This window comes from Pollachius pollachius, assembly GCF_949987615.1.
Source record: "Pollachius pollachius genome assembly, chromosome: 4".
NCBI classification, from domain to species: Eukaryota; Metazoa; Chordata; class Actinopteri; order Gadiformes; family Gadidae; genus Pollachius; species Pollachius pollachius.
Window position 1 is genome coordinate 15,627,111 of NC_136937.1, and position 127,065 is coordinate 15,754,175.

General features: G+C 44.4%; 1 protein-coding gene and 1 pseudogene across 2 annotated transcripts; one reads left to right on the forward strand and one right to left on the reverse strand.

Annotated features, from left to right (window-relative positions):
* Positions 1-8,561: 8,561 nt before the first annotated feature.
* On the forward strand, positions 8,562-19,626 carry LOC307074710 (aquaporin-3-like). Its single transcript, XM_079734986.1, has 6 exons — positions 8,562-8,715; positions 9,840-9,966; positions 13,670-13,807; positions 16,734-16,852; positions 18,176-18,393; positions 19,099-19,626. Exons 1-6 carry the CDS (start codon positions 8,605-8,607, stop codon positions 19,265-19,267), a joined length of 882 nt encoding a protein of 293 aa, XP_079591112.1. The 5' UTR covers positions 8,562-8,604; the 3' UTR covers positions 19,268-19,626.
* A 6,462-nt stretch (positions 19,627-26,088) lies between these two features.
* LOC307075202 (netrin receptor UNC5D-like) lies at positions 26,089-109,645 on the reverse strand (annotated as a pseudogene). The gene is made up of 17 exons: positions 109,594-109,645; positions 100,037-100,234; positions 89,377-89,520; positions 89,168-89,271; positions 63,896-64,061; positions 62,582-62,742; positions 57,322-57,494; positions 56,738-56,770; positions 54,356-54,541; positions 51,400-51,549; positions 50,485-50,721; positions 49,539-49,623; positions 45,103-45,283; positions 38,875-39,105; positions 31,585-31,734; positions 29,905-30,086; positions 26,089-26,281 (listed from the first exon to the last, which is right to left on the reverse strand). The product of its transcript is annotated as a netrin receptor UNC5D-like (transcript).
* Positions 109,646-127,065: the final 17,420 nt, after the last annotated feature.

The following is a 127,065-nucleotide window of genomic DNA, read 5'->3' on the forward strand; positions in this document are numbered from 1 at the left end:
CTAATTGCATCTTTATAAAGCAGGTGTGTGTGTGTGTCAATGCCCTTTCTTCTCCTCCAGGTTTAACAAGTCAAAGTAGCTTTAAGTGGTAACACGGCAGAGGATCAGAACAAGGCTATTCCTTTACTGTGATTTCAGTCATTGAAAAATCTCATGAGTCATAGCCGTTGAGCTGTGAAAAAGAGTGTGAAAGTTATAGTGTTGCATATTGATGATTCCAACAGGGATTCAGTAGTGATGTATGGGTGTAAGCATGTAAAGGCATGTAAAGTCTATGCAAAGGGATTTTCCTTTTTTTCTCATGTTGCTTAAACCCGCCCTATGTGACTTTTCCACTGCAGCTCTTTACCTTATTCAAAAATATCGGAGCAGTCTGACTAGCTGGGAAGGCCATATCTGACGCGGGTTTCCCAGACTTCCAGAACAACATAGAACAAAACAAAGTATTTTGGGGGTTTGATAAGGTCACGTAAAAAGTCTTACGGTGTTACCTGGCTGGAAAACATGCTCGCAGAATTCCATTGCTATGGTTTCTGTAGTAAATATCTTGAGTCTTGTTGTCATTCAGAACTGCAAAACCTTTTAACCGTCTGAAAATTATACAGCTTTAACTGTAGCTACAACTCCAGCCACTAGGGGCTGCTAATAGAAAACATGTATAGTGCAGATTTAACATAGAAGGTATCGGAAAATATATAGGAATGCCTGAATATATATAAGGTATGGATGCTTCTGAGCAAAACAGCAAGCCAACGTTACATTAAAGCAAGCTTCTGGCCAACAACAGAATTCAATGCTACCAAATCAACCATCTTTTTGACCATCCTCACAAAAAACACAAAAATGGACATTACGCTTAAAACGTTGTGTTTTGTTTAAAATAAAAGAAACGTCCTTCCATCCCTGGCACTGCTGGCTTGAAGAGAGAGCGGGCCACACTGGCTGCATTTGCGTTCTAAATCAGCATACTTTGATATTCCTTAGTCAGAGTGCCTGTTCATAGCGCATTGTATGAAGATTGCCCATGAAGTATTGATTGAATTAGACAAAGAGCCTTCACGAGGCTCAAAGAGTGAACACAATCATATTCCCATTAGTGGCGGGGTTGGTTGGGAGAGGGGCTCGCTGGTCTTTGTATCCTCCCACAACTTCCACATATTCAAACATTAACCACCGCTCATTTCACACAACCCTTCAATGTATCCACTTCTCTGACAGAGCACTCTCCCCGTCTCCAAATCCCCTTTCATCACGCTACTAATCCACCAACGGAAAAAGGCTGAGGTTATTTTTCATTCAGCTGCTGAATAGGTGGCCGGAAAATGGTCAAACTAAATGAAAGGTCGGCAGTTTGAATGTTTTTCTTTTTTTTTAAAGGTACTCTGTAAGAATCTCTCCATTGGCCCCTGTGGCCGGGAAGTGAACTGCAGCATCTGGGGACTGCATTCAGAGCACTGGAGTTCTGTCTCCTTGCGTCGCGACAATAACAACCACAAGCCCACAGGCCTTCCTAAGCAACGTAGAGAGTCAGGGTAGGGCTCATTCTTGGGTTCAATTACAACCTGATCTGGTATAGGTAATATAAAGCGATTCATGCATGTCATAATCCTGCACCTTATCGCAATAATTTGTAATTTTTTGGAGTATTGTGACAGTCTTTGAATCTTAACTGTACCGATATTTGGCATTTATTTTATAATTCCTTACTGTAAAGCCCTTTTAAAATTGTTTTCAAATGTGCTTTATCATTGAAAAATGTCCGACATGGATCCTGAGGTTCATTTGAGTCCTACTTGAGGGTAACTCCAGCCGCACCACAGGCCAGGTGGGGCTGCAGGAGGAGAAGGAGGCGCGCGGCAGGGGCTCCTCCACTTCCTCTTTATGTTGTAAGCTACAGATAAAGCCCTCTCCCCCGTCTCTCAGCAGCTGTCAAAACGTCTCTCCGTCAGCCTCCTACCCTCATCCCTCACGACTGTCATCCATGGGCCATCACGCACACCGAGACATGTGTAAAGCCCTGGAACACACTGGGCTGATCGAAGCCATCCCTGTTGGATCGTTTCTTTCCCCGACAAAGAGAGATAAAAGTGTCACAAGGATATGTGTGTGTGTTGAAGGCAGACCAAGACATGTACGTATATTTCTTGGTCTGCCCTCAACAGGACACGTGCGTGAGTGCGTGCATGCGTGCATGCGCTTTGAGGGCAGACCCAGACACGTACGTTCGTGTGTGCGCTTAGGGCAGACCCAGACCCGTACGTACGTACATACATACGTGCGTGCGTGAAGGGCAGACCAAGATACGTGCGTGCGTGTGTGCTTGTGTGTATCGGGTAGCTCTCAATGCTGCTATGCTACCGTGATGCGAGTAGGCGAGTCAAAGTCTCAGATAGCGAGAGAGTAGTAAGAGTAGCAGAGAGACGGCAGGCAAAAGGTCATACCCTATCTTTCTCTTGCACTTCTCTACAGGAAATGTCAACAGCACAGTGACATGTAACTACGCACCCTGACAGCCACAGGAAGACTGAAAGTCACTTTTAGCAGATCTTCATTACAGATTTTGGAAGGGACAAATGTTGGCCCATATAATCTGTGTGTTATACCAACACAAATGTCCCTGATTGCCCTCCTAGCTATGGCCACAGTTAGGGGGCACTGTTATACAAACCCCCAAACCCCACGGTTGAGCTGAACTCTTGAAAAGACAATTGCGGTGGGAATTCTGGGGCCACGTCAATCACAATTGTCTAAACTGACCAAACTGAATAAAGACTACTCCGAACATATAACAATTACCGTCATATATTTGGGTAATAACGGTACAATAACATGCAACAATCATACAACAAACTATAAAACATAAACAATAAAACATGCACAAGATGAAGTCCAATGCATGGGAAATCAACCTGCACCGCTCCAAGAGCTGTGCAAGCTGAAGTCTGACGCATTGTCTTATGCAAGGACTTCTTGTACCGTGGCACATCAGCTCTGCTCCACACATGATGTGTGATGGAAAAATCATGTTGTTTCCCCTTCATCATGTAAGCTCTGTCTCCTATTCCTTGCATCGTCTAGCCACTCTACTTGTCCCCAGCGTGTTATCTAACGTTAACCCTTGTGCCAGGGGTATACTGGTCACGAGGGAGCAGAGATCCCCTTATGCATTCTTCTCCTTGATGAGAATACAGGAAACTCTTTCCTTTAAGTAAACATTATTTGATTTGATCATTGACAATTATAATGTGGGCTCTCATAGTGGTGACTTCTCAGTTGGAACCTTTGACCCTTGACCACCACAAGGCTGTCAGCGAAAAGGCATAATCAATAAATGGCAGTTATAGAAACAGTTTTCATTACACAATCCAACCATCCGCTTCGAATGAACAAACGTATTAACTGTCACTTGTAATCGTGAAACCTCTTCATGCAACAACCAACATTGTTCCCTGATTGGTTATGATTATGTTGGTGAAACGGCCTCAAAAATACACTTTTTCTAAAATTCATCGAAAATGAAGATCATGTAATTACTGTTATCCTGTGATTGCGCTGCCAAAACAATTCACTTACTTTTACTGTTCTTTGAGTTGTAGTCGAGTCACTTCCTGTTATTATTACATCTGTTGACTCATGATCTACACGTCCGATCTGGTGTTTGGTTACATCAGCGCAAACCAGAACATTTTAGATACAATATTAAGACTACAGTGTGAATACTGATCAGCCATGAATGGGAGCTTGTCACAAATATTATGCTAATGCCCTGTCCACACACACACACACACACACACACACACACACGCACACACACACACACACACACACACACACACACACACACACGGGTTGGCTTTATTTTATCAAAAGGGGTTGCAGGACACCAACGTTATGACAGGTATGTAAATGGTAAGGTGTAGACGTTACCTGTGCATTTGTATTTGGCTTTTGGCCTCTCTCTCGGTTATTATGCTAATAACCATCCATCAGCCAACTCGTAAAAGCCCTCGCATATTTTGTTTAACAATTGCAAAAAAAACACACCTTTTGCACCACACACACACACACACACACACACACTAGGATTCATCAGGTTTTTGAAAGGCAGCGTTGGTGTTTGTTGGTGTACTGCATCACCTGTTAGGGTGCAGTGGTTCATCCACCCATCCATACATATGAGTGAAAACTCCACCTTGTTGTGAGGGCACAAAGGGATCGATTGTGTAGAAGAGGGCTCCTTTGACATCGCAAGAATCAAATGTGACACCCACCCCTCTATGTCCACACACATTTCCATGGATACGTGCTATTCAACTCGCCCTATGTCTCCAGACCAATTCGTGGATGCTTTTTCAACCCTGTTTCCCAAGGCTACAACTCAACCAGAGCAGCTCTGCTATTCCAGGGATGGGCGGACAGATGGACGAAGAGACAGACAAAGTCCTTCATTCTAGAGTTCAAACACTGCAGCTGGTGATGGCCATGAAATATCCTCCCTCACAGACAACGTTTGAAAAATGGGACCTACAGCCAACTTTGTCAGGCGGGAACGTCCTATTGTAAGTGTTGTGGCTCTCAATGGTTGCTTTTGTCTCTTAAAGGGCACCTAACCCTGGGTAGGTGTGGGTCACGGGACTGAACAGAGGTACCATGTGGGGCAGATGTGTTTAGGTTTGGCGGGATAAGGAGGAACCAAGTACCAAACGTCGAAGGACTCTCACCATTGGAACCTGGTTGGAGTTGTGGCGGGGAGGGCAGAGAGTTAATTGGCCACGTGTGGTACATCGGCCCACTGCGGGCTCTCTCTGCGCTCATGCTGACGAGCGCTAACGAGCCATGCTAACTCCCTTCCTCTGAAAGGAATGAACAGCGCCAGACAGAAGGCAGAAAGGGCGTTATGCTAGTTATCTTTATATTTTTTAACTGATACCGCCTCGTACCTTGGTAGCAAATAAAAACCTCAAGACTGTTTATTTCGGTCCCCAGCAGTTCAACATAACACAAGTCCTTAAACATAAACTATAACTCTGCTCCAACGTGGTTCCGGGGTGCGTTCCTTGCGATCTCTGGTGGCGATCACCCAGCAGTCCAACAAACCACAGGTCTTTAAACGTAATTTATACTCCGCTCCAAGCGGTCACAGGGTGCGTTCCTGGCAATCTCTGGTAGCGATCCCCTTTCTCTCTCTGCTCCCCATTCCTCCTACTACGAGACAAAGCAGGCACCTAAATACACACTCCTGATTGGTCAGATTGCAAGCAGGTGCCCGCAATCAGACCCATTCCCCCCCCGCGCAGATCCAGTGCGCTCCCAACATGCCCATACTCCCCCTACAGGCCAGACACAGCACGTCCCCCCACAATCCCTTAATCACCATAACAGTCTCAAATGCTTATTTCACGGTGGTGACTCTACACAAGTGACCCATGCATTTCCAGCCAAGCAGAAGTAGTTCACCACCCCCTTAAGTGTATATGATTATAGTCTATAGGTTACCATGGGGACGTTGGATGCTAAACAAACAAAGGAGGGGAGATTGGATAATAACATGGGAGTCGATGCTCGTTTACATGCTGCCGCGGTGGTAATAAATGGTGCTTCATGTGGCGGCAGCGGCTGTGTGGGTTGAGGCTGTTGATCTCAGCTCAGCCTTTGTTTAATACCGTCTTTAAGTGCACAACAAAACATTCCATTGTTGTGGATTGATTTTTCATCATAAAATCACAGCAGTGGGATTAAATAGATGGCTCCTCCGTATTTTATATAGGTTGTGCCCTCATCGGATACATGGTGCTCCGGAGGGGGAGATTCATTGGCCAAATTTCGTGTGTGGCAATCCTTCAGTGGAATATAAAGATTAAATACCTTCAGCAGAACACATTGCTGAATCTGAAGGGAAAAAAACAAGAATTGCGCGTAACAAATCGTGATGGGTCTGATGGCTGGGAAAAGTTGAAAAATAAAAAGCAATTATTGTAACGATCACATCCGGCACGGAAATGAACGAGTCAGGAAACAGATTGTTCCTGTGTTCTGACAGCGGGCAACATTTCACAGTCGCAGTTAACAGAATCTCACACACGCTGCTGATGGTGATGGTTAGATATAAAAATTGGGCAATATATTTCAAAAGAGTTCCCTTCCAGGCACTTTAAATCATGTATTTGCTACCAAACAAGGTGTTGACCAGTGCTGCATCCAAAGCCTGTCAGATGTCCAAGTGCTGGTTTAATTTTGGTTTTATATTGGAGTTTCATAACTGCCCTATAAATCCTCCCCAAATCTAAATATTTCACATCCTCCTGGGATTAAAGAAGAGCTGTGCGTAGCAGAGCAATACCTTGGTAGGGTTGCGGCGCTAATAAGTTATATTTTCATCAATAAGGAGAGATTCGCCTAAAAGAACAGGCGGGACCATTATCCATTTGTGAAGCTTGGGGGCTCCGCTGCGTGGGGTGTAAAGGCCAGGACCAACGTGCTAAGCTTTGGCTCAGATAATGTCCTCTCATATTGTATTCCTTGCACAACGCCACAAGCTTCATGGCAAATGAGACACTCTGGCTTGGCGGAAAATGCTATTTTGCATCTCCAATCCTTCCATACACCTCGTTTTCATTGCTGTCTTTTCTCTTCCTGTTTTCGTGACATTGACATTTTGTCATGCCGAGCGTCTGTTTTTGTTTTGTGTGGCTTTTCTGAGGACTGCCCCTAAAGCGCAGCTTACTCAGCGCGCTAAACTACAGGCTGCTGTGTGTGTGTGTGTGTGTGTGTGTGTGTGTGTGTGTGTGTGTGTGTGTGTGTGTGTGTGTGTGTGTGTGTGTGTGCGCGTAACCTTGACTTGGATTCTTCACTAGTGGGTTTATGCCAGTGCAATCATGAAAAATGAAACCTAGCTTGCTGTAGAATATTGTAGAACATTCAATCAATAAAAACTCAAATTGCCTTTGTGAAAACAATATTTGCAGCACTTTGTTGTGTGTGTGTGTCGTGTATCGTCTGTTCAGCTACAGTCTGACAAAAGAAGCCTCATCACTGTCTGGGCTTTGGCTCAATTCATAATATTCCTCTACTTTCACTGTGCTTCATTTCAGTTAGTCATTCTTCTTAATATTGTCAGTTAAAGCAATTGCCTTCGTCTATGTCCTTTATCCTCTGCTCGCATCAAGTTCAACATCTCTCTGTGTGTCTGAGAACCACTGCGGGCTCTGACTATTCGCAAATGTCAGACACATTTTTAATAGTGATCCCAAACTTCCAGAGGCAATTGAACCGACTGTGGTTTTCCCAACACAGAATGTTAGCCAGTAGTTTTTATCAGTTTGCAGGTTCCCAATGTGATTGGTATGTATTAGGTGAGGGTATCTATTAGTTGTAAGTAGAAGTATATTAGGCAGAATCGCCACCAGGGAGATCTCTTGGTGCTCTGCTCGGCCTGGAAAGCATGCGTTGGTTGTTACCTGGGTTATAATAAAGTATACGACATTCAGTCGTATGGGAGAGACGAATGGGAGGAAATGGAGTTCCTTTTCAGAGACACCACTCTGTTGCCGATGCTTGGTGACGTCAGGCCTTTCTATACCATCCTCCTTCACAAGAAGCAGTCAGAAAGAGCTCATGTCAAGAACAACTTTATAGTCGTTATGGCCCATCACACGCTCCATTTAGAGGAGATTAGTATATGCTAAACGTGAACCTCCTAAAATGCGCAATTTGATTGGTTCGCTATCTCGGGCTATTGGGCAATATCCCATGATTGAGATCTCAAACTCGGGATATTGTGTAACGGTCGTCTCGTCACTCTAATAAAAACAAATAAACTGCTAATAAAAATAAATAAATCCCGGCAAAAAGTGTTATTTTGTTTACTTTGAGTGTTCGCGTGTAGTATATACTTAAACAATTATTCACTTCGCCTTTGGCAAATAATTGTTAAATATCTCGCAATGGCTTGAAGTAATTATCATCTAAATTATCAAAGGTGTCAATCCTGTGTCCTTGTTCACAGCATACACAAACAAGATAGCTTTTTAGCCTAATGTCAAGCGGGACTTTCTTTTTTTCGGATATCTGGCCTCCTTATCGGTATCGGCGTGGTTGGTTGTAAAATATCCACAGTCTCTGAAGCAGAGATCTGCTACCAGCCCACAAAACTAAAAGGACTTCTCAAAAGTCTTCCCTCCACTAATTCTTTAAGAAAGTGGCAGGCTATAATGTCAATAATGAAATTAGCATAATAGCTATGCTAATGCTAATTCGGTATTATGCTAATCACTTCCAGGCATACAGTGTGGATATGGCCTATTGTTTTACGCAGAGTGGATTTCTTTGAAAACGATAAATTGGCTTATAGCTTATAAACCAATGAGTATGTAAATAATCTATATTTTTTCTGGCTGACTTGCCGGTAATGGCATAGAAATGAGGAAAAGATCAAGTTGAAAAATAAAGGGGTGTAGACCTTATACCAGTGCCTGTAAAGAGGGTATGAATGGGTGGAGACAGAGTCTTACTTAAGTCGGACATTTCTTGAGCAAGGAAGACACAATCTCTTACCCATTGAGTAGATCACAGCTGCTAGCCAAAATAAATACGAGCAATTTCCTCATGATGGAAAAACAGAAGGCATTTCTTGAGAAGCTGGCACAGATCTTCCACATCAGGCACCTGCTTCTCCAGCAGGGCCTGGCAGAGTGCCTGGGGACCCTGGTTCTGGTGGTGAGTATACGGGGCCGAGCGGGGCTTTTGGTTTTGAAAATACATCTATATAGATTGAGCAGACACTTTTATCCAAAGCAACCTAAGTGAGGATGGGGGAATCAAAGAGTACCATCAAATAGGGGTAATCTCCTTTGTCACAAATCAATTAAAACATAGACCGTCTTTTCTTTCATGCAGACTATTGTGGTTTTATCACATATTTGTCTTCATTTAGAAAGGAGATGTTATTAAGTGTAAATTATCACCAGAATGTTATTGAATTGCAACACTATAACAATGATTGGATGACATATACGTGTGCTGCGAATGCGTTACTATCTGCAATGAGGATTTTTATTCATTAACTAGAAGATTAGAAGATTAATTTATCTTATCCAAATATCGGCATTGTCCTTTCCAAAGCCTCTCCGGTTGCCAGCACACAGCTTCTGACCTTTGACGGTTTAGAATTTCCACAGCTCTGGATGCTACTGAGATAAGGACCTCTTCTGGTCTGCATTTCACATTACCATTTCCAACTTCATCATCAGATTATTTATTTATGGCTTGGCGTATTTGCAGAACTGCTTTTAAATCCCCCAAAATAGACAAGATCAATGTCAGACCTGTCCGGATCAATTTGAAACCGTTTGACTTTCAAGACGAGTTGACAAGTAGCTTCCAACATTTCCCTTCCCCCTCATCCAGCACATCAATCATAACATACAACGTAGATAACTGTTAAACTTTTATTATTGAAATCTAAGAGATCACAGAATGCAAACCAAGAGAAGAGAAAATAGTCCAACCAGGCATTCTGAGTTCCCCCAGACAACAGAGAGGACACAAGCTGGGTGGGGCTCTTTGATGTCTGCAGCAGGCGGCTGCTGTGCAATACACAGAAACACAGAGAGGGAAACCCCTCCTTGACACCAGGAAGACCCAAGCATGTGTTTCCAAGTTTAAAGTCGTATTTCTCAGGTTAAATGTCCCCCCACCCCTCTCCAAAAAAACGAAATAACATCACACCCAAAACACCCACAAAAACATCTCCATGACCCTCGAGGTTCAAAACAAAACCCTCCGACTAGGGTGGTGGTCCGGGTGAGAACGGATTCAGCGGTCTCTCTCTCCTCCTGCAGACGTTTGGCTGCGGCTCGGTGGCCCAGATGCTTCTCAGCAGAGGTTCCCACGGCGCATTCCTCAGCGTCAACCTGGCCTTTGGGGTCGCCGCTACGCTGGGGATCCTCATCAGTGGACAGGTGTCTGGTAAGGGGGTCATACAGTGGTGTCTAGGAAGGTATATGCGAACTTCTAGGGGCAGAGTGGATAGCGCATATAAATTCTAGGTTTTAGCGAATTTGATTATCTACCAAAGAATACAATTGTTAAGTAGCTTGTGTTGGAAAGATTTTGTAGGATTCATATTTCAGCTCCTCATTATTATTGACGTAAGCGGAGGTGTGTGCAGTATTTAGTGTTTACCCTACAGGAGTAGATCAGCATGCTGTTTGCCAGTCAGAACGAAAGCCGCCCGTCATCGGCACTACTCAAGAGTAATTTTGGCCGGTACGGGCGGTCCCCGTCGAAACAGACCCACCTCCCTCGTCCCCACCCTCCGTCTTCAATGCTTATGGCTGTCCATTGTATTCGATGATGACGTTGCTCCGCTTGAGCTGGGTTATTGTGGGGGCTTGCGTTGATGTCATTTCATGTGGCTGTGGAGGCCAGTATGCGACCCACATGGTTTGCCACATGTGGGGCAGATGTAGTCTGTACATGAGAGGGGGGCCGCTGCAGTGCGCTGGTGTCTCTGTGCACGCCGCTGTAGTCTTCTCTCAGTGGTCTGCTCCTGTAGGTGTGCAATATCCTGGTGGCTGGCTGAGCGCCATGTGAAACGGTTGGCAGCCAGGCTTTCCAGGGATGTTGGTTGGATGTCACAGCGCTTCAGGAGGGTTTCGAGGTGGTCCTTGTTGCGTTTTCGCTGTCTCCCAGCAGACCTACGACCTTCCTGGAGTTGGCCATAGAGGATCTGGCGGGGGAGTCACTGGGTGGGCACGCGGACTACATGGCCCACCCAACGCAGGTGTCTTTGGGCAAGGAGCACTTCGATGCAGGGTGTGTGGGTGCAGTTAAAGAATTCCACATGAGGGGCTCTGTCCTCCCAGGACACGCCCAGGATCCATTGCAGGCAGCGGATGTGAAATGCCTCAAACGTTCACGTGCTTTACAGCAGTGTAGACAGACAGACTGCTTTGTATACAGCTGCGTTTGTAGAAACTGTCAGGTTTCTATTCAGGAAGACTCTGCTTTTAAGCCTACCGAAGGCAGAGGAGGCTAGGGCTATGCGGACCTGGATGTCACTGTCAATGTTGAAGGTGGGTGAGAGAACGCTTCCGAGGTAGGTGAAGTGCGGGACAATTGGGAGCTTTTGGCCGTCAACAGTGAAGATAGGCACTTCCGGTTGGTGGGACGATTGTTGCTCAATGATCTGGGTTTTGGATGTGTTGACTTTGAGTCCAAGGGCACTATATATTAAGGTTACTACATTTAGTGCCCTTTGCAGAGCATCTGGTGTGTGAGCGAGGAGTGCACAGTCATCAGCGTAATGGAGTTCCAGGATTTGTTGTGTGGTGATTTTGGTGGGGGCCTGCAGGCGCTGGATATTGAATAGGTTTCCATCCAGTCGGAACTGGATGTGATCACCGTCTGTGGTTTCCAGGGATTTGTGTGAGAGGAGTGTGACTGCTGACAGGAACATGTTGAACAGGACAGGGGCTAGGACACATCCTTGCCTGACCCCTAATTCTACATTAAAAGTGGGGGCTTTCTGGCCCCCGATGCAAACACAGGCTTGCATTCCATCGCAGAGATGTTTAAGAATGTTGAGGAACTTTGGTGGAACCCCCAACTTTCCCAGTAAGCCCCAGAGAAGTTTCCTGTTTATGGTGTCAAACGCCTTGGACAGGTCGATGAGGGCTACGTACAGATCCTTGTGATGTTCGCGACATTTTTCTTGTACTTGCCTAACTACAAAGATCATGTCTGTCGTACTACGGTCTCTCCTAAAACCACACTGTGATTCTGGTAGGATATCTTCTGAGATATGAGACACTAGGCGGTAGAGCATGACTCTGGCTAGCACTTTGCCAGCAACAGAGAGTAGGAAAATTCCGCTGCTGTTGCCGCAATCAGCTTTGTCGCCCTTTCTCTTGTAGATGGTGACTGTCTCTGAATCTTAGCCGACGGGTGTAGCCGACGGGTGAGGAGGTACCCACCATGTTTGAATACTTCTGCAGGGATTCCATCAGGGCCAGGACTTTTGTTGTTTTTAAGGCTTTTGATGGCTTTGTGAACCTCAGTGGAGCTGGGCAGAGAATCCAGATGGTGGACAGGGGAGATGTTTGGGAAATCTGTGAGTATTGATGGGTTGGAATGGTTTTGGGAGTTGAGGAGGGTATTGAAAGGCTCAGCCCTTTCAATATCTGTCCAGGATCTGTTGAGTGTCCTTGTGTAGGGTGAGCCCATCAGCCGATCTTACTGGTGCTTTTCCTCTGGGGACCATGGATGGATTTGATGGCATCATAGAATGAGAGTTGTTTGTATCAGTATAAAGTTGGATCTCGCTGGCTTTCCTGGTCAACCAGTCATTTTTCATGACTCTGAGGGTGCAGTGTACTTCAGATCTGATTGAGATGTAGTGACTCTTTGCAGTAGGGGATTTTGGGTAAACTAGGAGAGCAGCTTGCGCTTTGTGTTTTGGCTGGAGGAGGTTGTGGATATCCTGTGCAGTGTTGTCAAACCAGTCTCGGTGTTCACGCTAAGTGAATCCCATTGATGTCCCTGCTGCGCGATGAATGGCAGTACGTAGGGAACTCCAGGCGGCGTTGATGTCCGGGTCTGATGGAGTATCAGGGATTGCAAAGAGGTTTGTTGTAAGCTCGGCCCTAAACTGATCTACACAGTGCTTGGATTTTAGTGAGTCACAGTTGAGCCTTTTCTTTGCTGGTGTTTTCTTATGCTGGGGACGGATATCCATCTTGAGTTTGGCTCTGAACAGTCTGTGGTCAGTCCAGCAGTCTGCTCCATGCATGGCCCTGGAGATTAACACGTCCTTCCTGTCCACGCTGCGGACGACGATGTAATCAAGAAGGTGGCAGTGATTAGAGCAAGGATGCTGCCAGGAGGTCTTGAGTTTGTCCTTGAGCTGGAACAGAGTGTTGTGATAAACCAGCTGGTGTTCAGAGCAGAGAGAGAGAAGGCGGAGGCCATTATCATTGATCTGGGCAACACCGTGCTGACCAAGGACCATAGCTCGCTGCCAGAGTCTACTCTCCCATTGAAATCCCCAAGGAGAAAAAGCTTGTCAGCGGAAGGTGTTCTGCCTATGGTGGGGTTTAGCGAGGCATAGAATGCTTCTTTGCTCTCAAGATCTGCATCCAGGGTTGTGGCATAAGCAGTGATAAGGGTGGCATGACGGTTTTTGGTGAGGGGTATACGCCATGTCATCAGCCTTTCACTGATACCAATTGGGGTTTCTGAGATTTTGTGCAGCAGGCTGGTTCTGATAGCAAAACCCACTCCATGGAGGCGGCAGAAGCCTTCTGGTAGGCCCTTCCAGAAGTAGGTGTAGCCTTCTCTAATCTCTGTTAGTGAGTCTTCCCCATGAAACCGGGTTTCGCTCAGAGCCGCGATGTCAATGCTGTATCTGTTTAATTCATGTGCAACCAGTGCCGTCCTTCACTGTGGACGGCAGGAGAGAACATGTGCATCCAGGAGGGTGCGGACATTCCAAGTCGCAATTGTAAAGGGGATAGTTTTCTTTCTTATATGTTTGCACACACACACGAAGAAGAGGCCTCCATCTCTCTCTCTCGTTGCACTTTTAATCACTGATCATAGCTAAGAGGACATCTCCTTTAGGAGTCCTGTTTAGAAAGTCTCATGTTTCTGTCCTTCTCGCCCTGCGTAGGTGGTCACCTGAACCCGGCCTTGACCTTTGCCCTCTGCCTCCTGGGGAGAGAGCCATGGAGGAAGTTCCCAGTCTACTTCCTCTTCCAGACGATAGGGGCCTTCCTGGGTGCCGGGATCATATTTGGCATGTATTCTGGTAGGCATCCTTGAGCTGTAGAATTGATACGCTTTCTGCATCCCTGATGTCCACAGAGAATCTGCATGCTTCCTACAGCCAGAGGCCCAACCCCTACGTCACTGAGGGGCCAATTGCAGAGGCGCGGACAATTCGAAAAAGCCTTGGAAAAGAGTGCTTTGTTCCAATCGCTCTGAGCCCATCCTCCCGTTTTAAACTACATAAACATATATAACTATTCAACAACGAAAATTGATTCGACAATACGCCGTGCCTTTACGTTTGATTTGATTTAGATTATCCTTACCCCCCCCTCAATTGTTTGAAATTTGATCAAGCCCTTTTCCACTTTGCGTTGGGAAGTGGCGCTGTTCCACTTCCAGCACTCAAAGTTGAACATATTTCAACTGTTAAATATTAAGAAAAAACATCTGAACTTTGAGGTGCATCACAAGTAGTGGAGCAGTACCAGCACCGGCCACAGTCCCACAGACACAGCGGTGAGGCCAGTGCTTAGTGGTGCTCTGTGTGATTCCCCCCATATCGAACCCATTTGTTCCTCTTAATGTAATCTGATAAAACCAGCATCGCCGCGGCACCAAAAAACACACAAGATCAATGCTTATTCAATGTTGACACACGGGCATGCCAGAGATGGGACAAAGTCACTGTTTGGCAAGTCCCAAGTAAGTCCCAAGTCTTAGCAGTCAAGTCCGAGTCGAGTCCCAAGTCAAGACAGGGAAAGGCAAGTCGAGTCCAAGTCAAAGTCACACCAAAGCCAAGTCGACAACCACTTTTTCAAGTCCTGAACAAGTCACCATGTATTTTTACCTAATGTCATTATTAGGCTATTGATCATAATTTCAACATATCAATCTAATGTACAGTGTCATTTCTTATCAATACAGTTATAATATGTTCATTGTTTCTGTTTTCAAATGTGTTATGATATGCGCATGTGCTGAAATCTTATGTTGTCTCAGAGGAGAAGTGAGAGTGGACGGTGGGTTTGAATTGTTTTAGTAGGCTATGGAAGGCACCACTGTGACCCTAAAGTTGGTAAAGCTGTGCCTTGACTAGTGTGGCATATGAGCTATGTATGGATGTCTGAAAGGACTGCTTGAGTGGATGTCAGTTACAGTATTCCACAACTTTCCTTAAGGAAATTGCCCTTACCACCCGCCTGTGTCTTCAGCAGTGTTTGTAATAACTAGCAAATTAAAATTCAGTTTGAAGTATATCAGGGCCTTGAATGGGCAGTTCAACCATTTAAAAAATCCAAATCCAAAATCCAAATATTTATTTTTGCAGTAACGCAAATAGTTACTTTCCCTGGTAACTAGTTACTTTTATCATAGAGTAATTCAGTTACTAACCTAGTTACTTTTTGGAACAAGTAGTGAGTAACTATAACTAATTACTTTTTTAAAGTAACGTTCCCAACACTGGTCTTCAGTAGTAGAAGCTGAAGTAGTAGTAGTAGCAGCTGATGTAGTAGTAGTAGCAGCTGAAGTAGTTGTATTAGCTGAAGTAGAGTAGTAGTAGTAGTAGTAGTAGTAGTAGCTGAATTTGTAGTACTGTAACATAATTCACACATTAATACCAACAGGCCACATATGTCCTTGGCGACTAGAGAGGCTTCTTTCCCATCCTAGGGAGGCGTCTGGCCCATACAAGAAGCCATTCATTCATGTACCAATTCTAGAGATACGAGCGGCCCAGGTGTTCGAGAGACCCAGAAGCTCAAGGCCACAAAAACAAGTGTAATTCCCCCACATAGCCACAGACCAAGTTGCAGTGCCAACACATAGCAACAAGAGAGCAGCATAGAGACACACACGGGTATCCAGGAGAGGGAGTTCAGCACCATGCTTAGCCAATCAGAGCACATAACTGAGTCCACGCCTGCCCAGTATTAAAGTCCCAACACATTACACGCTACCTGGGGCAGAACGTTCCAGGTAACGGATCCTTCAGAATGCCCTACTAAGTGTATCTCCACATGTGTCTATACAATTCCCCTCCTTTTGCTTCGTAGAGACTAGTCCAAAACTTTACCAAATAAAGTGGGTTAAAGCGATCCTGACTCGGCAGACCTTTTCCAAAAGAACACGACAGTACTAATGGTAGTAGTAGTAATGGTAGTAATGTTTTTCTCTTTAAGAGAATAGCGTAGCCGGTGCGTGATTAAAAGTAGCCCAATAGGGTGGGAAAAACCGCCCAAACTGGCAACGCTGCTGAACGTCCTCACGCTCCAGCGGCCCTCAACGTAAAAAAAAAATATATATATATATATATATATATATATATATATAGATATAATATATCGAAATTCCGTTTAGATATTATTGAAGATACGAGTGTGTAGATTTGTGACATTTTTTGAACGAAGGTAAACGGTTGAAAAATGATTTAGTTACGATGCCTTAAGTGTCAGAGCCTGGCCAGACGATTTTAATGGGACCAACTCAAAACGCAGCCGATATGAAACTAAAACTGTTATTCTGAACAAAGTATGAATGATATAGAAATTTAGTTTTGATATTATTGAAGATTTGTCTTTGTTCGCTGTTTTTTTTTTCATCTTCACGTAAGTGAATGCGTCTTGGGTGTCTAGCCCTCCAGGCGGGAAATATGTTAGCTATCAAAAACAATAAATGTTTTTGACTCAAGACATGTTGAGTCATTACAAGTCAAAGAGGCAAAGTCCGAGTCAAGTCTCAAGTCAATAGCAGTCAAGTCTAAGTCGAGTCGCAAGTCATGCGTAATTTTGTCAAGTCGAGTCTGAAGTCATCAAAATCATGACTCGAGTCTGACTCGAGTCCAAGTCATGTGACTCGAGTCCACATCTCTGGGGCATGCTGTCAGGCAGGAGGCAGGTACTTACAGTTAATGAAGCAGCAGGTATCATCAACACTCAACACAGTAAAGTGCATGTCCCCACCAGATGCACTGTGGGACTACGGCCAGGGGACTCTGTCTGTGGACGGGACTAACGCCACGGCCGGGATCTTCGCTACGTATCCCTCCCCACATCTCAGCCTGCTCAACGGATTCTTCGACCAGGTAACAAAAGTGTCAGACATCTTTTTGTCACGTCCCTAAGTGCACAACAAGGGTACGATTAAATCAGAGTCACACCAATTGCTCCAGATCACATGGCAAGAACAACATACACGTTTGAGAATTGCACACTGTGACCCGGTGCTCGATAGCTACAGGGCACAGATGGAGCTCTAAACCACTCCATCAGTCCCCAGGCCCTCTCCCCCACTCCAGCCCCATTTAAATGATCATTGTTTTGTGAATCCTCCCAGTGGAATCGCTATCCGGCTATTAAAGTACCCCTAAAGTCAACACTTTGGGTGAAATTGTTATTTAATGGAGAGCATGTGCAACGGAACAACAGTTGTACTCATGCACGCTGACAGACAGGCAATGAGCACTGCCTTCATCCAATTTGTTTTTTATTGAGTTAGTCCTCTGAAGTGCGCAGGATGCGATTTTTGTTTTGGGAAATATATATAGGGGGCGGCACTGAGGGGTGGTTTAGCTGTCAAGTTTCTACACAAGATCGTTTTTTGGAATGTACTCCCTTTCTCCTGTGGTGCTTGGAAATGGATTTATGCGGCTTTTACTTTAGATGTGGAAAAAAGGAAGGAAATTAAACTTGACATAAATGCACGCCTTAATGCTGAGCAGAAATGGTGGGGATGCCAGTAATATATTCAAATACAAATGAATACAGTGAAGTATCTGTGAATTAGGGTTTGTCAGTCTGCAGCGTTCAGGTATCAGGCAGTAAACAAGTGCAGGGGTCACCGTGTGATGTTTTAAGCAATGTTGGCCTCTTCTATTGCCCTGCCCTTTTTGAAGGGAAAGAGGTTTGCTTCTTTGTATACAAGTTTATGTATACAAAACTTGTATGCAAGTGTTTGTTTTCTTCCAAAGAAATAGGCCATTTCTTTTGTTCATTTAGATCAGAAGCCACTGGCTTGTGATTGGTTGAGAGCTGACGATTCCGTCTCCCTTATATTATTTGGGACAATGTTCCCCGTTGGATAAATTGATAAACAATATGGCGTGGTGTCTGGCCATTTAATTACGATTTTACATTAATTGTATAACATCCTAGACTCTACAAAAACATCAATGGCAAAACCATTGTAACCTCCCTGAACGAATCGCTTTTTTTATATATCTTTTCATATATAGGAAGGCCTTGAAATCAGTTTTGGTTAGTTTCTAGTTTGTGTTTATCCTTTTGGCTCTACTTGCATGTTTGATTTCAGCCCTGTACAGAGATTTATTAAATGAAAGTGCTTTCAAATCAAATAAATCAACTGACATCAACACCCCACAATGCACTCTGTGTCCGCTGTGTGTCAGGTGATCGGAACGGCCGCATTAATCGTGTGTATCTTGGCCATCATGGACCCCCACAACACCTCGGTCCCGCCGGGTCTGGAGGCCTTCACGGTGGGCCTGGTGGTGCTGGTGATCGGCCTCTCCATGGGCTTCAACTCGGGCTACGCCGTGAACCCCGCCCGGGACCTGGGGCCGCGCCTCTTCACCGCGCTGGCGGGCTGGGGTGGCGGGGTGTTCACGTGAGTAGCCAGCCCAAAATATATGAATATCTATTTTTTGCCTAGGTTTTATTTGAACATTTTGTTTGCGTTTGTCTGTTGACATTATTGCAATCAATTCATAGACGATTTCCGAATATAAAGACAAGGTACTCTATTCAAAATGTCAAGGAACAGTTCAGTTAACCCTTGTTAGGGACCCCATACCAATGTACCATCCCAAATAAAACATAATACCTCTTGTTACCTTACCGATTTGCTCAAGTGAACTTTGACATATTGCTTTAAAAAGCACAATAAAGAAGGATGGTATTCCATGTCAATTGTTTAGTTTTGTTTAGTGACTTTGGCTTCATTCTTTTAGAATTTATTTTACACAAAAGTAGTTAAACCTGCCCTATTGCACTTTTGTAATGCAGCTTTTTACATTTTGAGAAATTATCCCTTCTACTACTACTACTACTAGTTCTACTACTCAAGAAACAGACAATCACAAAAGAATGAAAATGTATCTAGAACCTTAGCTACAATCCAAGAAACTAGAGGGTGCTACAATAAAATATACCAGTGAGTTAAAATAAATTAAAGTTATTTCGATGGAATTTTCTGTTGCGAAATGACAAAAACGGTAATACATATCAATTGAAATGATTGAATGAATCCTGATGAAAATGTTGTATCCAATAGTTAATCTTCTCTAAACAATGCAGCCATTTTCCTCCACAGAGTGAAAGGCTACTGGTTCTTGGTTCCCTTGTTCGCCCCGTTCCTAGGGGCAGTGGTGGGGGTGGTGATTTACCAACTGATGGTGGGCTACAACGTGGAAGGAGAGGCACGCATCCAGGGAAGACGAGAGGAAGAGGAAAGCCTCATAACTACAACCAACCATCAATGAAGAGGCATAAGACATTTTGTGTCCTTTGTTGCTACCATATAAATATTTTACGTTATATATTTTTGGTAAAGGTTTTATGTCTCCTACGTATTATTCTGCAGATTGTCTTGAAGTTTGCTTGGTTCATTGATTAAAACTAAAATCCTGTTATAAATTGTTGAATCCTGTTATAAAATGCAGTTATACATAGAAAATAACAGCCTTTGAAACCAAATGCTTTTCAATTTAAACATGTGGAGCTTCTGATCTTGTTTTGTAAGCTTTGGTGGTAGGGTGGACACTGCATTGCGTCTCTCTCCTTTCCCCTCTCTCCTGTTCCCTCTCCTCCTCTCTTCTACCTGTCTCCACTCCTCTCCTTTCTTTGTTTCTTAAAGGAAACATATTATACCAACAGGTGTGAGTCTGATTAGCCTTACAAGCCGTTTTCAAAATCTGCCCCATATGACACCACTAGTGGGCGTGTCCACCTAGATCTGTGCTGGATAGATGAGCAACGTTTACTTCAGTCAACTGGGTAGGCTGGTAGACTGATCTATCCAGCACAAATCTAGGTGGACACGCCCACTAGTGATGTCATATGGGGCAGAATTTTGAAACGGCTTGTAAGGCTTACACCTGGTGGTATAATAATGGTCTCCTTTAAGACCATCGACACTTTTCACAATGAACCTCATAAGTTAGGTTGTTCGGAAACCTTCAGCTAATCAGAAGGATCATCTTGCTATCTTTTTTCTTGGCGACTCAGTGGAAAGTTAAGAAAATAAACCTTCTCCTCTGAGGAAAGCCTTCCATGCAGATTTATTTTCATCTTTTAACATCGTTCATGACATTTAAAAGTATATATTTTGGGGGGTTTTGTACCTGAATTAGCCCGACCCCTTGCAGCGCCAAAGGGGTCATGGAAATCTACATCTTCAAACTCCATTGTGCTGTTCAAATGCATAAAATAATTCAAATAAAAAATATACAAAACGTGTAGACGCAAACCATTATGACTGATGCGGTTAATAATATGTAACAAGGCAAACCCACTCGAGCCAACCTCGTGCTTGAAGCAAATAAAGAAATGAAGAGAAGACGTGTAGAGTGTGTTCACCGGGTCTTATGACTCGTTTTGAGGTGACAGCCCTTTCACCTTTTCTCTGTGCATAGTGTTACGATGCTGACCTACCGTACTCGTCATTACCTGGGTAGACAGCCTGTAACTTATGTCTGTCCCGACATGGTGTGCTGAACTTGAGGCATGTTCCTAATCTTTCCCTGGGTTACCACGGAAAGATCTTACCTATCTAAGTGTTAGGTGTGAGGTACTCACCACAGGTCCTCAGCCACTGTAGGCGAACAGCTCCATGTCACCCCGCACCGGCACGCTCGTCTCCAGATGACCAGCCCGCGCTTTGTATTCCGTCTTTCAATTTCCCTGTGTATTTACAGCACAAACAAAGTTCTCTAATGGAAGCGTGTTTCCTTTTAGTTAGGTCCTTTGACTCAGAGTCTCCCCTCCAGCACTCCAGAGACTCTCAACTCAGTCTCAAACTCTGAGACTCACCTGCCGCCTCAGCTGTTGCCATTTAACGCTAATGAGCACCTCAACATCGCCCCCTCTGTGTGATGTCAGTACTGAAATAAACATAATAGGGATGGTGAAAATGTAAAATATTCTTGACCGACCACCGAGCCTCATTGACCGGTTGAAATCGGTTAACCGATCAGATTAAAATGTGCTATTTGAAATAACAGCCATTTCGAGCTGCGCCAGCCGCACGCTATTTTGTAACTCTGCTTATCTCTCTCCCGTTCTGCCTCCGACTCATACACACACACTCTGCCCCTGCCCTGCCGTTCCAGTGAGATCACTTTTTTTAAATCCCCTACAGCGTGAAACATGGAGTCCAAATGGCTCCATGGTTTGGAAATGGTTTGGGTACAAGGTGATAGCGTACGAACCCTATAAGAGCTCGCGAACCCTATAAACCCTGTGACCTCACGCCAAATGTTTTTATTGGTTTATTAAGTACACACAGGCGAGTTATGAAAAGTTGAGTGTGAGGGATAATTTTTTTCACTTCACACAAAAAGATCTTGGAATGAGATGGCTAACTGTAGTCTTATAGCATTTAGTCTACTGTCCATAATAATTTAGAGATCATATTCTCCGCCGCTCGCATGCAGGAATAATTAAGACTTGAGGAGAAATTAAACAGTGGGCTAGAAACGCGGTGTCCGTCCAACTTCCAATAAGTCACCTCATCTGATCATTTTTCGTGTGAAGTGAAACCAACACACACTCCACAGTCCACACTGACCCCAAATTTTTTTTAACCGACAAACGACAAGATTGATCGGTTAACGTTGATACGGGCAACCATCGGTCAAAGGGTAATTCGATAAACATCCCTAAACCATAAGCACCCTAAAGCTAAACCAGATCGTAACACTATGTCAGCGTATGAATGCAGCATATTTCAATAAGCTGTCTTTACAATCCTCCTCTTCGCTTCCTGTTCTATTCAACCACAACACCCACCACCATATTGTCCTGCAGCCGCCGCCAAACTTATTAAGTCGCCGAACCCAACCTTACATTTTTCCAACCTCATTTGTTTGGCCGCTCTAGCCGGAGCCTTTTAGCGGGGCCAGGCGGGAGCCAGCGCCTTGCCTATGACCCTTCACTCTAACGCGATAATGGTGGTCGATGGGGGGGGTCTTCTCCACATGCCCTTTGCACAAATATTTCAAGTGTAATTTGCTAGGGGTTTCCTTTATATCCATATTTCCCTTACACTTTGGCCTCCAGAGAGGAACGGAAAATAAGCTACCCCTTTGAAAGCGCTACTGAAACGTATACAAAATAGGTACTTAAGTTAGGTTTCTGCATACACATCGAGTTTGCTAGAAGCCTCCTTGAGATGGGGGGGGGGGGGGGGGGGGGGTCGTACTGTGACACTGCTCCATACCAACTAGCATTAGCTTTACCCAGGAGGGCTGGCTGGCTGGCAGGCAGTTTGTCAGTCCGTGCTGAGGTCAGTCCTTGCTGAGGTCAGTCCGTGCTGACGTCAGTCCGTGCTGAGGTCAGTCTGTGCTAAGGTCAATCTGTCCTGAGGTCAGTCCTTGCTGAGGTCGGTCTGTCCTAAGGTCAGTCCTTGCTGAGGTCAGTCTGTCCTGAGGTCAGTCCTTGCTGAGGTCAGTCCGTTCTGAGGTCAGTCTGTCCTGAGGTTAGTCCTTGCTGAGGTCACTCTGTGCTGAGGTCAGTCCGTCCTGAGGTCAGTCCTTGCTGAGGTCGGTCCGTCCTGAGGTCAGTCCGTCCTGAGGTCTGTCAATAGTGAGACGCTGTGGCTCCACATTCAGGGATGGGCAATTCTTTTAGTTCACTTAACTAATCGATAAACAGAAAATGGACAGATCGATAAATAATTGATTGTACTCTGAGAATGCGTGCAGAGTGCCGACGAAAGCATAATTAAGCCGGTCAGAAGCCTGCCGCGGGGCTGAATTCCCCAGGGCTTTCGCTCATGTCAAGATGTCATGTGGTCCCAGATCAGATGTCAAACTCGTCTCCCTCCCGTCTTCGTCTTCCTTTAGCGGTTGACCACATTTACACGGTCGGCTAAAAAACCTCCAGAAGCATGATGAAATATTTATGTGGTATTGAATGTTGAGTATTCTAATGTTTCCAAATTTCTAAATTATTGTAAAGTCCTAACTCTCCCTATTAACTGCAGATTCAAGTGACATAGGTTCCAACCTATAAAACATTTAAATTTATAGATTTACACATTAAATGTATATATTTACAGTACATTTCCCTAATACAAATCCCCTTTTTACAACTGATACATTTTTCTTAATCACAAAGTGTATTTTTCATTTGGATATGCCAGAGATTTTTGAATAACCTGAAGGCCCTGACAGCAACTGGAAAACAAAATCAATATCCTCAATCGTTTTTGTGTAGGCTGTGCAGTCGGCCACTTTGTCTGAACGCTATAAATCTGACTCAGTGCAGGCTGAGGGTTTTATGCACAAATTAGGATGAAATGGACATCCACTAACAATATGTAAGTGAAAAGCCTGTGATAATCAAACGCAAGCTACTCTTACTTGTTCGCAAAAGAATCTAGTCTGAAATTTATTTGTCAAAAAGACACCTATGCTCACTTTAATTTACATTTCTCCAGTAAAGGGTATGATTTCCGTATAGGAAAGACAAGCAGTCGGTTCTTTTGAACAGAGCACGCCCTCACCTTGAGTGCAGAGCACTCAAGGTGAAAGTTCAAGTCGGCAGTATGTGTCTCTAGGGAGGGTCAGATTGAACAACATTTCAGAGTTGCTTACGCATCAATTAAGCAGCAATACGTCCTTTTGGTGTGAACATTATGCTCATTGAGTTAATAGTTCTCCTTTCAAACGGTGCAAAGAGGTCAGGAGAAGTGAAAGTGAAAGTGAAGAATACCTGGGGAGCGGGGGAAATACATAATGCATAGCGAGAGTCCTGCGACCAGGGGTCACTGCAGTCCATTATGGTTCAAGTTGTAGGAAGGGGCTTCATTTCAAGATGTGCTTATTACTTGGTTGACACTAAAGATCTTCCATCACTAGTCCAGATGAACTCCTAGTGGTTGAGTGTATTGAGGTGTTGATGGATATGAAGTTCAACAGGACAAAACCGTCTTTGTAGACGACAGTGTTTGGCTCTCAAATTCTAAATGACTAAAGTTAAAGGGCCCTCATTCAAAATATATCCATTTGTGACATCACAAGTGTGAGTGTGACATATGATGGGAGGTCTCAATGCCAGCCAACCAGTTGATGCAGTCGACCAATCAACTCATTCCAGCAGCTGGCCAAACCCACATTATGGAATAGATAGAAGGGATACCTTTTCAAAAAAGTAGTTGGATGGTTCTTCAAAATGTATAATTGGGGCTCTTTTAGAAACCATCAAAGAAAAAAAAAATCACAAATGCACTATATTATTAGGGTTCAAAACAAAAATAACTCCATCTCTGCATAGATCAAATCAATGCAATTCCCAATGGGAAATAAAAAAAACAAATATCTATCAGGCAGGTCGATGTGCCATTCTGCTCAAACTTTAGAGAAGTGTTGTTTTGGCATTTGGAAGTCCTGGTTGGCGTGACCTTTGCTATATAATAATACCAAACAGTCCATGAGTCTATCCCAAATATTTCTCTAAAAATGCCACTATTTACCTATCAAATGGCTTTCATGATGGGCACAAAGTGAAGCATTTATGTTTGTGAATAGTGTGGATTTATTTACTTAGACCCGCCAATCATTCTTCATCCTTAGGGACATCCCATCCTCTGATCTACACATGGGCCGAGGCCGTACCAAATGTCACCATCAGAAGCCCACAAGGATCTACGGGCAAGTAACTTACTCCAGTGTGTTACTCATGGAAACCGTTTGTTACCCAACCACCTTGCAATTAACAAGAGTTTATACAACACAAAGTAAGACCACACACATACACACACAAATTGTGACCATATGAAATCAAAATGGCATGATATAACGTTATATCTAAAGGGGAGCTTAGTATAACGTTGCAATAATTATCCTCTATAGATCATCATAAATTATGAGTTTATGGATTGAACACTTATTATACAACGTTATGACATTCATTAAGTTATATATTAATGGTTTATCAAGGCTGATATGAATGTATTGGTTAAACAATATCGGATTCAGATTGGGTGCAGTTTTCATTCGATAACGTATATAAATTATTATCAAATTTGATTTTCTATAAAAATACATAATCAAAAAAAATATAGATAAATGATGATTGCCATGTATCATCCATTAATTGATGGTGCAAAAGTATCTTCATTTTCTAAAGTGGACCCAGAGACAACATAGGAGGCAATACACGTCCTCTGGACCAGCAGTTGTCAGTCCTTCTCCGTGTGTGTGTGTTCCATGTATGTGTGAGAGAGCGAAAGTCTTTCATTTTGTGTACCAGTGTGTTCCTGTGTGTGAGAGAAATTGTGTTTGTTTTTACCGCAAGATGATATTATAGTGCTTCCCAAAATCCGTAACACAAATCCCTCCTCTCTAAAGGTCTTTCGTTTCACCATGTGATCCATTTAGTGTTTGATGATCGGATGAACCGTTCATTAACTCACTATCGGAGCTGAGTCGATAAGTCAGTCTAGCCGAGCCTCACCCTGTCTTTGTAACATTAGAAACACAGGGAATAACACAATAAAACATGAATGAAGAGAATACGACCAGAGGTATAAAACACTACGATTTTGGAAGACACCCCCAAATAAATAAGTAGTGAGGTCGGTCCTCAGGGGTGCAGCGAGAGGCGGTCCGAGCTGCACGCGTTTCTTAGTATTCTTGAACCGTCCCAGCCCCCCGAGGGAAGCCCTCTCTTCCTTCTCTTCCTGGCCTGCATCGGCATTACTGTTCCAGCGTTCACTGTGTCGGAGCGTGGCGTTCCGCTGGGACCAGAGCCGAGGTTATTATCTTTTTGTTTCGACAAAAAAACAAAGTGAAGAAGCTCAGCGTTCCTTCTCTTCCTCCGAGGTGTTTCCTGTGGCTGCGCTGCGCAGCTCGGAGTGACCGACACCACAGGCGAAACAAAGCCCACATGACCTCAGTCTCTCGTTTTCTTCACGGCGGCGTTCCTCTTCCTCGACCCCTCCTCTGGGCGGAACCGCGAAGCGGGCTCAAACACCATCACTGCTACTCCTCTTCCTCATCCTCCCGTAGATCCACCACGGGATCCTAACCAGAGTTCAAGCAACTAAAAAGTCCCCCACCAGGGTCTGGGTCTGGGTGTTTTAAGAGAATCCAGAGTCCTGCTGGTCGCTGCCCTGCCCCAGTGGGGTGAATGCCCTGGGTGACGGGGCCCTGTCGATCTCCTCCAGAGCACAGGCCAGGGAGTCCACGTCCCCCAAGGTCTGGTGCTGGGTCTCCCACAGGCTCAGGATGACTGCTGACGGGCTCCTCTGGCAGGCGAAGTAGCTCAGGTTGCTGGAGGGGTGGAGCGGGGAGGAGGGGGAGGGAGAGGAGGAGAAAGACAGGGGGAGAGAGGGGGAGAAAGGAGCGTGATGGTTAGGTGAGGTGGTGGGAGAGGGAGAAGAGGGAGGGAGGAGGAAGAGGGGGAGAGAGAGGGGAGGGAGGGAGGGATGGGTGGGTGGGGTGCAGGAGGAGGTAGGAGGAGGAGGGAGAGGGAGGGTTGGGGGGAGAGAGAGAGAGGCCGTTGGAAAGAGGAGAGGATGGAAAGGTTAATATTGAAATAACGGCTGTTCAAATTCACTTTTTGCTCAAAGAGCAAAAGTAAACAACGTTGCATTACTGCTTTATACTAAATGTTGAAACGTTTCCAACAATGTTCCAAAGGAAAGTTTCATCAAGGTCCCTGACTATATTTATCTTGATAAGAGGTTTGTTTCCTTTCCAAGATTTTCTGTATTTTATTCCATAATTGAGGGTGGTTAATAATAAAAGAAACAAGATTGTGTTTATTATCGAATTAAACTGTACTATGTTGACGATTTTTTGGAGTTTGCTTTACAGTTTTAATATGAGTCCTTTGCAAGGATCCACATTAACACACAAATTGCTTACAGGGAAAAATGCATAAAGAATCAAATCCCCTATATTTCAGATCGAATTGCTGCCGGCATCCAGTAAAGGGCACTGTTTCCCACGGTCCAGCCTTCCGGCGCCCCACCCTCTGATCATTAAAGTGAGGACGCTTTAATGAAGCTATAGCACCCTTGAAGAAATAATTGCAAAGAAAATCTGCTTAACAAGGTACATAGTACTTTATTACACCTGCTGGTGGGCTTTTACTGGGTTCCACATGCAGTTAAACTCTTGCTATTCTTGCCACGCCAGGTGTTGTCGTGTAAGAATCCGGCTGTGGAAATGTTCACGCATTACATCTTTTTCGGAAAACACAGCGTGGCGTGGCCGCCAGTAACGTGTGTCCGTTCCGAATCGTGAACATCGTGTTTTTCAAACGATAACACCCCCTTGTTTCGGAAACACGTCACAACCTCAAAGTTCGAGTTGGAGCCAGGTGGAGAAGACGTAGCGGGTGAGAGTCTGTGTTTGTGTTTTCTTGAGTCATGCGCAGCGTTGCTAGCTAGCGCCGGCGCGACGTTGTGCTAGAGTTGCCGTTCTTAAAGATCTCTTATTATACTATGCTGAAACGCAACTGAGAAGCGCGACGCATATCTAAAATGGGTTGGTCTGAATACCGGTAGGTGTGTTTTGGGCGACACATGCAATAAACCTGACAAGTTTACATTTTGACAGTGCGTTTGCAGTCTCCGATGAGACAGATGCATGACCACATGAATTTCAAACTTCAAATGGCTCAGTTCATGGCCGAATAATATGCCCTAATTCACACATGGAATAGCGTTTTCTTCTACAACTTCAGAAATACTGAGTCGTCATGTAAATTCTGGCAAAGAAAACTTAGCACACATATAATATGCAGTCCTGTGGCCGCAACTGTGGGTCTTTTTAATGATATGCGGCAATACATTAACAAACATCGTTTTCTTACCAGTATTGTATACATTATCGTTATCGTGTTCATAATATATTCATAATACATATTACAACATATATAATATATCCCCCCATTAATATACATTGCCATGGACTGTATAATGCGTTACGTGTTTAGTTTGCGTGAGTTTAAACAGATGGGGGCACACTTGCCCGCCCATTCATTCATTCTTTTAAACACACACACACACACGCGCACCCACATTCATTCATTCTTTTATACACACACTCGCGGTAAAACAATGTTTTCTGAAGATCTAATACTCATCAATCCTAACTGTACGTTCACACCAAAAGCTATAAAAGATGCAAAATCGCAGAATAGCTCAAAACGCAACGCTGTCCAAAATATTAACAGCTCCTATCGCTCTTGCGATTTTGCTTTTCCATTTAAAGGAGCCACGCTTTTTGCCTGCACGCTCGTAGTTGAGGCAAGTGCTGCTGCTGATGCCGAGCCACAAAAACACAACATAGTCATAAGTTTGGTCAATAGAAAAAGAATAATAAGCATTAATACATGAAACACTGAATAACTAATTAATGGAGCGATTGCTTATATGCTAGATTATAACTTAGTTTGTGTGTTTGTGTGTGTGTGTGTGTGTGTGTATTGTTTATTATGGAAAAGATCTGCTCAACGGGAGCATTTGTGCCAGGCAGACACACGGCAAACTGACGAATTAGAAATATTTTTTTGTGCGGTATCTCCCTGCTTCTGAAATGCGCGCACATCTCCACCCACCACTCGTCAGCTGGTTTCCATCAGCATTCCACTGTGCGACCATCCCTTTTGCGTAATGCGGATTGCGTATGCCCTCATACATTGTTGAAATCATATGCTGGATGCTTTACGCTTTCTATGTGTGTTTTAGTTAATGATCGGGCTATAATAAGACCACATTGGCTATGCAATCGCGGACAAATACGATGCCCTGCAATAGCCGCAATTATTCTCTCACGCACCATGATGAAGGAACAAATGTGTGGTAGGAACTAGGAACTAAAGTTCTCGCGTATGTTTACTGGGACCCACGCCGGCGAGAGACATCTACATTCAGTTTGGCTGGCGGTCATTTACAGCCGAAACGCTACTAGCTCATTTGCATAGAGTTGAGCTGTTTTCAACTCTCATTTACAGCTTTACAGCTTTAAAGCTATCGCTCAAGTGTTTTATCGCTCCTATCGCTTTATCGCTTATGTTGCAGTTCTGACCTGCCATGCCACGTCAAAATAGCAACACCAACAGCGCTATCCACTAGTGCACTTAGACCAGGTATTTTTCGGTCAGTTGCGCAACTGCTTTATCGATCCGTAAGAAAGCACCATGTATCATTTGCGCAGGAATATGCCTCTACTTTTCGCCGACAGGCCTCTCAAGGCGTTTTGCTGCGGGGGAAAATCTGCTTTGCGCCGGGTGCAAACTAGCAACAATACATGCGTCGGTATAGAATGTCAATTGTGCTGGGTTCAAGATAGGGCCCTTTGTCACATAAACAAATACACAAAAGTTCTCAATCTAATTCCGGTCCGAACTAAAGAAATTGCTCTGTTGGCATGACAATGGTCCTTATATCGCCCAAGGGTTGAGTAAACAGATTAGCATACAACGTGGCTGTTTAACATGACCTCCGCTCCATCCTGTGCAGTAATCAGCAGCTGTGATAATTAAGATACATCTGTTGCCTGCGACTTAACCATCAACCCCGCATGGCGAGAAGTCCTATGTGTTCACCTGTCTACGTGGTGTTCACCCTATCTACCTGTCTACGCATCGTTCACCTGTCTACCTGTCTACATGGTGTTCACCTGTCTACGTGGTGTTTATCTGTCTACGTGGTGTTTACCTGTCTACCTGTCTACGTGGTGTTCACCTGTCTACGTGGCGTTCACCTGTCTACCTGTCTACGTGGTGTTCACCTGTCTACGTGGCTTTCACCTGTCTACGTGGTGTTTACCTGTCTACGTGGTGTAAACCTGTCTACGTGGTGTTCACCTGTCTACGTGGTGTTCACCTGTCTACGTGGTGTTCACCTGTCTACGTGGTGTAAACCTGTCTACGTGGTGCTTACCTGTCTACGTGGAGCTTCTGGGCCAGCAGTTGCCAGTCCTTGCCCTTGGAGTTGGCCGAGTCGAAGGTGGCACAGATGCGCTGATGGATGGACGGGGGGATCTTGAAGGCGGTGGACCCCAACTCGGAGGTGAGGGGACAGTGGGACGGAGGGAAGAGAGGAATCGGCCCCTTTTCACTCTGCTGGATGAAGAAAAGGAGTGAGAAGAAAGAGGAGGAAGATGAAGGAGGACTATTTTCAATAAGCACAGAGCAGCTGAAAAAAAAGGTTAGGGATCGAAGGTTCAGTGCTGGACACCTCTGAGCTGTTGAATTGGTTTCAAAGGGGGACGAATTTTAACCCTCGCTTTTAAGGCTGCTACACACTGGCCCAACCGTTGGCCATCTGAAACGTCACTCGGACGAGTTCGGGAACAAGTCTGTTCCGTGTGTTCAGCTGTGTTGAAAGCTCTTGGAACCGCGGGGCCGGTGTCTGGTCTGGTTCAACATGCAAAGTCTGCTAGCACACAACCAGCGAATCAGCGCGGTGTGTGGGAGGGGCAGACTAGTGCCACGAGACAAGCGCCGCCCATCTCGCGCAAGCGCAGGACGTACACGCTCCTGTGTAGCGGGCAGTAGTATTTTTTCAGGAGCACGAGGGCCTCTGAACCTCTGCCTCTAGTCATAGCTGCGTATGGCCCTCGAGGAGCCTGCGCTCCCCAGGATTGAGGCCATGTCCGGGGGTTGGGGAGCGGGGGAAGAGGCTTAATCCACTAATAAGATGGCGGGATCAACATCACGGATCATGGAGAAGGACACAAGCAGACACTCATACACATACACACACTCATACACGTACACACACCCCTCGAAACATCACTAGGATGAGTGGGTGGTATTCATGTCGTAGACAATGTGTGTTTGAATGTGCCTCGAAGTTAAAATTAAAGTTGTGCGTAATGTGTTTTTGTACATTGTGCAAGTGTGTGTGTGTTATCTGTGTGTGTCTGTGTGATAAATATGTGTACGTGTACGTGTGTTATATGTATATGTTTGTGTGTGGGTGCGTGTGGGTGTTATCTATATGTATGTGTGTTATGTGTGTGTGTGTGTGTGTGTGTGTGTGTGTGGAGGAGATAGCTCTCGCTGATGCCCCCCTGCTGGGGCGTACCGCTCTGCCTTTGCTTTGATGTGACCTCGCGGGGACGCGGATTGGAACAGTGTGTGTGTTGGGCGGGGGCGGTTTAGAGGAGCAGTCACATTGGTTGAAACAAGCGCCAGACGCATCGCCACACTGGGTCTCAGAGGACTTCAGAAACGCCTCTGTTGGAGGCCATGCGTGTAGAAATGAGTCTGTTTCAGTGCTAGTACAGTGACAGTGTACACTGTACTGTTGGCTGGTACACTGGAGCCAGTGTTGGTCCACTATGAAATGGCATTACAATGTCTGTACGCACACACATACACCCACACCTGCACACCTGTGCACTCATCTACTCCATCAATCACTCACACTCGTCAACACACATACACCCACACGAACTTACTCACCCAGTCACTCAGACACACTCAACTACTCAATCACACACACAGGCACTCACTCAAACACGAAAAAACAAACACGCATACACCCAAACTATACACGCACACTCTTAGTCACACACACACACACACACACACACCCCGTATCTCCGGGGCGTACCTGGCAGGTGGTGAAGGGCTTGATGCTCCAGAGGAGCTGTGGGAGGTCCTGGATGGAGACCTGCAGGCTGAAGCCGTTCCCACTGAACTGCAGCGTCCTGGGCTCCTCCAGCAGACGGCCTCCCCTCACACACTCCAGCACCGCCACGGCCTGGGGGGACCGGGGTCCAGGGGAGAGGGCCGGATGAGTTATCTCTGTACAATGCACACACGGGCTGCGGTCCACAGCTATTTTCGTGTTGGTCCTCCTTCCTATCGCTCATTTCTTATTCCCTGGAAGAGACGAGCCCTCAGTGGTCGAGCAGGAGAAAGGTTAGCCTCGTGTTTAGTTTGCTCTGGACATATGCGCCGTCCGGCCCCCCTCCTGTTCAGACAGAGCTCCAGCAGACCAGTCCCAACCGTTTATCTAACGCAGGGCAGTTTGGATAAACGACTGTTCAGAGGGTAGCCCTATGTTTCGATCCTCGTTGCTCTGAGCAGTAAAAATGTCTGCTTTCATCTGGGCTTCAACAGAAATGCAGGGTAACACGCTCCCCACCCTACAGCCTCCAGAGCCTTCAGTGTGATCCCCCCCTAAAGGCAGGGTAACACGCTCCCCACCCTACAGCCTCCAGAGCCTTCAGTGTGATCCCCCCCTAAAGGCAGGGTAACACGCTCCCCACCCTACAGCCTCCAGAGCCTTCAGTGTGATCCCCCCCTAAAGGCAGGGTAACACGCTCCCCACCCTACAGCCTCCAGAGCCTTCAGTGTGATCCCCCCCTAAAGGCAGGGTAACACGCTCCCCACCCTACAGCCTCCAGAGCCTTCTGTGTGATCCCCCCCTAAAGGCCGCTGCTCTCACTGCGTATTCAGGGACAGATTGGACCAATGGAGATCTGAGGACGCCAGAGCTGAGCGGGATCCGCGACAGAGCGACTATTGGAATGCAGCCGTAGTCTTCTTCAGATCACTTAAGCCTCCTCAGTCATTGATTAACATAAATAATGCATTTGTGCATCAACTCAGAAGACCTCACTGTAAAACGCCCGTCTGGGCTGGCCAGCTTTACTACGAACAGGAGGGCAGTTCACTTCCACAAGATGCATTATGCAAAGAATGTGCGAAACATTAGTCTGAATGTAATTATCATCTATCAACATATCACCATGGAATAATAACATGCTTTGCCGTTACCATAACAGTGATTACAAATAAATAAAACAAGCATCCAAAAGATATATTACACAGCAGATGGAAAATAACGAGTCACAACCGTTCAAAAGGAGAGAGAGAGAGGGAGAAAACCGACCGAAACCAGCAAGACTAATCGGAAGGGGGGAAATAGTCCATCTGCTCAACACTGATTAATATCAATAATGCATGTGTGTAATAAACTTCACCAACCACAGGCGTGATTCTACATTGTGCCGACAAGGGCGAGCTCAAACTGGAAAGTGCTCGCTAGTATCGATGTTTTACTCATTTTGTTATATGACTTCTGTAGTTCTCTCTCTCGCTCTCTCTCACAAAGTAGCAGAGAGGAAATGCAAAGTGTAAGAGCAGGTACATTAGGGGTTGATTCGTGGACCAGGGGCTCACAAGGGAAATCAATTATCGCAGAACGGGGACAAACGAAATGCTAGCTGAGCCTTACCTGACCTAAAAACAACACAAACGTACTACTAACAGTTCTTGACTGAGAGACGGAGATACTTAGTGGTAGGAATACAAATGCAAGTTTTTGCTCGATTCACGTTCAATCTTATCTTCTAAGTGAAACCAGCCGTTTGTGAGGAGCTTTAGGGCTGCGCTGTATTCAGCATTCACTCCAACTCATGGGAGGGGTGGTTGTGTTTTCTGCTGTTTTTCAGCCCCTGGATGAGAAGCTTTGTATGTTTGTGACTGTGTGTCCATGTTTTTAGTTTTATTCAGCTAGTATTTAGTGATGAAGATTAAGATCTAAAGTTTGATGGATGCATAGAAAAATACAGTTTGAAACACGTGGATATTGAATTTACATTTCTTGATTACATAATGTTAGTTCATGATGGTAAATCAGAAGACGACATACATTTTAAATTATATGATGTGATATATGATGTGATATATGATACCATATATGCTATGAGCTATGATGGAATATTACATTATTCATGTATTATTATATCATATTCAACCTTTTTTTAAATCCCTTTGTTTGTAGCGCCCACAAGGTGCGCTCAATGAATAGAAATGGCCTCAATAGAAACGGAAGGAGCAATTAATGAGGTCCTTTTGGTAAATGTCAATGACTTTGCTAATGATAGATAGCATAGCCGTGTGGCTTCATTATTCGTCCAATAGCCATCCAACGCTAATTGTGTGACTGGTGCTAATCATATGAAAGAAAAAAGTAAATAGCATGACCCTTTAAGTGAACCGCGGTCATTAAAATAAATGTATCAATCCGCCCTCATTATCCTTAGCCTAATGGATCTACAAAAGTAAACCACTTGAACAATAAATACCTTAGACGGATCATCTCAGTCTCTGTTCAACATCAGCATGTTGTCTTTTTCAAGTTCAAAGTCTGGCTGAGTTCTTCTGAGCCCTTGAATGTTGTAATTTCGTCATCGGGCGGTGTGTGTGAGATTTACATGTGTAGGGGAGGGGAATAGCGATTAATCTTCCCTTCAGAACTCTTTAACAGCCAGATAATGGCTGGTGTGAATTACATCAGTATGCTGGCTTCAGCTGCCTCATGCAGGTGTTGATGGTTCTAACCTATTTCCTACTGCTCAGACCCTAACAAAAGCCTTTCTGAAGACAATAACAGAAGCACATTTATGTTTTAGCCGTACTAATAGAGACACCTTTCACAGGTCGTTTTCAGTGAATACTTAAGCGATCATGACCTTTTTTCGTGTGATTCCGACCATGGTGGAAATCCTTTCTTCCTCCCATTTTCTTTTGAAGTTTTCAGTTGTTCTTAGCATGTCAGACCTGACGGATGATCAATAATGACCTCCCCAAGATGGCTGCTTCTTGTAGATCATTTCTGGATTTTCTTTCCTTCAACCTTATAAACATACAATTAAGCCTTATACCTAAACTTAACCACTAATCCCCTGAAACCTTGACTAAACAACCTATTATATACAACTTTTCCCCAAAAATAACAACACTACTTTTTCTAAGTCACAATAAGATGTATATATGCAAAAAAAAAGCCATTGCATAAAATTGGAACGTATCAATATCATAATACCATCGCTCGCTGCACAGATATAATTACCCACTGTCTGAATGCACTTCATTGCGAACACAATCTCCATTCGTCAATACGGACGATCGGGTTCCAACGACAGGAGACATCATCTCGTTTACAGGCCTGGCCAATGAAACATGAGCACGCGTCTGCACGCTGAAGAGGGGAGGATGGGAGTGCTTTTGATCGTTTCATCCAGAAAGAGGGACAGATTGATCACGGAAAATCTATTCATAACGTGTTTTATTTGTTGTTTTATGGCTGGTTCAGACTATACGATTTCAGCCCGATTTTGCCCCGATTTGTTCATCGCAGTCAAATTTGTGAGTCGTACACGATTTTGAAAAGTCGGAGACGAGACAAGGTCTTGTAATGTGACATGCTTGCAATGTGACATGCTTGCGATGTGCGATTCTTTTCGTCTGCGACGTTCGAAAACAGCACGACGAAAGTTTGGCATGCCAGAAATTTTGGGGAATCGCATGGCGAATCCATTGTTGACATGGAGGGAATCCCGCGAACAGCTGGAGTTCCCGGGCAGTGTTTAATATCCACGGGTTGGGTGGATTGCATTAAAAAAAAGTAATACTTGAAGGAATTGCGGGCGGGTTGCGGTTGAAATGAATAAATATGTAATAAGTGGGTTAACATATTGACTACAAACGGAAAACTGACAAATTTTTAAATTATATTTTTCTATAATCTCCCTGCTTCTGAAATCTCCGCCAGCGCTCTTCTGCTGGTTTTCCATAAGCATTCCAATGTGCGATCATCCCTGCTGTGTATGCCCTCACACATTGTTGAAATCATATGCTGGATGCTTTTGTCTTTCTATGAGGCTTTTAGTTAATGATCGGGATATAATAAGACCACGTTGGCTATGTTCGAAGACAACAGGGGACATTTCATAGTGGTTGGACATTTTAGCGAGCCAACATGCTTTTGTCGGGACGTGAAACACGCAACTCAAAATCGGGATGACATTACAGCTCATCCGCGCATCGCTACTAACTACTGCACAACGAAGAGGACTGCCATCATAATGCCTAGTATAGGAACTCGGGACCCATTGTTATTTACACTTTGTTGCTGCGTGTATCGTGAATGATACAAAGAAAACTCGCCTTCGTACTTTTGGCTTGAGCCATATTTTTGCTTGTGAGTGAAAATGATTAGCCAGCTGATCAACTGCAACTATCACAGCTGATGACGTGCCTGTAATATTAACAGAGAGGCGTGGCGGGAGTCACGTTACCATGACAACAACTGTTTATCAAAATCATTTCAGTGTGGAACGTGGATGCAAAACATTCCAAAAACGATATGAAAACGAAAGTGTGGACGGAGATCGTATTCATTGCGAATGTGCGTTTTTGTATTTACCCGGGTTAGTGTGGACAGGGCCTAAAGATTCTAGAGCATCGCACCCTCGAACCGTGTAGTGTGGCCAGTCTTCCGACGAGACAAGGCCCAATTTCCTGGCTCTGTGATTGCATAGTGTGACATGTTAAATCATGGAGGAATATCTGAGAATCGTGCAGTCTGAACCAGCCATTATGGATTTTAAATGTACTGTATCTGTCTTTCAACATTATGAGCACAAGACTATAACTGTTGATTTCCCTTTTTTCTTTTGATATATTAAAAGGGTGATTTAAAACAGAGATTTAACAAATTGAGGCAAATGTGAGGGAAAGTGTTTAACATATTTTGTGCAACTTCACAAAATAATGTGTTAAATGAGATTGAGGTTGAGAATAGGTCTCACCAATCACACGTATTGCATCACTCTTCCTTCGTGGGCACCTGTCTGATGGAAGAATACTTACTAACTGTTTATCAATACACACCAGGCATTGCAAACAAACAGTGAACTAGCGAGAGCGCCATCATGCAGTGCGTTGGCTGTGCATTCGCAGGCAGCAGCCTTCATCCACTGCAGCTAGTGGGCGGAGCCTCTGCAAACAACGCTGTCATTGTTTTTTGGTTTGGTTTACTGTGAATAAAAACAACTGAGTCAAATCACTCCTCCTTCCCCCGGCGACGGCATAGCAGCGTGATGCAAATTGGTCAACGGTGGCAACTATTATAAAATACGTTGAAGTAATTACTGTGATTATCATCAGAAGCGGCACAAAACGAGGTAAAACCTGTTCCCGGCGCCCTGACGACCACTGCGGGGGCAGACTGCCGTTGAGCAGCACCCCGGCACGCCGCACCAGCAACCCCACTGGGAGCGGCTCCTGATTGTTGTCATGCGTTGTTACACAGACGCGCGCCGCACAGAGTGGAATAATAACCCGCCTCACGTTTAATTACCTGCTCCTTTAATTAGGCTGAGCTGGGGGGGGGGGGGGGGGGGGGGAGGCAACCTCGCCAAGCATCTCTAGTGTTTGTAATTAAAAAGCCCCGCTTCTGCTCTTCTAAGCACCTCCCCCCCGTGGCTTCAGCGGACTGGACGGGCGCATTTTAAACAGAGGAGGAGGACAAACATCCAGATAAAGTTCCTGTGCTGTTAACTTGCAGGAAAAAATGTGTTTTGTTGGGGGACCCAACGCGCAACTCATGTCTAATCACCCAGCAGAACAAAGGCAATTAAATAGAGTTTATAAAGTACATGAGCATCTCTCCCCCTTCCCCCCTCCGCTAGCAAGCCCACCACACACACACGCACGCATGCACACACGCACACACGCACACACACACACACACACACACACACACACACACACACACACACTAGCTTCAATCTCTTCTGAGCATTCATTGTATTGAATGCCTTTAATTATCTGCCACTTGTGTAGAAATGCCAGCCACGAGGATCGTATTGCTACTGTGAACTCAGGGACGTGACTATATCTATTTCATAGTGTATTTAAGACCTGCTCTTCTGTAAATGCATGGCACATGTGGTTATTGTAAATGCATATTATTATTAATATATAAATGTTTTGCTTGTGATGACAGTGTTCATTAGGTGTTCATAGTATAAAACATGGTTATATGCATCATCCATACGTTGAATCATATTTAATGTATGGACTTGATGCATGCTTTACCACTAGCAGTAAAGTCAATGAGAACTACATACTAATCAACCAACCATTGTTGTTCATTTTCCATTTTATTCTTTTCAAATGTTCTGATTACAGGGCTTTGATTAGGCTTTCAACCAGCGGTTCATCAAGTCCATTACGTCAAAACAATATAGCTGTCATATGTTACTTAAAATATTTACAGTTCAGAATAATTAATAATTATAATAATGATAATAATAATAAAACAATTTTTTTAAATATATTTATATAAATATGCATGGTCATGTGTATTAAGTATGTAGGTACAATACATTGTGAGTATTTTGTGCATACTACTCAAAAACACAATATATATCTAACAGAACCCGTCTGCAGACTGGAGGAGACCCGAGACTTCTGCTTGGCTGAGTCGTGCACTGTGATGTTTGAGCTGTTACGATCTGCACTGTGTTGCTGTGTCTGTGGATGGAGGCTGACGGCCCCTAACCTCGTGTTCTGAGGAACACAGCCCAGTCATTCCGTGGGATTTTAGAAACATTAGAGTTTACAGCAGTTGGGCTTTTCTTGTCCTTCCTCCCTTTTGTTTTGTGTTGTGTTAAGGATTGTGGTCCGAGTTCAGACCTACCTTGGATAAAAGCATAGACTGAACGACGTAGAGACGCTCATGTTAATGTAAACATACCAAACACTGAACCTAATGCTCCTCATCATCACCCTCCTCGTCATAATCCTCATCCTCATCATTTCCTTCTCTTCATCACCCTCCCTCCTCCTCCTCCTCTCCATCATTATAATCCTCCTCATCATAATTATAATCCTCCTCCTCCTCCCTCCTTCCCCCTCTCACCTGCAGGGCGTGGGGGGTCTTTCTCCTTCTCCTCATAATTTCCTTCGCCTCATGACCCTCCGTCCTCCTCTTCCTCTACATCAACATAATCCCCCTCCTCCTTCACCTCCTCCCTCCTCCCCTCCCCACTCCTCCTCTTCCTGCTCCTTCTCCCCCCTCTCCCCCCCCCCTTCCCCTCACCTGCATGGCGTGGGGGGTGTCGTCCACGCAGTACACCCTCAGGTTGTAGCCCAGCGGGTTGCTGAGGTCGGGGCTCCCGAACACGGCCAGCCTCAGCCTCTTGGCGGCTGCCTGGCTCAGGGGCCGGCCCACCAGGGCGTAGTGGCCCGGGTGGCCCAGCAGCAGGTGGCACCGCTCCGCCTCCAGGAGGCCGTAGCAGGAGGTGCTCTCCTCGTCCATGGACATCACTTCCTGTTGAGGCAAGATCCTGGTCAGCCATGTTGGAATAAGTAGTCCTAAATCTCAGTCCCAGTACCCAAACGGGCTTCAAGACCCCACCCACACCTAGGCCCCCTAAAGCAGGGGTTCCCAAACCTGTTCCTGCCTTGACCCCCCCCCCCCCCCCCCCCCCCCCCTCTGAAGGTACCTCGGGGTACCAGGCCCCAACCATAGATGTTTGCATTCTCATCACCATGTCAATAACAGCGAGACAGAGAACACTTATTCTCTGACATAGATCATGTCTTCGAGCATACTGATAACTATTTGAGACAACTATTGTTTTTGTAAACCCCATCCCGGTTGAGTTATTCCTTGCTATGTATACAGTTCTGTAAAATAGTCTATTTCCAAAACAACATGTTTATGACCCACCGGAACAGCCCAGACATGTAGGCCTGCCGATACACATCAGAGCAGTAGGAGAGTGTCTCCTCTCCGCTGAGACCCTCCTGGGCCCCGCTGGGACCCACTTGAGCGTGACCAGCGGTCGGTGTGACGCATGGCGTGCTGAGCGCCCGCACCGCCCTGGAGTCTGGAGTCGCCGCTCTGACCGTAAAGATGCGGCGGTGGTGTTTTACCAAATCACAGGGGGGGCCCTGGACTGACGGATCGTACTGACAGACCCACAAACACTCCTCTTTGATAAGAACCGACAACAACACAAGGGAAGGGAGTAGAAACGATGAGCGGCATGTTGTTGGATCTCTGAGTCGTGGCCTCACATCTGTGACCAAGGGGCCCGGGGTTGCCCACTCTACACCAAAGACCTTCCTGTATCAAGGGTGCGTGACGGATAGCCGTACGCCCCATGCGCTAGGGCCCTGATTATGGCGTTTTGGGTCGACGTTAAAGTAGGCTTCAGGGTGCCAACCCGTAGTTTGAGAACCACCGCTCTGAAGGGCCAAGGAAAACCTCCCCAAATCCTAAAGGGAGGGAGCTTTGAGGAGGAGCGCACAAGAGGCATCCCTCATTTCAGGGATATAGGGAGTGCAAGAGCTGCCAAACGGGCAGCCAGACATTTAATGGCGGCATAAAACAAGCATAAATGAAGGTTAAGTCAGGTTTAGGAAGGTAAATCACAGTCAAAATTTACGTTATAGGACCTAGATGAAGGGAGAGAGGGCAGACAGAAAGAGGCATATGCCGCTTTTCCACCGACAGTACCAGCTCAACTCATAACGACTTAGCGCGGCACGACTTGGTATGGTTCCAGGCATAACGTGTTTCCTTCTAAAAAAGTACCTCTTCAGCATGCGCGAAACTGCGCATGCTTATCCATGAGACACATAAACAGACAGGGCTACACACAGGAGCGTCTCCATCTCTGTCACGGCCCATGGCGTGTTCTTGCGCACTGATCCTGCGGTGTTCAATAATCAGTCACTATTGTTGACTGAACGCTGATGCTAGTATTTAAAGATGCTGATGTTAAATTGAATCCCGTCTGAAATCGCACCCTCCCCCATCAGGGCTGTACGCTTACTTTTTAAAGTGGTAGCACTGGTGCTAGCAAGCAAAAAAATTCAGTAGCACAAAAATAATTTTGGTAGCACACATACTATAGTCAAAATAATTATTTTATTCAGATTTAACTATATGAGCAGAATAGGACGTATATTCAAGTAACACAATCAGAACAAATTTAACAACAGTAAAGTGACAATGAACATATTAAATAGTAAAGTGACTATGAGAGCCTTTTTTTAAACATCAGCAGCCAGAAGTGGTGAACACATTCAACAAAATTAAGTAATTATTACAAATTTAACCAGCACAGTTAACCTGGGTTTTTGCGAAAAAAAAGCCTCCCGGCAAGCAATGTGTCGCTTTGACAAGTTGTGGTTAGTGACGTTGTCCCTCTTGAAAATAGTGTTCCCTGTAATGTAGGGTGTCTTCCCAGATGTCCTTTCCCCTTCCTCGAGGCAATATTTACAAAACATAGACTTCTTGGATTGGTCGTAGACCAGCCAATTGAAAGTTTTTAACCACTGGGGGTTAAACCTGTACGTTTTCCTGTTGGCCGAGACGGAGTCATGGGTGGAGTCGGCTTCGTCCGAAGGTGCCGGTTCCGTGCATGTGGTCGCCGAGTCAATCTCTTCCATACGTGCATTTTTTTTCCAAGTTTCCATCTTTATTTGATGAAGAAGAACTTTCGAATACAGAGAAATACCTTTTCATTTTTCTGTTTTGCTTAAAAAGTGAATTTCCCGCGACCATTACAAAGCCTCTTCCTCAACGTGCGAATGTTCAGGAAATGTAGTTTTTTAGTAGTTGAGCGGAACTGGCGAGCCTATAATTCGAAATACATATCCCTACATGCATCACTCCCATCATGCTCCCACAAACTCGCCCTTTGCAGTGCAATTGAAAGCCGTACAGAAAGACGTCTTTTTTTTCGGCACGGGTCCTTCTCACCCTTTCGCACCGGTGCGAGTGTACTTGTATTTATTTTCGCACGTTATATATTTTAATAGCAAATGCGATCAAGACTGTCGCACTGTACAGCCCTGGCCCCCCATGGTCTGCGCTTTCTGAGGTCGCAACATGCATAAATGTATGACTTGTAAACTATTACGTATTTTAGTGCCCTTGTAGTTGATTATCGTGAATGGGATATCTTACGTCGCCCATAAAATGTAACATTGATAATATGATACAAACACTGCTGTTCTGAAATCCCCTATGTATTTGTCTGATTTGGTATTTCTGTCAGGCAGATAGTATTGCGCACTTACCACTAGGTGGGATTCCTTTTCCATTTGGTAAACATTGACAAGCAGTCGCGCATTAGTCTAGTTTGTTCAACCACGTGGAACAAATGTGCGTGTGCATTCTTCACCAAGTGAGTCATTCTCTGATATTTATATTGATATTTCTGTATATACAAAACGTAAGAACACTACAGTTCACTTATATGTTAGTGTTGTGTCAATAAGTTCCACCTGACTTTCATTTCAAGTGTTGCGCAACTTTACCGTGCCTTCACGTCGCAGCCGCGATTGCATTCGGATAACGGCCATTACACGAGACGGCTCGCCAGTGATGACGCTCACGCTTGCGCGTGTTCCCGACAGCGACCGTTTATGTGCACTTGGGAAACAGCCGGTTGGGTATCTAAAAGTTCTTCACAGTAGGGGTTTTTATCCGATAAAAACCAGTCAGAACTAAACAGAACTTAGTAGTATCAGTTTCAAGTTTGCATGCCTTTATTTCCTTGATGCCTATCACCTACTATCCTTTTGCCTTTATTTATGAGAAGCACATACAGTATTGCCACTGTATGGAAGGCCGCACATCCCCTTATCTAGAGCTGGTTTACAAGTACACAACGTTTTTAAAAAAAAGTCATGCCAACAGACGTTACAACGTCAATCAATAGTAAAGTATGTGATATGATGGTTGATTCTTATATATTGAGTAAAACGTTCATGTTCCACCATGTTCATGCACGCTAGTAAATCACTAGTAAACCATACGTCACCAACTGGGCAACTCTGTTATCAGAATATGGCCCGAGTTGCCGAACGGAAGTAGAATCATAACAGCGTCATGAGGTGTCGTTCACGCGAACTTTCCGACGTCGCAAAAATGTTTTCCCCATAATTTCCAGCGATGTGAACGCACCATTATAGCAGACGATATAAACGTTGCCATAACCCAGAGAGGGGCTGCAATTTCAGACAGGGATTACATTTTCAGTGTCACGCTCGGACGTCGCGTGTGGCATCACTCTCTGGCCAATCAGTGGCCAGCAGCCTGTTTACGTCACACAAAACCTCTCACGGAACCTCGACAGAGGTGAGACTAAAAAAGAGAGAGAGAGACAGACAGACAGACAGACAGACAGACAGACAGACAGACAGACAGACAGACAGACAGACAGACAGACAGACAGACAGACGGAGAGGGAGTGAGTGAGACAGAGAGGGAGAGAGAGAGAGAAAGAGAGACAGAGACAGAGGGAGAGAGGGGGAGAGAGACAGAGAGGGAGGGAGAGAGAGAGAGAGAGAGAGAGGGTGAGAGAGCTGTAATGTCAGTAAAGCCCGGGGAGCGGGTATCATGCAGGCATTTTGCGTGAGATAAAGTGCTCATTATTTCCCACTGACAAAGAGAGGGGTCATGCTGTTGCTTCTTCTTGAGGGACCACTCATCTCTTCCAACCCCTCCCTCCCTCTTTCATATCTCCCTCCTTCAGTCTCCTGCCTTAATCCTCCCTCGCTCCTTTCTCGTTCCATTCCTCCTTCAGTCTCCTATCTTCGGTCTGATCCCTCCCTCCCTCCCTCCCTCCCCTACCCATGCCTCTTTCTTTCTGTTCTTCCTCACTGACTTCTCTTTTTCCTTCTCTTCTCATCTAATTTTTTCCCGATGGCATATAACACACATAAATGATGGATCTTTTCATGGCTCCCCTTTGTGCGACACGTTTCTGCTGTCAAATTACATCCTGTGTAAATATCCCCCACACACAGACACACACGCGCACACAAAGACACACACACACACAGACTGACAAGGGGAGCGGTGGGGGGGGTGTCACACTGGCTTTCTCCGCAGGCAACACAGAAGAGTGTGTGGCTCTTGCAGGGGGTGGGTGGGATTATTCTGCCCTATGAGGTCCCCAAAGTATTTTGAAGGGATTCGGCTGTATTCTTATGGAAGGATGGATGAATAGGAGATAGATGGATGGATCGATGGATGGATGAATAGGAGATGGGTGGATGGATCGAGAATGGCTGGATGGATAGATGGATAAATGTTAAGATGGATGAATTAATGAATGGAGAATGGATGACTTGGAGATGAATAGATTAATCAGGGTTTAGATGGATGGATGGATGGATGAACTGGAGATGGATGGATGGATGTATGGATGGATCGTTGAATCGGAGCTGGATCGATGGATGGATAAAAGGCTGGATGAATGGTAGATGGATGGATGCATAGGGGTTTAGATGATGAATGGAAGGAACGATGTATGCGGTTCAGATTGATCTCAGAGTTGTGAATAAATCGTCTCGCCATCTGTTCCTCTACGTGTCTGGGAGTTGTTTGAGGTGAAGCTAACACAGCTCTGTATAGGTATGGGTGTGGCTGGATGAGGTGTTTGAAGGAGCTACATGTGAGCAGCCTCACGCTCACACATTGCTTTACCACCCCGCCTCCAAAACAATGCAACTAAAATTTCAGTTGGAAATAATCTTCCTCCGACATGCAATGATAGCGATACAAAACTAATGAAGAGTGTTGAAAAAACTGTGAGAACTTGATTCTATATTAAAACAGACATGTGTACGCCATGTATATCTCCGGTTAGATTGTAATACAATCCCCAAACTTGCAGGAATACTAAATCTTCACTTCATCACAAGGACAAGAAATATACTGTAGTATGCCTGGATATTTCAATGCTTCTCTCAATCCATGTTATTAGCCCAAAGAAGAGGGAGTCAGAGTGCCGGCCATGTCACTTTATGGGTTTAGCCGCTGAAATATTAAACAGGAGCCGGCTCCATATCCTTGACAGCCCAAAGCCTGGAACAGCATTTCCATGATAGATGCAAAATAATTTGCTTGTTCTGAAACTAACTGCTTTGAAGACTTACTTCAGAGGATCCACTGCCCCATCGCTACCACATCGCACCGCATTCTCCTGGATTGATGTCGACAGTGTTACATAACGCTCTGGGTATTTTTGGGGTGGAAACAACGGCTCTGAACTCTGCATCTATCCTTTTGTATTGCCCTGTGGGTCAGACATAACCGCAATTTTGATTCCTCTGTATGTCTGGCACATATTTTTAAAAATTGACAATAAATTTGACTCTGACTTCTTTAAAGACTATCGTTTTCCCTCTTCTCCGTCCGAGGGAAGGAGGAGAGAGACGACCGGAGCATTTCTTAGGCGTTCCGCTCGTCTCTCTCCTCCTTCCTTCGCCTAGTGTCGGCTAGCGGTGACGGCGAGGTTACCTCCCACTTGTTCTCCGGGGTCCGCCTCTTCAGACGGACGGCCCAGGCGGCGTCGGCGCGGCCGCTGAGGTCGGCGCAGTGCGCCACCGACAGAGCCACGGGGCAGGACAGGTCCAGCCCCGGGGGGCCGTAGGTCACCTCCGGGCTCAGCAGGACCTCGTCCTCCCCCTCTGGCGCCGTGCTATGGGGGGCGGGGGGGGGAAAGACAACAACAGAGACAAGGAGACGTGTGAGACGCTGGGTCTGATCCCTGAAACAAACAGATTAGACTCGACACGACACAGAAGAGATGGAGATATACAAGCACAATGCTGGAAGAGCACTAGACACGGACATGAACATGGAGTACAGATGGGACACATGACACACACACACACACACACACACTGACACACACACAAAAACAACTCCTGCTGACGGAGGAATCTGTGTTTCCAAACCGCAGCTGGACAACAGAAGAGATTTGTGTGTGCGTTATCTGTTTATATGAATCAAAACGTGTCACGGGCGTTGAGGCTAATACTTGAGCCGGTTGTGGTGTGGAGGGTCTGCGTGGAGGGGGAGCATGCTGAAACGCTCTCAGCACCCTCCTGTCCGTGGATGTAATGGACAGGACCCCCGGGCGACATTTTGAAACATTTGGCTTTTCCTCTTGCCGCATTGGTGAGCATGTCGTCCAAGGTCAGAACCATCTTGTGATCATGCTTGTATGTACATATATATATAAATCACAGCCACACTTACATTACACAGAGTCCAGGTCATTGGTTCATACACATACACCCTACCAAGGAGTAGGGGTCTCTGAATTGGGCGGTAGCGTCATTCTTAATAAATCATAAAGCAAACAGCTGCTGGTGAGATGGTGCGATGGAGTCACGGACCTCCCTGCTTCACAGTTTGAACACAAACACAACAGAAGCGCTGTTACGGCCACTGTTTGTTTGTTGCTGCCTTCTTGTTTCCCTCTGGTATGTGCAGGTGCCAGTCACATCATTCCCGCCTCTACCAACCAGCTTCCACCAATCACCTCATCAGTTTCCAGAAAGGGGAGGCCTGCCCCACACATACAAGCCAGTTTAACTTGTCGCTCTCTCTCTCCTTTTGGTCCCGTTTGTGGCTCATGGACTGGTTTTGCTGTGGCATGGTTAGAGCATTTGATTATATATATATATACACAGGTATCTAAGAGATATATATACATATATATATCTATACATCTATACGCCCCCCCCCCCCCCCCTTGCCACACAGGCCTGCTAGGGTCCATGGCCGGCCCCTGAAAGTCTGGCTGGCCCCCGGTTCTGCTGACAGATTAGCTTGGGCCAAGGCAGCTCTTGGCCAGGGGCCCGGTCGTGGCTTGGAGCCCTAAAGACTGGGCAGCAATTGATGGGATCACCATCAGTCATACAGCTGGGCTGGACACACACTCACACTCATGTAGAGGGCCGAGAGAGAAGACACACAAACACACACACACACACACACGTGTATGCCCGGCTGTCGCCAGGCCCTCGCAGGATGGCCGGGCGCTATGAATGTAACGTGTGCGACCACAGTGCCTGATTTAGAATCTGATTGGTGCGTGCAGTCACACTCCCATTCACACACACACACTGCCATACACACAGCCATACCTACTATTTGGGATTTCTTAATTTTGTCTTATCCCTTACTTAATATTACATCACCTACCAAGAGGAATAAACTGTTGGCATAAATGCTCCCATTTTTACTCTCTAAGCGGTTTCCCCGAGGAGGGTTTTTCCAGAGGTGAGCGGATCAGTCGTTTTTCCAGAGGTGAGCGGATCAGTCGTTCCTCAGTCGTTCCTCCAGAGGTTCCTCCAGAGGTGAGCGATCAGTCGTTCCTCCAGAGGTGAGCGGATCAGTCGTTCCTCAGTCGTTCCTCCAGAGGTTCCTCCAGAGGTGAGCGATCAGTCGTTCCTCCAGAGGTGAGCGGATCAGTCGTTCCTCCAGAAGTGAGCGGATCAGTCGTTCCTCCAGAAGTGAGCGGATCAGTCGTTCCTCCAGAGGTGAGCGGATCAGTCGTTCCTCCAGAGGTGAGCGGATCAGTCGTTCCTCCAGAGGTGAGCCGGTGGAAGCCCCCATCTTTACACATTCAGAGGAGAGCAGCTCCTTCTCCTTCTCTGCGTCATATCAGAAATGGGCCCTTTGTTACAGGTCAGCCCATCAAGCCAACGGGGCCGTGAGTGTGTGTGTGTGTGTATAACACACACCGGGGACAGGGGGTACCTTCAGCTGCACCGGCCCGCCCCCATGCTTTGTAGTTGCATGCTGCTGCTTTGCCACTGGTGATCAGCCAGCCTGCTGCGCTGAGCAGTGATTAAAGACGCGTTTATTATTTCAAAACGTGTGAGGGAGGAAGAGAGACGTCTCAGGGAAAAGAGTCGTGGATGCTTTAGTGCAGTGTAAATGTTTAATGTGGTTCTGTTTTGGACACCACTCGAGTGGTGTCCAAAACAGAACCACATTAAACATTTACACTGCTCCTCTCTCATCCCCTGTCCCTTGTAGGGCAGCGCGTATGATGGACAATTTCTTGTTTCATTATGATATATTTTATTATATTGTTTTTTATCATAATCCTTAATAAACGTAACATATCTATAAGCAAGCGATTTAACACAAATAATGCAGAGGTGAACGCTGTTTCTTTGATGGAGAAGAAGCTGTGATGAGATAGCCTCGTGAGACCATCCTCATCTCGCGACCTCCATTGTATTGACTTGCAGATCAGTCTGGTAACCTGCGATGGAGAACATTTGGAGCCGATCGCTAAATGACCAGCTGATCAGCGTTGGTTTTGAGTTGGATGGTTTATCCAATCAGCTAACCAGTATTTGTCGCCCCTTCACACGGAAGATGCCCAGATGGATATGCTGAGCAAATGCGAATCAATCCATCTGGCGGAGTCAGTGATGAGGACCTTTTGCAACACAATATGTCAAATTAAAACAGGAGTCCCAACTGGTCGGTGACGTGGTTGAACGCCTCACAAGGTCCAAAACTACGTCAGCCACCTCTCTGTCGCGGTACGACTCCTTTGATGAAGCTACTCTCTAATGGCTGTGACCGGTACGGATGATGCTAACATACTCGCCGTTACCCCGAGATATAAAATAACCCGCAAAACCTGTCAACCTACACTTCGGGGTGCGGCAAAAGGGAAAAGAGGGAGAAAGTGTGTGTGTGTGTGTATGGGGGGTGGGGGGGGGACTCTAACGTCTCCAGTGGAAGCTACGGGTTAGCGCGGTGATGGCTAACTGGTGACAATAACTGACCAGACTTAACGTCTTCTGCTCTGAGGAAAGGAACGCACCGTGGCCCAGGAACACATTTCTTCAGTCTTTGTTTCGTTCCGTCATCTTATCTAACCCCTTTGAGATGCGCGTGCCTCTAACGCAGCAGACAGGCCCGACACTAAAATCCACGAGTTATGAATGTTTATTTGTTGCTCGTCTGGTTTGCCCGACTGAACCCCCAAAAGGGGATTGTCATCACAGAGAGAGCGGAGGAGAGGAAACAACAGCGTGTTTTGCAACATTTGCCACTTTAACCAGTCATGACAAAAGGAGAGGGTGTCATCGCTGCACTGTCTCCAGGCGCAAAGCAGACTCTAAGTACAGCCCTCCATTCTGCAGTGTCGCGCACATACACACACACACACACACACACACACACACATCCCCCCCACACACACACAGACACACACACACACGTACACACTTCTATTGGTGACACATTACGTCCTACCCTGCAGCGTTTGCAAGATGAGCAAAGACCTCATTCCGTGTCAAGTTAGTGTGCGTGTCTGGCACTCAGTCACGGTGTGTGTGTGTGTGTCAGTGTGTGTGTACGCATGACTGTGTGTGTGAGTGTGCGTGCGTTTGTATTAATGTGTTTGATAAAGAAACAGGGGAAAAGAACAAAAGGGGAAGGAAATTAGAAAGACTAAAACTGAATTATGTATCAATAAGGGAAGGAAGTAAAGAAAGACTAGAGAGAAGAGCACAGAAATAATAGGAAGAAGGAAAAAGAAAAGAAGCTCCACTCCGACCAAGGAACAGGTGTGTGTGTGTAGGTGTATGTGGGTATATGTCTGTATGGGTATGTATGTGTATATGTATGTGTGCATGTGTGTGTGTGTATGTGTATGGGTGCGTGCGTGCGTGTGTTTGTATGTATATGTGTCTGCCTGTCAATGCGTTTGTTTGTGTGTGTATGTGTGTGTGTGCGCAGAAGAGTGTGCTTGTGTGTGTGTTTGCATGTGTTTGTATGTGTGTGTATGTATGTATGTGTGTGTGTGTGTGTGTGTGTGTGTGTGTGTGTGTGTTTGCGTGTGTGTGTATGGAGGGGGGGTGAGAGAATAAAGGGCCTGGCGGGAGGCGGCCTCAGAGCCTCAGTGTGGGCCTCACCTGCTGTCCTCCTGGTTGATGATCATGTACATCTCCCAGCTCGTGTCTTCAGCTATCCCTCCGCGGGGCACCAGCAGGCTAATGCCTACAGAGAGACAAAAGCATGGCTGATGGTCCAGACACAGGAGGTCAACACACACACACAAACACACATACAAACACACACACACACACACACACGCACGCATGCATGCACCAAAACACGCAGAGACACCAATACACAATGCATATACACTCGTACAAACACACACACAGACACACACACACGTACACACTCTGCACACACGCTCACACCCTCACACGCTAAACACACGCGCATACACTCATGCAAACACACACACGCACACACTCTGACCCATAGCCACTTCCTGTCACAAACAATAAATGTCTGCTCGTCAATCTTTGCATCAGTAGAATCAAACGTGTCCCCGCTAGGGTACTTGGGAGAAAGAAATCATATTTGAAGCTCCTGCTCTTGTCCTTCGTTCTTTTTGACATCATAGTTCAGAATAATAACACTCAACAACACTTTCCCACACATATAACATTGAAAAGAACACTTGCAGAAACGTAAAATAAAACATTGAACATGGTCTCATGAAATCAGGACCATCGGAATGGAGGAAGGTGTGTCTGGAGGAGAACTGCCTGCTGAGAAGCCCCTGTTTCATTCTTTCTGTCATCATTAAACCTCATCTTTTTACCCACGTTTTCTCTTTTCTGAGAATTACATGATGGTGATTGACTAAACTTAACTTTTGGTCTTTCGTTCTTTTGTACCTGTTTTTCATTTCCCGTTCTACTCTCTCTCTCTCTCTCTCTCTCTCTCTCTCTCTCCCTCTCTCTCTCTCTCTCCTCCCTCACCATCTCTCTCTCTCTCTTTATCTCTCTCTCTCTCTCTCTCTCTCTCTCTCTCTCTCTCTTTATCTCTCTCTCTCTCTCTCACCAGAGTTGGGTATGACCAGCCTTCCTCCGGCGTGGCCCAGCACCCTGGTGGTCTTCAGCGGGGGAGGAAGAGGAGGGGGAGGAGGCCGGGGCAGGCCATGCGGGATGAAGAGGGTCTTCCCCCTGCGGCCCAGCGTGGCGTCTACGCCCAAGCCCAAGCCCTGGTAGTCTGGCGCCACGCCCCTCGGGAAGGTCCTGGGATGGGACATCACGGGGTACTCGGCCCTCTCCCCTCTCCCTGAAGAGACGGACGGACGGACGGGACACACACCGTGGTCTTTTCTGTCACCATCAACTCCCCCCCGAGTCATGAGGTACTGACGTCAAATGAAGCTGGAACGGGGGTCCGCTAAGCAAAGTGCGCTGACCATGTAGGCCGTACGCATTGTGAGGGACACAGGTTTTATTCCCACCTGTGCTCCTATGCTACACGTCATTTCTTAGCTTCTCCGCTCTGCTCTCCTGTCTCTCTTCAATGTACTGCACATAAAGGCACAAAGAAAGCCATGAAGTATATCTTTACAAAATAAAGCTGAAATCAGCCCTGATCAAAGAATGCTTTGGGGACGGCGCCGTAGAAAGGGTCGGCGCTACAGCGAATATTCAGACGACGACACTGAGCGATGAAAAGAAAAACTGACAGGTATTCATTTGTTTTCTTTTGCAACCTTCTTTATGAATGTTAATTTTTTGGTGGTCTTCTCTATGAATGTATTTTTTTACAGGCTTTGTGCACCTTTATGTACAGGACTGGAAATACAGATAGACATTTCAGGTTGAAACAACTTTAGTCTGAATCGAACCGGAGTAAAAGCGAGCCACGTTGTCTACATGGTGAGTGCACTAGCGGCTCGTGCGACAAACACAGCGAGCTGCCTTTAGCCCTGCACGTCTTTAAAGGCGTTGTGTGCTGTACCTTTGACCATGATGTCGGGCAGCGGGTCGAGCAGGGAGTGGTCGGCCATCAGCTCCTTGTCCATGGAGTCCTGAAAGCACATTGGGCTGGTGTAGGTCCGCGACACGCTCAGGTCAGGCTGCATGGACGAGTTGATCAGCAGGGGGTTTCCTGAACACACCCAACACGCCACTCAAAGCGCTTTACAATTACAGCCTAACATTAAGCCATTCATACACTCATTCACACACCAATGGCGGTGTCAACCATGCAAGGCGACAGCCAGCGGCTGTCCAGATCAAGCTCCACACATCCACACATCCCCAAACACCGATGTGTTATCCTATGTGTCTGAGAATCTTAACCCCCTCTCTCTGACAACGCAGTCATCCTCTGCCAAAGCAGAGCTTGTTCTCCGGGGCTATAACTAGATGCTACTTGAATGGTGGGTGACCAAGTGGTATGAATGAGGTGGAGAAGAGCTGGACCTGAGCCAGGGATGGGGCTGGACCTACAGATGGAGCTGGACTAAGTCAAGCTCAACCCATCAGCTCCAGCCATTGGCTGAACAGCCTCTCAGTCAACCCACTCTACTTCCTGAGCCAATCAATGTCGCAATGGAAATACAGTACAACCCAACTCCATCGTATTGTTTAAAGTTGCCTATCAACAATGTCTCTTCATATTTTGCTGCGATGCCAAAGTGTTCCCCTTAGGGATCAATATAGTATTGACTTACAATATATTTGTAGTAGTGCCATAAGATATAACAAATAAATACTAGAAGGCTCTTTATTTCATATTAGTTGGAGCATATAGAACTAAATTATATAAGAGAGGGGGAGAGAGAGAGAGAGAGAGAGAGAGAGAGAGAGAGAGAGAGAGAGAGAGAGAGAGAGAGAGAGAGAGAGAGAGAGAAAGTAGTAATTTTCATTAGGCTGTGTGGTATTTTTATTTTGGGGCATGGATTGATTATAATTTCTATGAAGTTAGGGCTTTATTGGCTCTTATAACAAAGAGGCCCAGAGCAGGGTAATAGTCTTCAATGTGTCCTGCTGGTTCGTCAAAATGCTCTTTCTGCCGCTCTGCAGAAGATCACTGCTGTGGTGACCCATCAATTCAGGCTGGGGAAATAAATTCCCTGTTCTGAGAGTGAAATACAGGGGATTGACATGAAACACATCAACACAGTCGATGTATTTGAAATACATCAACACAGTCATTTGGTGATTTCATCTTAAATGTGACTTCCTCTTGATTTTATAATGGGGGTAATTCTTATTCAAACGTTGATACTTATGACCAATGTTATTCTAAAGTAAGATTGGTGATTCAATAGTGTAATAAAAAATGAACTGTCAGAGTGAAGAGATGGAAGAGGATGTTTCTTCCTCACTTTGAAGGAATAACAAATAAATTAAATTGTTTTTGTGTCCGGACTTTGCAGACCTTGAATCAGGCTCTCGGTCAGCAGTACTTTAAGTGGTGGATTAGTCCTAGAACAAGGCCTGTGTTAGGCCCTGGCCCCTCCCTTTCAGACTCACAGAACAAGCAGCAGCAGCAGCGCCACAGCTAAGGCCAGGGATTTGACCTCGCCAACGTATGGAGCTTCCCGTAGATTTAGATTGTCCATCTCTAGCATGTTCCTTCACAACAGACAAGAAAAAGCCGCTAAGGACCAACCTACGCCCCGCACCCGACCTGAAGGTTGGGATCCATGCTGACAGCGGATGAGCAATTGTTATCTGACAGTTGTTATCTGACAAGATTCTCAGAGGAGGAGATTAAAGAAAGCGTTGTTTTTTCCCCCCGAAGAAATCTCTGGATTGTGCCCTCATCGAGACGGAGAGCGACCCATCGACCGTGTGATCAAATAACAGGGGCAGGAGCGACCTGTCTTGTCCGTCAAAACCTAAGTGCCGTCGTAGTTGTGGTCGTATCCCAGTCAGAGCCAACAACGCAAGCTACTTTTAAGGGTTAGAGTAGAAAAGAGATGAAAAGCAGTCTGAGCAGACTGTGGTCAAATAAACTGTTGTGTTAGATATGCAGCTTTAAAGCCCTGAGGCATCCCGGGCTGAGACACATTCGTTTTTCCTCAATCATTATTTGGCTCAAGGGTCGACCCAAGCGCCTGTCGCTAGATCTGCTTCTCCGGGGTCGTCGGTTCCCACAGGGTTTTATCGAGCGGCTGTTAACACTACAGTTCTACGTTTATGGAGCGTCGTGGAGCTGGGAGGACTTTCCTCTCTTTACATCCAATCTTTTGATGAATTCATTCAGTGCTTAGTGGACTTTGACGGTTCTGGTGAACAGGGCTGTTGATTCATCAGGCAGCGCCGGCAGCCGGGAGAGAGGGAGCGGGCGGGGTTTATGGGGAGACGGAGCGCGAGGTCTGTCATTATAGTGAGACACCAGATCATCAACGTGTCCTTCTTCGTCTCCTAACGAGGACTGAGGAAGCAGGTGGGGGGCCAGAGTTTTATACTTTAATAAGGTGGAGAGGCCGGCTGAAAGCAGCCTGTTGGTCGTTACCCTGTGACTTCCTGATTGGACGATATAACGGGGTCAGGGTTGGCATAACAAATTTCCATTAAACTTAGTGTGTGCGTGTCTTGTAAATTACTAAATATTTAACTAGTTCAATTAGTTATTGTAGTAATAAGTATTAACAAACTGTTAATTAACAGTGAACTTATAGTATCATTAATAATTTCCATGTTAACTAAGGTACATTATTTGGGTTAGGGTAAACCCATGCTAATGCTATATAGTAATGCTTATTACTGCATTAACTAATGTTACTTAAGGATTCATTAATGAACCCTTATTGTAAAGTGTTACCCATGCATTTATGTGTGTGTGTGTGTGTGTGTGTGTGTGTGTGTGTGTGTGTGTGTGTGTGTGTGTGTGTGTGTGTGTGCGTGCATGCGTGTGTGTGTGCCTGTGTGTGTGTGTGTGTGTGTGTGTGTGAGCTGACCTTGGCGGGACGTCTTGAAGGTGAAGGACTGGAAGCCGCCGCTGAGGGCGGAGGAGTCGATGACGTCCACGCCGTACTCGCTGTGGCTCCTCCGGTACAGAGTGACCACCACGATCAGGACCACCACCGTCAGGACCCCCGCACCCAGCCCAGAGTACAGCACCATGTCACTGCTGCTCTCCACCTCTACCGGGGGAGGGGGGGGGAGAGGGAGTAAGATAGAGAGAGGGAGGGAGGGAGGGAGATAGTGGAAGGATGGGGGAGGGAGGGAGGGAGGTAGGAAGGGACGGAGGGAGAGGGAGGGAGAAAGGGAGAAAGAGGGAGAGAGAGCAAGAAAAACGGGCAGAAAAACGAGAATAAAGAATTAAAATATAACGATCCAGACTTAAAGAAGTTTATTTGGGGGATTTTATAGATAAGAATGCCTCTGATTGCTAGTACCCTTTCCTTTAATCATGCTACAAATAACTATTATTCTGTTCGAAAATAAACCAACAACTGAAAATGAGGACAGGGAACTGTGTGGTAGCTTCAGTGGGTATTGGACAACATTATTCCTGCTGGTTTGAAAGTGCATCGTGAAGATTCTCGGTGTGGAATCGTGGTAGTGTGCTGGAGAGAGAGCAAGAGCGAGAGAGGAGTGTGAGAAGCTAGTGCTAATGAGGATCCACACAGGGAAAGCACTTCTAATCAACCCAACACCTGAAGGTCATTTCACAAACGGCGTTTGGGTCTGATGTGTGGTGCCATGGAGCCGTCCACAGGGACCATCTGACAGAAGCTATTCATTAATTAGCTCATCACCGGCGATTACCCTGTAGCCGGTCCAAACGGCACGCAGCAGCATGAGACAAGTCCCGCCACCAAGAAAAAGAGCTGAGAAATGATTTCCAGCTTCAGTTCTTCAAGAAAATAATGAGCTCCGTTGTACAAAAGAAAAAAGGTGTTATTTTCTGGGGAAGCCTGATAAGTAGCCAGAGGCATTACCGGAGGAGAATTCAGACCCAGTATGCAGTGTTGGTGTTAACAGCTACAGTAACTGGTTAATTGAGGGCTGGGGAAGTTTCAACAGATGTGGCTGCATCTGGTTCAATGTCACCTATTCCTCTCTAGCCGACTAGAAGATGGACCCCCACTGTGACCCCTCTTAGGGTGTCCTCCTGGCTCGATGGTCGATGCCCAAAGCTATCAGGCAGGTCAGGGGGTAGGGTGTCGAGAAGAAAGTTGTCTCATCTTGTTTGGATACGGACGTGTGTGGAGCCCTTTGTGGCTTTAATTGTGATTATGAAAAAAAACCTGACCTGACTTTGAAAGATCATGTGACTTTTGGATGGCCGAGTTTAGAAGCCGGCGGCCTGTGAACTTGGAACTTGGCCGTGATCACCATCACGATGACCTGCGGGTCCCGTATACTATTTACATAAAACTAATCTCAACTTTCTTTTCTAAATTATATCCCTTGAAATAATTCATCATCGGATACTTTCCCTGAAGCCCTGTTTCAATTATGCGTTATGTTTCTCTGCATAGTTTAGCATTTTCACATACATATCATTATGCACCATGAAGCATAATGATGATCATAATGCATCAGAAGTAGGAATTACCATCACGCATTAAAGATGGATATACTTTGACATTATTTGACTTCAAGAAAACAAGCAGACCATTTTAAGGGCCAGAAATGGGCTAGGATGAACTGCCGGATAATGAGAAACATAGCTTTTATACAGCATTCAAATTAAACATTGTAGCTTGATGAAACTCATAATAGGATTACGAGTGGTTCAAATGGAGGCGATTTGAAACCGATATGAATAATCGCTGCATGTTTTATGGAAAGCGCTGAAACAATGTGAAGAGGCCAGCTCCACGTCAAGACAAGCAGAGGGCCTCACTCCACCGGCGGACGTTAGAACGGGATTGAAATGGTCCGTATTCCGGCTGCATATCAGTGCTACTGACAGTCGTGTCTCCGTCAGCGCTCCCCTCGGCGTCAGGGGAAGGTTTCCATGTACCGTACATACATACACCCGCCGACAGCAGAGGCCGGTTGGGGTCTCAGCAGTACTTCTATTCACTCACTTCTGTATTGCCTTATAATGGTCCTGAGTGGCTCAATAACATCAGCAATGCCAGGGGCTGACCAATGCTAGGAATATATGACCACAGGGTATTTTTATCTAGCTTTATATATGAGCGATCACGTTGACCCATTTGGTCATGTTTTGCGTAATTGTATAAGTTGCTGTACAGCTTTACACTCAGTGGATATGAGGATGTTGGTATGTGCCCTGATCCTACCATGGAGAACCCTCACCCTGGAGAAACCTAACCCTGGAGAACTCTAGCCCTGGAGAACCGTAACCCTGGAGAACCTACCTTGTGGCTTGATGTCATGAAGCAGCTTTCCATCTGCAATGACAAGGACACAACAAATGTCTGGTTTAGTCTCACCTCCAAGCTTTTGCACGTGTGTGTGGACATTTATTTGAGTTTGTGTGAGTATTTACGTGTATGTGTGGTTATTTATGTGGGTGTGTTTGTTTGTGTGTATGTGAGTGTGTATTTATATGTTTGTGTGTGTGTGTGTGTGTGTTTGTGTGTGTGTATTTATTTGAGCATTTGCATGTGTGTGTTTATACGAGTGTCTGTGTGTGTATTTATACGAGTGTACGCATGCGTTAGTGTGTACATGAGTGTCTCTGTGTGTTTATATGAACACACTCTTGTACACTCTTCCCTGTGCGCGTGTGTGTCTATAAAGCCCAGCATAGTGCTGATTGCCTACAAAGTGTAATCTACGGCCACAAAGCCAGAGGCTCCCCCTGCTCCCTCCTGGAGGACGACTGAGTCCATAAAGGAGGGTAAGATAGCGTCTCCGTCCTGAAGACGTTTGGCCCCAACGGCCCCTAGAGGCCCAGCGCTCTGGCCCCAGAGCCTCACAGACGTCCGGCCCCACTCACTCTGTATGCAGAGGCCCCCGGTGCAGTTGTCGGCCCCCAGCCCGGGGCCGTCGCAGGGCCGGCCCCCGTGCCGCGGCCCCCGTGCTCGGGCTCGGCGCAGTCCCGGCTCCGCTGGCGCCCGCAGTCCACGCCGCACGCCGTCCACAGGCTCCACGGGCCCCAGCCACCGTCCACTGCAACACACAGGAAGACGTGAGAGGGGAGATGTCCATACACACACTGAGGAGGTACATACATATATAGATACACGAATGAATGTATGTACGTGAGTACGTACGCAAGTACAAACATGCATAAATACAAATGTAGATAGATAGATAGATAGATAGATAGATAGATAGATAGATAGATAGATAGATAGATAGATAGATAGATAGATAAATGCATACATAAATACACATACATACATAGATACACGTATGTACATACACACATACAAGTTAATTCATACATACATACATACATACATACATACATACATACATACATACATACATACATACATAAGTACGTACATACATACATATACAAACATACATACATACATACAAGCGCAAATACATGGCAAGTGTTGAACAAGGTGACTCATCAGCGGTCTGCTGCATGTAAAGACAAGCAGAGGGCCTCACTCCACCGATGGGTGTTAGAACGGGATTCAAATGGTCTGTGTAGCGGCTGCATATCAGTGTTACTGCCACTTGTGTCTCCTTCATCGCTTCATTACATACATACATACATACATACATACATACATACATACATACATACATACATACATACATACATACTCACACAAACAAATTAACATACAAACAAATGTTCATGCATATATACACGTACATACATTCAGAGTATAAGTATTGAGCCAACCTTTGTGTGCGTTTGGGTTGGCGGAGGCTTCAAGGAGTACTTTCTGTTTATCTATTGCACATAAAAAGTTCATATTTTAATCATTTTCTGGCAGTCTAATGGTTTGTTTATGTAATATTTCTCTTCATTTCAAGCCAGCAACACAAAAAAAAGAGTTTGTGCTTGAATCGCGTTATCTTATTAAATCTACCTAGTTAATCAAGTCAAGGTAAAGCCTTCCTAAGGGTAAACCATCTGTGTGTAAAACGGGGGTTCACAACCTAATCTCTACTTACATGCTCTACGATCCAATCCACAATTCTTTTATTTGTAATTAAGGACTATTACACTCTTTAAAGAACGGCAATAAAACCAGTAGCTATAATTAGAAATAGAAATGTATAATTCATTCAATAGCCAACCAGCAACTTAATGTAATTGACTATAAGGCATTTGGCTTGTATGAACCTTCCCAGGAGTTATTCAACATACAAAATTATTCACAAACCAACAAACTGCTTGTACATGCGTGCAGTAAATCAACCTTCTCTATTACATTTTTTTACGGGCATTTACTAGCCATTTCGTCATGTGACAGCAGCTCATTTGAATCTTGAAAACCGCATCTCTGAATTTCTCCAGGCAGATCACTGATCATGAGATGGATGGAGAGCAAGGGAGAGAGACAGAGACAGACAGAGAGAGAGACAGAGAGAGAGAGAAACAGAGACAGAGAGAGACAGGGACAGACAGAGACAGAGACAGAGACAGAGACAGAGAGACAGAGACAGACAGAGAGAGAGACAGAGAGAGAGAGAAACAGAGACAGAGAGAGACAGGGACAGACAGAGACAGAGACAGAGACAGAGACAGAGACAGAGAGAGACAGACACACAGAGAATAGAGCGGATTTTCCGAGAGTGAATAGAGAAGGTTCTTTTTTATGTAATTTTGGCAGTGGTGAGAGGGAACTGTTTGGAGATGATTACTAATGAGAGGAGTTTGTGGGGGAGCGAGGCTCCAGTGGTTGGGCCGGTCTGTGTTCTGTCTCTAGCGGAAATTAGGGTGGGGCCACAATGAACCCTGACGCCTGACCAGTGGTGGCAAACTGCAGGGAGAAGAGTCGTTTGTCCTGTGTGTGTGGTGAGGTATAAAGTTGTTCCAGGAAAAACTCCTCCGATACTGCCTAGCATTGGATATCGGTGAGTAAGCTGCGATATGTGCCGATCCGATACCATCACATAGCTAATTTACTAGACAGGCAAAGAACATCACAAACACGCGCAGTGTTATGCTGCGTTCGTTAATGGTTGGAGTTTGGAAGTCGGGAGTGGCAAACGCGTGATCTCCGACCTACGTGCCTTCCAGTAATAGAAAAAAAACAGGCGCTCTCGCTAAACGATGCTAACAATTGGAAATTAATTATTATAATTTGAAATTAGAAATGTAAATTAACTAGTTTGACTGAAAAATAACTTACATACATATATTTACATTACATTTTTGTCATTTAGCAGATGTTAAAATTAGTATTTTTTGTTTACAGTTAGTGAACCGAATATACATTCCTGTCACATAGGAGAACCCTTCAATAAAAACAAGAGTTATTAGTAGTTTCATGCTAGATGCTGTATGTATTTGTTTGTGTTTTACAGTGGGTTTAACCTGAGCCAGGCAATATCAAAATGATAGCAGTCATTAAACATCCATACTGGGTTAGTAGTATACAGCTGATATATATATCCTCCGCCCAAAAAAAACAAAAAAAAAACAAATCAGGTCTTGGGAAGAAAGAAATGGTATCGTAACATTGTCAAAACAGACTGATCACGGACAAGGAGGTGTAAGAAGAAGAAGAAGAAGAAGAAGAAGAAGAAGAAGAAGAAGAAGAAGAAGAAGAAGACGTTGGAGTATTTTGTTTGGTTGAAATCCATTTATGGAGAGGAATCTTTTGGTTTTTGCCAATTTCTCTGATCTGATGGGCTGAGGATTTCGCTATTTGGGGCCAAAGCAAGAGTTGGAAGAATTGTGAGTCACGGAATATAAGCCAACAGATATCCATGGAAACCACGGGCGTTTGAAACTTCAAAATCAAAATATTACCATGACCACCACTATTACTAACATATTCATATACTCATATATTCATTGATTGACTCGATTAATTAAACTGTATCAACTTTATTGAATTATGGATGAATTCATGTTACCCTTATATATCGCCTCCATATCTAAAATATATCTTAGTGAGAATATGACATAATATTAATATGTTGATATGAATATATATGTAATGCATTGCATTACAAACCATTGTGAAAGACTAATTTGTGAGACAAGATTAGTCCCTTATAAACCTACTCAATAATGTGCACATGCACATAATTGCACACATCTATATTATATATATATACTGATGTTATATACAGATGAAGTATACATTTACAATAATTTACTAGATAACGTTTCTTCAGTTTTCAAAATGAATGAAGGGGCCATAAAATGTCCGACATCCTGATAGAGTGGTGTCCATCTGCTTGAACATAACCCTAGTAGGGATGAGCTGCTCCCAAAGTGAAGGGATTTGCCATGGCTGTGTGACTTTGAACAAGACTGGGAACGTTTCACACACAACGACTATTTCCTATGGGGAGAGAAGGAGGGAGAGGGACATTTTGGGAAGTCCAGAGAAAGTGATGAAAAGGGAAGAGAAGGGGAAGAGATGGAAAGGGCAAACGACAAAGGGCCAACTTGAGAGAGAGTGAGCGCTCAAGTGAGCCAACATGAGAGAAAGAAAGAGCAAGAGAGAAAGGGAGAGAGAGAGAGAGAGAGAGAAGGAGTGAGAGACAGGGAATGAGAGTGAATAGATCCTTTCCAAACCTCTGACAGAGCACAAACATGCACAGCTTGCTTACAAAAGGACCAAGCCTAAATTAGAAGCTACAACCTCTCTTTGTACAGCTTCCTGTGGTACTGTAGTCTGACAGGCCAGCTTTTCTTTCAACCCCCCGACCCCCCCAAAAAAAGGCAGAAGATGCTGTTTCTTCCCCTCTCCCTCTCCCAGGAGCAGGGTTGTGTACAATGTTACACCATCCTCCTGACTTTGAACACAAAGTCACTTTCATTGTGTCATGTTTCATCAAGCCTCCTCTCCACCTTGACGTCTACATAAAGATCCAGCCCTCTTTCTACTTGTTAATCTAATGCTAATTTTTCTGTTGTGCGAAAAGCACAAACAAACAAACAAACAAACAAAGGAACAAAGGAACTAAAGAAAGAAAGAAAGAAGAAAATATAAAAACATTCAGGAGTGGAAACAGAATCCCTCTGAAAGATAGAGAGAGCGGGGGGGTCTGTTGGTTTGAGGGAAGGCTTGTGCATAAGAAAAGAACAGTGGGAGACGGAGAGAAAGAGGCTACTTTTATAAACAATCTTCCAGCCGGCGGATAACACAAAGTTAGGGCTATCAGTCTGGAAACACACACTTGGAAAGTGTAGATGAGGATGAGATATCTGGCTCACCTCCTCAGCACTTTCACAACTTTAAGCACTCTCTCTCTCTCTCTCTCTCTCTCTCTCTCTCTCTCTCTCTCTCTCTCGTTCTCTTTATCTTTCTCTCCATCCCCTCCATCTTATGAATCCTTGTCCTCCTCCTCATGCTCCTCCCATTCGTCCGAGAGCCGACTGAGACCTTGTCCATGGTCACATGACTACATGTCCAATAGGGTGGGGGGCACCTAGCGATGGGGTGCAGGAGAGATGGGTCAGGTGGAGTCTTACCTCACTCCTACCAATGAACAACCGCTCTGCTGACTCAGCGTTTCTTCCCAGGTGGGGAGAAATGTCTTGTGTATGGAAAAGCAGTTCTGTGATTCAATTTCCACTGTATTGTTCGGTTCCCCAGTTTTTCTTTGGCAATGGCACTAAGGTCTTGACGATTTTAGATATGTCGACACGTGTCTAATTTAAAGTGTTTTGCCGTCTAATAAGTATTCATTTGATAGTTCCTATTGAAGCTGCTTTAGGTATGAATTGAGAGATGTACAGAAGAGAACACATCCCCCAAACAACCAACATCCCTTATTTCTCCACCAGTGGGAAGTGAAGCATTTCATGAATCTGTGATTGACAGGCAAGATGGCTCCCACAAACCAATCAGGGAAGATATGCACTCATTGGCCAGAAATGAGCCGGGAGTCAAGTGCAATCAACTCCGAACGGATATTCTCACACTGCTTTTTGCTCACTAATAGCTGACGGATGGCGATGAGTGTAAAACATTACACTCAAGCACTACACTCAAACATTAGCTTGTATATTTGACCTACAGCACCTTGTAGTGTTATGCACCTTTTACCACACAAAACTTCTTTAATGTGCTTCATAAGACTGCCCTTGTGGTGGAGCTCACCTGGACAGAGTGTGTTGCAGGTGCTCTTCTGCACCGACATGCCCTCGCAGAAGGCCCCCCCGTTGAGCGGCGCCGGGTTGGTGCAGGTGCGCGAGCGCTTCTTCAAGCCCCGCCCACGTTACACAGCGACCAGTCGGTCCACAGAGACCAGCCACCGTTCACTAGGAACACAACAACACAAAAGCAAATGGGTTAAAGTTATAATATGATGAAAATAATTCAATTTAATAGAGAATTATTTTCATCACATTTAATAGAGACTAGATTTTCCAACTTTTGAGGTGAGTTTCTCAACCTCTAGTTGTAATTAAACCAATAGCAATAATGTGAAAAACCCCAGCTGATAATGTAACAACTGGCATGGTACTGGCATACAAGGCAGTCGATGGAACTGCCCCTGCCTCCCTCCAAGCATTAGTAAAACCACACACCCCAGCTCGCTCCCTCCGCTCAACTACCTCAGCTGGACGTCTGGTACCGCCATCGCTAAGAGCAAGCAAAGGTCGATCAGCGAAGTCACAACTTTTCTCTGTTTTGGGACCTCAGTGGTGGAACGAGCTCCCTACCGATGTCAGGATCGCAGAGTCGCTCACCAGCTTCCGCAAAAGACTCAAAACTCACCTGTTCAGAGTTCACCTCGACTCTGCATAGAAACCAATGCACAGCCACCATTGAATGTTGTACGTCCTGGCACTTGTACATTGCCCTTATTCAAGGTACTTAATTGTGTAGCATCTACAGTAGCTGCTATCATTGCTTTACACGGGGAATGGGTTAGCCTAGCGATTGTAATACTTGCACTTGGTTCTATGAACATCTTTACTGTACCGACAGCGATATATTGTTTCACTTCTTATGACAAATGTACTTATTGTAACAAATGCACTTATTGTAAGTCGCTTTGGATAAAAGCGTCTGCTAAATGCCCTAAATGTAAATGTAAATGTAACAAATTTCTGATCGCATAATTTCATAAAATGTTTACATTTTGGTTCACATATTACGTAAAGAAGCAACCATAATAAAGTCCTCCTTACGTTATGAAGCAAGCATAATAATTTTCTATTTATAAGCCGTTTTCACACATTTTTGCCGCATTTGTATATCAGGAGATTCTACCCTGAGGGTTATTCACACTTAATGCTTTATATTTCGACATCAATGTCGTTTAGACATCAGTAGAATCAACGGGGGGTTTAGGGGGATGGGTTTGCAAGGGGCAGGATATGACGTAGGGTCTAAATTCGCAAGAGGCATGTTGGTCAGATTTCTAAGCGTGAAGCAAACATTGACTATCCTGCTAACCTAGCTCACCGTAAACGACCACGGCGGCGTTGGCCCTGCGCCGCTTGGCAACGATGTTGCTCGCCAGGCAGGTGTAGTTGCCCGAGTCGGACAGGCGGGCCTCGGAGATGATGAGGTTGTGGTCGGCTCTCTTATCCTCCGTGTTCAGCGGTTCGTCGTTCTTCAGCCAGGATACCTGCAGACAGCGGAGACGGGGGAGGAGATAAAATGCTATTAAAGCTACAGACTTTAGAGTTTTAAAAGCAACAGAGAGCAGAAGAGAGCAAGATTTTGGAAACCAACGACCTAAATAAACGCCCCGTCCCTCTCTGCCCCATCCCTCTCCGCCCCATCCCTCTCCGCCATTGACAAGTCTTGCGTTCCATGGCAAACTGTGGTGGAGCTTGATACTCTGTGACAGGTAAGATGGATTCCCCTAACCAAGTAGGGAAGAGATGCCCTGATTGGTTAGAAAAGAACCAGGCTTGGACTTTAGTCAGAGTTGTCACATACAGAGGGAGGAGCAGTCAACCAGGAGCGATATCCTCAGAGCACATTTCACTCTCTAATAGCTGACGGATGGCTATGGCATTACTTAGAAATTACGCACAAATAATAGCTTTTAAATCTTCCCTACAGCACCTTTGAAAGGATGGAAGTCAGTCAGAAATGTGATTTTTTTGTTATTGTGGAAGTATAGACCACCCCGGGCCGGAACCAATAACCTCCCGGGGAGGGGGGGAGGGGAGGAGGAGTAGGCCTTGTCTCCTCGTCCAGAGGAAACCTCAATCCCGTGAGTGGATGAAGCTTTCAGAAGGGGATTGAAAATCTGTATTTCACACAGTGCCCGTTCACACAGTGTTTACAACAGTTTAATACTGCTGTCTGGGCTTGTGTTCACCAAATTACACGCTCACAGATCCCGGCCTCCAGTCACATGAACAGCCGAAAAAGAAAATAGAAAGCGAAGGAAGTGAAACGCCCCGTTTAGTCGGCTTTCAGCTTGTCTTCCTCAGACTAGGCGAGAACCTAAATTCTGATTTGTGAGACTAAGTGCAAAGTAAAACACATTTCTGAACAAGTCAAACATTGTGGGGATAAATTCCTTCAAAATGTAAATGTTAAATTTACATTTTGTCTTTTAGAGGCCAGACAGAAGCCGGCGGTAATCTGTCTGACGTAACCGAACCGTGGGCGTTAGGAGGGCTGGGCGCGGGTCAGATCTCCTTCCCTTACTAATTCAGTAGCGGCTCTAGTGAGTGAATGTAATTAGGAATTACAAACTGAGGAACGCTCCGCGGGCCGCTGCTCCGCTTGCCTGACTGGCCCAGTGAATTACTATTAGTGCGTTGTTGGCCTGAGCCTTTCATTGAGGAGACTGACTTTGGGCTCCAGGGGGAGGGGCCTGTTGATTTATGGCTGTGTGTTTGAGGATTAAAAAGTCAACATCATTCTCGAGGCGTGTGTGTGTGTGTGTCTGCGTGTGTTTGTGCAGTTTAGTGTAGAAATGTCTGTGCGACATTGTGTGTGTGTGTGTGTGAGTGTAAGAGGGATAGAATGAGCGTGTGTGTATGCATGTTGTGTGGCTGTGTGTGTTTACATGTCTCTGTCATGTGCATGTGGCTTCTGTGTGTGTTCTCGGTGTGTGTGTTTGTTTCGTGATCTTTGTGTTTTCTTTCTGTACGTGTGTGTGTTTCCTGTGTATGTGTTTGCGTTTGTTTACATTTGTGTGTGTGCGTGTGCGTTCTGTGTGTGTTCCTGGTGTTTGTGTGTGCATGTTTGGTGAATATTGTGTTCTTTGTGTACATGTTTTTTGTTTGCTCCCTGTGTGTGTGTGTCTGTTCCTTGTGTGTGTGTGCGTATGCGTGTTGGGGAGTGCCTATTTGCCGAGGGAATATAACAGTGGCCAACCAATCTGAGATTGCTTTGCCCTTTCGCAGCACCCCAAAAGAAAAATGTAGCTGTGAAATCAATAATCAGGGGCCGCGTTGTCACTTCTGTTTTCTTCTTCTGATGGGCCACAAGTCTTTCATCAGGCCTTTAATTTCCTTCTTCTTCTCCCCCCCCCCCCTCTCCCCCCCCCCTCTACACTCCTCTCTGACGGATGCTGTGGGAGCTGTCGTATATCTAACTGTCATTGCGGAACATCAAGAAAATGTCTATATTGACTCCTCTGATCGTTTCTCACTACTTTGCCCCATCCCCCCCCACTGTACGTTTAGACAGAAGAGCAATGATTACAACGTCAAATGCTACATGGAGCTGATGCATTTCAATAAGACATCTGAATTGGAATGCGTCCCCCGGTTTTCTGACATCTCGTACGTGTTCAGAGAGGATAAACAACACATGGGAGAACGGTACAAATCTCATTTGCACAGTTTTGCGCCAAATCTTTGTTTTGATCGATATTTACAGTTAAGATGTATTTTTCTCAGATGGAAACAGTTGTAGGGACTACATTAAAACAACATAATCTTTCCACTGAAATCACTCTGTAAGCTACCCACCACTCGTTCATCCAGCTCCACTGATCCAATTCAAATGTTTTTTTGTTATTTGTGATTATTCATTTGAGTCTCAGCGATTTATTTATTGACGTCACCAACTACAACGCTAGCTTATCTGGGCGAGGCTAAGATCTGTACTAATTGTGACAACCTATTTCTGCGAGCTAATGTTTAACTTTGCGATACACAGATGAACGTGTTGCCTTGGAGATGATGAATACATTAAAGGGGACATATTAAATCACCAGGTGTGAGTGTGATTAGCCTTACAAGCCTTAGTACGAAAATCTGCCCCATATGACATCACTAGTGGGCATGTCCATCTAGATCTGTGCTGGATGGATCAGTCTACCACCTTGCTCATCTATGCCGCACAGATCTAGGTGGACACGCCCCCTAGTGTTGTCATATGGGGCAGATTTTCCAAACGGCTTGTAGGGCTAATCACACTCACACCTGGTGGTATAATATGTCCCCTTTAAGAAATTATATGGTCGGTGGGAAGATACATGATTGAAATAATTAGATGAAGCAATCATTGTAATTAGTAACCGGCTCCGTTTTAAAATAATCACTCTGAGAAACATCCTCCCAATATGTATTTAATATTGAAGAATATTAAACATCTGACAGCATTTGAGGAGCTACCTGTGTTTTGTATTTCCAAACAAAGCTCGCTCTGCAACTCTTCATTTGTATATAATAAGGGGAAGCTCAGAACCTTCACCAGTCGCTAGAATCCAGTAAGGAGACCGAGACCTTATTACTTTTATGAACCACGGGCCTGAGCCACAAAGTCATTCTACTTACAAGCCTTTTTTTATCCGGCATTACTATGGCCTGCACACAGAGGCACTGACCTATATTCAATATTGAACAGACACTCAGATGAGGCCTGGTGTGTTGCACCAGCCAGAACGCTGCATTGTTTAAGAAGGGAGGAATCGTTTCAAAGCCGTTCAATCCTTCGGTAAGAAAACAGAATCATTGTTTTACGGCTATTAGAACTGAGGTTTAAAATATAACCCCCCTCGTAGAAACGGAAAGATTGAGTCCCCCTACAATCACAAGATGAAACTGGCCTTCCAAACATTCTTCCTACCTCCTTAGCTTCAGGATTGGATTTACAAGAATACCATTTTGATATTGATCGTCGGGGGGAGTTATAGTTAGGTTTGCTATCGAGTATGAAATATTATTATTTCTCACTGAAGAGCCAATACCCCCATCAAGGGTTACTAACAAAACGAAATCATTCTAACCAAATAGTAATAAAAGCAATATGTCTGCTGCACGCACAAGCACACACAAGTACAGATCAACACAGACACCCACACACACCAACACAACCCCCCCCACACACACAATCCCACACACATAGAGACACAACCAAAAACACACACAGACTTACAACCAAACACACAGACAGACACACACACACAGATATAGCCCCACAAACACACACACGCACACACACACACACACACACACACACACACACACACACACACACACACACACACACACACACACACACACACACACACACACACACACACACACACACACAGACACTCTTGTGTGAGGGTCCTCGTCCACGGAACATGTCAAAATGCTTCAGGGTCAATTACTCTGTATACGATATTATAGAAACACAAAAAAAACACATCCGTCCACTGATCCATCAAGTGTCACCTAATGAGGTTTTGTTGAATTCTGATTTATAAGTTGTATGCAAAGGTACTCTCCCGTCGTCTGGAGCCTTGTATGACCTCCCTTGTGCACCAAGAACAAATAGGTTTCATTAAAAAACCCTTAGCTGCGGACAACATACGCCGTTTACTGCATATCATAGGGGCCTCCCAGAGTGTTCCCACTCCGGCGGCTGTCTTGTCTTTAGATGCAGAGAAGGCTTTTGACTGGCTGGAGTCTGGATATCTGTGGGAGGTCCTAAGACATATGGGCTTTGGGGAACACTTTATTTCTCTGATTCAGGTTCTTTATTCCAATCCCACAGCTTTGGTATTAACGGGGAAAATCTGCACCTCGCAGTTCAAATTTGCAAGGGGCAGTCGGCAGGGTTGTGTTATCTCCCCTTTTTTGTTAGATTTATCCTTAGAATCACTTGCACAGACTAAACGTTTATCGGAGCACCAAGTTATCATAACTGTGCATAATACAGTCCACCACATATTGTTGTATTCCGACGACATTATGCTTTATCTTGGTAATGCCCCTCAATCTGTACCGTATCTTCTTCAGGTTGTTAAAGACTTTGGCAGTGTCTCTGGATATAAAATGAACTGGTCCAAATCAGCCCTGCTTCCATTGAATGAAGCTATGTTCAATTCCAGATTTCTGGGATGCCCTTTGTGAAACAGTTCCGTTATTAAGGGATTCAAATACATACCTCAGTTAATACGATAACTAAAAACAATTTTAATCCTATTTTTAGAGCTTTGGAATCAGATTTGGAGAGATGGATTAAAATACCAACCTCTATTCAGTCACGATTTTCTATAATTAAAATGAATGTTCTCCCTCAGATAAACTTCTTCAGTTTTATGATTCCTCTGCCACCTCCAGTGGGATATTGGGATAGGCTGAATTCACTGTTAATAAAATTCATTTGGAAAGGCAAACACTCTCGAATTAAATGTTCCACTTTACAAAGGGGAAAATGTGCAGGTGGCCAAAATCTCCCTATTTTCAAATTTTATTTATGGGCTTTTACCCTTTGCCCCCTGCACGCTTGGTTGAATAGTGATATTTCTGTCTCCTGGCGCGCGATAGAGGATAAATTAGTGTTCCCACATAGACTGCAAGATGTAGTACATTGTAATATTCGTCTCAAACTCTGTAACCTTAAATTTTGGCCAATAATATATTTAATTTTAGTCTTGCGCCTGGTGAGCAAGCACACCAAGAGCATCTTAAAAATTCATCAGCATTTTCCTTTATTTCATAACTATGACTTACTACTGGGAGGTCGGCCTGTCTTGTTTCCTTACTGGTCTGATAGAGGGATCCATATAATTTCTGATATTGTAAAATATTTCAGTCTTTGCTCATTTCAGGACATTCAGCAGCAGTTAAATTTACCAACATAGTCCTTTTTCTTTTATTTGCAGCTGCATTCAATACATTGTATATATTCTTGTCTTGGTACACGAGGTCTGGTCTCGAAATTATATTTCTTGTTGATAAAGGAAACATCCAAACCTATGCCAATTGAAAATATATGGAGAAAGACTTATCATTAATTCCTTCTGTTATAAATTGGCCTAGATTCTGGTCTAATCTTTTAATCTCTTCAAGAAACCCTAATCATTAGATGATACATTATTATTTTGTCTGGAGATCATATTGTACACCCCGGAAATTATTCCTGATGAAAGCCGGACAATCGCCGAATTGCACGCTTTGCACCCAGGGTATTCCGGGCGCTTTTATTCATATGATTTGGGAATGTCCAGAGGTCTTCAAATTTTGTCTTGTCTTTCATTAATCATGGAATGTATTGTACCTTTCTCTCCATTGGTTCTCCATTTGAATGATGATTCTCTTTTAAAGGAGACATATTATGGTGTTTTCCCAACAAGTAAACATAATATTTGAGTTCCAGAAACCATGTTTTTGAAACTGATTGCTGCAAATAGCTTTTAGGAAAAAAAATCCCGCCTACCGCTATTCCCCTCTGTTTCAGTCCCTTCAGAATGCGCTGTTTCTGGTGTCTGTAGCTTTCATGCAAATGAGCTGCTGCCCATTGACCAATGAGCTGTCAGACTGAACCACAGCATGGAGGAGAAGGGATTGTTGCCGTTTGCGGACTCCTGGAGCTCTATATCTGTATAATATAATATAATAATAATAATATTATGTATGGGTATTTATATAATATATCTAATATCACAGTCAAAAGCTATGTGCGCCTCGGATGATATTATGAATCATAAAGACTGGGTCTGACGTCTCTGGTACTTCCACAACAAGTAAAGACTCGTAGTCTTTACTTGTTGTAGTCAAATCTTGGCCATGGTTGAGAAGAATTGGGGGAAAATAAACTTTGGCCTTGACTCTCTGAAGTCCATGAACTGCGACATGGAGGAGAAAGGGATTGTACTCCGGGAGCTGAGCTGCCAGACTGCCGCCGAGCTCCTCCTACGCAGAAGAAGCCAGCTTCAGCGGCAGTTCAACTCCCGTAGTACACCCGCCGGAGCAGTCGGAAAGCTTTGGCGGCAGTTCAACTCCCAGAGTACACCGCCGGAGCTGCCGAATTGCCGCCGAAGCTTCGGCGGCGGCTGGACGGCTGCCGAGCGGCAGTCCGGTGGAGGTGGATCGGCGGCAGTCCGGCAGCTCAGCTCCGGGAGTACGATCCCTTTCTCCTACATTTCTCCTCCTCCGGAGCTGCCGCTGAAGCTTCAGCGGCAGCTCCGGCAGGGGGAGCTCGGCAGCAGTCCGGCAGAGAAAGGGATTGTAGTCCCGGAGCTGAGCTGCCGCCGAGTTCCCCCCACCGGAGCTGCTCGTCCGCTGGTCCACAAAGTCTTTGCTATGCTCTGATTGAAGGGTAGTGGGAGGTAATATTCAAGTCTGCCCCCTTCCTACGTAGGAGGGGGCGCCGAAATTGACTCACTCGTTTGGTAACTGTCGCCGGGGTACTTTAATAAATGTATATATCACTCAAGAAATCATGTACAGACTTTTTTCAAAGTTTGTATGTGTGTGGAAGCACCAGAGACCCAAAACAACACCCCAAATCCCAGGAAAAGTGTTGTTTTCATAATATGTCCCCTTTAAGGGTTTCTGTTCAACAAAGGCGGGTGTGGCTGGCCGGTCTAACGGCAGCAAAAAAAAATTGTTACATTACGTTGGAAAGCCCCACATTCTCTTCAGAGGCAACAATGGCTGCTTCCTTTTTCGGACATTCTCAATTTAGAGCAAGTTGGAAGAACACATGGTGCAAAACCAAAGAACTTGGATATTTTAGCTGATGCCGCACAAAGTGTTAAATTATTACTTTAACATATTATTTGTCTGCAAGTCCTGTGGGTGGGAGGGGGGGGGGGGTGTAGGTCTGTCTCATGTCTCATGTTGTTTGTATGTTTTGTATTTTCTAAACTAATAAAAAATTGATAAAACAAAACAAACTAATGAGGCCTCCTACTGACACTTAGTCGATTGAGCATGTGATTAATTTAAGAGCAGGTGTCTTCTTTCATAATATTAGAGACGGGGTGCACTCAGCGGGGGAGGAGGGGCATGTCTTTCATATTCATGCTCCACCTATGATTAAAGATATCCCGGAGCTCCCCGGAGGACTCGTTTGCACACTCACCAACTCATCACATTTGACACTTCAAAAGGCCCCCCGGCTCCATCCAAAACACGAACCACTTCCTGTGACGCCATGTATACTCTGGGTTTAAGGGGTCATGGGGAGTGCCTTTTACCGTATTTTAGTGTCTCTTTTACAGTATTTTAGTGTCTCTTAGAATCCATTGAGAACCAACTGTTCCAGCGTGCTTTTGATGCTCGTCTTTGGGTCGGTATGAAAGAGGTTTTTGACACGTCCTGGTGTCGAAGGTGGCTCGGTTCAGGTTTAAGGTGTACTTGGGGTTCCAGTTCTGCCGTGGTGACATTGTGAGGAGCTGCATAACTGATGCAAACCAGAAACCCTCCCACAGCCAGGCAAGTCATATATCCTCAAAGGCAACGCCTCCCACATGCTTGAGCGACTGTTTCATCCTCTTCTGCGTCTCCTCCCTCCCTCTGAGTGCTACAAAGGCTAGGTTTGATGTTCTTTCTACTTGTGTGTTTGAGTTTTTCTTGTACTTTTGTGTTAAGCAGACTCTGGATCCAAAGTGAATTTTCAAGGTATTTTGGGTTTTCAGCATCTTGCTCAGAGAAGCCTGCTGGTCAAGGGCAGAGCAGACTTTAGGGGTTCGAGCCCAGGGCATTTCTGACCTCCATTACTATTAATTGTTATTTAAAACGTCCTCTATGAGGAGCCCCTATTTTACCGGCAGGTGGGAGTGTGATTAGCCATTACAAGCCATTACAGGCACAGGTAAAAGGTAAATGGACTGCATTTATAAAGCGCTGTTTTGTAACCAGTGGCCACAAAAATCCCTTTACAATATTCACCCATTCATGCACACATTCACACCATCAGCCATGCCAGCTCATCAATAAAAAAACAACAATAAAACAAAACAAACAACAATAAACGACAAACTCATTCAAATAAAATTAACAGTGAATAAATGAAACCACGTCTAACAAATAGGAACCGATAGCAATTAAGCACACTTGCTGATGATCTAAATGGGATTCATCAATGTTTTTTTTAAGCAAATAATTTAGCAAAGTGTGCTTTTAGTGAGTCTGATGCTAAAGGTGAGCTTATTCCATGCAGAAGAAGCCCTATAGAGAACAATTTGTTCGTGGACTTCGCCCAACCAGATGACCAGTGCTCATTTGACGTGTAATATGCCCATAATAGAAACCTGTATAAACAAGGTTTTCACAAAGGAAGTGCTAAATGGTAGCTCTCACCCGATTGGTAATTTTATGCAACTCTACTTGAAGATTTTCGGGGTAAATCATTAATGAAAATAGAATAAAAGTGGACCCAAGCAATTCCCTTGTGGAACACCGCAAGACATCTTCCTACTGGCAGAAAAAAAAAAAAAAATCTCACTGTGTTCTGCCAATGAGGTAACTCTTTATCCAAGCCAGAACTAAAGATTAAAACCCATAACATTTCAGCTTAGCAATCAGAATGATGTGGCCAATTACATCCAAAGCGGCAGTAAAATCCAAGAGCACAGTCCCAACTAATTTCCTGTTACACATATGTTTTAACCATTGATCAGTCATGTGTACTAATGCAGTACTAGTAGAGTATCCTGGTCTGTAAGCATGCTGTGCTTTAGTAAGAAGACACTTTTTGCTGAAATAATTCAACATTTGATTAAAAGTTATTTTCTCCAGTATCTTACTCAGCACAGTAGTCTAGCAGCAGAAGCCCTCAGGTTTTGAGATACCCCCACCCGACTTAGAACTAAACGCAACCATCTTTTTTCTTATCTTTAGGGTCCCCCATTAATGAAATGGAGTGTTGCGAAGTTTTCTTTTGGGGGAAAAATGTGGTTTTGAGCTATTCTTTAGACCTACCCCAATCTCTGAAAAAGGCTAATCCGAATAGGACAAAGTTGACAAAAAAGCCTATAACATGAGAATGCCCACTCTTATCTCCATCAGAACTGCTGAGGTATGAACCAGGTGTCTACCCTACATCACCAAATAGTCAGAATGTAATTAACCTGAAGAAACACTGATACATAGTCCTTTAAACATACCATTGTTTAGGCGGAACTGTACTTTTGTGGTGGACTCCTTTACCTTATCGCATTTGTCATGAAAACATTTAGATTTATGTCAAGTAAGCTGTTACTGCTTTGCCAAAGATGCTGTTAAACAACAGCCAGTGATTGTGTGGAGAGATCTTGTACAGTTTTATTGCAAATCAGACTTCTTTAGATATACCATTCTCTGAGATAGTCAAATTAAGTAACTTAATGGAAGATAGTTGACATACGGTACTGTAAACTAAGTTGATGATGGTCATTATATTTTGCTAAAGAAAGTCCAGGTGCTTGTACACTCAGAATGTGAGTAACCTAATAGGGTAACTACATTTAAGGTCTATGAAACAAAGACAGAAATACAAGGCATGCATAGACTTCTGAGTTTTATTGAACCATTTAAATCAGCATCTCCTATCTCAATGTCATGTTGATAAAATACAAACAAAAATTATAGTGGGTAATAATAATACTAAGGGTAACAATAATAATAATAATAAATCTCAACGTGCCTTATGCCATTTCAGAAAACACAAATAGGAAAATCAAATGTAAAACAAACAAAACATATTTTTCTTTGTGTGTGTGTGTGTGTTTCAGTCAATATTAGGCTCTTCACTGTCTTCTTCATACACATTTGGTGACACATTTTGACATTCTGCACAGCAGTTGCAGAACTCCGTACAGGGAAGGCCAACATAGAGGCACTGGCACTTTCCACTCTCTCTACAATTTTCATCTTTGCAGTACAAATGAGTTATGTCTCTCACCTCTGTAGGTGCGGGGGGTTTCTTAAATAGGACTGCTTCAATGGCTCCATCTCTGACAATCCATCCGTTGTCAATAGGACTCCACAACGTGGGTTTAGGGATGTGACTGTGGCACCATATCGCTGTCTGGTACATTGCTCTTCGTACATGTTGTTCAAATGCATCCTCTGTTGGTGGAAGATTTGCAGAGGCTGCATCTGTTGTTGATGCAATTATGAACCTCAGTTCATCCAAGTTGGTGCACATTCGTCCATTTTCTTTTTTCTTTTTGCCGTAAAGTCGAGGTGCATACTCTCTTGCTACTGGAAGGGACTTTTCCAAGCTTGCAGACACTCCAACATGGGCCAGATCTTTGAGTTCACTGAGATAAGACTTCAGTTTGTTGAAGGCTGTACTTTTTCCAGTCCTGTACAAACTACTGGTGGTGTCACAGCCAGTGAGTGCATGACAGGCTGGTAGACAACTGGACAGGTCTTTTCCAATTTTCTCAGATATGGTATTGATGGGAACATATCTCTCCTTCATTCCATGCCCTGAATGCATGAACACTGTAGATGAGCCAAACATGCCTTTGCTTGCATAATAAATGAGCAGTACTTCCACATCTGTGTCATCACGTCGCACAATGATGCGAGGATAAGACTGTGCAAGATCTATAGCATGTAGCACCATTCTTGTGTCTGCCTCCTCTTGATCACTGTACAAAGATGTCAGACTGCTCACTCCTGCATTGCATATGCTCTTCACCTCCTCACCTTTATCAAATCCACCTGCCAAGATTATGGAGTCGTCAGAGTGTAGTCTCTGTGGGCCTGCAGTGATGATGTAGTTGCTCACGAACATGCACAGAGCAGTCTTGTTTCCACTACTCTGCAGGTACTTCCTGTAGTTTGGAACATTTGTGTTGCCAGTGATGGCATGTGTTGGTCTTCCATCAGTTGCACCTCTCCTTTTCCTCTCCAGGCCTTTGATTGACAGTGGGTTGTCATACCTGTCAAATACCATGACCACACATTTCATTTCCTGTCCTCTTTTCAAAAAGGTACAAGATCTTCTTCAGGATACATTCCGCTAGGTCACTGAATGTCTGAAATGCAGAATCATGGAGACTTTGAAGCATAGCCATGCCATCAATTACATATGCAGATTTATCTGTGCTGTCACGCAGCTCCTGCACCACTTCTACAACAGACTCCAGTTTCTTTGAAAGGTCTGCTTTAGTGGTCTTTCTCATTCCGCCATCATCATAGAAGAGAGAGGGTGGGACAGCAGCCAGTTCGTGACACATAACCATCTCCAATGACACGTCTCTTTGTTTTGAAACTGCCAGGAGTCTCCTGAAGAGCACATCTGAATTCAGGTGAACTTTATTTGTTTTACTACTTGCAAGGCTTGCTTTCATATCTCCAAATGTTGCCAGTTTCTGTCTTTTTTCTGAGTCCCAGAAACTTTTGGTTGTTTCACTCTTCAGTCGCTCATCGAGGAAAGCTGCATTTCGTGTTTCTCCATCTTCCAGAAAGCTTGAGAGATCTTTTGCCACCTTTTGTGATGCTACTTGTCCACTTGCGATGTTAATTAGCTTATCTGGAACAGTATTTAAATCAAATGGGTTCTGCCTGTCTTGCACATACTCCATAATCTGTAGAATCTCCCTCTCATCCCTGTCCATGCGGGCTGCTCCGTGCTCTTTGTGGGATTTCTGTGCATGTGCCACTCCATCACAACATCCATTCATGGCTTCAGCATATTCACTGGTGACATGCCTTGTGATGAGCCATCTCGTCAGAGCTCCCTTTCGGTGTGTGAAGCCCACAATGCCTCCTTGACTCTTTCCTTCTTTATTTATCGTTTGTTCCAGTGCTTGATCAGTGGCAACACTGTTGAATTTTCGCTCCTGTGTGTGTCGCACAACAAACCCTCCTTCCATGAGGAATTTGTATGAATCTGGTTGGCTATTTTCAAGGGCTTTCATTTCAGCTATGTACACTGGCATGTACTTGGAGTAGTTTGTCCTGCCAGCAGCCCGGAACCATGGTATTGCTTCTGACATGCAGTTGAGATGAAGTTCAAAGTTAGCGTCACGCTCTGAACGTAGCATTCTGAGTAAGAGATCAGCCCCTTCGATGAAATGTAGCCAGTACTTCTGATTGTTGAATTCCACTCTCTGAAAACTGCTGTATTTTAGTCTTCAGATCAGGAAGGCTGGTCTCCAATTCTTTTAAGAGGTTCATGGCAGAGGCCTTATCATTGCCATGGAAGGCATGCTGAATATCTTGCAGAAGTTGTTCTTGTGCATCAGTCATTAGACTTTGGCCTTGCTTGTCAAGCCAGGATGCCATCGCTGTCCAAAAGAGCCTAAACAGAGCCTCTGATACGAGCTTGATGCACCTAACACCTCTTGCGAGTTGTTTCCCCTGAAGCATCTGTCGAGCTGATGCCTCAGCATACACACCAGACTCAGTTATGATGTCAAAGAGACCACCGTCAGCAAAAACCTTTCCAATGCTTGCCAGAAAGGCCATGGTTATGTGCATGCCTCCCATTCTCATTGTAACCTTCCCATCTAAAGTCTCAGGTTTACTCCATATAATCTGTTGCGCTTTGCTGTAGATGGCAAGATCAGCAGTAACAAGAATGTGGCTCTGTCCAAGTTCTTCAGCAAGCTTTGTCAGCTGCAAGAGGGATGTGTATATGGTGGACAGGTCAGATGGTGAAGCTCTTATGAAGGGCATATATAGTACCGTGGCTACTGGGATGTCTGACATCGATATGTATGCATTGAAAGCAGACCATCCAGGAATCCTCTGCTCTCTCTCTTTCGCGATACGGCTCACCTTCCAAAGCAAGTTTTGGTCCTCTGCTCCTTGAGCTTTGGTTTGGTCTGACTTGAGGAGTTGTGGCTGAACCGCCGGAGGTTCAGGTCGCCTTGGTGGCTTGATGTACCTGAAATCAGAAGGAAAGGATCTTAGCATCCGATACATATGACATGAAATAACAAGGACAATGAAAAATATTACATTTTGACATTAATAAAACTAAAATTTGCTTTAATAATAATATAATCTTTATTTATTTATATTCATTTTTGTAAATAGATAACAATTTGACAACAACATTTACCTATGAACTTCTTCAATGTCCAAATCACAGTTTAGAGCTGTGAGAGATCTTTCTGGAATTCTCTTGATGGGGTTGTGTACTGTAGTAACATCACCTCTTCTGTACACAACCATTGCCATGGCATGTGTGGTATTCTTTCCATCCAGTGTCTCTTCATTCTGGTCAAAGTTGTCAATAGCAGCATCAATTATGCCATGATCGGTTGTACTTGACAGGCCATTTGGGATGTAAACGCCTTTGCTCCTTTGCAATTGATCTGCTGCTACAGATGTGAGAAACTGCCGCACTTCAGTGTAAGAGACACAATGACCCATTGTGTGTAGCTTGTTGATAATGGCCTTGCTCCCAAACTCATGATGGATCATGACGCCCAGTCCAAGTGTGATAGGTGTACGGATGTTGCAGCACTGGGCAATTAGTTCATGACAAAATGTTATAACACGTATGTTATCTTTTGTCGCTGGGTCATCATTACAGGTCAGCACTTTTTTAAATGCATGTGGACTAACACACCAGTTCACAAAATCATATAAAATGTCTGGTACATATTTACTGCACACGACTGGGGACATCTTATCACTGCTTATGTAGAATTGAGGCTCATGCTCTACATTTTCCATAGCTTTCCTTAATATACCTGCAGCCTGGTGTAGGATTTGTGTATCAGTTAGAGACTCTCTTCTCTGTGGCGGCAATGTCTCCCTATCTTCTGTAACTTTTTCTCTGAGAAGAGCCGCTTCTTTCATTGCTTGACCAACTGTAATGGCACCAGAACAGATCAGATCTGATTTTCCAGGACGTTCAATGAAGATAAGTTTCTCTCCATAATGTTGGTTCAACTTTGCTTTGAGTCTCCAAGCTGGATACTTCGCAGGTTCTTGAGTAGTGCTTATTTTTCCCACATAGCTCTGAGTTAGAGCACTTAGTGTGGTAACTGTCATCTTCTTGGAAAACAAGGTCTTACTTAATTCTTCAGTTAGCTCAATGAAAGCTTTTTCATGTTCATTTAATTTATTTTCTGAAAGATGTTTGTTTCTGGCTGCTGTGATGTTATTTTTTGAAATGTAGTGTCCTAGGCAGCTCTTGTGGTACTTTGCATCATACGCAAATAGGTCGACATGATTCAGCATGCGAAGATGAATTTTCTCATCAAACCCCTCTGCGGCTGCATCGAGGACCTTTGACCTTGTGCTTTCTCCTGTACCAGTGCTTATAGGGGTCAGGCCTTCTTTCTTTGTGGCTTTCTGGCTGCAAATGAAGCACTGGCTGCGGATGTCAAATCCTGGCTCTCTGGTCAGTCTTTTGCTCTGATATTGCCCCTTGGCTGGTTCTTGCTCAATTGCAGTACGCTGATAGTGACTCGAACTAGAATAACTAGCCCTGCATGACTTGTGATATGAAGCTTTAAACTTAAAGGACAAGATGTCATCCGAGTGGGGGGATATCCTCTCATGGACTTCATCACCACGTTGCTGAGCAACCTTCAATATTGTTGTGAGTCCTTCTAAGGTAGGTTTCCTGACATATGGATTCTTCTTATCTCCTTCTAGAGGCTTTTCACATATTAAGCACAACTTGTCATCAAGTTGTGCATTGCTTGCCATCTCTGTTGGATCCATTTTTACTGTGAACTGTGAAAAATATAACTATTAATATTACTCATGTTCTTGGTAACATAAAATAGGCCTCAAATTTAAACTTTTCAAAAAGAGTAGTATTACATTTGTATAAATTTGTGTCTTACCCATTATCGGTCATCTTATTGGTGGTCCTTGGTTAGATTTTCCTGGTTAGATCAGTGCATATATCTCCTCTTGGACAGCCAGGTGTAATGATTTAGCTAACAGCTTATTTAGCTAACAAACCACAGTTCTTCCCCTGCTGTCATTGGTTGAACTGAATTGGCTTCAATTTACTGCTTAAAGTAACTACTAAATCTCAATCATCTATTTGTGATTGGCTCTCTGTATTTAGGCCCCTGCAATTCTCTGTGCACCTTTGGATAAAACATATATTACTTCTGAAATCATAAATTAATATTTCCACTATTTATTACATGGCTTTATGTTGCCCCTGCCGCATACATCATGTGTGATTGAATATGGCATTGTGCTTTGCTCACATATATAATTGCCTCAATCCAGGGATTGAGTACTGTATGTAATCCAACAATGTCAACTCAGACAGAGAACAGTTAGTCTCATTTTCTATGCACTCAGTACAAGATATCTTCACACAACCAACTTGTTATTGTTTAATAGCATCCTAGGTGATGGAGTAGCAGCTATTTGACATAAATGTATGTTTTTTTTTGGTAAATGAGAGAAAGTAAAGAAGTCCTCACTAAGAAAGTACAATTTCCGCCTAAACTAAAGTTATGTTAAAGGACTGTTATTCAGTATTCCTTTTGGTAAATTACATTCTGACTTTTTGGTGATGTAGGGTAGACACCTGGTTCATACCTCAGCAATTCTGATGGAGATAAGAGTGAGCATTCTCATGTTATAGGCTTTTTGGTCACCTTTGCCCTATTCAGATTTGCTTTTTTCAGGGATTGGGGCAGGTCTAAAGAATAGCCCAAAAACACATTTTCCCCCCAAAAGAAAGTTTCGCAACACTCCATTTCATTAATGGGAGACCTTAAAGATAAGAAAAAACATGGTTGCGTTTAGTTCTAAGTCGGGTGGGGGTATCTCAAAAACTAAGGCCTTTTTTGACATCTTGCTACTTGACTATAATAACTCCATGACTGTGGGCCCAAAGTCGCTGCCTCCATTCTGTTGGAAAGGAAGTGGAAGTGACAGGAAGGTAATTATATACGTATGGTGAGATCGCGCTTTTTCCCGTTGCTCCATTCATCTCAATCCAAACTGGGGGGTTTCATTAGTTCATAAACCCCACCCCGTTCCCACCCGCTCTGCATTCTCCAAACCTTACACACACACACACACAAACACACACACACACACACACACACACACACACACACACACACACAAACACAATCGCACCCCCCAACCCCATGTTGTGATGAGTTTCGGGATATCAGATCAACAAATCCAAGTCAATCTGAATGACACCTGGAGGGCCACTGAACCACATTAGGATGAGTCACAATCTTCTCTGTGTCCTTGGGATGAAATCCCATCCCCCCACCTGTCTGAGGAAATGCTTGTGTTTATCACATGATAATCACATTTGGAGTGCTTTGGGATGACTGGATTACAGTTTTTCTCGATTGTATACGCACAAAAAATGGAACTATGCACACAATTTTGAAAACTTGAAGCTCATGTATCAACTACAAGACTCCAGACTGCCAAACTCTAAGCACAATTCCACCTTTTTCACACATATAGAAATTCTAAATCACATTTTTGCAAAACTCTAAGCACAAAGCTCATCATTTATCACACTTGGTTCACCTGGAAACACTAGCCTTCAAAACGCAACAACTAATTACCAATAAGTCTAACTCAGTTCTCACCTGTTCAAACTCATCTGGCAAAACACTTCAATCATGTGTCAGAGCATAAAAGAGGCCTCAGTAGAGCTCTACTGTGTTGTAGATTAGCTGCTCTGGTCTTATCAGGATTGGAGGTGGGAAACAGACTGATTTACATGTAGATCTGTTTCACCTCATTTATATTCTTATTTTTATTTTTGGTTGGCCTACGAAAAGCTTTTTATTCAGTCAGTTCCGCTGAACATTTTACTGTATTACAGTAACAAATAAATATTTTCTTTGTTACCTTTTTGTACTTGTGCACTGTTTTCATCATTAGATCCTCCAACAGTCTAAACATTTTCTTACCGTATTGTTTTTCATTTTACTGTAATTATCAGTGCAATTACTGTACTGTAATTTGCCAAAATAAGTAACGTTGGTGTATTGTCAGAACAATGTTGCAGTATCAACTATAGGTGTACAATATAACTATGGGAAGCTGGGATTGTGAGTTTAGCCTATTGGAGCTCATTGGATAGACAAATATGCATTGTATCCTATTCTTATGTGATTGTGTCAATGCGATATTTCTATGATATATTCACAGTATTGTATTACAATATGGCAACAGTCTTCATGCTAGACATACCACCTAATCGCAACTTTAAAAAAGAAAGCTATTTCTAAACAATTTCATAGATTGGAATATGTAACATGGCCTCATGAAGCCAAAACATATGTAAATAGCATTTTGTTGGAAGTGTTTTGAATTTATCAAATCAGTGTTTAATTGATGCTCTCTAAGAGATATTCATTTGATAGCTGTGTTTACTGTTTGATGGAAAAAAATCTGTTTTGAGAAGACTTTGTGGTGTTTTGACAAAATGTTTAACAATAGTTTCAGAAAACGTGTTTAGACGATTGAGAAAAAATGTAATGATGAATCCCTTTAGGGTGCATAACCCCACGGCTGGTAATGAGGGTTTAATGCAGGGGTGGGGAACGTCCGGCCTCCGGGCCGTATACGGCCCGCGAGGCCATTTCAACTGGCCCGCAATGCAATACAATTTTTATATTTTATATCTTCATATATGCATACGTGAATAAAAAAAAAAATCAGGAAAAAAAATATATCGCCCGTCATTAGTTTTCCGAGAGAGAGTCCTATGTCCGAGTCAACGTCAGGGTCAGTGAATACAGCATGTGATGTACGTACCGCTGCATTGGGTCGGAGTGACTGACACATGACAAGTACCGACACAGACAAGTGATGCATCATGGCGACTGTCAAGAAAAGGAAGGTGGACGCAGAATGCCGCGTATTTCAGGAAAAATGACTTTTTCTTTGTTGAAGTGAAAGGCAAGTCAGTGTGCCTAGTTTGTGGCGAGGCGCTTGCGGTGATGAAAAAGGCCAATGTCGAGCGCCATTACAGCTCGAAACATGCTAAACTCGACGAGTTGAAAGGACAAATGCGTTTGGATAAAATTAACGCTCTTCGTCGGAGTTTGGGTGCTCAACAAGCAGCTTTCACACGGCCACAGACTGACAGAGAGAATATTACGCGTGCAAGTTTTGTGGTGAGTGAACTGATAGCCACGAAGCTGAAACCTCACGCTGAAGGAGAGTTCGTGAAGGAGTGCCTCGTAGCCGCCGCGGAGCTGCTCGCGCCCGACAAAGTGAAATTATTTCAAAGCGTCAGTATGTCCCGGAGAACCGTTTCAGAAAGGATTACTGATATGGCGCAAGATATTGAAGAAACACTCAAGAACACTGCAAGAGACTTTGAGTATTTTTCTCTGGCCTGTGACGAGACAACAGACATCACACACACAGCGCAGCTTGCCATTTTTCTGCGTGGGATTACGTCTGAGTTTGAAACAAAGGAGGAGTTGCTGTCTTTGCAAGCCATGCATGGCACTACTAAAGGTGAGGATTTGTTCAATCAAGTTATTGTGGCCATGAACAATTTTGAACTGCCATTTGAGAAGTTGAGCGGCATCGCCACTGACGGAGCTCCCGCAATGGTTGGCGCGCAAAAAGGATTGACTGCTTTAGTCAAAAAAGAAATGAGCCGACTGAGTCTGGATCCAAGTGATTTAGTTGTATGCCACTGTATCATACATCAAGAGAGTTTGTGTGCACATTCCCTGAAGCTTAACAATATGATGAAAACAGTTGTGTCCACCATAAACTTCATTAAAAGCAGAGGGCTGAACAACCGCCAGTTCAAGGAGTTACTCAGCGAGCTTGAGTCAGAGTATGGTGATCTGGTTTATCATTGTGAAGTGCGATGGCTGAGTCGTGCAAATATGCTCGCACGGTTTTATACACTGCGGGAAGAAGTCAGACGCTTCATGTAGATGAAGGGTAAACCTGTCATGGAGCTCAGTGATGGCAAGTTCCTCCGTGATCTGGCCTTCATGGTGGACATCAGCAAGCACCTGTCAGAGCTAAACATCAAGCTGCAAGGTCCCAACCAGCTCATCAGCTCTCTGCTTTCAAATGTGAAATCATTTGAAGTGAAGTTAAGGCTGTGGCAAGGACAGCTGGAAAGGGGAAACACTGTGCACTTTCCCACCCTACAAGAACAAAAGCCTGATGTTACGACTGAATATGCTGGTGAGTGTGCAAAACTCATCCAGGCATTTGATGAGAGGTTTCATGATGTGAAAAATATACAAAAGGAACTTGACGTGTTTGCGACACCATTTAATGTGCAACCGTCTGATGTGCCAGATAACCTCCAAATGGAAATAATTGATCTGCAAAACAACAACGAGCTCAAAGCCAAGTACCACAACCTTTCTCTGCTGGACTTTTACAAACTGTATGTTCGTGCTGAGGATTTTCCCATCCTGAGGAGACATGCCCTGAAGTTTGCATCTCTGTTTGGGACAACGTATCGCTGTGAACAGTTTTTTTCAAAACTGACTCTTGCAAAGACTCGCTTCCGCTCAAGACTGACTGACTCAAATTTGGAAAACCAGCTTCGAGTAGCATCATCATCACTGCCAGCTGACATCAGACGCCTTGCTAGAGAAAAACAGTTCCAGCCATCACATTAGGTGAGTCTAGAAATGCAGCAAACATGAGGCTTAGTAACACAGCAGTTATAGACTTTTTTTGTCTTTTTTTTCATCTTTAGTTATGTGTTCATAATGGTATGGCCCTCTGAGGACTTTGGAAAAATTGAAATGGCCCTTGATGTGAAAAAGGTTCCCCACCCCTGGTTTAATGGATGGAAACTGATGTTTGTTAGTTTGTTTGTTTTTCTTATGTTGGGTGTTAATAGAGAAGGATCATTGAGAGTATGAGAGTGCTGAGCATGATGATTAACCTCAAAGTATACATATATAGAAACACATACAAACCTACAACGGCAATGAAATCATTCTCTCTATACTAAAGCTACTTTGAAAATATCTACATAAACACAGTTGTCCTCCAGTAATATTGAAATTTGCTCATATCATATCTGTAAAGGGGAGAACACAGAGGGCGAGAGAGAGAGAGAGAGAGAGAGAGAGAGAGAGAGAGATAATAAAAACCTTGAATCTCTCCCTGCTGCTGCTGTGACGGCACCTCCAACTATTTAACTGAATCGTCACGCATCCCGGGGTCTATTGTTTCACTCCGCTGCCATAAAAGATGCAGTCAGTCGGAGAGATGCCGCCATCTTTGGGTCTTTGTGCAAATGAAATTGCTCCAAAATGCAGACTTCAGCTGTTCAGAGGCGATAAATTATCCCTACCCTGCGTCTCACTGACCTTGGGATTATTACCTCTATCAATATCATGACTGGTAACGCCATTGTCTCCAGCTTCATTAACATAAAAATCATCCCAGTTGGTATTAACAACCAACCCCCACCCACACCCACTCCCCCACACCCACAACCAGTATACTATGAATTGGCTTAGGCCCCGTCCACAGGGGCGAAAACAATCTTTTCCCCTCCGTTTTCCTTTGATGCGTTTAAGGGATATCTCAATAAAGACGGACTCATTGCGAAAACGCATCAAGCAGTAGAAACGCTGTAGTAAAAATTCAAGGTGCTGGTTGAATTGAGCAGAAATACATGCTAATGTACTAGTGAAGGTTAGTAATTAAATGTACCAAGGGGCTGTATTTAAAGCTACAAAAAGAATACAAATAAACAAAAAAAATAAAATAAATAAACAGAACTCTAACGTCGCCCAGCTGGTGGGGGGGCGATGATGTTATCGTTTGCGTTTCAGGCGTCAACAAAAAACCTTATAGGTCCGTTATTATTTGAATCCACCCTAGGACCTGGACCGACGGATCCGTCTGGACGGTCGGCCCAAACGCATGACCAGACTGTACCCCTGTTTCCATGCGGTTTGATGTGGTTTCCCTTAAGAACAAAAGCAAGTACTGCAGCGAAATGACAGAATTTGTGCGCCGGTAAAAAAAAATAAATTAAAAGGTGTTAGCTTCTGTCCGAAAAAAAAAAATACAATAGTTGAAAACTAACATTTGTGAAAAAAGCTAACATTAGAATATGTAAATGTGGTTCAATCGACCGTTGTGTCGTTGTTGAGCATTTAAACAGATGACCACAATGCTACAACAGATGCAAGGCCCTGGACCAAAGTAAGCCAAATAAGTCTATTTGGCTTATCGTGGGCTCTAAAAAAGTTTAGCAATCAAACAAATCACCCACCGCTGCAGCAGATGCCAGAACCTGAAACAAAAACACTAAACCTGTATCTGAATGTAGAGGACTCTGAATGACTCACACTACCAAGGAGTAATTTAGAAGACACTTGTATCCAAAGCATGGTACAAAGTTGAGAATATGTCAAAAGTAGGTCAGGGTTTGGCGTCTCGCACAAGGGCGTTTAAGGGAAGGCTGCCGACATCAAAGCCCGAACCCTTCAGCTGAGAGTGAAACAGTTTTCAGCTCGTGACCCCACTTCTAGCTCTGGAAATGTTTGCGACCCCAACTTCAACTTTTGTGAACACAGATTGTTTTTACCTCCAAGAAAAACAATTATAACATCTACGTCTTTGTAGAATTCATTGCATCCCTCCACCACACACTAAGTGATTAGAGGCAGTTTGCTCCTGGCTAGGAATCAATAGGCAATTATTTCTTATAATCAGGACGTCTATGAGATTAGAAAGGTTTGCCAAAATGGATCATCAAACATCTAAAGCTTCATTGTCAATCCCCCGCGACCCCATGTGCATCTCAGGGGACCCAGAGTAGGGTCTCGACCCCAAGGATGGGAACCAGTGTCCTACATTATCCTGCCCCAAAACATTGCATCTTCGTCCTTGTTCTCCGACTGTTTGTTAAGATTCCTGTTCCCCCTCTCCCCACAAAGATGTACACCAAGACTCCATTTGTGCGTTGTGAATCTTTCATTACAGACAGACACACACACAAACAAAAAGGTAGCAGTCTGATACATATTTAAAAACGCGTCCGGAGACAGATGGAGAGCCGGCTATATGGAGGAGCACAGGGTGGAGTGTTTTAATATTGGCGCTTTTTGTTTCATAAACCACACAGCTATAAATACCATTATTGTTTTCATAGACAGAGGGAGAGAGATGACGACAAGGGAAGGTAGTATGAAGATATTGGGGATCAGGAGAGAGAGAGACACACACAGATCTATCTCAATACGTTTTTACGACACATACTTTCTGGTGCCAAACAAATACACAAAATGCTTCTATTGCTGATGTATTATTATATTACAGATAAATTACTGATATATTGCTGACATATTACTATATTAATGATAGATTACTATATTAATTCGATATAACTATATTAAAGGGATGCCTCACCCATTCAGAACCGGCGTTCTATAATTATAAAATCGCTATTGTAATATAAAAAATAAAGTTTTTTTTCCCTCAGTCTAACCCAGTCTTCCCTTTGCCCAGCTTTCCTGATCTAATTTTCTCCCGAGATGACGTCAAATGACACGTTTTACTTCATCTCGGGAGAACTTTGCTTGCCTGCTAGAAGGGCTGAGGACTACAAACCACTGGTTCCGCAAATTTGTGATCCCACCAATAAGGAATGGGGGGGGGGCGGGGGCTCGCGTACGAGATGTAAACACAATGTCCGCCATGTTTCTTCACCGCTTAGCTAGAGAACAAATTTGCAATGTGAAACAGCCAAAGTGGATTTTTAAAATCTATTGTTGGCCTGGACATTCAGGGCTATTAGTATGAGCAAGAATACAGCCAGGAAGAATTGACACCAATAGAGGCGGAGGCTGCTGCGGCTGCAGCTGAACAAGCCTTGCCTGTTGCCGAGGACGAGGAGCCGGAGGGCCCCGGTTTGCTCTGGTCACCTATAGACACTAACACAGAGTCCCTGTGCTGAAGCGAATTTCAGCGAGGCCAGTTTCTTCTAGAATAAATGGCTGACTCTGGCGAGAACGGGCCATGAGTGTAACCTCTCACCCAGGCTTTGCGCCTCATCTGAACAGTTGGGCATTGGATACATATTTCCGGACCCAGAAAGTGAACTGGAAACACCAGCCAAAGCCCGCCGGGAGAAACAGACGTCTAAGCATAGAGTAAGTGTTTGTTTTTTTATTAACACATTGGCTACACTAGTTTTGAGTCCCGGGGAACGTGACAATGGAGTTATCCGAAAGTAGCAGAGCCAGGGGTGTAGGAATGAGTTTAACATTGGGGGGGACACATGTCGGAAACCTGACAGATCCGTTAATGGTTTGAACAGAAATATGTCATAAATTAACTACACTGAAAAAATTCACAAATATATTTTATTCTACTAAAAAGATACATTTGTAAATGTAAAGGAAAACACATTTTGAATGGCAGTAATGAACTGATAAATATCAAATCATTATTTAATTGCACGCTCAATCATCCAGTTTTTTAGAATAAGAAGCGGTGACAAGACGCTGTGTTGCGCTTTCAAAATAAAATAAAATATTTTTCTCCCCCCGGTATAATTTTTAGGTGGGACAAATGCGCCTGTCTCCAATATTGGGGGGGACACGTCCCCTCCGTCCCCCCCGGTTCCTACGCCCTTGAGCAGAGCAAAGAGTAATGCTGTATAGGCTACTCAAGGCATAATTTATCTTGCTTTGCTAATGTTGGTCTCTTTCTTTCTTAGACAGTGTCGGCTTCCTATGTTTTCCAGGCCATCAGAGCTAATTACCCAGCACAAGATGGGCAGTACCATGAATACCAGGAGACAGTAGATGCTCAAGATGAGCTGTGACTATTTTGACTCTAGCAAACGCACCCTACACTTTTTATTTTTGTAAATAGTTAATATTTTTTCATGAATAAAACTACAAATTCATGTTGGTTGTTGTGATTTGTTTACTAATCCAAGTTATACTAAAGTAGGCCTACCGTATAAGATAAACACTTATTTCAACTGGGGAGAAAAGGTTGAGTAAAAATACTTGATATGCTGAGCTACTGTAATTAGCTAATGTTTTTATGCTGTACAGTAATATACAAATGATGCATTTGAAAAAACGAGGGCAGGAGTCTAAACTAGTCAACGTATCACAGGGATATGTTTACACAAAGTTTGAGCGTGCTACCACTCGCGCTAGGACCATGGGTCCTTCCCCCTCCAAACGGAAACAGGCGGACGGTGCAGCGAGCGCAATGCACTGTGGTAGTTGGAGGATTTCTTACTTTTGAGCCAGAGAGACACTTTCTGCCTTTTCTCAGGGTAGGACTAACGGATTGAATTTTTTTTTGCACATTTATAATACATAGAATTATTTACTTCATATAACATTCATATCTCCACCGGTGAAGTATCCCTTTAATGCACTCCTATCGTGTTCTGGGGAGGTTGGAAGGCTGAAACTGTGCTTTTGAAGCTGATTGTTCTTAATTAACGGAAGAGTGGAGGAGGTGTGTGTGTGCGTGTGTGTGTGTAACATTAAAAATTAGGAACAAGGTGCTTAAACCGGTAAATAAAAAATGAATTGATCCCAGCCAAGCTCCTGCTATTGAGTTGAGGGTGTGTGTGTGTGTGTGTGTGTGTGTGTGTGTGTGGGGGGGGGGGGGGGTGGTAGGGGACAAAGGGGAGGGGGCATACCTCGGTCAATGGCAGGCCCTCTGCGGGCCGGCAGTGCAGCACGATCATGCCCTTAAGAGGCACCTCGGTGCCCTGGGGGTCCTGCTAAAAGTTCTTCCTCAGGTCTGGAAGGAAACAGCAGAGCAGAGCGGATCAGGGGACACCACTTATAAGGACACAGACAGACACACACACAGACACCACCACCACCCCCCCACCTCCCCACTCACATGCGATGCGGACGCTGGCCTTGCGGCTCTTGGACGTCCCCAGGTGGCTCCAGGCGACACACAGACACCAGTAGTCCTCGGGCCCATGGAAGTCCTCCACCTGCTGCCGCGACACGTTAATCAGGACCTCGCGGAACTTCACCCCTGGATGGAGAAGGAAGGAGACCGTGGTGACTGACGGGTGGGAGGCGGGACAGAGCCCGGCCGGAAACCAATGACTGAAAGGGGGCGGAGTCACGTTTTGTTCTGTGACAAGAGATGTTCTACGAAAGAGAAACTTATTTGTGACCATCGCGAGGGACTGTGGCTTCCAGAGGATTTAAAGAAGTGTGTTTCTACAGTGGCCAGTCCACCCGGTGTTGATTAGAGACGCTTTAACGAACAGTGTCGGTGTCTGGACAGGATGTTCAAGAGTCATTGTCTTCTCCTCCAGGAGAACTTTAGTGCTGGCCGGGTTTGTGTTGCTGTTCACCAATAACTGGCTTGCAGATCCCCGCCTCCAGTGATGGTTGGTCTAAACAAATACTGAGAAAATAAAGCAAAATGCCCCAATCAACCAGATATCAGCTGGCCTGCTTTCAGATTTAAGATCATGAATTGATTTGTGAGATTGGACTCCCAGCGTATCCCTGACCAGCATATGGTATTGTTTTCTTCTTCACGCAAGCACAGTTTGTTCAATGTTAAAAGCAACATGACACCCAAGTGATTCCATGTTTCACCACATCAGCTGATACTTCTGCGTGTCATTTCCAGGGACTCCCTGCCCTCTAGCTCTCCCCCTTGTGTCCTCGTTAATGAAACGGCCGTCACCTATGTTAATGACTCATTATGTCCAGCTTTGTTCTCGGCGTATGAGCTCAGAGGTTTCTGTCGCTCGTTATCACTTATATTTTTTTCTGTAAGTTTCTGACCCATTTTATGCACTCAATGGCTTAATGGCGCGTACAATTTTCATCTCGCCGATAGACTCCCATTCCTTGGGGCGTCATCGCATAGAAAACACTGGAGCAGCTCTTATTACGCTTATCTTACACTTACACTTAACACTTATTAGGGGTCCTTTCATGAAGCAGGACATGGCTAGCAACAGCTCTGGGGAAAGGTTCCATGTAAGTTATCTTCACTAGTTCAGTCTCCTACACGCCTGCTGCCTGTGTCTCCATGATCTGACACAACTCATGGTTTGAACCCCAAACCATTAGGCTGGGAGTCAATCACCCTTATCATTTGTATATCTTGCCCTCCATGTTATGTTTATATTACATAAACTGAGACCCAATCCATACTTCCAATCCATACTTCCAAGCCATACTTCCTCAACTAATCACATGATCTCATAGGTCACATCTTTTTCGGAAGAAACCAATGGACGGTCAATATTCCTACTTCTACCCAACAAAAAAAGATCAAATCACATCCCTCCTACAGTTTGTCCACTAAATACTGTTTAACTCTGAAACGTGTCAAATTACAGAAACAAGATACGCTCCAAGTATCGTTTCATCTCTTGATGACCTGCCGACTCATTAGCATAAAAATCCCAGGGAAAACGAGGAGAATGCAAATCGCACGGCGAAGCCATTAAGCGAATTGTTTTTCTCTCCAGAAACACGCGATACAATTGACTTGACGAGTTTCATATGAAAAGACCCAATTTATTAGATCGGGTTTTGAGATTATTTGTATATTGTCAATCCCCCCTCTAAAAATGGTACAGTGAGCCAGTGATGAACGGCTGGTTGCGAGGTCAGAACAGAATGAGCCTTTTAACATATGGCTGACCTAGAAGTGTGTTGGGACTTATCCTTTTAGGGGGAGCCGGCCCTGTCCCTCTCTCTGGGAGTACAAACACTGAGCTATGAATGTATCAATAGCTTTACGTTCTACACGAATATGAATGCTAGAGGTCAGAGGAAATAATGTGCCATCTGTTAGTCATTTGAATGTGTGTGTGTGTGTGTGTGTGTGTGTGTGTGTGTGTGTGTGTGTGTGTGTGTGTGTGTGTGTGTGTGTGTGTGTGTGTGTGTGTGTGTCTATGAAACAACCAAGGTGTAGATTAGACAAAGACAGGCAGAAGTCTCTCCTCTGACCAACATTTGAGTGAAGGGCAGGTTGAATACGCCGATCAAAGAGGAAGAAGAGGACAAAAACAAGCTGTGTGACCTTCAAAAATCGGTACAAAAAAGAGAATAAAATGGAATCCCAACCATCTCTTACTTTCTTTTGATCCTAAGAAAATACATCTATATTTCTTTCTCCATTTCTCTCTCCCTGGCCTTTTTTTGGTTCTGATTCTGCCCACCTACCCCCCTACCAACCCCCATCCGAAGGCCCATGGCTCAGGAAACAGCGCCAGGAAAACCTGATCGCTGGCTTAGAAGAAGCATCCTCCACCCTTAACTCTCCACCTGGCTCTCTCGCCTCTGCTCTTCACTCCATCTCCAACACTCCCACTCCAGGAGGAAAAGGGAGCTTTTTGTGTGTGCAAAGAGATACACTAATGCCCCGGTTCTCCTTGATCGCCCGCATAGTACCTTGCCTCTGCCCCTTTTCTCCCTCTCTCACCATTATTTTCCACCTCTCCATATTTCTTTCTTTCTCTCTCTCTGTACTTATTGCTCCACCTTTCTTGAACCTGTCTCCCTCTTTCCCTCTCGATTTATTTCCTCCACCTCTCTCCCTCTCTTCCTCGATTATTTTCTTCACCCCTCTCCCCACCTCACTCCCTCCCCCCCCCTCCTCACACTCACTCCAACCCATCTCTCTCTCCCTCCCTCCCCCAGGCCCCCTCATCTCCATTTCACTCCATTGTCTCGTGCTGATTCTTCCACTAAATCCCCTCTGAGTACGGCTGCCTGTGTTCCGCACTTCAAGCCATCCTCCCCCCAGCAGCCGCCCCAGGTACACCTTGACCGTTCGTATCTCTCTTTGTTTACAAGAATCGACACTCCCCCCCCCCCCCCCCCTCAGATCAGTCACTACCCCGCCACCGCTGCCCTCCCCGGCCCCCCTATCTCTTTCCTCCTCCTCCTCTTCTTCCTCCCATCTCTCCATCCGAGTATCAACTTTTCGGTGGTGGGCGGATGCCTGAACCCCGCCTCTACGTGCCGCCTCCACCTTCCTCTTCTCCCTTTTCTCGCCCACGATACTCGAATGTTGTCTAATGTTGTTTGTCGGATTAGTCGTTTACTTTGTACATTTGGAATAATTGCTCTGATAGACTGCACTTCAAGGCTTAAACCGGCTATTTTTGTACCGCTTCTCAACTTTTTTCCCCTCGGACGGTATAGGCTTTAGTCCAAAGTCCCTCTATGACTTTACACTTCCTCCTCAAATCATCCATAAAAATGTATTAGCAGCAGTCGGCTTCCCGTGTGTTTGTTTGTGTGTGTTTGTATGTGTGTGTGTGCGTGTGGGTGTGTATTTGTGTGGTGAGCCAGTCTGCTGGCATCAAAGGGCTTACCAATTGGACAAGAATGAGGAAATATAATCGGCAGGATTGTGAAAACACATCCGTATTTACCTTTTGATCATGTAGTTTTGAACTCACGCTGCGTTTTGCGAGTTTGTTTTGGTACTAAATTCCTTTATAAATAGTCCCAAATATGGGAATTGTGAAAGCGGCTGGCAACACAGCACTGGTTTCAATGGAGCTTTCTTTTATCTGGGGGGAAGTGGGCTTACGACAGTGAAAACGGCCTTGCAACATCCACACGCCGCTAGTGCAAAACATACCCGCGTTTTCAGCAACGATCCAGCATCCAAGGTTTACGTCATCACAGACCATCACCAGTGCCACTTCATCCTCATCCACTCTATTCTGCACTTCCTTTTAGTCTAAACTAAAACAAATCCACTCGCTGTTTGATGATGATATGAGTAGACAATCTTCTTTCTAAAGAGTTGTTATGCTTCATGACAATTTACATGTCATTTGCAAACAAACGTGAATGAACAAAAATTGTGTGTGTGGCGTTCTTTTTTCAGCTTCGACAACTGCATACAAAGCAACACAACCCCGCGTGTGACCTTGTTGCATATGTGATCACACCCAGCACACACAGTATTTCCATTGTGTGTCAAACTCAATATGTCCTTGCCAGATTGATGGATCAATGGCAAGATTAATGGATGTTATTTATTTTATGAAGAACTGGAACATTGAATCATTGCCGGGCGTTGTCATTCAAATGCAGAAATATCTGAAATATCTCTCACATATGTGTCGAGATGATAAGCACATTCATGGTGATGACTGAAATATGTGTTACATATGTTGGGAGACCCTGAAGGATAGTTGTAGCATCTAATAAAACGCATTTGATGATATACAGCGTGGAGATATTGATGTATATTTACGCACGTACACACACACACACACACACACACACACACACACACACCCACACACACACACACACACAAACAGGATAAAAATCATGGATCATACATATGTCTTTTATACAGACCTTTGAATGTGTGTTGCGATAATGATAAATCATAAAGTGACACATCTCAGTTCATATTACCAGGCTACACAGCACTTGCTTGGGAACATCAAATGGACTAATATTTCCCTCAATCCTAAAAATACATTTGTACTGAGAGTGACAGTTGACTGACAGACATGGCTCAATAATTTGACTAAACACAACTTCACTCAACTATATCAGTCATAATATTGACTAGGAAGAATATTACTATAATTTATCTGTATATGTTCACAATATGACTCAATAATATAACTCCATTATATAACTCCATAACATCCTAACTTATCATACTATTATTCCAAATATGCCTCAATAACTGCATAATATAACTCCATAACATCCTAACTTATCATAACATTATTCACAATATGACTCAACAATCTAACTTTTTTTCTCTCTTTTTTTTTTTAATTCACAATACGATTCAACTATATTACTTCATAATGCCATTACTTATCATAACTTAATTCACAATATGATAAACCAATATTTTTTATAACGTCATACCTAAATATAACTTTATTCACAATATGACTCATCTATAGGAGCGGTTTGACTTGTATATCAACAGTACGACCCAAGTTGAGAAGGTCTGTTGACGATTAATAATAGCTCGATCACACTCAAGTTATATTTATATATCTGTTGGGACAGTACACTATATAGGGCATTAATAATGTATATTTATAACCGGGAGATGTTTGAGCATTCATTAATTTGATCATTTTTCATGGCTAACAATGTTGATCCTAGAATCCATCCCCAGTACCCCCTGGGCTGAGAAACGACAGCAACATCAACAACACAGGCGTAACCGCGGCAAAAACCGCCAATATATTGTTCGGACGCACACAGACATAATTGCAGCTGCACTTTCCAGCACAAACCCATTATATACGTAAATAATGATGAATGATTCATCAATATAAACCATGTTTTGTGTGTGTTGAGCGTGAGCAGAGAATACCCTGGTGGTAACTCACAGAATGATTCTAACGACACGTGCTGGCTTTGACTCACCGTTACCACACAAACACCAACAATAGCATACGCAGCAGAGCCATGACAGAGCAGGAGCAGTGCCAAAACAATATGTTCTGTTCTTTGGTTTCATTCTAGTTCAGTTCACTGTGGCTTGTATATAGCTCCTGGGTAGCCACGTGAGCCAAACTACGATCAAATACAAGTTTTGTGACCGGCAACATCATGTAGCAAATCCCACAGCATGTCTGGCAAGCAAAGCCTGGCAGACATGATGCAAAGCAGCCCCATAGGGGGGGTTGTACTACAACATAGCAACCAGTACATTAAGCAGAAGAGAAAACAGAACGTTTGCTCAACAGGATTTGGTCGGCTTGCTCTGATGGAAAACAAACAGACAAACAGGGCTTAGCAAGGTTAGAGTCGGAAGGAAATAACAACAGGGAGCTAGATCTGAACAAATGCTTTTCTAACTAGGCTGAGTGATTGCCAAGTGTGTTAGGACCTAAATGTATGTTTGAAAGCTATATATCTCTTCTTTATGACACAAATCCTGGCCTGGTGGCAAACATTGACTGAGCATCAATCAGTGCTTTCATTTGTTCCATTTGTCGAAACTACCGAACTGTTGCATCACAACAACAAGCGTCAAATCTAAAATTAAAAAAATGAAATGATTGACTTGACCAGTGGTGAAATAATTTAATTAATTTAAATTCCATCATCTAAGGTTTTGGTAGGTGTGTTTGTGATTGTGTAAGAATGTATGAATGTCAACTATAACGTGAACACTAAACCGTCATTTTAGCTGTTTCACAGATTAGCTGTTTGATGAGGTGTCGGCCCCCGTTGCCTTCTGAGTAACGGAGGAATATCCAGCTGCTACGGCATCCCGTCTCCTCCTAATCCAATGTCTTTGGAGTAATATGGGGGTGATGGATTAATCAACAGCATGAATGAGAGGATGGCCACTACTCATCCTAACCACACCGCACAAGCTCACTACAAGTGTGTTGACTTGTGGATGAACGTGTTACTTGCCCATAGACTAATAGAGGAGGCATGGATATCTATCTCCATCCTCACAAGGTATTGTTTCATCATAATAATACAGAGGATTTGAATGATGAATGAATGAGGATGATACATGAACAAATACATGTTAGGGATGGGCTTTGACTCTCTGTATCTGTATGTGTTCGACCATCAGTATTAGAAGTATAGCTAACTGTATAGCTGGATTTGTGTTTGGGTAAAAACACTAATAACTGTCACGGTCCGCCCCTGGTTTTCCCATTCACCTGCCTGCCGCCCTGATCTCCCCTAATTAACCCAACCACCTTCACCTGTGCTCCCCCTATAACAGTCCTCTCCATTCATTCCATTCATGTCTGCTCCTTGTTCCCCGTCTCCTGATCCACCTGCCTGACTTCCTGTTATCGACCCTTCGCCTGCCTGACCTCCCGCCCGACGTCGAGTCCCTGTCGGTCTGTCTGCTCTCCAGCTCCCGACTCCTGATCTGCTCTTCTGCCCTCCCGTTGCCAACTCCTCGCCTGCTGACCCACAGACGATTCCCTGCCCACCTGTCGGTGACTTTACTGTCTGCTCTCTGCCTGCCCGACCCTGTACCGGTATAAATCCTTGAAATTGTCCTCAACTGGCGTCTGTCTGTGCACTTGGGTTCTGCCTAACCCCCCTGTTACAAATAACAGGGTCTTAAGACGGACATGGTTCTATGTAGAGGAAATTTTATAGATTCTAGTATCAATATTATTTTAGTATTCACACCCTCCCATTTTGCTTTACAAAACCTCATGATTAGGAACTTTTTCCTGGACTTTATATAATCAATTATTGATTCATGATATGTACTTATATTGTTTTGTGCATTTTATCTTTTCATTAGTCTAATTTGACCCTGGGTTTGAATATATAGAAACAAATTCTATATATGCACACAAATAGCAGTTTCACAGATCCCAACAGATTGTGTAAGGTTAACTTCATGATTAATGCAGCCATCAAACCTTTTTCCCTATTACTCAGAGAACATTGTAATACTTCCACGTTGAAGGTTAACGAGAATATGTGGGGACGACGATAGCAATGCGGAGGTGGTTATTAACCAAGAATCCAGACTTTGAATAATGTATGTTCATTACATTATTATTGACTAAGATAGCAATTTATTTTGAATATTTTTATAATCAAGCAATGCATATGGAATTGGCCATAACTTCAGGATTCATGGACAATCATGTAAATTATTCCTTTTTTAGTATTCTATTTGATCAACAAATAGTCCTCTATTTATTCATGATAGTTATTTTATTTATTTTGCATGAGATGTTCGAGTAACATGATCAAATATGTAATTTTGTTAATAGTTAGTGTGTATTATAGTACTTTGTCAAATGTAACCCTATACGGAAACAGGTACATTATCCTGCTGCAAGAGCTCTTAAACATACCTTAAAGAGTCGTTAATTAAATATAACAAATATGAGGCTGGTGACTATATATACACACAGTGTCTTTAACAACACAACACAGCAGGACCAGCACATTAATTGGCCCACTCTGTGCAAATATATATCATGTAGTAGCTACAGATGGGATCAGAAAGTGCAGGATAAAATAATTGCTATTAATAAATGCTAGTCCAGAATGAAGATCCAGCTCTCAATGTCTGGCGGCAGTATGTGTTTGTGTGTAGGGTGTGTGGGGGGGGGGGGGGGGGGGGGGGAAGCAGCATTGAGATGCATCTCTATCCTGTTCTCCTGGCCCTGACAAAGGTTCATAGCTACTAGCACAGGAGCAACCATATTTCCAATCCCCTGCTATTTACTCTCCTCTCCCCCTCTGCGCCCCCCCCCCCACATTCTGCTCTTTCACAGCTTCTCTCTCTCTCTCTCTCTCTCTCTCTCTCTCTCTCTCTCTCTCTCTCTCTCTCTCTCTCTCTCTCTCTCTCTCTCTCTCTCTCTTTCACAATTTCTCCCTCCCTCCCTCCCCTCCCTCCATCCCTTACCCAATCCTCTCCAGTTCTCTCCCCTGTCTTTCCCTCATTTCACCCCCTACCTCCCCATCTGTCCAAGAGGAGGTTGAGAGAGAGCGATAGAGGGAGAGAGAGAAATAGAGAGAAAGAGAGAGAAAGAGAGAGAGAGAGAGAGAGAGAGAGAGAGAGGAGAGAGAGAGAGAGAGAGAGAGAGAGAGAGAGAGAGACAGAACTAGAGAGTGAGAGCGATGACTGGTGATAAGGAGACAGATGGGAGCCGGGTCTATAAACGACCGGGCCTGTGAAGACGTTGCGACCGGGTCTCGGCCGCTAACAGCAGATAGCCATCGGGCTCGTTGGTCACGGCCTTCACATTCACAATTAGGAACGGTATTTTGAGGCCATGCGTTTTTGTCGTGCAACCTTTCATGTATACCCTATGCAATTCTATCCAATTCAGGATGGGTGCGTTAAAGGGGTAGTTCGGAATTTTGGACATAGGGCCTGATTCCCAAGTTAGCCTTGGTGTTCTTTATCATTGGAGACAGTTTTCAACACATTTCATTCAGTCCTTCTAGTTGCAGAGTTTGCTCGTGGTAGGCTAGCACACGGCAACGGGCAATACTAGCCTGCTAATAAAACAGTCATACCCACTCCACAGTACACCCGAGGCAAATCAACTATAACGCCAGAAGGTCGATGTAAATGTCTCTGTTGATAGAATAATGTTAGAAATAAAACCAACCTTGCATTGCATTGCATTTTGAGGGACTTGCTGTGTCTCAGCAGCAGTGTTATATTCCTGGTAGTAGGCTAAGGCAGTGGCGGACTGATACCTAGTGTAGCCCTTTTACCCCTATAATAAAGAGGGCAGGGCCCTAGGTTCTTCAATCAATCTTAAATTATTAGATTTGATTTCCTATATTATGCTAACCATATAACACCAGCACCCTTATTAAATATTAACCACTAAACACACACAATATCCACGTATCCACTGTACGTATTTAGTAAGCCAACCAACAAAAGGGTAAGTAGTTAAAACGTTCACTTATTTGAGAACAATATAAGTGCATGTCACAGATCCCATATCGCACCTCTTATTACCATACAGGCTACAAGTAATTAACATTACTAAGTAAGCCGGCACATAAAAGAAACAAAATAAAACAATCCTTCACAAAAGAAAACCCGCTGCAGGCCTGTTGATGAATAGTCCTCTTGGCTCCTTCGAGCCAAGAGAACTCGGTCGGCTACTCACACGTCCAGGTAAAACGCGATGGGCGTCCTTGAAGGTCCGTGGAAGTCCATGAGAGTACTTGGAAAGTCTGTGGAAGTCCGTGAAAGTCCTGAGGAAGTCCATGGAAAGGACACAGGCGCTCACTGCTTGTCGCGTGATTTCTTTTGCCCGAGCCCTGTCAGCCAATCCGCGTGGTCACACCCGCTTTCTTGTGCGGCGGTCCCTCGGAAACCCTGTGGCAGTAGCATCGCTAGCTGCGTTAGTTAGCAGGCCACTGTTCAGCTACTTCTGTCAATTAACTGACCGGGTCGTATGTGAACCGGTCCAGTGGAGCTTTCAAGTTTTCAAGTTTGGGTTGAACTTTGTCTTCAATCTTGTGTTGCGGATATGTCATCAGCCTTCAACAAGACTGTACTGTACAAGGTTAGTTTTAGTTCTAACATTATTCTATCAAGACAGACATTTACATCTATAGTCTGGCGTTATAATTAATTTACCTCGGGTGTTCTGTGGAGTGGGTAAGACTGCTTTATTAGCAGGCTAGTATTGCCCGTTGCCATGCGCTAGCCTAGCACGAGCAAACTCTGCAACTAGAAGGACTGAATGAAATGTGTTGAAAACTGTCTCCAATGATAAAGAACACCCAGGCTAACTTGGGAATCAGGCCCTATGTCCAAAATTCCGAACTACCCCTTTAATCACAAATCAGAGCGAAACTTTTGATTCTTTCCACCAATTTAACGAAGAATGTGTGATGTTTGTCGTCGTCCCCCTGGTCGTCAAGTAGACTTGTTTAACTCCACGGTTGTCATAACGATATCACTATTGTGTGAGTGAGTGAATGAGCGAGCGAGTGAGCGTGTGCGTGCGTGCCTGCGAGCGTGAGTGCATGTGTGTGCGTGCGTCCGTGCGTGCCCGCGTGGTGCGTAAGTGTGGTGTGCTCCGTACCGGTGCCCAGGTCGGTGTGCTCCTGGGCCAGGTGCTGGCTCTGATGGACCCATTCCCCGTTGCACTTGAAGAAGATCTGCAGCGCGGGCTGGGCCCGGCAGCGCAGCTTGATGGGGTTGCTCTTGATGATGTAGGCGTCGTCGGGCTCCTGCAGGAAGCGGGGGAGGGTCCCGGACTGGAGGGCCTCGCCCCTGGACCCTGGGACACACACACAGGCACACGGTCACTACATACATCTATACACAAGGTCACAGTGCCTTTACCTGGACATTACAGTTGTGTTATTCGAGTCTGTGTCATTTTGAATTTGTTTGATTTCCCCGGCTCATTATTCACCTTCAAAATTAAAAAAATATAAATATATAATGTAAATCAATATGGCACATATGGTTAAGGGGAATCTTGTTTCTCCTTCCTTCTGTATTGTATTGAATGGGTACAGCTCACATCATTTTTATAAATCACAGAAATGACTCCAAGACAGCCAAAACAGTCCATTCAATCCAAACTTCACAAGTGTGTGTGAATATCTGTGTATTTGCATGCATTCATGTGTATGTGTTTGTGCATGTGTGTGTGTGTGTTTCTGTGTCTGTGAGGGCCTGTCAATGTCTATCCTTCTGGGGAGTGCTTACTTATGTGTGTGTGTGTTTGTGCGCTCCTGTGTGTATGTGTGTTCAAGAGATTTTCTTCTGTTTGTGTGTCTGTACATGTATGGGTGTGTGTGTCTGTGGTTCTGCACGATGGATCTGCGTTGATGCGTGTCTGTGTGCGTGGTTGTGCATGCATGTTTGACAGCGCCGCTGTAAATCACACAGTTTCGCACCCTGTTGTGCCTTGTCCCACACTGCGGCACACTCCCATTCACTCCCTCTTTGCTCCGGAGCCCCAACAACGATACACGCTTTTAATTTGAAAGCGCCTAGCTGCAGGCGAAGCCTTGGCCTGGTACAGAGTGCCTCCATTTGTTCAGCGTGGGTGCAGTGAGATGGCATGTTTACGTTTGGTTAAACGCAAAGCACAGACGGGGGCCCCCATGCGAGGGCCCTATTCATCAGAGGAAGACACCGCTGAACCCGGGCCCCACACCAGCACAGGACCTCGCAACCAGCAGGGGGGGGGGGGCGATTGTTCAATGGTGTTGTATCTCCACACCGAGATCTATTAACACGGATACATCTCTGGCTTCTTGGTTTGTTAAACTCGTTAACTCTGGAAACCAGGTATTATAAATATTATTAGTAGTATTTAACGTTATCATTATAGAGTTTGCGTCAGTGTGTTTCTAATTGTTGGGTACTGACTGACTGAAAAGGTACATCATATATTATGATTGATTTCATATTATTGATGACATATTTCGAATCATTAGATGGGCTTCTATTTATTTTCAAATCAATCTCGTGAGTGATCCAGCTCTGTGCACTCTGCGGTTTCCACGGTGATCTATAACCACTGGGTCAGTCCAGCATAAAAAATAAAGCAAGCCCCAGATACACCCTGCCAGTCTGGTGGAAAAACAAGATGTCATTGCCATAGGGCTGAGGGATAGCTCTATCAGAAACACACACACACTCTATTAGAAACACACACACAAACACCCACACACACACACACACGCACCACACACACACACACACACACACACACACACACACACACACACACACACACACACACACACACACAGAGCCTCACCTGTAATAATGAAAAGAAAAAACAAATGATAATAAAATAAAATAAATTAAAAATTAATATATTGATATTTGTCTTCTGATCTGTACTCTAAATGTAATCAATGTACGATTCCAATACTTTCAATATTTTTTACTGTAAAAATCGTTGAATTTTCCTATTTCCTGTTCCCAGAGGGGAGATACGCGTGTTGAGGCAGCGAGCAGTGGTGTCACTGAGAATTGAGCAATCCCTTACAAACTGTGAGGGATTGCACAGTTAGTGAAAAGGTTTGCATGCCTTTTGCTTTTTCACCGTTTGTCACCAATGTAATGTTTGTAGACACTTTTGTTGTGTGTTCAAACTTTACTTAAAATAGTTAATGCATTTCATGCATGTGTATAACATATTTAGTCTTGCAGCAAGAATAAATATGCTGATCTGACATAGAACTGCGCTGAAAAAGCATGAAATGAGGGAGCCAGTACCTCTGCCTCACTGAAAGGGGCATATGCGTGAGCCCACAGAGTTTATAGGATGCTTCCGTTACCTTCATTTACGCAGAGTCAAGTGCACTACATCCGTTTGTTTATTTACAAAAAACATTTCTGACTGCAAAAATGGTAGATTCAATAACCAAGCTCAGAAGATTCTCAAAACTGGACTTTCAATCAAAAAGCGAAGAGATGAATGATGAAACCAATGCCGGAGCTAAACGGGTTGTTTCAAACAACGGGACAGAAGATAACACACTCTTTTCAAACAGAGTGGCACCGCCGAAAAGACTATGTGGCTGTGCTACTAGAAACCTGTACTATATAACAATTGGGTTCATACATATTTTTAAATCTGACTGAAAATGTCAGTGCCTCACCAGCCACGAACCTCACCGCACGTCTCTGCACACACAAACACACACACACACACGCACATACAAACAATGCTGTCATTGCTTGGGAGGAAGAACCTTGAAGCAGGTGCTGCAAATATTATTTACCCGTGAAAAATATACGAAGGTGCTTAATAAATGAATCCAAAGGTTTTAATAAAATCCCTTAAAAAAAATGCATTTCAAAGTTGTAGCAGTAGTAGTTTAACATCAACACGACTACAATTTCAATAATTCAGCATAGATACGAAACAGCAATCTAGCAGTTCACTGATCTCTGAAGCACCACAAAGTTGATCTGGGAATATTGTTCAGGCAGCTTCCATGCATCTCATACACAACGTCAGTACCAGGCATGCATAAATAGGGGGGAGGAGGGGGGGGGGAGAGAGAGAGAGAGAGAGAGAGAGAGAGAGGAGAGAGAGAGGAGAGAGGGAGAGGAGAGAGAGAGAGGGAGAGGGAGAGAGAGGTTCAACGTTTAGAGACCGGCCAATCATAAAACGGGCCGTTGCACTGATGAATCCTTCAACAAGCAGCGATGAGAAGCCTCATCACAAGCATTTTGAGAGTACAACTCATTTTCAAGATCATCGCTTCATATTGAGGGACCGATCTATTATCGAATAATCATCAGAAGGGCCGGAATCTTCCATGACATTCGTAACCTCTAATAGCATCTACCTTTGATCGGCCAAAAAGTTATTTCCATATCCCATTCCCAATCGGATTAAGAGCCCCTAACTGAGCAACATTCAACCCCTCCACCTCCTCCTCCACCACCAGTTTTATCAGCGGCATGGCATTAGGGTTGCACAGTTAATTGCATTTTTATCTAATTCCTTCTGCAACTAGAAAATCAGTAAGGTCACAATCAATGCATTGCAATTTTCTTAACAAAGTAAATGATATTGCACGGCCATTTCATTCAAATCTAAATCATCAACGGTCACAACTCAGCATTAAGCACCCTAAAAAATCACAAGCGTGATTGTTTAGGGTCTAATCACAGGCGTGACCCCCTCCATCCCCAAAGACAACAGGGGATGATAAGCGCTGGGTATTAACCAGGCAGGAGTCAGCTGCTTACACATAACAAACAACCTCCCAAATCGACTAATGAATTCTCTGTTTGGTTAACTAAAAAGCGGCAGAATACTTATTTGTTAATCAGCAACAAACAAGCGTTGTTGACATTTCGTAAACAGGGGAAAAAAACACAACCACTACCCTCCCCTCGGTGTGTGTGTGTGTGTGTGTGTGTGTGATGGTGTGTGTGTGTGTGTGTGTTTGTGTGTGTGTGATGGCTTGTGTGTGTGTGTGATGGAGTGTGTATGCGTGTATGCATTGGAGGATGAGGACGCGATTCATCGCAGCATCTCTCCCCTTTATCCGTATGCAAGCAAGAGTCTATTTGTATGAATTCACAACATAAATAAAGTCTGGCAATAGTCAACAGTCTATTAAATAATGTGGCTGATGTCAAGGTATGGTTTAGTGTCTGTAGTTGTGGGTGGAGGCGCGCGGCGCTCGCGGCAGCAGATGGAGCGGTCTGCCTTCCGGAGCAGAGGTGAGCGGAGCAGAGGATCCGGGGTTGGAGGGAGAGATTTTGCTGTGTGTGTGGAGAGAGCAGATGAAGGGTGGATGTTGGAGATAGTGAGGAAGGCACCGAGGGAGCCTCTGTTTAGATCAACCAAATGTGACCCATGAAGAATTATCCCAGAGCGATTTCAGGAAAATACTTTGGGCAGACTTTTCAGTATTATTAAAATATCTTACGCCTCAAGAAGAGAAGTAATTATTTATATTCCACCGAGCATTGAGACAACCAGCTTATTACCTGTTTGAGAAGGACATTTCCCCCTGTATGTGTAATATAGAGTTACATTGCACTTTAGCGCACTACTACTGTATGCTGCGATTTAACACTGGATTCTATACCGGTTAACAGGATACAACGATTATGAACACTATCCGCTCCTGATTGTGACCAAGGCATGATGTTCAAACAGTTCTTCACGCCCCAAGCCGATCTACCGCCATTTCCCATTGCCCCCACGGGGCGCGTCTCAGAGGGACTTCAAAGACAGAACAAACGTCTTAGTTCATTCTCCATCCAAACACGAGACCTCATCCAGGCCGCACGCCCACACGGGCGTCTCTCGTCATTGACCACACACAACCAAGAGAAGAGCTGAGAGAATGCCCACCACAGACAGACATGTCAGCGTGTGTGTTGGTGAGTGTGTGTCTGTGTGAAGTTTGAGTGTGTGTGGTTGTATCTGGCTTTGTTCAAATATTGATGCAACCCTCTGGTGTATCATCTGAGGACTGTGCTTGTGTGTGTACACACAAACACACAAACATGGACACACACGCATTGCAAACACACAGATACACAATATAGGATATAAACAATATGATGACATAAACTGGACTGGAGCAGTTTGGGGGCTGAGGAACGGCAGCCGTCACTCTGCTCAGGGATTTAGAAGAGAGATTCCTGGTCGGTGGGGGGGCTTTACGTCCCCGCTGGTTAGAAGGAGCAGTCAGAGCCTGGCTGTGGAGATAAACCACCGCTTTGCCGTTGTGCCAAAGTGCTGAAATGGGGGTTCAATAACTTAATTATGGCGGCTTATTGTATCCATTGATTAAAAAAGGACGTATTATCTCCACTTTCGTTTGCGAACTTTGCCAAGATTAGGGTTAGGGTTGCTGGGAAGTAAAGTTGGTAACACTTTATATTAAGGTCCTTGTAATAAGCCTTAGTTAATATGTAATAAGACCTTATTTTATGCTTATTAACATTGAATTTTGTTAATAAGACTATCAATAAGTGTTAATAATAACATAATAATCTTGTTTATTGTGAGATGATAAAATAAAAAAAGCACATCTTTGAAAAAAAAGGAAAAAAAAAAATAATTTTAAAAACTTCTGAACGTATTCTTGAACATCAACATTTAAAAAAACGGACTAGACGAATCCGAGCCGCTCCGCTCTCTTCCGCTACGTAACTAAGATGGCTGCCGTTGAGTACGAAAAGTGTACATCGATCCACACTTCGCGATTTCACCATTTTGAGTACACCATCCGGGTCCTTTCAGTACACTTATTTTCGCCTGATCTGAATTAGAACATCCTACGTACTCAAACATAGGCTAGTAAGTACGGATAGTATGGATATTGGAACACAGCACGAGTCCGGCTTCTCCATGGCCTCAGGGGATGGTTGGGAATTCTTCTGGCAGGTCTAACTTGCTACTGTATAAAGAAACACAAAGAACATTGACCACAATAGACAGTTAGCAGACAGGTTACAATAAGCATTAAAACTTCAAGCCGTCATTCACTTGCATTAACATAACTTCCGTTTTAAAACAACCTTCAAAATAAAAGCCTTTAAAGGGTATATTATATGAGGCACAAAACAGATCACACTCACTCAACATGTGAGGATTTATTAATCTTAGTAAGCCTAAGAAATGCTTAGTAAAGTTTTAACAATGACATAATAGGTAAGTTAGTAAGACTCAATAAATGGGTTTGTAATGTTTTTATTAACTATAAGAAACTCATCAGACTATTGTAAACATTATTAAGCAATCAATAAATAGTTAACACGTTTTTTATAATATCTTATAAAAAGTCTTATAATATCACAATAAACATGTTTATTATGTTATTATTAACACTTATAGATAGTCTTATTAACACCAATTAATGTTAATAAGCATATAATAAGTGTCTTATTACCTATTAGCAAAGGCTTATTACAAGGACCTTAATATAAAGCGTTACCGTAAAGGGTAAAGCTGCTGAATCGCCATGCTGTAGCGATTAGTATGGTAGTATACCTGCTGCCTTTTTTAAGAACGCATTCCTAAAATGTTCCACAGGTTTTAGACAGTTCAGCGTTATCTCATCCGTCCAATTAAAAGACAGTGACAGAAAGACCTTTGATTGATTAGGGTGACAGTAACACAGTAAATGCTGGGTTCGTAGGAGGGTTCTACTGCTGATCCGGCCCAAGCCATGGGTAGCCCACCATAACGCTACCTCTGTATGGCTCGTACATTAGAATGCATCATGGGAATTGTTGATGAGGATCTTTCACCACTTTGAGCGGCCCCAAGAAAACTGTCCTTCAAAATCAAAACCTCCATCAGCATCAACCAGGCTCATGAAAACGTTGTTTTTGCCACGTCTCATATGAGAACCACTGTGGCAGTTTCAAACACAACAATGTCTCCCCATGATGACAAATCATTTCATGATTGGTTACCAAAATAACATACCTGTATTTGTCATTGTTATTGCATTGTGACGTTGTGACTTTTGTGATGGACAAGCAAAATTATTGTGATCTTAAACCCCTTTCTAGGTCATCAGCAAACTGCTCAAACAATCAAGATTTAACTTTTCACGATGAAACATTTATTATTTTATTATCCTAGGATGAGCTTAGATTTCATCTCACATCTTCAAAAACAGTCCACCTGTTTGTAACGAAAGCTCCTGTGTGTGTGTGCTTGTGATTGTATGTTTGGTGTTTGTTTGTTTAATTTTATGTATGTGTGTTTGGATGTTTATGCATCTGCTTTTATAAGTGTCTATATTTGTAGGTGTGTGTTTAATTGCATGCATGTGTAATGGAATGTTGATGTTTCTGTGGAGTTGTATGTGTATATATGCATGTTTGTGTGTGTGTGTGTGTGTGTGTGTGTGTGTGTGTGTGTGTGTCTGTGTGATACCCTGATGCTTAGCGTTTGTGTCTGCGTGTATGTGTATGTGGGTCGCCTAGGCAACGCCCAGGTGGTACATGCGTCGACTCCGTCTGTGTTGTGACAGCCTGTCAGCCCTGGTCCCGGCTGGTGGGGGAGGAGGGCTCTCCCTCTGCTCCGACGATAATCAAAGAGTAAACACGCCCAAGCAAAAGTGGGTTACCTGAGATGTCAACCTAACAAAGAGGGGGCTCTCTCTCTCTCTCTCTCTCTCTCTCTCTCTCTCTCTCTCTCTCTCTCTCTCTCTCTCTCTCTCTCTCTCTCTCTCTCTAAGCTCTACCTGTCAATCTTCACACTTTAACCCTAAAAATCAAGCTGCACTTCAATACATTTTGAAAGCCACCTATATTAACATTTTTGTGCGACTTTCACACTTTTCAAACATTTATCCCATCGATTACTTAGCTGTTGATTTCCTCATCCCACCAACACCTAATGAAGATGAACTAAAAAGAAAAAGGTGCTACATTTAGATTGTAGCTTTCAGTAAGTTCGGGTGGCGGGGATAACCATCATGCGGTGACAGTGACGCTGCAATGCAAATGTCCATCACTGTATGTAAGTGTTAGCTACAGTGTCTGATGTTGTTAGAATACAAAAAGGAGAGGAAGACGAGAGCTAAGTCCCTGTGGACCGGTAATACACAGCTTCACGGCTTGTGACTTGGTCTAGTGGCTAGGCAAACCAATCTTAGATATCGACTTAACCGATGGCGGCTGGCTTAACTGGGATACAAATTATATGGGTCATAATTGTGTGCATTTAAAACATCTTTGATTATTCGCTACAGGTATATCAAGCAATGGATGCACACACACACACACACACACACACACACACACACACACACACACACACACACACACACACACACACACACACACACACACACACACAGACACGCACACACACACACACACACATACATTCACACACACGTGCGTTTTGTTAAATAAAGCATAATTTTAGCAGCAGAATAACAGGGTATCAATACTTAATGCTGATATATTTTTCATTTAGCCTTTTGATCCATTCTGAAGGCAAAACACAAGAGACTGGCTCAAAACAGCAAAAGCCTGAATAAAACAATTGTCTATGCTACACATTCTGTGAGTACAACCACACGCCCACAACCTGACACAGCGCACACGGTGTTAACACACCATCACAGACTACCGCCGTTCATATTCCCTTCAGTATGTCGTTCCCTGGGATAACGTTGTGAACACATGTGTTATGATTAACACAGAACACATGTAATGGAACTCCATTATTAAACACATTCATGAATAAATTGTGGCAATCATGGCTCTTTAGAAGGTTTACAATCCATTAAGGTTAATCCATTAATGCATTTTGGCTTTTCTTAATAGCATGCCTTACAGCATTTTCTAGATTAATATATGTATTTTAGTCTGATTAGGCAAATGGTGTATAATGGGGCTGATATCAACATGTCATCATCCGCCAACCTTTTTTTGAAAACGTATTTATTCATTAAGTAACTCCTCTACTAGCGAATAAAAGGATGTGAGGTTTCGAGTTTATCTTTCCGTCAACTTCTTTATATGTATTTTTAAACCACATCACATAAATTTTTGTATTTTAGCTTCCACACTTAATGCTGCTATAAGTAAGACTTGAGAGTGGAAAAGAAAGAGCGGAAGAGAGTAGGCTTTTGAAAACTTTAAAACTCTGCAAAACGTCTACTCCTTACCCACATTTCTCAAGGGTTGGCATTTCACGCAGCTGTGATGAACAGGCAAATGGTTTCCCCAAGGCAATCAAGGAAGAGACGCTCTGATTGGTAAGAACTCCGCCGGGAGCGTTCTTGAATCGAAATGGTCTCAAACACGGCTTTGAATTTTCAAAATTTTCAACAACTTCCACCCAAATAACAGCTCTTGAATCATACCTACAGCCAAGATACAACATTATCATCAATGCTGCGCTACATTACGTAACCACCATAAGGGGGGGGGCACACACAGTGGTTGGCCTATAAGTCACATGACCTGCATGTCCTCAATCCCCCATCCACAGCGCGGTTCTGTGTCTTCCAGCACACAAAGAGGAAGAAAGGGGGCCCTCCTGAAAAATGCAACAGAAAATGTTATTTTTTTGTCCCAATGGGACCTCCACACCACTCCACTACTCTCCCATCCGACCTCCACCCCCTCCCCAAGCCCTCCGCACGGCTGCGCTCCACGTACGGAGCTCACAGGCCGGCTCAAAGGACCAGGACAAGAGGCCGTGCTCTTCCATTGTGGATCCCAGGGGAGGCTCCTCCTCCTTCAGACTCCTCACCCTTGGTGGTGGAGCCGCCTGGTAGTGGTGGTGCCAATCTGATGGAGCTCCTCCACCTCCCGATCAGCAAAGGGAGCGAATAGGATCAAGCTCACATGAGTTATGAAGCAGAAGGGACTGAGATCCTCGTAGCAGAGGAGGACGCTGGGAGTCTGCTCCGTCTGAGCCCGGGGCCGGTGGCGGTCCCCTTTTAGAAGACGTATTCGGCGTTATAAAGAATGCACGTGTTATTGTTCACGTTGAACCCCGAGAACAGAGAAGCGCGTCCCCACCACGGATAGCTGTGTGGCTCATTACTAATGAAGCGCTCGCCTCCGTAGTCCTTCTTAATAAGTCGGAGCGAGACGGGGGCTCGTGTTCTCGTGAATCCCAGCCCCACCCCATTAATATTTGAAATGAGAAACCACAACACAAAAAAATACATTGTGGTCTTTCAAGGATGGATGGGAGCATTTGTCAAGCGTAGACACACACACACACACAGACACACACACACACACACACACACACACACACACACACACACGTGTTGTCCCCTTGTCACACACATTCTGCTCCATGCCCGTCTCATCAGTGGCCCATGAGCGAGCGAGCACACGGCCAAGTGGGCAGCACGACGCGGTGCGTTTGACTCACACACACGTTGTTGTTGTTGTTTTAGGGACTTATTTTTTGGCGGTCACTCCGATGGGATATTTACGACGATGACACACACCCAAGTACAGAAGGACTGGCGTCATCGCCCCGACGGCTGTGCGTGCGAGAGAGAGAGAGAGAGAGAGAGAGAGAGAGAGAGAGAGAGAGAGAGAGAGAGAGAGTGTGGATCACAATAGAAGCACTTGTCGTTCAGATGGGGCGGTGCTCTTGGGTCTGGTGGAACGGAGGAAATGGTCGGTTTAGTGATCGGCAGACTAGGCAGACTAGAGACTTACACTGGGGTTGCGTCATAACCCTTTATCAGACTAACCGATGTGTTTCACCAGAGTCCCGGCAGAAGCCTCCCGTCCACTACACCCCCTACCACCTCCTTAGAGAACCAATCAGAGGTTAATTAAGGTAGTAAGGACCACTCTAGCACCCACCTCTAGATTCTACTATAAGTGGAATAAAAGGTTAAATTACTATTCTTGATTGACTGCAGCGAGAATTAACCAAACACAACCTCAGATTCCCTCTCTCTTTCTGTCTCTCCGGCCTGCTTTCTCTTTGAGAGTTTCTCTCTCTCTGACTGCCTTCTCTCGGACACACACCCTCTCTCTCAGATTGCCTTCTCTCGGACACACACCCTCTCTCTCAGACTGCCTTCTCTCGGACACACCCTCTCTCTCTCTCTCTCTCTCTCTCTCTCTCTCTCTCTCTCTCTCTCTCTCTCTCTCTCTCTCTCTCTCTCTCTCTCTCTCTCTCTTTCTCTCTCTCTCTTTGAAAAAGAGACTGGCTAATCTCAGCAAGATTAGCTAACTACATTGTGGTCATTGTTACGCGGACAGCTCAGTGACTTTCCTTCAGATACTAAATTCAATCTGTTGCCATTCATTTCGTGTTCAACAGGTATACTTCCCTTTATTTTGGTGTTTCACTCGTCAACGAAAAAAACAACAGATTAACTTCTGGTCCACATCAGCCAGTTTGTTTCTCATCCTGAACCAAGGATGGTCTGAAAGGAGCGCTAAATTATTCATAATCCAGGAAGGTCTGCTTTTCTTTTTTTTTTGCCATTCTGCAGAATGGCCCCCTGGCATTTATGATCTGGTGAAGGCGCTTGACTTCTCCTACTTCATTTTCCATCTGTAAATGTCACTCTTTCTTAAATTGGCCGCTCCGGCCGCTACTAGTTGTGGTTTCCAGTAGCGGCCCCCCTCCCTGACTGTTATTAAATGTGACGGCAGTGGCTCTGCTTTTTATGGGAAGTGCTTAGTGTGTTATATTTACAAGAGAGTCTGTACATTCATATTGTTTCCATTGTCCGCCGCAATCACTCTAATGAGACTACAGAGAGTCGCGGCGGAGCAGGACATAAAAGACAAAGTTAGGGAGGTCAAGGTGAGGTCATCAGCTCATCTTAAAAACATCAGAGCAGGAGAGGTCCACGCTGAACTCCTGTGAACCGCAAACTATCTGCTCATGCAGCTCGTCAAGCATTTGTTTGTGTGTGTGTGTGTGTGTGTGTGTGTGTGTGTGTGTGTGTGTGTGTGTGTGTGTGTGTGTGTGTGTGTGTGTGTGTGTGTCGGTTTGTGTATGGTAATCTAGTGTGTAATTTTCTACCTTCAAGTTACCTGTAGGCACTCAGTTCAGATGGTGTGAAAGTTTGCACAACTGGGCTGAATATTGTGTTTGTATGTGCGTGTGCGCCTGTGTGAATGCATGTGTGTGTCTGCTTGTGTGTGAATGTTTGTGGGTGTTTGTGGGGTTGTATAGGTCTGCATGTATTAAAACAGGTTTGTCAGCAAGGGTGTAGCTTTCATGGCTCTCCATAAATGAATACACTCAGCAAGTACCTGGGATATCGCTTATCCCGGACATCGACTCCCACAATGCAGTGCAAGAAGACACAATTTCAGAAAGAACATTTCCATAAACATCACCAACGACATTCTGAGGCATGTTTCTTTTGGGCTATAATACTAAAAAAGAATGTTAAAAAAATAGGAATTACAGATTGACATTAAACCAGATACAACGCGATCGATAACATCCCCTGCATCTCTACACAACCCGCGGACCGCGGCTTTACCCTCAGGCTTTAATGCAATCAATCAAGCCCTAATGAAATACCGCCACTCCTATGCTAGTTAACCATTCATGTTTCATTTGACACCCATTTGAATATGTTATAGACAAAATCTCACCTAATGCAATCAATAGCCTTGGTGATCACAGGATCTCTGCATGGATACCAGAGTCTAATCCTCGGCATTGAAACAGCAAGGCATGCTGGGATTGCAGCCCATTATAAATCAATGCACGGACACCCTTATTCTGTGGGCTTTAGCTACTTATTAGCCGCCTTGAAGCAGCTGTAATACCTTACGTCCCTGCAATGTTCCCTGAGATAGAGTTCTTCAGACTCAATCTCAGCTTACCTTAAGCTTACCAAGGACGTATGACACTGTTTGTCAACTCAACAGCCCCCTCAGATGCTCCCGTCTTGACCGAGAATGGGCCATCCCGCCACTCTGACATCTCAGTCGTCTTCAGAGAGGCTGACAGTGAGTTACATATTAGACCCTGTTTGCTGAGATGGAGGGATTAATTCCTCTACTGTAACCTCCGGTGAAATAGTATATACAGTATATATTAACGCTAAACGCAAAGATGATGAAACCTGAGTATGTGGAAGTGACCGTCTTTGTGATAGTTCCTGTTCAGAAAGTTGCCAAAGACGTCCGGTTCTTAACTTTAGGATTCAGTTTGCTTTTATTTTCTTTAAATATAGGAATGTGTGGGTGATTTGGAGAATTGCTGCAAATCCCGTTCTCTTCTCGCCGTAAGCTTATTAAAGTCAGCAGCCAGCTCAACCTTGATTGAGAATGGCAATAGACAACCTGTTTAATTGCAGTAGTAGTATAAGCAAGGCGGAATGAGACATGTTGTAGGGGATAGAACCGCAGCCACATTGGTGCAGATTCTGTAAAATGTTGGTGTGATTGCACAAACAATGATTAGGAATCGGATAATAAGATGAACAGCTGACAACTGTGCCCACACAAATTAAAAATCCATAAAAGGCAAAGGATAGTTGAACATTTAATATCCGGGAAAAAAGATAAATGTACTATTTACTGCAAATTAATTCACTCATACCATCATCAACAAACAAAACAGATTGAAGACAAGACAAATAGGTATGCTAATTGAAGTAGTCACAAACACACTTTCCAGAAGGGCATTTTTTGTAGTTTCAAGTTTGTGTTATAGTGGTATATACGAAACATATACATACTAAACATGAACAGAAGACACGGATAAATGATCACGTTCAAAGTGATTTTGAAGAACATTCACGGTCGGAACAAAAGCAACCAGAAAAAAAACAAAAAGAAACTTGGGGGTCGTCAGGGAGGAGAATGCATCCTAATGTTCAGCATTGGCCCCTGAACATGTGGTGGTAACCTCCCTGCACCAAGAGTTCATCCACTCTCCCTCCACCCATCTTCTTAAGAGCCTGTCTGGTGCAGCGCTAGGACTGGTAATGTGTGACTCACAGGTGGAGCTGATTGGAGGATTTCTGCCACCACCCTCCCCGGTTACCGGCCTGTATTGAGGTCGACAGCGTTGACTCCGTCGAGATAAAATGATTGACGTGTCAGGGAACCTTTCTCACAGTCAGATGGTGAAAAGGTCCTTGAACAGGATGCCCCGTGGTCACTTTGTCCAGCGAGAGGTGGTGAAGTGGGAGAATTGAGCGTGTGCCTATATGTTATGTGGGAGTTTTGAAGTCATGAATGTACACGGAGGAGTCACTGAGGCACAGAATGTTTCAGGGACTGGCGTCCTGGAATAACCCGGCCACGAAAAACGAATTCTTAAATAAATAAAATAAATGAAAGTGCTAATTTTCGCTTGTTTGTTCCTAAAAGGTGCCCTAGTAAATATTTGAGAGTTGTAAAGGGTGGGACGAAGGAGAGATGAAAGCCAGACTTTGAGACTAAACACCCAAAACATGTTCCCTGCTTATCCCATTTCCCTCACTAATGGCTGACGGATGGCCCGGTGCCACTTCTAACCAACGAATCTCAAAGTACTGCTGTTAAATGTTATCTACCGTTGCTTTAATGTTCAACCATGGTAGGCTTTCAGAGGCTTCTGGTAAAGTACGACTGTTATCACCATCATTGCAAACATTGTTCTCAATTTGGAAGCGGAAAAAAAAATCGTTGGTTCAATGGTTAAGTAGGAATAATCACCAGGCAGGATACTGTCCATCTGCGTTCGTTCAATGTCTGTTGAACTTTTCAAATGAAACCGACAATGGTGACTTGAAAACCCACTTGTCAACTGCGTAAAGACAGCTCTCACTGAGTAGTTTCTCAAAGATTCACAAAAATGTGACATTTATTTAAAATGTCCAGAAAAACAATAAAATGTACAGCATAAAATAATAGTATGTATCCTGCTGGGACTGGTAAGCGAAATGGAAGATTGTTTTGCATGTTTTATTCAACATCAATCTTTCATCACACAGATATAACCACCTACACACCCCCACACACACATGAACACACACAATGTATCTCTCTCTCTCACGCTCTCTCTCTTGCGCTCTCTCTCTCTCTCTCTCTCTCTCTCTCTCTCTCTCTCTCTCTCTCGCTCTCTCAAGCCTCCCTTGCCTGCTCCTCAAACAGGACAATTAGGACTAGTGAGTTGAGTGTGTGTCTTTTCAGACTGCTCATTGACCTTTTCCCCCAGCTCTGACGGTCTCGTTCACTCGCCCAACGCACGCTCATAACTTAATTAGAGCGGACAGTGGCCGTGAGCTTTATTGTCTCAGGGGACGACGGCTTCAGCCTGAGTGTATAGTGCTGGCGCCGTCCCCCGCCAACACGCGGCCATATTAGACCATCATATTGACACAGGCCCCTGAAGTGAGCTGTTTGTTCACATAAGGCTTGTCGCCCGCAGACATGAAAGACGGCTAATTCAGCTTCAGAATTATTGCTAGTGACATGTCAAACAATCACACACACACACATGCGCACACGCACACACATACACACACACACACGTGAGCAGTCCGATACTCGATCGTGAGTAGGAAAGGCTTTGATTTTAAGGGGGCTACGTTCATTTGTGCCTGTTAATTCTGAAGAAGGTTTTGATTTGAAAAATAGCTAAAAGACTAAGTGGTCTGTTTTAATCAAGTCTTTCGAAAATAAATGTGTTGTCTGTTACTTAAGACTTTCTCTATATAAGTCTCTGCAGTCTCTAAATCAAGCAGATCTCGCCCCCTCTCTTTGTCTCTTCATGTCGTTTCTCTCGCCCTCTCTCTCTCACTCACACCTCCCTCCTCTCATCCATCTTACTCGGCCGTTCCTTGCCAATCCTTTTTTTTAATCTTTTCTCTCCTCTCTAACCATATAATGACTACTCTGTACCGTCTCCTCCAACACTTACCATCTTTATTTTCTTTTGTCACTGTATCTTTCAATCCCCCCCTCCACCACCTGTCTTTTTTGATTCTCCCCATCTGGGCAAGCTCACTCTCGATCCAATTGAGCACAAGCTAATGGTGCTTTGATGCCCTCTTGCTCCTCTAAGTGCCCTCCCCTGTAACCGGGGGGGGGGGGGTTAGGCAGAACCCAAGTGCACAGACTGACAATGGTGACAGGGCAGTCCAAAGGTTTATTGTTGCCACAGATGATCAGGATTGGCCAGGCAGAGTAAACGGGGACAGGCAAGAGTTCGGGGACCGGCAGGCAATCAGGTAGACTGGGGGTACCGTCAGCGGGCAGGTAGTCGGGCAGGCCAGGGGTCGGTATCAGGAGGGCAGACAGGCAGGCGAGGAGTAGGAAACAGGGGAGCAGACAGGCTGGCAGGGACTCGACAACAGGCGGGTGGTCAGACAGCCGAGGGTTCGGGAACAGGCAGGATCAGCTTTGGAGAAACAGTTCTGGAGTTGCGGGAAAGCTCTATGAGTATCGAGAGACGATCTGGCAGAGACTGAGTGGAGAGAGAGGATTGATATAGAGGGAGCACAGGTGAAGGTGGTTGAGCTAATAAGGTGTGATCAGCTTGGCAGGCAGGTGAATGGTAAAATCAGGAGTGGACCATGACACTCCCCAGAGTCTCTTTGTTTGAACTGGAATATTTTTTTCCCCCGTCCCCGACGACCCAAAATAAAAAACAAATACAAATTGTGCCCAGGTCGCAAATCTCTCTGGGAAATGTAGTTAAATGTAGGTTCACCACGTCAGTCTGGTGAAACCCTTGTGAACATGATGTACCTTTTGTTGCTAGGCGTAGGATTTTTCGCTCTCCCAGGATGAGTTTAACCATAATCCTTTGTCGTTGTTTTTCTGTCTTTACGAGGAAACGATACAATGCCAAATCATCCATAGGCATGCTACACCAATCCGATTAACGTGATTGCTTCTCAACAGTCGTTCCCCCCCTTGCCCTCTCCTCCCTCCCGTCATTTCCCCCTTTCTCACTGAACGGCTCAGAGATTATTTCCAGGACAAAAAAAACAAAAAATTTCATTGGACCCAATTTTGGCGGTCTTGCCATCTCCGTCTCTCGGCTTCCTTCCCCAGGCCGTTATCACACATCGGAGATGGGCGTGTTGGAGACAGTCCACGTATTGATCCTGGGGGAGGGGGACCGTGGCCGGGCCTGTCTGCACGGCTGCCCCGGCCCATGGTGTAATTAAAGCTTGAACAGTGGGAAAAGGGGAGGGCGGTGACAGTGACACAGAGGCTTAACTGCTCCTTAATTGCATCTGTTGATGCGATTCTATTCACGAAAGGAGACGATTTTGAGGGCATTTAGACAGAATCCTGGGAGCTTCGTCTCCAAGCAAGATGCATGACCTCTTCAAACCAGATAACCCCTGACACAAGTGCTTGCCAGTACGCTGAGGCAATATGTCAAAACCAAAAACGCTATCGATTCCAAATGATCATCAATTAAGATTTAAAACGCCTTTTAGGACACCCAAGTTCGCTTCACAGATAAAACAAATAGGAGAAAAATATCAAAAATGGAGAAAAAATATCAAAAATGTATAGTCCATACAGCCATATCATAGTCCATAGGCTAGTCTGAAGAGAAGGTTTTCAGTTCCTTTTTAAATTGGGCAATGGATTCACACTGCCTGATGTCATTTGGTAGTGAGTTCCATAGCTTTGGGGCTATGTAGGAGAATGCTCTCTCTCCCATGGTGCTGAGGTTCATCTTGGGCACCTTGAGCAGACCAGCTGATGAGGATTGCAGCGAGTGGGAAGGGGTGTAGCTCTCCAGGAGGTCGGTGATATAGTTAGGAGCAAGGTGCAGGGCCTTATATGTCAACAGCAGGATCTTAAACTGAACTCTTTGGGTAACTGGGAACCAGTGTAGCTGTAACAGTACAGGTGTTATATGGCTTGTGAACTTTGTGCCTGTTACTATCCTGGCTGCAGAGTTCTGAATTATTTGGAGGCGGTGGAGTGATTTATGTGGAATGCCAGAGATGATGGAGTTGCAGTAATCAATGTGGGATATAACATAGGCGATTACAAGTACTTCTGCACTCTGCTGACTGAGGGAGGGACGCAGTCTTGCGATGTTGCGCAGAAGGAAAAAGGCACTGCGAGACACACTGTTTATATGGGCAGTGCATGAAAGTGTGCTGTCTAGTATAACACCAAGACTTTTCACCTTGGTGGAGTGGGCAATGTTGGAGCCATCTAAAGATAGGGGGGGTCTGTTTTCCATCTTTGCCAGCGTTGATTTTGAGCCAACAACAAGTAATTCAGTATTCTTACTGTTCAGTTTTAGGTAGTTGTTAGTCATCCACAGATTGATATCATGCAGAAAGGCAGTGATCGCAGCAGGAGGAAGGGAGGCAGTCGGTTTGGTGGACATATAAAGCTGGGTGTCATCAGCATAGCAGTGAACCTGAACACCATGTTGCCTGAGGATATTTGCCAGTGGGAGGAGGGAGATGATGAAGACCAGGGGGCCCAGAACAGACCCCTTTGGCACTCCATTCGTGACAGCAGCACTCTCTGACTTGTGGTCCATAATCTGGACAAGCTGTGTCCTGCCAGAGAGGTAGGAGGTGAACCACTGATGAACACCACCCTGCACTCCATTGCTGGTAAGACAGTCCAGAAGCAGCTGATGGAATATGGTGTCAAAAGCTGCACTCAGGTCAAGGAGGATTAGGATGGAATTGAGTCCAGCATCAGCTGTTCAGAGGAGGACATTGGTTACCTCACCAAGGCAGGTATATTGATATAATTTGATATATTTGAGAGATTCATGCATGAGTTAAGATGATTGGAATGGGAAATTCTTAAAAGACTGCTATGAGGAACGCAATGTCAACATCAATTGTGGCTCACTTCACCTTCTGATAATTTATTTTGTGTGTAGGTCTCATCAAAACATAACCGGTCACTTTTAGAACTTGAGTGATGTTTTAGGTCTTGTGTGATTGGACTGCCTGCACCGACTGAGGTTGACTGTCGTGACTTTGTTGTTTATGGGAGCTGCAGAGGTTTAGGAGAGAGAGAGAGAGCGAGAGAGAGAGAGAGAGAGAGAGAGAGAGAGAGAGAGAGAGAGAGAGAGCAGAAAATAGTAAAAGAGAGCAACACTTTTTGAACTAAACAAGCAAAATAGGTGTTGCATTCATGCACCTGTGAATGACAAGATGGATTCCACAAACCTGTTTGGACAGAAGTTTGACGGGAGCGATGTTCAATCTTAATGTCTCATAAAGAGGCACATGCTGTCAGAACAGATATTCGTACAACACACAGCACTGATTAATAGCTAATGGAGGGCTATGACATTTCTAACAAATTACACTCAAACACCAGCTCTTAAATCTAAACTACAGCACCGTTAACGCTCTTTTGCTATTTACAAAACAGTGTGTCTGCCCACTGTTGTTTATATTATTAGTAGTATGAAAATAAATATACTACTGAAGAAAGAAATGTCACATCCTATTCTCATATTCTCCTTGTTCTGCAGACCAAATCAACAGGATCACTTGGTGACTAGAAAGCTCTGTGAATTTGTTTAAATGCACTTCCCAACAATAACAACAGAGATCTCTAGCGCTCATTGGCAAACATCTATATCCTCTTTGCCAGACAGTCCAAACAATGAGCAGCAGAAGAAAAACTATCTCTTTAGGTCCTTCCATCTGAGAGATATTGGTAATTGCAATACAAAACGTAGGATTATGCTCAGGCTTATCTTTTCATTTGTCCAGTGCACTGTGTTGCCTGTGACTGGTACAATTCTCTGTGGAAGTGTGTAGTCAAGTCTGTCAAAATGCTTCCTCTTTCTAACCACCTCTCTCCTCTTCGCCCCGACGTCTGGCAGGCTAGCCCACCGGAAGATCATTGGTATTCTATTATTTCTGCATGGAAATCAAGCCTTTCCTATTCCATTCCTTTGTTGCTATTTAAACAGATAATTGAACAGCAATGCCAAGCAAAAGTCCACAATTTGCCCACTTTTAATAAAAGTATAATTTATTTGTTCAACAGAAGGAATTACTTAATAATGATAGGTATCCACAGATACACTGTGAATACCTAATTAGCTAATTTCTTACATGCCACTTACAGTTAAAGTTGCAGTTCTTACCATTTCAACTAGCTCATAGCTTAAAATGACCTGAAAACATCCGTAGTCAATGCTGAATGAATAATGGTTTCAATAATGATATTAATAAAATGACGTTTTTTTGCGTGTTGATGGTAAGAAGAGACCGCCGGAGGGGGCATAGGGCTGGCTAGCCTCTTTTATCACAGTTATAGGATATGATTTTATTGATGACATTGTTGAAATCACTATCGATCAGCATTGACTACAGATATGTCCAGTTTAGGTAAAGCTATATGTTCTGTTACCGCAATGTAGTTCCCTATGTGTTACGTCAATTCATGTAACCTGCCACTAGGGGGTAGTGGTACCTTTAAGAAGTTCAGGAAGTCACGAAAAGGCATTAAGGACGCAGAAGGTAAAGAGTTCCGCTATGTCCGACTGTTTGTTTACACCAGTAATATCTGCTCACATCGTATGCCATACGTCAAATGGCGACCAAGGTTTAAAAGTATAATATATGATCAATCGTTTATAAATACATAATACATGTTTAGACATAAGTATGTTAAAAGGATTTAAATATAAGTCATTTAATTAATGACAAGTGTGTTTACAGTGTGTTTACAACATGTTTACATTGATTTTTTCTGATTATGCTTTCTGTTTATTCTCAGTTTTACCCTTTTCTAATCATTAAACCCGTGGACAACTGACAATCGTCTTCAGAGTCATGATGAACAGAAGGTGTTTAGCGTAAAGCCAAGATATACTCGACATATATCGAGGGCAGCATAGTAAAACGACGGCTTCAGCGCAGAAGATAACGCAGAATAAGCGAGATACAAACAATGGAAAGCAAAGAAGGCTGTGCACGTACAAGATCCTCAGCATCATGTTCTACAAAAGGGTCAAATATGTCTTCCACCGTGGCTGCTGCAACCATGGCTCGTGCAAAAGCAGAGGCAGCCAAGGCACAACTGCAGTATGCAGAGATGGAAATGGACCTAAAAGTAGAACAGGCACAGCTAGAAGCAAAAATGAGTATGCTATCGCTACAGCAAGAAATGGCCGCAGCCGTGGCCGAAGCAGAAGTCTTGGAGGCAGCTGTTGACGGCACTGACAGAGTAAGCTCCAAACCACACTCAGTCCAACTAGCAACTCCCCTCGACCCTACAGAGTGTACCAAAGAATATGTTGCCGAACAGGCCAGAGAGCAAAATAAAGTACAGTTTGCACCAGAGCCGCAAAAGACTTCTCAAACCGGAATCAGCCGGCTCTACGCAGAGGCAATATCACTAGACCCCATCCAAAACCCACACTTCAACATAAAGTGCAGCCAAGCCAATGCTGACTTTTTCTCCTCAACACCGTACCTGAAAGTAACAACTCAGGATCCACGGCTCATTTCAGAAACACATCTCTACTCAACAAATAAGCAAGAAAATCATCATACACCTGGAGAAAGGTCCATAAATCCCAGTCCTCCCTTTCCCTCCTCACCACGCAACACACCCCAGAACTCCTACCATGAACAATCAAACATGACTGACCATGTCAGATATTTCGCTCGCCGCGAGCTGGTCATCAGAGGCATGATCCAATTCAACGACCAACCACAAAGCTACAGAGCCTGGCAATGGTCCTTGAAGAATGTGAATAGAGGCTTGGATATGACAGCTAGTGAGGAAATGGATTTTTTGGTCAAGTGGCTGGGAAAAGATTCTGCTGAGCACGCCAAACGGATCAGGGCTGTCAACGTGAACTTCCCAGATAGGGGAATTGAGATGATATGGGATAGACTGGATACATGTTACGGAGCACCTGAAGTGATTGAAGAATCACTTTTCCAACGCATCAATAGCTTCCCTAAAATGTCCAACAGATTTTATTCAAAGCTCCACGAGTTAAGTGATCTCCTTATGGAACTGGAGGCAGCAAAGGCAGATGGAGATCTCCCAGGCCTCCAACACCTAGACACAGCATTGGGAATAAGTCCCTTTGTCCAAAAGTTGCCCTTTAATCAACAAGAGAAATGGCATTCTCTCGGATCCAGCTACAAACTACAGCACAAGATCTCATTCCCTCCCTTTGAAGTTTTCGTCCACTTCATTAGGCAACAAGCTTTAATAAGAAACGATCCAAGCTTTAAGTTTATTGGGCTAGCCGAGGTTCCTCCAAAGGCAGACATAACCCATTGGACACCAAACAGACAGAAGGAAATATCTGTCCACAAAACAGACGTACTTCGTACAGCTTCTCGTGCTTCAGACAAAGCTGATGATCATGAGAGACTGTGCCCCATCCATAAAATGCCTCACCTACTCCAGAAGTGTCAGGCCTTCCGCGAGAAGCCTTTAGAGGAACGTAAGGCATTCCTGAAAGAGAACGGGATTTGCTTTAAATGTTGTACATCTACAAAACACATGGCCAAGAACTGTGAGTCTACAGCAGGATACCTTGAGTGTGGAAGTGAGAGGCATATCCCTGCCCTCCACCCAGGACCAGCACCTTGGACAGAAGAGCCACGCCCCTTTGCAGAGCATGGCGGGGAGCAAGAACCTCTCCCAACTTCAGAAGTCACAACCTGCTGCACCGAAGATTGTGGCGGCGATCAGAGTGACAGATCATGCTCTAACATCTGCCTTGTCACGGTCTACCCTGCTGGCCAACGTGATACAGCTTTGAAGGTATTTGCAATCATCGACGATCACAGCAACAAATCACTAGCTCATTCTGAGTCCTTCGATGCCTTCAATGTCCAAAGTCCCAATTCGCTGTACTCTCTCCGGACCTGCTCTGGAGTGAAAGAAACTAAAGGAAGAAGAGCTCTAGGCTTCCAAATCGAATCCATGGCTGGAACAGCGAGTTGCCCTCTACCATGTCGCTTGGAATGCAATGACATCCCTGACAACAGATCGGAGATTCCGACACCCCGTGCTGCATCTAGCCACCCACACCTGAAACCAGTGGCTCACCTCATCCCAGAGCTTGATCCAAACACTCCCATCATGTTTCTTCTTGGGCGAGACATCATTTCGATCCACAAGGTGTGCAAGCAGTTGAACGGCCCTCGCGATGTTCCCTTATGCCCAGAAACTCGACCTGGGTTGGGTGATAGTAGGCAACGTGTGCTTATCTCCTCAGAAATCGACATGGAGTTGGATGACACCATTTTTTACAGCGACAGCAAGATGGTGTTGGGCTACATCAGTAATGACATCAGACGTTTTTACGTTTACGTCAGTAATCAAGTCCAGCGGATAAGGAGCTACTCTCGTCCCGAGCAGTGGCAGTTTGTATCTACAGATGTAAATCCTGCGGACATTGTAACACGATTTGTTACTGCTGCACATCTCTCAAGCACCAGCTGGTTTCATGGACCCGCCTTTCTGAAACACCCTCAGCAAGCCCTTCCTGAGGAAAGCACCTTTGAGCTGGTAAACCCTGCTCTGGACACAGAGATCCGCCCTCAGGTCTCTACTATGAAAACAAGCATGGTAAGCAAACAATTGGGGTCTCAGCGCTTCTCCAAATTCTCCAGTTGGAACTCTCTGACTCATGCTATCACTCGCCTCACTCGTATTGCCGTCTGTTCAAGACATGTCCACAAACGAAAGGCAGAGGCTGCAAAGGCTGGCATCTTTGCCACACAGCGATCTCGGTTGAGGAACTCTTGCAGGCTAAGAGAACATGTCATTCATGCAGTTCAAGAAGAGACATATGCCCAAGAGTCGCTTGCATAAAGTAGGGGGAAGCTCTCCCTAAGGATAGTCCTCTAAAAGCCTTAGATCCCATTATCGATGCCGATGGCCTTCTGAGAGTCGGCGGCCGTATCAGAGAAGCAGAACTCCAGCCAGATGAGAAATCCCCGCTCAACATCCCTGGCAAGCACCATATAGAAACACTTTTAATCAGACATCACCACCAGAAAACGCAACACCAGGGACGATTGTTCACAGAGGGAGCCTTACGTGCTGCCAGCCTCTGGATCGTCGGTGGAAAAAGGCGAGTCAGTAGCTTTGGATGTGTCACATGCCGTAAACTTCATGGCACACCTCAGACACAGAAGATGGCGGATCTTCCTGTAGATCGCCTTTCGACTGAACCTCCATTCACAAATGTCGGCCTAGATGTTTTCGGCCCATGGACGGTGTCTTCGCATCGGACTCGGGCAGGCCTCGCCCAGAGTAAACGGTGGGCAGTGTTATTTACTTGCATGAGTGTAAGAGCCGTGCACATAGAGGTCATCAAGTCCCTGGGTACTTCGAGCTTCATTAATGCCCTCAGGCGCTTCCTCGCCATCAGGGGCCCAGTGAAACTCCTCCATTCTGATCGAGGAACCAACTTTGTCAGTGCATGCAAGGAGCTCAAGATTCCTTCCAACATCGACAGCAGTTCTGTGGAGAAGTTCCTGTTGGACCAAGGCTGCAGATGGATTTTCAATCCTCCCCACGCCTCTCACATGGGCGGCTCATGGGAGAGGATTATTGGTGTAGAATGAAGGATCTTGGACTCTATGTTCCTACAGCTAGGTACATCAAAGCTGACCCATGAAGCCTCTCCACACTGATGGCGGAAGTGGCCGCTATCATCAACGCCAGACCTCTCGTACCGGTGTCAACTGATCCAGATGATCCGTTCATACTTACACCGGAAACCCTCCTCACAAGAAAGTGAGCATCCTTTCTGCCCCAGTCGATGACCAGGTCAAAGACCTCCATAAACACCAGTGGCACCAAGTCCAACATCTGGCTCAAACCTTCTGGAATAGATGGAAGAAACAATACCTTTCCTCACTTCAACCACGCAGTCTTCCAAGCCGGACCTTCAGCCTGGAAGTATTATGCTTCTCAAGGACGACCAAGTAAAGAGAAATGAATGGCCTCTGGGACTTATAACTCAAGTCTTTCCCAGCAAAGACAGCAGAGTGCGCAAGGTGGAGATCAGGGTCTCCAAGAAAGACAGGAATAAAATGTTCATGCGGCCTGTTAACGAGTTGGTCCAGCTTTTAGCCCCTATAAGGCATAAAAACTGGTATAGATTGTTTAGTTGGTGGTGTTTCAATACCGCCAGACGGGGAGTGTTCTGTTACCGTAAGGGAGTTCCCCATGTGTTACATCAATTCATGTAACCTGACACTAGGGGGTAGTGGTCCCTTTAAGAAGTTCAGGAAGTCACGTAAAGGCATTAAGGACGCACAAGGCAAAGAGTTCCGCTATGTCAGACTGTTTGTTTACACCAGCCATATACTCACATCGTATGCCATGCGTAGCATCGTCGGAATGTAATGCGATATTTTAACCATAACCGTATGATAGCATATGATTGTATGTGTTGTGTGATTGTTATTCATTATTTGAAGTTTTAAGAGTTATTTTGCGCAGTTTGATGTCAAATGGCGACCAAGGTTTAAAAATATAATGTATGATAAATCGTTTATAAGTACATAATATTTGTTTAGACATAAGTATGTTAAAAGGATTTAAATATAAGTTTAATCAATGACAAGTGCGTTTACAGTGTGTTTACAACATGTTTACATTGAATTTATCTGATTATGCTTTCTGTTTATTCTCAGTTTTACCCTTTTCTAATCATTAAACCTGGGGACAACTGACAACTGTCTTCAGAGTGATGATGAACAGGTGTTTTGCGTAAAGCCAAGATATACTCCACACATATCTAGGGCAGCACACTATGAGCTATTTAAAATGTCCAGTGCAACTTTAAGTGTTGCACTGGACCTTCTCACTTAGAGGGGCTTAATCCTAACACTTTAAGTAGTATAAAAGTGTCTAAAGAGTTAAGATGTGTTCCTGGAAATTAATGTTAGGTATAAAGACCTCTTCAACAAGCATTTACTACAAGACAAGTGCTGGATAAATCAGTTTAATTTATCCTAGGAATGGTAACCAGATGTGCAAGCGATTGTAAACTCCATTTAAGTTACCTGTTCTTCTCAAAAGTCATCCTTTAAATACAAACAAGGCATAACTTTATCACACAAGTGCAGTAAAGTGTAGACTTTGTCTTAAAGGTCTTTCATAGAGTGCTGACATTAGCGCAAGAAATTCCACAGTATAAACTGAGGACAGGCCAGTGATGGGGAAATGAATCCACCCCAGTGTGTTGCTACACTACATTACCCATGATTCAATACCACAGGGCCATCCCCTGTGCCTCAGTGCAGCCAGACAGACTGCAGTGCAGACATGTCATGTGCTGTTACATGCACTGGTAAGACCTTCATGCCAAGATAGTGCCCACAGTGTGAGGACATTGTCTGTGTGTGTGTGTGTGTGTGTGTGTGTGTGTGTGTGTGTGTGTGTGTGTGTGTGTGTGTGTGTGTGTATGTGTGTTCATGTGAGGCATATGATCATACAGAGTTGCACACTGCATCCATCAGCCTTTTTCATAGTCCATTTCCTCCATTGGAATTAATAGTGATCTATATGGTCAACATTTAGCTAGTGAAACAGATCTAGAGTTTACCATGCCATGGCAGAGAGGAGAGGTTAGGAAGGAGGTTAAGAAGGGGAGAGAGAGAGAGGGAGCAGAGAGAGGGAAGGAGCCAGGAGAGACAGAGAGAGAGACAAAGAAAGACAGATATAGAGATAGACGGAAGGGAAAAGGAAGGAAAAGAGTTGTAGGGACAGCCTGAGCTAATGCAGATCCAATGGTAGTTTCTGACAGATCGATTATTCCCCGTTAGGCAGGATTTAAAATGAAAGCCAGCTAGCTTGTCCAGGTTCGGAAAGCCAGGGACAGGGTGCAGTCTTACCCCTGATCCCATTAAGAGGGGAATGTGTATGTTGTGTAAAGAGGTTGGGGAGGATGTCAGTGCTGCTGGCGGCTTGACATGTCCTGTAGCCTTGTCATGTCAGGTCATATCACATCCATTGATTGTGCTTCAGCAAATAATGGTGCAGGAACAATAACCCGTGAAAGGTGTTATTTGCATGATGAGTGGCAGCAAATAGCCCTTACACAGCTTAAATTAGAGAGATTCTAATTTTATAGCGTTTAGCCCCATTCACCCCCATGCGTTTTTACACTGTCTGCCCCCAATCCTCAAGCTCGGTACTGTTGTCTTTTTCCTGTCGCATTACGATCAACAG

What these genes read in the sequence shown, in the direction of transcription:
- LOC307074710 (XM_079734986.1), top strand. Translation starts at nt 8,605, where the DNA reads ATGATGGAAAAACAGAAGGCATTTCTTGAGAAGCTGGCACAGATCTTC. An exon ending in TCAACGGATTCTTCGACCAG is followed by an intron (nt 16,853 to 18,175) that starts GTAACAAAAGTG and finishes GCTGTGTGTCAG; the next exon opens with GTGATCGGAACGGCCGCATT. An exon ending in TGGGGTGGCGGGGTGTTCAC is followed by an intron (nt 18,394 to 19,098) that starts GTGAGTAGCCAG and finishes TTTCCTCCACAG; the next exon opens with AGTGAAAGGCTACTGGTTCT.